Source organism: Clarias gariepinus, chromosome 22, assembly GCF_024256425.1.
Source record: "Clarias gariepinus isolate MV-2021 ecotype Netherlands chromosome 22, CGAR_prim_01v2, whole genome shotgun sequence".
Classification (NCBI taxonomy): domain Eukaryota; kingdom Metazoa; phylum Chordata; class Actinopteri; order Siluriformes; family Clariidae; genus Clarias; species Clarias gariepinus.
This window is the reverse complement of record NC_071121.1, coordinates 6,218,106-6,361,957: the sequence shown is the minus strand read 5'-3', so window position 1 is coordinate 6,361,957 and position 143,852 is coordinate 6,218,106. Positions and strand designations below refer to the sequence as shown.

General features: G+C 39.3%; 6 protein-coding genes and 1 pseudogene across 17 annotated transcripts in view; 6 read left to right on the top strand and 1 right to left on the bottom strand.

The window, feature by feature from the left end:
• birc5b (baculoviral IAP repeat containing 5b) overlaps positions 1-4,551 on the top strand; it is a 152,257-nt gene extending 147,706 nt beyond the window's left edge. The window contains exon 5 of the mRNA XM_053482317.1: positions 4,542-4,551. The gene's annotated coding sequence lies outside the window, so the exon portion shown is untranslated. The remainder of the gene's footprint in view (positions 1-4,541) is intronic.
• The window catches only part of huwe1 (HECT, UBA and WWE domain containing E3 ubiquitin protein ligase 1), a 57,989-nt gene extending 27,494 nt beyond the window's left edge, over positions 1-30,495 (top strand). For 6 of the 10 annotated variants that reach the window (XM_053482301.1, XM_053482310.1, XM_053482307.1 and 3 more), the window contains exons 31-82: positions 1-40; positions 372-743; positions 1,057-1,179; positions 1,290-1,385; positions 2,328-2,597; positions 3,190-3,342; positions 3,448-3,575; positions 4,404-4,485; positions 4,608-4,784; positions 5,094-5,244; positions 5,367-5,776; positions 6,929-7,124; positions 7,376-7,543; positions 7,673-7,821; positions 8,117-8,183; positions 8,353-8,576; positions 8,757-8,968; positions 9,435-9,617; positions 9,760-9,932; positions 10,141-10,280; positions 10,356-10,431; positions 10,518-10,616; positions 11,001-11,131; positions 11,259-11,418; positions 11,542-11,770; positions 12,260-12,438; positions 12,528-12,617; positions 12,970-13,130; positions 14,552-14,597; positions 15,214-15,549; positions 15,822-16,029; positions 16,129-16,253; positions 16,336-16,559; positions 18,357-18,751; positions 18,839-19,481; positions 19,858-20,539; positions 20,833-20,924; positions 21,048-21,204; positions 21,314-21,446; positions 21,587-21,789; positions 21,979-22,241; positions 23,280-23,382; positions 23,995-24,144; positions 24,228-24,473; positions 25,410-25,527; positions 25,610-25,750; positions 25,914-26,201; positions 26,410-26,515; positions 26,721-26,838; positions 26,946-27,127; positions 29,316-29,506; positions 29,626-30,495. The exon at positions 1-40 is cut by the window's left edge and continues 198 nt beyond it. In XM_053482301.1, coding sequence (XP_053338276.1) covers positions 1-40; positions 372-743; positions 1,057-1,179; positions 1,290-1,385; positions 2,328-2,597; positions 3,190-3,342; positions 3,448-3,575; positions 4,404-4,485; positions 4,608-4,784; positions 5,094-5,244; positions 5,367-5,776; positions 6,929-7,124; positions 7,376-7,543; positions 7,673-7,821; positions 8,117-8,183; positions 8,353-8,576; positions 8,757-8,968; positions 9,435-9,617; positions 9,760-9,932; positions 10,141-10,280; positions 10,356-10,431; positions 10,518-10,616; positions 11,001-11,131; positions 11,259-11,418; positions 11,542-11,770; positions 12,260-12,438; positions 12,528-12,617; positions 12,970-13,130; positions 14,552-14,597; positions 15,214-15,549; positions 15,822-16,029; positions 16,129-16,253; positions 16,336-16,559; positions 18,357-18,751; positions 18,839-19,481; positions 19,858-20,539; positions 20,833-20,924; positions 21,048-21,204; positions 21,314-21,446; positions 21,587-21,789; positions 21,979-22,241; positions 23,280-23,382; positions 23,995-24,144; positions 24,228-24,473; positions 25,410-25,527; positions 25,610-25,750; positions 25,914-26,201; positions 26,410-26,515; positions 26,721-26,838; positions 26,946-27,127; positions 29,316-29,506; positions 29,626-29,728 — 9,892 coding nt within the window. In that variant the 3' untranslated portion in view covers positions 29,729-30,495. The remainder of the gene's footprint in view (positions 41-371; positions 744-1,056; positions 1,180-1,289; positions 1,386-2,327; positions 2,598-3,189; positions 3,343-3,447; positions 3,576-4,403; positions 4,486-4,607; positions 4,785-5,093; positions 5,245-5,366; positions 5,777-6,928; positions 7,125-7,375; positions 7,544-7,672; positions 7,822-8,116; positions 8,184-8,352; positions 8,577-8,756; positions 8,969-9,434; positions 9,618-9,759; positions 9,933-10,140; positions 10,281-10,355; positions 10,432-10,517; positions 10,617-11,000; positions 11,132-11,258; positions 11,419-11,541; positions 11,771-12,259; positions 12,439-12,527; positions 12,618-12,969; positions 13,131-14,551; positions 14,598-15,213; positions 15,550-15,821; positions 16,030-16,128; positions 16,254-16,335; positions 16,560-18,356; positions 18,752-18,838; positions 19,482-19,857; positions 20,540-20,832; positions 20,925-21,047; positions 21,205-21,313; positions 21,447-21,586; positions 21,790-21,978; positions 22,242-23,279; positions 23,383-23,994; positions 24,145-24,227; positions 24,474-25,409; positions 25,528-25,609; positions 25,751-25,913; positions 26,202-26,409; positions 26,516-26,720; positions 26,839-26,945; positions 27,128-29,315; positions 29,507-29,625) is intronic. The other 4 variants (XM_053482306.1, XM_053482304.1, XM_053482309.1 and 1 more) reach the window with 4 other exon arrangements.
• Positions 30,496-39,156: 8,661 nt separating this feature from the next.
• Positions 39,157-99,481, top strand: l1cama (L1 cell adhesion molecule, paralog a). Of its 3 annotated transcripts, XM_053483439.1 has the most exons (29): positions 39,157-39,277; positions 71,354-71,740; positions 76,977-76,991; positions 78,091-78,193; positions 78,625-78,812; positions 80,409-80,534; positions 80,653-80,823; positions 82,402-82,513; positions 82,607-82,791; positions 84,063-84,194; positions 84,878-85,021; positions 85,135-85,246; positions 86,538-86,698; positions 86,880-87,039; positions 87,199-87,323; positions 87,456-87,557; positions 88,936-89,133; positions 89,302-89,372; positions 89,475-89,700; positions 90,690-90,805; positions 91,133-91,367; positions 91,502-91,624; positions 92,389-92,562; positions 93,221-93,334; positions 94,734-94,883; positions 95,781-95,912; positions 96,006-96,078; positions 96,205-96,216; positions 96,630-99,481. In XM_053483439.1, the coding sequence occupies exons 2-29, from the start codon at positions 71,605-71,607 to the stop codon at positions 96,874-96,876; spliced, it is 3,843 nt and encodes a 1,280-aa protein (XP_053339414.1). In that variant the 5' UTR covers positions 39,157-39,277; positions 71,354-71,604; the 3' UTR covers positions 96,877-99,481. The 3 variants fall into 3 exon arrangements, with proteins under 3 accessions (XP_053339414.1, XP_053339417.1, XP_053339416.1); XM_053483442.1 differs by lacking the exon at positions 76,977-76,991; XM_053483441.1 differs by lacking the exon at positions 96,205-96,216.
• Positions 43,267-43,410, top strand: LOC128510891 (uncharacterized; annotated as a pseudogene).
• Positions 99,482-103,656: 4,175 nt separating the features above from the next.
• Positions 103,657-109,057, bottom strand: ribc1 (RIB43A domain with coiled-coils 1). Its single transcript, XM_053483335.1, has 7 exons — positions 108,859-109,057; positions 107,526-107,746; positions 107,082-107,196; positions 106,308-106,426; positions 104,823-105,062; positions 104,576-104,742; positions 103,657-103,792 (listed from the first exon to the last, which is right to left on the bottom strand). Exons 1-7 carry the CDS (start codon positions 109,055-109,057, stop codon positions 103,711-103,713), a joined length of 1,143 nt encoding a protein of 380 aa, XP_053339310.1. The 3' UTR covers positions 103,657-103,710.
• A 3,960-nt stretch (positions 109,058-113,017) lies between these two features.
• Positions 113,018-132,144, top strand: smc1a (structural maintenance of chromosomes 1A). Its single transcript, XM_053482597.1, has 26 exons — positions 113,018-113,172; positions 114,901-115,089; positions 115,184-115,296; positions 115,727-115,930; positions 116,021-116,259; positions 116,441-116,699; positions 117,465-117,605; positions 118,559-118,641; positions 118,782-118,881; positions 119,100-119,207; positions 121,173-121,358; positions 121,448-121,627; positions 121,720-121,866; positions 121,976-122,113; positions 122,198-122,314; positions 123,467-123,573; positions 123,644-123,785; positions 124,095-124,240; positions 124,352-124,505; positions 124,736-124,846; positions 124,980-125,136; positions 127,938-128,092; positions 129,263-129,414; positions 130,848-130,917; positions 131,006-131,140; positions 131,505-132,144. The coding sequence occupies exons 1-26, from the start codon at positions 113,064-113,066 to the stop codon at positions 131,583-131,585; spliced, it is 3,723 nt and encodes a 1,240-aa protein (XP_053338572.1). The 5' UTR covers positions 113,018-113,063; the 3' UTR covers positions 131,586-132,144.
• A 3,069-nt stretch (positions 132,145-135,213) lies between these two features.
• Positions 135,214-143,216, top strand: srm (spermidine synthase). Its single transcript, XM_053481981.1, has 8 exons — positions 135,214-135,459; positions 137,567-137,687; positions 140,056-140,148; positions 140,258-140,411; positions 140,547-140,630; positions 141,164-141,309; positions 141,394-141,516; positions 142,110-143,216. Exons 1-8 carry the CDS (start codon positions 135,329-135,331, stop codon positions 142,125-142,127), a joined length of 870 nt encoding a protein of 289 aa, XP_053337956.1. The 5' UTR covers positions 135,214-135,328; the 3' UTR covers positions 142,128-143,216.
• The last annotated feature ends 636 nt before the right edge of the window (positions 143,217-143,852 follow it).

The window sequence follows — 143,852 nt, the reverse complement described above, 5'->3', positions numbered from 1 at the left end:
ACAGTTCAGCGCCCTGCGTTTCCTCATCGTCACACAAAAAGTGAGAATACTTTTTTTTTTTTTTTTTTTTTTTTCGGTACAAAGTTGTAATGAAATTTTTAGCTGATGTTGACAAAAAGTGACATAAATGCATAAATGCGCCACATTTATGAGCAGTCAATAAATCTAGGCAGGATTTGTGGATCAGTTTTATTACTAATATTGTTTAGAACTACAGGTATTGTACTGTACCATAACTGGTTCTCTGTATAGATGATGAATAATGAAATGTTGGACTTTTTCACTCAAAGACAAAAGCTTGACCGAATGTGCCTGCTTTGCTGCAATGGTTGTTTTCTGACCTGCTGCTAATTTTGATTCTCCACCCCCAGGCTGCTTTTAACTGCATCCGTAGTTTGTGGAACCGCAAGCCACTAAAGGTGTACGGCGGGCGCATGGCCGAGTCAATGCTGGCCATTCTTTGCCACATTCTACGCGGCGAGCCAGTCATTCAAGAGCGCTTATCTAAGGAAAGAGAGGGCACGTCTCGCGCTGATGAGGACGGAAGCTCTGCGGCTGCAGGAGCAAGTACAGGGACGGGAACTGGAGCTGTAGGAGAAGGTGCTTCTGGGTCTGGTAGTAGTAGTAGTGGTGGTGGCGGTAGTAGTAGTGCTGGTGCTGGCACGGCCGCAGGCACTGCAGATGACGGGAGCAGCTCCACGACGCGCAGAGAACCACAGGTCAACCAGGCTCAACTCACACAGGTAATATATAGGTCTTTTTCCTTTCTTTTTAGGCTTTTTTAAATAGTTAAAGAAGCCAGCGTTAATATAAATGCAAAAATGCTTTGGAAAATATTAATTTGTAACACAAAGATGATGTAAAGCTGATTTTAACAGTAGCCATACATGTTTTATATTGTACATCTTTGAAGTTTCACACAGATTGAGATGATTTATTTTTGTTTTTATTTTTAAATGAAATATTTAACCTAAAACTATGTTAAAATAATCAAAATGTATTACATTTTTTATTTTAAATAAAAGTTAAAATTATTATTTTTTTTGTTTTGTTCAGCTGATAGACATGGGCTTCTCCAGAGAGCATGCCATGGAGGCTTTGCTCAACACCACCACCATGGAGCAGGCCACCGAATACCTCCTCACTCATCCACCACCCTTGCTCAGTGCTGCCATTCGGGTAAGGCGCCCTGTAAAATTAAAAATTTGGTTTATTGCTTTACAACACACGAGGCATAGACACATAGACATAAGGCTTACAAATAGTGACTTTGGCTTGTGTCACTAAAGGAATTCACCATGTCTGAAGAGGACCAGATGATGAGGGCCATTGCCATGTCTCTGGGTCAAGAAGTCAGCATGGAGCAGCGCTCAGACTCTCCTGAGGTGGGCAGAATGACACAGGCATACAAGAAAAGCCGTCCTCCAAAAGCTGTACGACTTGTACCGTGTAAAACATACAGCTTTTGGGGAGTGTTTAGTGTTTGTGAACATCAAGGATTTTTTTTCTAGATGAATGAAAAGTGTACCATAACTATTTTTAAATATATTTTTTTCTATACTGTAATAATTTACAAAATTAATTGAGGCAGATAGTTGGACTGTTTTTGTTTTTCCATTGCTCGTAGCACTTAAAGCTCAGAGCACTTTAGTCATTATTTGTTTCGTGTTTATTTATTTTTTTTTTTATTTATGTATTTTTTTTTTATGAACATACATAGGGCTCAGGATTGCCCAATATAGAGTGACGCACATCTTTTTGTGATGAACTGAATTTGAATGTTAACCGATTACCCTAAAACATGACTCAGCAAAAATTAGAAAATGGGTCACATGGGCAAAGAAATGGCACAGGTACACATGATTATTGTTGTTTTCTGTGGTTTCTATGAGCAAAAAAAAAAATCATAATATCCTTGTTTTAAGAGTTCTACAATTTTGTAACCTGTACCTGTACAATTTAACCTGTAACCCTGAGATAACTCAGAAGCAAAATTTAAAAGGCTGGTTTTGACACGAGTGTGTATGGAACTGAATAATAATTCTTACACTGAATTCTAAACTTGAAGGAATAGAACTGTAGTAGTATACTGTATACCGGTTTAGGAAATACCGCAAGGGGGCCCCTTTTAAACCCTTCTAATATGGGCCTTTTCAAGTCTGCTAGTTAGCGGAGGAACTCATGTAGACTTGTTTTAATTGACATTTTAAGAAAATGTACCTGAGGATGTTGTTGTAAAAAAACCACACATGAGCAGGCCTTTCATGTATATAGTCCAGCTCTTTTAAGAAACCGTGTCGTAATACTGTCCATGAACGTATTCTCAGGAGGCAGCCCGCAGGCGTGAGGAGGAGGAGAGGAGAGCACGTGAACAAGCAGAGGAAGAGGAAGCTCGCTGTTTGGAGCGTTTTCTGGAGGCTGAGCCCCTCGACAGCGCCGAGCTCCATGCCTTCACGGACACAATGCTGCCAGGCTGCTTTCACCTGCTGGATGAGCTGCCAGACACCGTCTACCGCCTCTGCGACCTGCTTATGACCGCCATTAAAAGGAACGGCCCAGAATACAGAGACCTCATCCTGCGCCAGGTGGTCAACCAGGTCAGTCTCACACAGCTGGAACGCAAAGTAACGCATTGGAATATTCCATGAGTAACATTTTACAGTGAGCTATTAATGCCTAATGCTTTATATATTAAAATTAAATCTTCTAAAGCAGAGATGCTGAGTATTTGATTATTAAGGACCTGATTATGCAGGGCATCCATGGATCCTGGAAAACACCCAGGCGGTATCAATAAAATGTGGGAAGTGTAAAAACTAGCCTATAAAACAACTAAGGTGGCAGATTTCCAGTTTCTTTTTACTTTTTTTTTTTCAGCTTGCCTCAGACGCGTAGATGAATTCTGCCGAGATCTCTTTAGCAGGCAAAGCAGACATGACTAAGATTTAACATGCATCACATTTTACAGATTTACGATTTTGACCTTTATTGGTCATTTCATCTGTGCCGTTTCAGCAGTTTATCATAGAACACATTGTTAGTTTGATTTAAGGCTTGAGAGCAATGGCAAAGCTGCAGGTCTCTCTATCTTCAGAAAAACTGCAATGACACTGCAGCTTGGCACCTGAATACAGCCTCACAGTTTCATGAGTTAGCACTTGCCTTCATTATTCCGTGTCTGTGCGGTAGGTGTGGGAGGCTGCCGATGTGCTGATAAAAGCCGCCGTGCCACTCACCACCAGTGACACGAAAACAGTGTCTGAGTGGACCAAACAAATGGCAACGCTGCCCCAGGCCTCCAACCTGGCTACACGTATTCTCCTCCTCACTTTGCTCTTCGAGGTAAATGCTAATTTTATTTGCAGATATTTTTATTAATTTATTTTTTTAAAGACATGTATACTGATTATGTGGATGTAAGAGTACTGAAGTGATGTTGTGTTGAAGGAGCTAAAGCTGTCCTGTGCGCGGATTGTGGAGAGTAGCGGGGTTCTGTCGGTGCTGATTAAGTTGCTGGAGGTCGTTCAGCCTTGCTTGCAGGCAGCCAAGGAGCAGAAAGACATTCAGACACCCAAGTAAGTTCTACCCATCATGTAAATGGAAGTAATCTTGACATACAGCTATTCCCTGACTTAAGAACATTTGAGTTACGAATTTCTGGAGAAAGTAATAGACTGCAGTTCTACTTCCGGTTCAATCACGAGAGTAGTTCAAGTGTGTTGTACAAAAAATAGACACTGTAGTGCACCACATACCGATATTTACAATTATATACAATATTTTCAGTGTGTAGGTGAATGTATACATTGTCCAAAGTCTGGTATATTGTATGTGTGTGGGTGCGGGAGAAATGAGTTGGCCTCACCAGTTTCAATGAATCAGTCCTGGAGCATGACTATAGAAAATAGCTGTCCTGTAAAGGTGTCCCGATGGTGAATAATCCTAATTTCTGAAAAACCTCAACAACAAAAAAAGAGTTTGCAGTCCAATACAGTGGAAAATAGCTCTGAGACAAAATGGCGTCCACGATTTAGAGACACAGAGACAACCCTGTTAGATCTTACTGAGAGATTCACCTCCTTAGGCACGGTGACAGATTAAGTCAAGTGGATTTGGTATGCTTTACATTTAATATTTGTGTCAGAGGCGTACAAGACTCACGTTGTAAGAAATCGGACTTACAATATTGCTCCCAGGAATGGAACTCATTTGTAAGTCGGGGACTTCCTGTACGTATGTATTCCTTGTTGTCAGCACAGAGCCTTAGTGGAGATTTATAAAACTTTAGCACACACAATGAATTTTTATTTTTTTAATTATATGTCTGCACTTTTTGTCCAAGTCTCACCTACTTACTTTTTACCATTTTTACTTTTTTATTTTATTTTTTATTTTTTTGTTAGATGGATCACTCCAGTGCTCTTGCTCATTGATTTCTATGAGAAAATGGCTGTTTCCTCCAAGCGGAGAGCTCAAATGAATAAGGTATGTGCAGTTAAAATGTAGAGTTTCAATCTGTATCAAGGTACACGTTTTTTTTTATTATTTTTTTTATTGTGGCATTGGGATGCGTTACCCTAAACAACTGATAAAAAAAAATGTTTTAGTACCTTCAACCGAATGGAAATAATTGGCGGTGGTTTGATGATCGATCGGGCCGCTGGTGTAGCTACAGTGCCAGTAACAACAGCACCATAGACTCAGCGTGGAGAGCAGGCGAGACCAGCGTCCGTTTTACTGCCGGCCGTAGGAGATACACTGTACAGTTCAACACCATGGTTCAGGTGACTAAAGCTGTTGTGTTATGCTTATAATATCGATTGTTTTTGTTGTATTTGTAAAACAAACACACCATTTGATAGGCATTGTGAGGAGGTGCTTTACTTTGAGCTTTATTAAAAGATACATATATTTACATGCTGACATTTTTAACAAATCTTTATATTTCACTAGATCAAAAATAACATTCTGAAAAATAATAATATATTTTTAAAAAAGGACATGATTGAAGTGCACTATGGGAACCTGAAACAGACTTCATAGCACGTTTCTCTTAGAGCCATTTTAAAAAAAGTTAAATCCATTTTATGCAGGTGAATGAGGAGACTGGGAACAGGCGGCCTGTCATGCTAACAGTGCAGAGAGTGCCTCGAATGCCCAAACCCAGCAAATCTGGCAATGCAGCTGAGACTGAGCGAGAGGAAGAACAGAGAAGCAAGAGTGAGGAGACCCAAGCTGACGCAGGTGAGAACCACACCACTACCTACTCAGCAGTATAAAATTAGGATAAATTTTCATTATATATTTGTATGTGTTACTTGTGCTAATTCTTCTTGAAATCTTCTAAAATCTTTTCGATGGTACAGACCCAGCATCCTTAGCGGTCGAGATGGCTCCCCCTAAAGAGGAAACTGAGCAAAAGGAGTCCTCCTCGGCCGCTTCCACCGCTCCCGCTGCTTCCCAAGACGCCATGTCTGGATCCAGTGGCATTGTGGTACAGGGCCTGACTGAAGAGATGACCACGCTCCTGATCCGTGCCTGCGTCAGCATGATCAGCGTGCCCGTGGACCCTGACACCCTGCATGCCACGCTTCGCCTATGCCTGCGCCTTACACGTGTCCATCACTATGCCATGATGTTCGCCGAGCTCAAGAGTACTCACATGATCTTGGGCCTGACCCAAAGCTCCGGTTTCAATGGCTTCACACCACTTGTCACTCTGCTCTTCCGCCACATTATCGAGGACCCGGCTACACTGCGTCACACCATGGAAAAGGTACCACGCTCGTTTAAGTTCTTTAAAATTCTTGTTAGGTTTTAAATGCATTCAAGTGGCAACATATGCTGTAGCAAAATACACACACACGTGTGTGTGTGTGTGTGTGTGTGTGTGTGTGTGTGTGTGTGTATATATATTTTTTATTTTATTTTTTTAGAAATTAAGGTGAAAATAGTTGAAATATTCCTGTTTACTTGGCTGATATGCTGTACCTCGTGTAGTAAGCCAGTTGTACACAGTACAGGTACTCCCCGAGTTACGAATTTTTGCAGGTACAAACGAACCACGATCCTGCTCCTGGTTTATGGAATCATGGAGTAGCTCTGTGGCAAGTAGCTTGCGTGTATTGTTTAAAAATTGACACTGCAGTGCATCAGTGGTATCAGTGCATGCAGTGGTATCAGTGTACCAGTATATACAATTATATACAATATTTTCAGTGTGTAAGTGAATGTATTAAATGTCCAAAGTTCGGCATATTTTGTGTGCGCTTGTGGCGATTTATTGAATCAGTCCGGTAGCACGATGATGGAAAATGGCTGTCCTGTATAGCTGTCATCATGGTGAATAATTCTAATTTTGGAAAATCAACAAATCAGAGTTTACAGTCTACAACTAAAAATGGAGAGAAAGCAGAGTGGAAAACGGAAATAAAATGGCGTTTATAAATCAGGATTTAAAGGCGCAGAGCAAAGGCACTATTTCACTGTGAGATTAATTTCCTTGGGCGCAATTACGTTTTTGGCCAACTGATGGTAGTGTTGGCAAAGGGGACAGATTTAGTCAAGTGGATCAGTATGCTTTACATTGTATTATATTCATGTCAAAGGCATATAACACTCACTTTGTCAGACTTAAGAACAAATTGGACTTACGAACGTGCTTCCAGAATGGAACTTATTTATAAGTCGGGGACTACCTGTATAACCCTATAATACATTTAAGTTATAGAACAGAGGATGATAACTCAGGGTGGGATTTTTATTGGTGGGAAAAATGTAAATGTATCCGGTAAATGGTCTATTTTTTTTTTTAGTTTGTCCTACATCAGAAGGCCAGTGTAAATCTTTCTGTAGACAGTTAAGGCTGTTTAAATGTTTAAGGTAGTGAGTTGTGTGCGCTATAATTACTGATTTGCTCCTGTTTCAGGTGGTACGTTCTGCAGTGACCAGTGGAGCAGGAAGCACCACGTCTGGTGTGGTGTCTGGTAGTTTAGGCTCTCGAGAGATTAATTACATTCTGCGAGTGCTAGGACCAGCGGCATGCAGGAACCCAGAAGTTTTCACAGAAACCGCCAATAACTGTGTCCGCATCGCTCTCCCAGCTCCCAGAGGTGCTGGAACAGGTATAAAACTTTTTCCCCTCACAACTTAAACATAAACGTCCTTTTACTTAACAAATGAAAGCAAAAATCTTGGGCCGATTGGTTATGCCAGTTCTTTATGCTTGTTTGCCTTTTTTTTTGTGGCAATGCAAAAGCCTCAAAAAGCTGTATATGTGTGAATAACCTTTGCTCTTTTGCTTATCTGTTGTTTTTGTATTTATATTTTTTTTATTATTATTATTTATTAATCTGCCTCCCGCCCTTTGTCGTAGCTTCAGATGATGAATTTGAGAACTTCAGAATTAAAGGCCCTAATGCCGTTCAGTTGGTGAAGACTACACCCCTGAAGCTGTCTCCACTTCCACAAATCCCAGAAACAATTAAAGAAGTCATCTATGACATGCTTAATGCCTTGGCAGCATACCATGCACCTGAGGAAGGTAATATCAAGCAAAGTCATTGTTACAAACCTGTGATTTAGTTACATATTACAGCATTCAGAATGTTGCTTTTTTTTTTTTTTTTTTTTTTTGGTTTTTCCAATTCACCGTAATTACTTCTGTTTGTAGCAGAGAAAGGAGAAGAACGCCTGGTGACAGTTCCAGGCAGTCAGGACCTCTGTCAGATCCTACAGGACGTCGGGGACGATGTTTACCAACAGTACAGACTCACACGGCAGGGGAGCGACTTCGACTCTCAGTCCGCATTCCACATAAATGTAAGTCTACATACGAGAATGGAAATTTCGCTCATTAGTAGACAAAGAACTGCTTATTTTATTAATCCCCTTATTTATAAAGTTGTGTGAAGTAGTAAGGCATATAAAATAGGTTAATAGAACCGATATTTTTTTTTTAAATGATGTTGCAGAGTAGTTGTGCAAAGTTGTTTAAATTGATTAAAAAAAAAAAAAACTTTGTTCCCCAACTCTCTTTGTTGTTGGCTGTGAATGATGATGCTGCAAATAAGTGACATTCTTTTCTTTCTTTTTTTTCCCCCTGTTTATTTTCCAGACTCAGGTATTTGCTGCAGATGGTGCGGTTGCAGAGTCCTCCCAGTCTGGAACACCTCAGGGAGAGGGTAAAAAAAATAAATTAATTCCCATATGCATTTTATAAGCCACTGTGATGCACCTCTGAGTTAAATCCAAGTTTAAAATAGTGTCCATTCAGTGCCCTCTGTTTTTATTTATTTATATTTTTGACTTTCCTGTCTTTTTCTTTTTTGCCACCCTCAATCTTTTCACTAGCCTCAACTCCTGAGGAGATGCGAGAGGAGAAAAAAGAGCAGGAAGGAGACAGAGGAGGCTCGTCGGAAGAAAGCAGGGCAGCTAAGGCCAAGGCCAGCAAACCTCTGATGCCCACCTCCACTATTCTGCGGCTCCTAGCTGAGCTGGTGCGCTCGTACGTGGGCATCGCCACACTCATCGCCACTTACAACTACACTGCTGGCCAGTCTGAGCTTATTAAAGAGGTGGGTGGAAAGAGGCAGAGCTGCATGAACTAGTGTTTACTCTTCAATTGAATACTAATTGCATGTGTTTGCTTAAACCAAGTGTTTTTTTGTTTTGTTTTTTCTACTTGAAAACACTCAGGGTTTTTTTTTTTTTTTTTTTTACTTTAATTAAATTAATGATTGTGTCTCTGCTTGCAGGACTGTAGTGTGCTGGCCTTTGTGTTGGATCATCTGCTCCCACACACACAGAACTCTGAGGATAAGGACACCCCTGCCCTTGCACGCCTCTTCCTGGCCAGCCTTGCAGCAGCAGGAACTGGCACAGAGGCCCAGGTGACGCTGGTCAACGAGGTGAAGGCTGCACTGAGCCGAGCTTTGGCAATGACTGAGGGCACGGAGAAACACACTCGGTTAGTGCAGCTAGTTTTAATAATATTTATCAAACGCCGTTAATCATCAAACTTATTTTACAACTATAACAGTTAATTTCAAAAGGTGTTTTTGCATAGATGCAGCAGATGCTTGGAATTTATTTTGTTTTGATTATTAATGCTGACTCTGTATTCATAAATGTAGATTTACAGTGCTGAATATGCATAGCTATTAATCACATTTTTATTCTAAGCTGTTTGTTTTAAATGTTGAGTAATCAATCATGTATTTGTGTGTGAGAATGTGTTTGATTACTAAGCTGGAAATTTATTTAGAAGCTGAAGAAATGCTGCTAAACTCAAACTAAGCATAATTCTGTAAGATACAAGGTTAAGGTCCTGTGCAGAATTCTTCCAGAAAGTTTGTTCAGCGTTCTTGGTTTCCTGTAGCTTAATTTTTAATTTTGTAATTTTTTTTTAAACCCCCTCCCCGTCCTCTCTGCAGGCTTCAAGCAGTGATGTGCATCATCAGCACCATTATGGAGTCATGCCCCTCCACCTCCAGTTTTTACAGCACAGCCACTGCCAAGACGCAGCACAACGGCATGAACAACATCATCCGTCTCTTCCTGAAGAAAGGCCTGGTTAACGACCTTGCCCGAGTGCCTCACAGCCTTGACCTATCTAGGTGCTTCCTCTCTCACACACACTTGTTGGTGTACCTGACTGCTGTGTAGTCTAGTTTATATGTTTATGGTCATGATTTGGGTATGTCTCAGTCAGGAAATAGTGTAAAACCAATTTTTTTTTTTTTGTCTCTTTGATTTCAGTCCCAACATGGCGAACACAGTCAATGCTGCCCTCAAACCATTAGAGACACTCTCACGCATCGTCAACCAACCCAGTAGCCTGTTCGGAGGTAAGGGAGGCTCCAGCAAGAGCAAGACAGAACATGACACTGTGGGCACGACCAGGGACAGCAACAGCAATACACAGGATCAAGGTAACTGCATTGTATAACCATTTCTGTAGTCGAAAGTATTATCGCAAAAGTATAATTGTCTCCATTTAGGACTACTACTAGCAGACCTGGTAGATTTTAGACATTGCGGTGGCTGTTGAATCAAGGAGAGCTGGCTGTAAAGGAAGTGTGTGTAATGGTTTTAAAGTTTTTTTTATTTTATTATATTATTATTATGGTTTGTCTCCAGGAGAAGCAGGTGAGGCAGAGCCAGTTGAAAATAGCCACCGAGGCCAGGCTACAGATGGGGATCTGATGGATGGAGAGGCAGAAGGGGACACCGTGGTCATCGCAGGCCAGCCTGAGGTGCTCAGCACCCAGGCCATGCAAGTACGTTCATCGTCATTGTCCGACTTTGATTCATTACGACAGCAGTTGGTGATTTAAAGTATCTCTCTCTTGCAGGTGGAGAATGAACTGGTAGATTTGATAGATGAACTGTTAGAAAGGGATGCAGGAACTGTAAATAGTACCATCATCGGTAAGCTCTTCAGATATTAAACTTGAGTAAAATTGAGTGTAGACAGACCGTTTCCATTAAACAGGATTTTGCAATCTGTTTTTAAGTCGGTCGCTCTGGAGACGAAGAATCTCAGGAAGATGTGCTGATGGATGAAGCTCCTTCAAACATGAGTCAAGCTTCCACTTTGCAGGCAAACAGAGAAGGTAGGACATGTTTTTGCCAAAGTGCAATCAATATACTTGGCTCAGAGTGTGTTTTTTATGCTTTTGACCAAGTAAGAGAGAGAAATGAAATCTGTACTTGGATTTTATTCTTATTTTTATTGGGGGTTTTTTAATGGTATATTATTGAAAAGACCTATTGCACAGTGATATTTTAACTGATTTGTTTGTAAGTCAAATCTGATCATAAATCAATAAAATATCTGCGCATAGGAATAATTTGGGCCTTTTTATTCTCTAGTTTTTGTAAAAAGGAAAACAAACAACTGATCACAATAAGAGAGTTTCTGCTTTTCTTGACACTTCTGTAGAGGCAAATATTGTTAGATCTTTTTCCCTGTTTTCTTCCCTACTTCTCTCCTTTAGACTCCATGAACATCCTGGAGCCAGAGGATGAGGAGCACACTCAGGAAGAAGACTCAAGTGGCAGTAATGAGGATGAGGATAGCCAGGATGAGGAAGAAGAGGAAGAGGAGGAGGAGGAAGAAGAAGATCCGGTACGAGTTCAGAAGAAATCAAAGAGCCTGGTTTTATTTGCTCTTGTAAATTTTTCTTTGCAGTTTCCTCCTTGTCTTTTTCTTTCTCTCAATATCTTTTGCTTTTCTTTACTTTAAATATGATCAGGACGACGAAGAGGGAGATGAAGATGATGACGATGAAGGCTCGGAAATGGAATTAGACGAGGACTTTCCCGATATCAATGCTGCCCCTCATATAAGATTTGAGAGATTTGATAGAGATGATGACCTCATCATAGAGTTTGACAACATGTTCTCCAATTCTGGTAAATAGTTTTAGTGTTTTAAAATTCTGGGTTTGTTTTTGTTTTTTTTTTGGAAGGGAAGAAAATTTCTTAATCCTCCCCTAATGTGTAAAATGTGGGGTCCTCTCTGTCTCTCTTTCCCAGCTGACATCCCTCCCTCCCCAGGAAACATCCCTAGTTCGCATCCTCTGATGGTGCGCCACGCTGACCATGGCTCCCTCACTTTGAGTGGAACGAGTACCAGTAGCCGCTTGACTCAGGGCATGGGCCGCAGCCAGCGTACTCTCCGCCAGCTTACCGCAAACACGGGTCACACAATCCATGTGCACTATCCAGGAAACCGCCAACCCAACCCTCCACTCATTCTGCAGAGGTAAGCCAGGCTTCTGTTGCCATGGCAAACTGTCAAAATACGGAGAAGTAAATGATGTAGGGAGAAGTGAATTAAATCTGTGCACATTTCTGTGGAAAACTGTCAAAGAAGAAACCAATTGGAAGAAACCTGCTGTTTATTGGAAAATAATCTTTTATCTTAATTATATTACATCAATTTCAATAATTACACTGACAATTTGTATGTTTAACCATTAGTAGTGTATGTTTAACCAGCAGTGTATGTTGTGGAATATCAAGGTGTTTACTCACACCGCAAACTGCTTTTAATGTTATCACGATTTAGTAATCCATATAATCAAACGATAATTGTTTTGAGAATTTTACATTTGATCAGTAAGTGATAAGATTTCTCTAAAAACAAATAATACATCATAAACACAGCCGGTATGACCATTAATATTAATTTTATGCAGTATTTTATCAGCTGCACAGTGTTCTGAATGAACCTCTGATCGTTGTATTGCAGGTTGTTAGGTCCCAGTGCAGCAGCAGACATCCTGCAGCTGTCGAGCTCTTTGCCTCTTCAGTCCCGCGGACGTGCTCGCCTGTTGGTCGGCAACGAGGATGTGCATATCATCGCCCGCTCTGATGACGAGCTTCTCGATGATTTCTTTCATGAGCAGAGTAGTGCTGGTGGCCAGGCCGGTGAGTCAGAGCAGGATTGTGTAACCAAATCTAATAAATCGGTCCAACTAAATTTATTAATTTACTTTTTTTTCTTTCTTCTTCTTTAGGCACACTTTCAAGTATCCCTACAGCCTTAACTAGATGGACAGATGAATGTAAAGTGCTGGATGCTGAAAGCATGCACGATTGTGTTGCAGGTATGAAGCCTCAACAGGTTTTTTTCTGTAAGGCATTTTTAAGAGATTTTAGTTTCAAGGCATATTAATGAATAATAATTTGTACAGCAATCAAGTTCACTTAAAAGCAGCTGTGGCATTGCACTCAAAGTGCAGGAAAGTCCTACTTTTGTCATTATTTGCTTGGATTTCTCATGATTCATGCAATAGCTTAATATTAAATGTTTAGATTTAATTGTAACCGCAATGTGTAAAAATAAACACAATGTAAATTTTTTTAATCGAATCATGCATCCCTATTCTCATGTATAAAAAAAGGTTTTTCTGCTTAACTCTGAAAAAACTTAAACCTTATTAATCCTTTCTGAACCAGTGGTGAAGGTCCCCATCTTGCAACATCTGGAGAGCCTGCGTGACGAGGAGCTGGAGGAGCGCAGGGAAAAAAGAAGACGGCAGCTGGCTGAAGAAGAAGAGGCCAAGCAGAATGAAAGGAGCACTTCGGCTGGAGATGAGAGCAGGGAACAAACACTGCAGGTTTGGAAAAGGGCATGGAGGACATGGGTAACAGCCAGGGGATTGCTGGCACAGACAGAATGTGACTCGCACTAATAAAGTAGATCAATAATTAATCTGAGTGAAAGCAAGTGAGTTTCAGCCAAACTAAGAATTCTTCTCATATGCTTTATTATAATTTAGGGCTGAAACGATTCCTCGAGTAACTCGGGTAATTCGATTACAAAAAATGATCAAGGTAAAATCTTCTGCCTTGAAGCTTCATTTAATTAATTTTAAAAGCTTATGTTTGCGTTTTTCCGCAACTATTTGTTTGGCGTGACAGCGCGCTTCCGGATGCAAGCCATCACTAAACACCAGGGCTGCAAAATGAAAAGTGTTATTTGATAAAATGCCCCCCCCCAATATATAATATTAAATAATATATAATTAATATTATATATTAATGATATAATATATTTAATAAAATATTTTATTTTATTAAATATATTATATCATTATTATTATTATCAAATATGTTATTACTATTGTAATTAACTCTAGGCAAATTCATATTATTTCACAAATTAAAAAATTTATTATTATTATCAAATATATTATATAATTATTATTATTATTATCAAATATGTTATTACTATTATAATTAACCCTGTGACAAATTAATACACGAAAATTAAGACACGTAATACAAATTCTTATACGTTTATTTTGTGGCACATTTATTTTTTACACTAAATATTGTTTATGTTGAAAAATTACACGAAACAATTTTTATCATAAAATAAGCAATATAAAAATATACATGTTGTATATGAAAAAATATATAATTTATATAAATTTTCCCTATACAACATGTCTTTTATTTATATATATATATATATATATATATATATATATATATATATATATTGCTTATTTTATAATTAAATTTGTTTGGTGCAATTTGTAAACCATAAACCTATAAATTTATGTTCTAATATAATATTTGATAGAGATTATGTGGAGGGGCAATTTGTGTGCCTTAGTTTCTTTAAAACTTAGTTATTTGAAATACCTTTTTTCAGTTTTTGCATCTGGGAAAAGGCTTTAAAATAAGAATGTATGGCACTGTAACACACTTAATTAATTTCAGTCAACTTTAAGCTATTCCTTGTATTATGAATAATGACTGTTTATTTTTGATAAAATGCTGTATGCATTTAAAAAATAAAAGTAGATTTTTTTCTAAAAAGAAAACCAATTAATCTTTGTTTCTCTTATATATTTTACATTGCTGTTTAATTAAGAAAAATTACATTTTATCCGATTAATCAATTAAATTATTGGTAGAATACTTAATTACTAAAATATATTTAATAGCTATAGCCCTATTATTATTATTATTATTATTATTATTATTATTATTATATAGAGGTCTGAGTTTTTGTCTCTGTGCCTTCCAGGGTACTACGATAGGAACTGTAAACGGAACAACAGAAAACTCAGCAGGTACTCTAATTACTTTTAAAGTCACGTTTCTGACATTTGTGTATATATTTTGTAATGTATGAGGGTTTTGATTTTATAACAGTGTTGTGTAGATCCATACATAGATTTTAAACTGTCATAACTGCTGCATCCTGGCTAAATCAGCAACAAAGTTGGACCAGCGTGCTGGGGCTTTCTGCGTGCTGTGGGATGAGGTAGTAGTTTGTATAGTTTTAGGATCACACCAGATCTGGGAGATAACTATACAGCCTACTGTCTTTCCCACGGCAGTCGCTTGTCGACACGGTAAACCCGCCACATGGCCCGTCTCTGCTCACAAACTGTAATTTGTTTAATGGTTTCGATTGATCCACTTTCTATATTTAATTGCTTGATGTCATCATTTGTTTAATATATGGTTTTAAAGCAGGTCTGTCTGGCTGCGCTGTGGTGAGGTAGTAAGTTGTGTTGTTGGGGATCAGGATAGCGCAGCCCTCGAAGGAGATAACTATACAACTTACTGCCTTCCTTATCGCAGCCCCTGAGCCGCGTTTAGCAACACATGATGCATCTAATTTAACTGAAACTTGGCTTTTTATGAGTGTTCCACTTATTTTATACCATATGTCCCAAATAGCAGAAGGAGAGCAAGCATCCTCATGTCTGGATCCACCCCGCTCTTCTGAGGGTTTCCTCACAGCCCCCCCTTCAGGAGAAGTCACCCCCACTGCCCCGCACGAACAGGCTTTAGTTTCATTAGAGGCGGCTATCAATCAGCAAGTACATCAGCCAATTGCAGAGCTCCTGCTGGCTGACTCGCGTGCTGATTCCCTCGTGGGGCTGGCGGGCACCGTACCTCAGCTTTCAGCCCCTGATAGGCCGAACTGTGAAGCAGAAGCCTCTCAGATGGAAATGTCACCTGCCTCCACTGGTGGTGAAAGAGGAGGAGCAACCTTGGACACAGTTAGAGAAGGTGGGTCAAGTATCAAACTTGTATGGTGCGGGTTTTTAAAAAAATTTTTTAAAGGGTATTTTAGACTGTACTCAGGTCAATTTACAAACGGGACCAAAACCCAAACTCGCATGTACAAACCATTTTTGTGAAGAATACTTTGTGCTGATATTTTGGGGGGTGTACGGTTGATCACAGTTAAATGTAAAGATTCCTGGAAAACACAGCTGTCTGTAATGGTGCATAATTAATATTTCTTTCGTCACTTAACTAAGTCTTTTCTTATCCTTTAGTGTCTTTGAGCCCAGATATAGCAGAAAGTTCCGAACCTGTGCCAGTGGTATCGCAGCTAGAGGGATCGCCTATGGATACAAGCAGTCCCGCCTCTGCAACACAGGAGGAACCCGCCCCCAGCTCTGCACAGCCTAATCACATGTCTCAAGAATTGTCAGGAAGTGGTGAAAGTGGGATCACTGACAGGCAAACAGATGCAGATACAGGGTAAGCAACCTTTTTAAACTTGGATTTGAGTTCTTGGTAAGAACTCAGTCTATGTTTTGTCCTGTTGTGGTTAATCTGAAATCTTCTCAATTACCCTAGTTCAACTTCTGTGTCCTCTCCGGGCGAGACCATGCCTCGGAGTGACAGTGCTGATAGCCAGTCCCAGGCCATCCAAGAAGAGCCCCTTCCATCTACCAGCAATGTGGAGGATGATCCACTTGCAGGTGTGTGTGTGTATTTTAAATAATCAGGATCACAATGTTTATTAGGTTCCATCTCATTCACCTTTAACATTTCGGTGCTTAGGGATCAATCTGCCAGAAGGCGTAGACCCCTCATTTTTAGCTGCTTTGCCTGAGGACATCCGTCGAGAGGTGCTGCAAAATCAACTGGGTATCAGACCGCCCTCTCGCCCCTCTGTATCCTCTTCCATATCCTCCTCAGCAACCGCTGTACTGGGAGGAGGCCCTGGGGTGACCGAAGTCAGCCGTGAATTTCTGGCTGCATTGCCGCTTGCCATCCAGGAGGAGGTGAGAGACACAATGAGCAGATTTTACTTTAAAAAAAAAAAACTTGAGCATCAAACTATTAAAGATACAGTGGGGCAAAAAAGTATTTAGTCAGCCACCAATTGTGCAAGTTCTCCCACTTAAAAAATGAGAAAGGGCCTGTAATTTTCATCATAGGTATACCTCAACTATGAGAGACAAAATAAGAAGAAAAAAAAATCATATTGCAGGGTTTTTTTTTTGTTTGTTTTTTACTTTATTTTTTCATAAACTTCAACACAACAACAAACAAACAAACACTCCTTCATTGGTACAAACATAAATATTTTTTCCAAAGTATAACACAAAAAGTGAAAAATAAATTGAATGGATTTCAGCCTGGTCAACTGGTTACAAAATAAGCAAATAATTGTAATATTGTAGGATTTTTAAAGAATTTATTTGCAAATTATGGTGCAAAATAAGTATTTGGTCAATAACAAATTTCATCTCAATCTTTTTTTTGTATACACTTTGTTGGCAATGACAGGGGTCAAATGTTTTCTGTAAGTCTTCACAAGGTTTTCACACACTGTTGCTGGTAGTTTGGCCCATTCCTCCATGCAGATCTCCTCTAGAGCAGTGATGTTTTGGGGCTGTCGCTGGGCAACACAGACTTTCAACTCCCTCCAAAGATTTTCAGTGGGGTTGAGATCTGGAGACTGGCTAGTCCACTCCAGCACCTTGAAATGCTTCTTACGAAGCCACTCCTTCGTTGCCCAGGCGGTGTGTTTGGGATCATTGTCATGCTGAAAGACCCAGCCACGTTTCATCTTCAACGCCCTTGCTGAGGGAAAGAGGTTTTCACTCAAAATCTCACGATACATGGCCCCAGTCATTCTTTCCGAAGTTCGAACACAAAGTTCTATTTTGGTTTCATCTGGTCATATGACATTCTTCCAGTCCTCTTCTGGATCATCCAAATGCTCTCTAGCAAACTTCAGATGGGCCTGGACATGTTGTTCTGGCTTAAGCAGGGGGACACGTCTGGCACTGCAGGATTTGAGTCCCTGGCGGTGCAGTGTGTTACTGATGGTAGCCTTTGTTACTTTCATCCCAGCTCTCTGCAGGTCATTCACTAGGTCCCCCTGTGTGCTCACAGTTCTTGTGATCTTTTTGACCCCACGGGGTGAGATCTTGCATTGAGCCCCAGATCAAGGGAGATTATCAGTCGTCTTGTATGTCTTTCATTTTCTAATAATTGCTCCCACAGTTGATTTCTCCACACCAAGCTGCTTACCCACTGCAGGTACTTTAGTCTTCCCAGCCTGGTGCAGGTCTACAATTTCGTTTCTGGTGTCCTTTGACAACTCTTTGGTCTTGCCCATAGTGCAGTTCGGCCACTGTTTGAGGTTGTGGACAGGTGTCTTTTATACTGATAATTGCCATTAATTCAGGTGACGAGTGGAGGACAGAGGAGCTTCTTAAAGAAGTTATGGGTCTGTGAGAGCCAGAAGTCTTGCTTGTTTGTAGGTGACAAAATACTTATTTTATCGAGGTATTTACCAATAAATTCTTAAAAATCCTACAGTGTGATTTTTTTTTTTTTTTTTTTTTTTTTTTTTCTTTTTCTTATTTTGTCTCTCATAGTTGAGGTATACCTATGATGAAAATTACAGGCCTCTCATATCTTTTAAAGTAGGAGAACTTGCATAATTGGTAGCTAAATAAATACTTTTTTGCCGAACTGTACATTTGCCAAGCAATTAATACTAGTGTTCTATTTGGTCAAAATGTTTTGCATAAGCTAGAGACTGACTGCTCTTTTTGTATGATCAGGTTTTGGCTCAGCAGAGGGCAGAGCAACAGCGTCGCGATCAATCCCAACAGCCCCCTCAGGGAGACCAGCCCCTGGACCCAGTCACGTTTATCCAGACACTGCCGTCTGAGCTGCGCCGCTCTGTTTTGGAGGACATGGAGGACAGCGTGCTGGCCGTCATGCCCCCAGACATTGCGGCCGAGGCTGCAGCGCTGCGCCGGGAGCAGGAAGCTCGTCAGAGGCAACTGATGCATGAGCGATTGTTCGGCCACAGCTCCTCCTCTGCCCTCTCAGCCATTCTGCGCTCACCTGCATTCACGAGCCGTTTAGGTGGGAACCGTGGCGTGCAGTACACCCGCCTGGCTGTGCAGAGAGGTGGGACATTCCAGATGGGTGGCAGCTCCAACCACAATCGGTAGGCGAAGTGCTTAAGGGCAGAGGGAATTTTGTCGTTTTGAATAAGTTTCACCTGTTTACTAACATGTGCAACTTTTCCTTGCAGCCCATCTAGCTCCAACGTGGATTCCCTGTTGCGCCTCAGAGGTCGTCTACTTTTGGACCACGAGGCACTGTCATGCCTCCTTGTGCTTCTGTTTGTGGACGAGCCCAAGCTGAACACCAGTAGGCTGCACCGTGTGCTCAGGAACCTGTGCTACCACTCGCAGACGCGCGGCTGGGTCATCCGCAGCCTGCTTTCCATCCTACAGCGCAGCAGTGAGAGCGAGCTCTGTCTGGAGACGGCGCGGCTTGACGAGGCTCGAGGCAAACGCGCACAAGGTCAGGGGACATCCGGTGGCAGTAAGGGCTCCTCTTCCTCAACCTCTGTGTCTTCGTCCTCTCTGGAGCTGTTAAACCGAGTGGAGTCGCGCAGCTCCAGCCAGCTCTCGTGGCTCTCGGTGTCCATGGATGCGGCGCTGGGCTGCAGGACCAACATCTTCCAGATCCAGCGGGCTTCAGGCCGGAAGCATGCAGACAGACATTCGGCAGGTGGAGCTATGGGCTCAGCGGGCCTGGGCGGTGGCGTTTCAGGAACCGGGGCAGGAGTCAGCTGCTCAGGAGGTGGAGGTTCTACAGTGCACATACACCCACAAGCTGCCCCTGTTGTCTGTCGACATGTACTGGATACCCTTATTCAACTGGCCAAGGTGATACTTTTTATATATATTTTTTGGTTTAATTTAATTTGTAGTAGTAAATTTTTCCGTTTGACATATAAATATCTAAGTAACTACATGTCCTAATAATAAAATAAATTAAAGATTTATTCATCACAATTCCAACAGCATATTCAAACGAATATAGATTTAACTTATTTTACAAAGCTTCACAAATGTTTAATATGCGCCAATTTGTGACATGGATATCAAACGAAGATTGAAAAATGCTAGACCAATTTCCATTTGTAGTTTATTATATCTTTTTATGTAAAAATTTTTTTTTATATATAATAATAATAATAATAATAATAATATTGTTGGTGTGATGATTCATAACATAATTAATTTTTCCTCTTCTGTGCAGGTATTCCCCAGCCACTTCACACAGCAGCGCTGCAAGGATCCTCAGTCGTCCTCTTCCTCCTCTGAGTTGGACTCTCGCCTGTGTAGTAGTTCTGTCTCCACAGCGAGTGTAGGCTGCAGATCAGGTGGCGGTAGCCAGACAAATATCTCTGGTACACCAAACACCCCTTCCTCTACCCACAACTCCCTCAGCTACTGTACAGGCACCCCACAGTCTTTGGGCATCTCCACCGATTTCTGGGACCTACTAGTCAAGCTGGATAACATGAATGTGAGTCGTAAAGGCAAGGCTTCCATGAAGACCGTGCCTCTGGGGGCGTCCGGCGAGGCCGAGGGAGCTCAGTTGAGCTTGGAGGCGTCTCCACTCGGCCAACTGATGAACATGCTGTCTCACCCCGTCATCCGCCGCAGCTCCCTGCTCACTGAGAAACTCCTGCGGCTGCTCTCGCTTATCTCGATCGCTCTGCCTGACAACAAGGCCACCGAGGTGCCAGCTGGACACCCCGTGCCCCAGGCTGCCGTTTCTGCAGCTCCCACGGCTCAGGCCGCTGCCGCATCAGTCGGTACGGCAGCTGGCCAGGGAGCAGCAGCAGCAGCAGCAGTAGTAGCAGTTACAGTGCCTGCATCTCAACCAGCCCCTATTGCTACTGCAGCAACAACCACAGCTACGGGCACCACAGCTGGTACGGGGGCTCTAGATGCCAATGTTTAACCAGTAAAATTGTATATGTTCTAAAAGCTTGAACGTGATTTGTTTATTTTGCATATTAAGTTACTAAAGAATTGTTCTTCACAAAGATTCCCACTTATACTGCCTCACTTACAACAAAGATTTATTGCATTTTTATTTTATTACAGTATTTCACATAATTCAAAAGCTTGCCAAGGTATGTTTTTGCCAAAAAGAGATCTGGTAGCCAAGGTGAAAGAATGAATATAATTTATTTTTTCTGTTTTTTTTTTTTTTTCGATGCAGGCAAACAAAAAGCAAGCGGGAGCATCACCGAGCCTGATACCAAGTTGGCATCCACTGGATTAACAGAGAAACAACTGCAACTCTCTGTGGAGGTTTGTGACACAATGCACACATACACACACTGACCTTCACATCTAACTTAATAGCTTTTATTCTGCCCCAGCAACGGCACTGTAATTAGGAGACCCTTGTGTGTGTTTGTTTTTTTACACCAGGTTCTAACATCCCACTCGTGTTCAGAGGAGGGTTTGGAGGACGCTGCCAACATCCTTCTGCAGCTGTCCAGAGGGGATGGCCAGACCCGAGACACTGTGCTCAAACTGCTGCTCAGCGGGGCGCGCCACCTTGGCTGCACGCTCTGCAAACAAATCGGTTAGCACAACAATACGCTATCCATTTATTTATTTATTTATTTATTGTTTTTAAGTTGTTATAGAGCATACGCTTAAAAGTGACCACTTACATGTTTTCATGTGCTCAGGCACTTTACTTGCGGAGTTACGAGAGTATAACCTGGAGCAACAGAAGAGAGCACGGGCTGATGCCCAGTCTCCAGAGGCGGCTCATGAAGATCCCTCCCTTACTGCTCGCCTCAAGGGCAAGATGACTAGCAGGTGAGCCTTCTGTTCATTTATTTCCCCCACACAGAGGCCATACACAAAGCATTTATCTTTAAAAAAAAAAAAAAAAAGTTTGTGAAACAGAGCAATGTTATAATGTTAGCTTGACACCGCATTCTCTGGCTGGCTTGCAGGTTCGACGGATCAGAGAGTGTGGTGATCGTGGCTGCTCAGAAGCGCACGCTCGGTGGTCGGGAGCTACAGCTGCCCTGCATGAGCTCACTTACCTCCAAGACCTCCACGCAGAAATTCTTTCTGCGAGTGCTACAGGTGATCATACAGCTGAGGGAGGACACACGGCGCGCCAATAAGAAGGCCAAGCAGACTGGAAGACTGAGTGAGTGAAAATAAACTGTGAAAGCAAACTGATTCGATGACTACATGATAAACATTTTTATTTGGATCTTTCAGTTGAAATCGAGATCGATTTCATGAATCGACTTTCAGTTGAACCAAGAACCTGAAAGTTAAGGGGATTTAATGCCAGTGCAAAAACATATAGATTAAGTCTGCTCTGTGGTTGCAGGTTCCAGTAATCTAAGCTCTACCAGTAGTATTCAGGCTGCGGTTCGCCAACTGGAGGCCGAAGCGGACGCCATTATTCAGATGGTGAGAGAGGGGCAACGGGCACGCCGCCTCCAGCAGGCTGCCCCGCCCTCTTCGTCGTCGTCCTCCTCCTCCGCTGTTGCTGCTGCTGCTGCTGCTTCTGGATCATCTGTGGCGGCTGGTCATGTCCCCAGCACTGCTGCAAGCAACAACCCGCCCGCCGGCTCAGCCAGCTCTGCCACGGTTAGCATGGCCCGCATTTCCAGCAGGCACACTGCTACTTACTTACACTTACTTACCATGTAAACGTAACACCTTCATTAATACTTAAGGATTGAGAAAGAACCGATTGGGCTTATTTTTTTAAGAAAACATTTAGGGTCAGAAATAAAAATAAAACTTTGTCTTGTTTGATAAGACGTTAATAATCAGTCATGGAGATGTTTAATACAACTAGTTAAATACTAAGATTAAATGTTTACTATAAAATTCTTTAAATTTATTTGGGCCATTGAGATTTTTATTCCTAATCATTCCTCCCATAGAACACATTTATTAAAATTAAAAATTCATTCTGTTCAAGATATTGTTTATAGGCTTGTTATGGAATTAAGGTTTGGCTTAATTTAATTGGCTCGTTTAATTCACATGACCTGTCAAACAGGATGATATAAAAAAATTATAATAAATATAGTAACTCTGACAATGATGGGTTGTGATTTTCACCACTGTAAGAACATTTTTTTAAAATCGTGGACTTCCTGGCTATGCTTCACGGACCCCACTTTGAGAACCGCTTCTATACACCTACAAGTATTCTGTATGGTTCGTACGCCAGACTGATGTTTCCTACCACATTTCTCAGTGTGTTGACATTTATGCCTCCAATTTGGTTTAACTGCACACGACTCTTTAGTCTGTTCCACACGTTATTATTAAACTTTCACTGCATTGTACATGCAGTAGCAAACTGACAGCCTGATGTTTGTGTACTTGTTATGGCTTTTGTGGTGTTATGAATTTTGAATGTGCTTTTAGCTTTTTACTCGTGTGTGTGTTGATTTTGGCTGGCTGCTATGGCTGAGTGCTTTGGCCCCTGCCCCAGCACCTCTCCTGATCGTCTCCCTTTAATGCATGGTGCTCTTAAAGAGGATGTAGACTGCTGTTAACATAAAATCCATCAGTGTTTTTTTATTAAACATGCTATTTGTAGCTGTTTGTGTGGAATCTCATCTTGTTTCATGTTTTTATTTTTTTCCCCTCCCCCTTTCTTTGGTGTAGTCGGAAATGCATTCAGCAGCAGAGCCGCCAGCAGCACAGAGGGATGAGTCTCCAATGGATGTGGATCAGCCCTCACCTCTGGAGCAGGACCAGGCCCCCTCTGGTCAGTTTTTGCTGGGTATTTTAAATACAGGTAGCCCTTGATATACAAACGTTTGAGGGGGCTGCAGGAGATGGAAGGAAAAAAAAGGCTTTGACGGTTTCAGAGGATCAGTCTGGGAGCATGGTGATAGAAAATGGTTGTCCAGTAAAGCTGTCCTGTTGGTGAATAATCCTAATTTTGGAAATTTCTTAACAAAACGCAGTTCACAGTCCAACACAGCTCTGAGACAAAGTGGTGCTGGGATTTCCCTCTCGATTTAACGGCGCAGAAACAACACTGATATCTCAGTGTGTGAGATTTATTTCCTTAGGCGCAGTTACTGTTTTTGGGTGTGGGAAAAGCAGACAGGGATAATTAGTCAATTGGATTGGTGTTCTTTATACACCTTTGTCACGAATATAAAATGTAAAGACTCACTTTGTCAGACTTGAGAACAAATCGGACTCACAAACCTGCTCCCGGAACAGAACCTGTTCATAAGTTGGGGACTACCTGTGTAACCATGTTTGTTGTGTTCTTATAAAGCCAACGTCTTTAGAATTCATTTATTAGAATTCTACAGATTAGATGTTTGATTATGTATAAAAATTTAACTAGAGTTTGCACGTTCAGGCGAAGACACCAGTAGTCAGCAGGAACAGGAGGAGCGTCTACCAGATTTGCCCCTGCTAAGCGAGCAGCTCTTATTGGATGAGCTTTGGGACATGCTGGGCGAGTGTCTTAAAGAGCTGGAGGAGTCGCATGATCAGCATGCTGTTCTGGGTAATCGCAAACCACTGCTCACGCCTTAACGATTAAAACGATAAAAGCCGATTTAAATTCACACTGTGGTCCTGTTTTTAAAGTCTTGCAGCCAGCAGTGGAGGCCTTCTTTCTGGTGCATGCTACAGAGCGAGAGAGTAAACCACCCGTGCGGGATACCCGAGAGAGCCAGCTGTCCCACATCAAAGACGAGCCACCTCCACTCTCACCCGCCCCACTTACCCCTGCCACCCCATCCTCACTCGACCCCTTCTTCTCCCGAGAGCCCTCCTCAATGCACATCTCCTCCAACTTGCCCCCAGACACCCAAAAGTTTCTTCGTTTTGCCGGTAAGTTCAACACTAATACGTCGCAACGGTATCACACAAGTTTCCCCCAAATGTCCTGTGGAGTAATCATACAGTGTCTGTCACGAGAGCAATCAGTAATGAACATTAGTTTTTAGAAAACGTTGTAGAACATACAGGTCTGCTCTTTCTGGTTAATTTTCGCAATTTCTTTTATATATTTGTTTGATAAGGATGTTTTCCCCCTCTTCATTGTTTTTTTGTTTAGTGTTAATTTTGTCAGCTATTTTTAGTTTTAGTCCCAGGATAAATCTCTTTTTTTTTTTTTTTTTTTTTGTCATACTTGGTCAGTATTATCCTATTTTTGTCTAGTCAAAAAAATGTCTGACCACATTTTAGTCTAGTTTTAGTCAGAGGAGCCCTTAAGTATTTTAGTCTAGTTTTAGTAAATAAAAAACTTCACATTTTAGCAACAAAACTTATAGCTAAAGCAATAACCCTATCATGAATCCAGTCTAACCAAAACCTTTTTTCCCCTCACAAAATAATTGTCTTAACATTTAGAAAGTTTTTTTTTTTAATTTGATGTCATGATTAAAGATGAATGAAATTGTAACATTCCGTCACTGCAGCGCACTGTCCTCTGGGAAATACTGCTGCTCACACCATCATGAATGAATCGTATCGCAGCGGATTGTGACTAAAATAAAGACAATTGTTTTAGTAGTTTATTTTTAAAACCACATTGTAGTCTTGTCTTTTTTCATCAACAATATTGCATGCTGATTTTGTCACTGTTCAATTGATATCCACGACGTCTTGTCTTAGTCATAGGAAAAGGCTCGTCAACAAATATTTTTTGTCATTTTTTTTTTTGTTAACAAAAAAAGTTTTGTTAACTTTTGGTTAATAATTAATAATACTTACTGTTTATTGAATAAGTCATATTTATAATCTTTTTGTTTCTTCCGGAAATAGAGACCCACAGAACGGTGCTTAACCAGATCCTGCGGCAGTCCACTACACACCTAGCTGACGGCCCTTTTGCTGTCCTCGTGGACTACATTCGCATTCTTGACTTTGATGTCAAGCGCAAGTAAGTCACACACGCACTGCCTTTGTTGTTTTTGTATTAAACACCTCTGGGCTTTGGGATAATGTGTGTGTTCGTGCCTCAGGTATTTCCGTCAGGAACTGGAACGCCTGGACGAGGGTCTGAGGAAGGAGGACATGGCTGTCCATGTAAGGCGAGATCATGTCTTTGAGGACTCCTACAGAGAGCTGCACCGCAAGAGCCCAGAGGACATGAAGAACAGACTGTGGGTGTTTTAATAGGGAGTTGCTCTATCAAACTGCAAACTATACTACTTACTCATTTTTAGGAAAAAAAATCATTGTTGGTATTATTGCAGTGCTTTTTTCCCACAGCAAAATAAATGTTTTAACTCTGTTACTCACGCTCATGTCTTTGTACTCTTTCAGGTACATCGTGTTTGAAGGGGAAGAGGGCCAGGATGCTGGAGGTCTGTTGAGAGAGTGGTACATGATCATTTCCAGAGAAATGTTTAACCCCATGTATGCTCTGTTCCGCACGTCACCTGGAGACCGGGTCACCTACACCATCAACCCATCCTCTCACTGCAATCCCAACCATCTCAGCTATTTCAAGTTCGTCGGGCGGGTGGTGGCCAAAGCTGTGTACGATAACAGACTACTGGAGTGCTACTTCACACGCAGCTTCTACAAACACATCCTGGGAAAGAGTGTTAGGTATATATATATACTGTTTTCACTTATTTCACAAAATACAAACTTTTACTGTTTAACTAAACGTATAGAACTATTCTTGGGTGGCTGATTCTGATTATATATTTAAAGTAGTTAAATCATGGCAAGTTCTGTTGTATTTATTTTTCTAAATTACATATTTTAGGACGTTCCATTGTGACGCGACTGAAAAACTGTTGTTTTTCTCTAGGTACACTGACATGGAGAGTGAGGATTATCCTTTCTTCCAAGGCCTGGTCTACCTACTAGAGAATGACGTGTCCACACTGGGCTATGAGCTGACATTCAGCACTGAGGTACTGATTATCACATCCGTTGACCAGTGGTGTTTAAACATAAATATGTATATATATATATATATATATATATATATATATATATATATATGTATATATATATGTATATATATATGTATATATATATGTATATATATATATATATATATATGTAGAAACACTACTGATCAGGTAGACGAAAGCATTAATTTCCCTTCTTTTACAGGTCCAGGAGTTTGGGGTGTGTGAGGTGAGGGATCTAAAACCCAATGGGGCCAACATCCTGGTGACTGAAGAGAACAAGAAGGAGTATGTGCACCTGGTCTGCCAGATGAAGATGACCGGTGAGCTTTGAATCTGCAATCCAAGTGTCAACAAATTCTGTAAGATTTCATCGAATCAGGAAGTGTCGTCTGTGTACAAAATGTTGTCTTTTGTCTCATATCTGCAGGTGCGATTCGTAAACAGCTGGCAGCCTTTCTGGAGGGCTTCTATGAGATCATCCCCAAGAGGCTCATCTCCATCTTCACAGAGCAGGAGCTGGAGCTGCTCATCTCAGGCCTACCAACCATCGACATTGATGATCTTAAGGCCAATACAGAGTACCACAAGTACCAGTCCAGCTCTATCCAAGTAGGTCTACACAATGGGTTTAAAATTCAACCATTTGTCGGTAGTACAGCTGCCAATTCCGTTTAAAGGTGCAGGTTTTAATTACATTAATATTTAGTCGTTTATTGTGTGTGTATATATACAGTCATGTGAAAAAATTAGGACACCCTTTGAAAGCATGTGGTTTTTTGTAACATTTTTAATAAATGGTTATTTCATCTCCGTTTCAACAATACAGATAGATTAAAGTAATCCAACTAAACAAAGAAAACTGAAGAAAAGTCTTTTCAAGATCTTCTGTAAATGTCATTCTACAAAAATGCCTATTCTAACTGAGGAAAAAGATAGGACACCCTTGCCCCTAATAGCGAGTGTTACCTCCTTTGGCTGAAATAACTGCAGTGAGACGGTTCTTGTAGCCATCTACCAGTCTTCGACATCGGTCTGAGGAAATTTTACCCCACTCCTCAATGCAGAACTTTTTCAGCTGTGAGATGTTTGAGGGGTTTCTTGCGCGTACAGCCCTTTTCAAGTCACCCCACAGCATCTCAATGGGATTCAAATCTGGACTTTGACTTGGCCATTCCAGGACTCTCCATTTCTTCTTTTTCAGCCAATCTTTGGTTGATTTACTAGTATGTTTTGGGTCATTGTCATGTTGCATGGTCCAGTTCCGCTTCAGCTTTAATTTTCTAACTGATGGTCTCACATGTTCTTCAAGCACCTTCTGATACACAGTAGAATTCATCGTGGATTCTATGATGGTGAGCTGACCAGGTCCTGCTGCAGCAAAGCAGCCCCAAACCATGACACTTCCACCTCCATGCTTCACAGTTGGTATGAGGTTCTTTTCTTAGAATGCTGTGTTTGGTTTACGCCAAACATGTCCTCTGCTGTTGTGTCCAAATAATTCAATTTTGGACTCATCTGTCCAAAGAACATTATTCCAGAAGTCCTGGTCTTTGTCAACTTTATCTCTGGCAAATGTCAGTCTGGCCTCGATGTTTCTCTTGGAAAGCAAAGGTTTCCTCCTTGCACACCTCCCATGCAAGTTAAACTTGTACAGTCTCTTTCTGATTGTAGAGGCATGTACTTCTACATCAACAGTAGTCAGAGCCTGCTGTAGTTCTCGAGATGACACTTTAGGGTTTTTGGAGACCTCTTTTAGCATCTTGCGGTCTGCTCTTGGGGTGAACTTGCTGGGGCGACCAGTCCTGGGCATGTTGGCAGTTGTTTTGAAAGCCCTCCACTTGTAGACTATCTTCCGGACAGTGGAATGGCTGATTTCAAAATCTTTTGAGATCTTTTTAAATCCCTTCCCAGACTCATAGGCTGCTACAATCTTTTTTCTGAAGTCCTCTGACAGCTCTTTTGTTCTCACCATGGTGCTCACTCTCACTTCAACAGTCAGGAGCACACCAAACTAAATGTCTGAGGTTTAAATAGGGCAAGCCTCATTCAACATGCAGAGTAACGATCTACTAATTATGTGCACCTGGTGTGATATACCTGTGTGAGATCTGAGCCAATTTAAGAGGGAATACATGTGAGGGTGTCCTATCTTTTTCCTCAGTTAGAATAGGCATTTTTGTAGAATGACATTTACAGAAGATCTTGAAAAGACTTTTCTTCAGTTTTCTTTGTTTAGTTGGATTACTTTAATCTCTCTGTATTGTTGAAACGGAGATGAAATAACCATTTATTAAAAATGTTACAAAAAACCACATGCTTTCAAAGGGTGTCCTAATTTTTTCACATGACTGTATATATATTCAGGAATGTTAGTGTATTGATGGGTCTGTACTGTTATAGACTGTGAAAGCCCTTTTTCATTTCCAGCTGGTAAGAGCACATGCATAAAGCAAGACATAAAATGAGATTTAATGCACTGGGAAAAAAAAGAAACCGCTCCAATAAATCTGCTAAGTTAAGATGAATATGAGCTGGAACACAAAAGTGTGCAGGGGCTTCTCCAGTTTCATTGTTTTGCTATGTATGCTGGGGTGATGCAATTTACTTCTCAGCTGACGACTTCTAAGGCAAACGTAGAATTAAATTATAATGCACTCTATCCTGTGTCGTGGTTTTTAGTGTTTTTTTTTTTTTTTGGTTGTTTTTTTTGTTTTTTCCCCCAAACTGTTTTCTTTCTTAGCTTAGATGCAAGTTTATGTCGCATTCTGAAAGTAATCTCTTGTCTCTGCGTTTGCAGATCCAGTGGTTCTGGCGTGCACTGCGTTCCTTTGACCAAGCAGACCGTGCCAAGTTCCTGCAGTTTGTCACGGGCACGTCCAAAGTGCCTCTGCAGGGCTTCGCTGCACTGGAGGGCATGAACGGCATCCAGAAGTTTCAGATTCACCGCGATGACCGCTCCACTGACCGCCTTCCCTCTGCACACACTTGGTAAGCTTTAAAAAATAATAATACTTATAATTTACCCATACAGACCCTTAATATGAATACGCATGTAAAGCTGATGTTATCAAATACCTTTATTGTAATACCTCTCTATCTCCCTTTAGCTTTAACCAGCTGGATCTTCCAGCCTACGAGAGCTACGAGAAGTTGAGACACATGCTGCTGCTGGCCATTCAGGAATGCTCAGAGGGCTTCGGACTGGCCTAAGGACTTTCCTCAATCCACACGCGCGCACACACCCGACACTGATTTAAAACTCACATAATGTTAACTTATGACACAAACATATTCACACTATCGTAGAGACGGCCAAGACCTACTTCTTTCTAATCCATGTAAAAGGACAACTGAGCGAGTGAGCAAGACTGTCATTATGACATTGCCTACTACACACAAAGCCTCTCATTGACACACAGAACTGTATTTTTGGTATATTTGTGTGTCTCCCATCCAAGTTAAAATGCCGACCTAAGAGACGGTGTTGGAAGATCTACGTGGACTAATACAAAGACGTTTTCCCATTTAGTTTGTTTTCTCTGTTTAAAAAAAAAAAAAAAAAAAAAGGTTTGGGAGTTTATGTTTAATCATTTTTGTTTCTCTCTGGCTGTTAAAACAAGAAGGTTGCTTGTGTGTGTGAAAAGGATGGTTATAAAATTTTGGGGTATAATGGAAAAGATTGATTGTCCTCTGTTGCTAATGTGTGACCTCACTAGCTTTGAAAATGGGGAGCTGGGGGGCGGGAGGGGGCGGGGTGGAGTTTAGAGTTTTGATGCAAAACTTGCAAAAACGCAGGAACTTTTCAAAAGGTAACATTTTTAGGCATCTTTTGTGGTATTTTCGGGAAGGAACACAGAGATTAGTGAAAGTGAAGGACTGATGAGAAGAACCATGAGTCTTCTGCCGTGGTTATAAGACTGCTGAGACAGCAGCTAAACAGAGAATAAATTGCTACGTAAATAAATGCATAAAATGGATATCATTGTGTCTACTAAAAGTGTTTTAACCAATAAGTTTGAACTTTGCACCACATATGTTACACTTTACAGTACGAGCATACTCAATAAAGTCTTTTGTACAGCACTTTTAACAACACACATTGTCCAGCAACAGCTGATCTGGATTTAGATACTCACTGAATGAACCAGAGAGAAACATTGAGAGGAACTAGTCTGTGTCTAAAAGGAAGCCTTCTGCTTTTGGGCCATACCATTTGGGTAACTGAAACATCAAACCAGGAAGGATGTTTGTCTTTAAATATTTCCTCTTTGAGTGAGCTGTCTCGTATACCTTCATGGTTAAAGCTAGATAATTTTAATTTCAGGTGGGTTTAGACATTCAGTGGAAATACTTTTTATACACCAAGTTTCTTGATATAAATGTGTGACAGGAGAATGGTTGGTGACCCATTAGTATCCCTGCCCTGTGTGTTGCTGATGATCCAGATGTGACAATGTCAGAAAGGTCCAGTACACTTTACACACTTAAGCACAGCAGCTCTTAGTCATTTTTGAAATGAAAAATCCCCATTTTCTGATTATTAAGGAAATTTTGCTAATTGATTCATTACCCCACCACCTACTCTCATAGTCTGATTTCATCCTTTGTGCTATTTTTTTTCACTTGGATGTGTGTGGTTTCATGGCCTGTTTTGAACAGTATGTCTTAGCCATCTTTAATCAACGTTTAGGAGCGGTTAGGATGGTTCATCAGTCGCCTTCCACCACCTTGTTTCTCTTCAATACTAACTTGTCACAAGCAGCATGGTTTCACTAAGCCTGGTTGCTGGCTCTGAGTTTCTTACTATATTCAAGGTGAAAGAGAGAGAGCGCATTTATTGAAGCTTGGCATAAATATATTTCCCTGAGTAATATCATTTAGAGTTAAGATTTATTGGAAAGCTAAATTTATCTGGATGCCTTTGTGCCGTAACAGCATGTTCATCTTCTCTCTAGCTCATATCACTTTCTTTGGCCTCCCTCTGAGTTCAGATTGATGGCTTTTATTTATTCAGGGAAAGAAAAATTTAATGTTTTCCTCTCATCAAGGTGCATTTACACCTTTTTGGTGTGTTTTTAAATTTAGTGATCCGATATCATTTCAGTTTTGCCATGCCTTAATGTCAGACTTTAAGCCTTCTGTTGACATTTTGCTCGCATTGGAAATGATCTCTACCCTTTTTGAGAATAACATAAGAATCAGTCCACCATTCTTCCCATGTGAACATAACATTAGAGCTAGACTAATCGAGAGCTAGTGAGGTAATCATTAAATGATAGCTCCACCTTGGATATCTTTCTTTATACTTAATTTAAGGGTTTTAACCCTTAATTTAAGGGTTAAAAAAGAGAGAGATCCATTTAATGATTCAGTCCAGAGAGTGAAAGTGGTGCTTTAATCATTTAATCTGTCCAGCAATGTCACCTCACCTGTACCATTTGCTCAAACAAATCAGCTTCCAAAGCTTCAACGTTCATGCTAATACCAGCGCCAAATGATTATCTAGTCAAGCCAAGTTTTAGGTTAAAGCCCGGTGAATATTCCTGCATTAACACATCTGTGTTGTGATGCGGAGACAGGCTAGAGTGCAGTGCTCTTATGAACAACCCATGTTTTGATGAGACATGGCGCATTGCAATTGGAACTTTGAGGCCAGTATTTGCGGTCTCTCTTACTGCTGTATTGGATTTTCCATTGACGACATGAGAAAATCACTAAACACACAAACGACAAAAAAAGAAATATTGCAACATAAACGTGTTTATGAGGACGTTTTAAATAATGACCGTACAAGCTCAGCTCCAGGTAGTGATCACAGCTTTTCAGATGCCACACGCGTGCTGCACCTGCCTTCAGTGGGATGTTTAGGATTTGCATCTTTAATAGCGTATTATTTCTGTTAGGAAGCATGGTGTAGATGCTTTACATCAAACCTGAAGAATTCAAATCTTGTTTTTAAGATGCTATCTAGATCAGAACAAATATTATTTACAAAATGTCAGACATAACAGTTATCATTAACATTAAAAGCACCTACGGTAGGTTTTGGGTTTCATGTGTGCCCATGTTCTAGCCCCTTGAGGCATGGCTCTGCAGGCCCTCTCGGGGTGTGGCCCCTGGACGTTGGCAGCAGATCCTTTTGGTGGTGTGGATTGCAGGTTTGGGCCTCCACGGTTTGGCTTGTTTGTCTGGTGCATCACATGGCCACTCATTCGGGATGCGGATTTGGGATGTTCTTAAGCTCTTTGCCTGCAGGGTTGCCTTTGTTCCTTATGGGCATGGGTGAGCCTTGGTTGTCCATGATCCTGTCACTAGTAGTAATGGGTCGTTTAATGATCCCAGCACAGATCAAAGCATCGCAAAACCTCCACAGATTATGTGCAGTAAACAGAAATGAGTAGTTACCTTTAAATCTTTAGTCCGAGTTCTTTTGTCACGTGACTCCCATAGACGCTATGAAGTGCGGTACACAGGAAACAGAATTGAACGTTTTTCCTTAATAAGTCATTCAAGTCCTGATGATTTGTTCTTTTGTCACGTGACTGCCATAGACACTATGCAGTGCAATAGAATTCAAAAGAACAAACAACTCAGACTAGAAGATATAAGAGGCGAGCTACTCATCCTGTTTATTATAATATGTCCTGAGCTGCATTGTAATATTTTTATTACTGGAACTATAGCCAAAATTTGTGTATGTAGATGTGTTGGGACTCAAAAAAAAACAGATTTGTTCATTTTGATAAACAAGATTCAAAGAACCGAGTCACTAAAATAATAAAAATTTCCCATCATTAGTCACTGGTATGCTGGTGTGTAGGTGGTGATCAGTGTTGTTCATTTTACGTAGTGAAAGTGTTAATGTTTTGGCTAAACAGCGTAGTGTACATAAACTATATTGCAAAAGTATTCACTCGCCTACATTCACATACATATGAAACATTTAGTTCTTAAACCACAGGGTTTAATATGGTATTGGACCACACTTTGTAGCTATAACGGCTTTCCATAAGGTATAGCAGTGTGTTTTTGGGGAAGTTTTGACCATTTGTGAGGTCAGACACTGACTGATGTTGGCCAGGAAGGCCCGGCTCCTCCCAATCTCCGCTCGAATTTATCTCAAATGTGTTCTATTGGTTTGAGGTCAGGACTGTGTGCAGGCCAGTCAAGTTCTTCCACACCAAACTCACTCATCCATGTCTTTATGTCTCTTGTTTGTGCACCGGTACACAGTCATGTTGGAACAGGAAGGAGCCATCCACAACCTGTTCCCTCAAAGTTGGGAGCATGAAATTGTCCAAAATATCTCGGTATACTGAAACATTAAGAATTACTTTCATTAGAAGTAAGGAGCCAAGCCCAACTCCTGAAAAACAACTCCACACCAGTTCCAACATGACTGCGCACCAGTGCACAAAGCAACATCCATAAAGACATGGATGGGTAAGTTTGGTGTGGAAGAACTTGACTGGTCCTGACCTCAACCCGATAGAACACCTTTGGGATGAATTAGTGTGGATACTGTGAGTCAGGTGTTCACAAATGCAATTCTTAAGGAATGGTCAAAAATTTCCATATACACACTCCTAAAGCTCGTGGAAAGTCTTCCCAGAAGGGTGTTGAGCCAACATCATTATAAACCCTATGGATTAAAAAACGGTTGTTACTCAAGTTCATATGCTTGTGAAGGCAGGCGAGCGAATACTTTTGGCAGTTGGCGTACCATGTGTTAAATCTCAAGTGCAACTCGGATGAATCACAGACTGCACTGAAGACTCTTCACCAGTAGGGGGAGAGTGGGGGCTTCTATACAAGTGGTCCCACTTCAAGTGTTCTACTGTTTTATCTGTAAAGTAAAAGATAATGTATTTGCTTTTATAGTGTGTTGGATGATTTGCACTAAATGCACAGGTCCATTCGGGGGTTGCATAAGTATGGTTAACTCATCTAAATAATGCAGATTTGTGCTCGTGTTTAGGTCTGCTCGATAATTATTGACTAGTTTATTATAAATAATGCAGATGGAGCCGAGTTGTTGAGAAGTTGTCTTCAAACTGGGAAGATGGAGTGAGTGTGAAGTAAAGGGAAGGGTTGCAGGATGGGGGGGGGCGAATGAAGTTAAAGCTTTCATTCCTTAATGAAGAGACATTTCTGAGAAAGGGCCATAAAGCTTGGTATAAAACCTGTGTTTATGCTGGACAGAGTATAAATCAAGAACATTAACTTTCCTGATAGGGGGGAAATTATGAGGCTTGTGTAGCGGTACTGTGAAATAGGAGTTCATTAGACTAATGGCGTTCATCACTTTTAATTGGTTCTTAGGAAATATATCACTTTTTCATGAAGTACTCCATGGTCCTTTTGTGAACACCGGCTTCAGTAAATAATCCTGCACTGCTTGTCTACATTGGGCGATCATCTCATTTACAGGCAGCCAATTCTGCTTAAACAGGCTACGCCACAACCCAAAGTGCTAAAAACAGCTTTTGACGAGTTAAACAGAAAGGTAAATGTGATTGAAGACATTGCACGATCGAACCACATCCTGCTGAGCTGAGAGTCTGTTCCTATACATGACATGGTTAGATTAGCTGCAGTTGAGAGCGTGCATGTGCAGATTGGTCATTTTCCGAACACTTTATGGTTTCTCGAGTGAATGCACCACCAGCACCGCCATAGGGAAATGTGGCAGCAGCACTTAATTAATTATGAACCGCGCTCATGCATTTACATTTATTTGAAATGCACACAGCAGAGAAAGACGAGTCTGTAACATGCAATCATTCGGTGGTTCCATGAAAGGTGCTTTTATTGCTTGTAATAAAAAAATATTGCTAGTTGGGTTTTTTTTCAACATGCATCAATTCAAATTAGTGCCTGTGGGTAGTTTATGCAGTTAATGCACAAAAAGAAAAGTGTATTAATATTCGCAAGCAAATGTATTACATACTGGATATTCTTATATAGGATAATCATCATTGATCGTCAGCAATCTCCACACATGACAAAAGTCAGAACAACAGGATCATTAGGACGACATCGAGTCCTTTTTTTTTCCATCTCCACAATCTTTCCAAAGTCAATTATCATTCTTTAACTGACAGACTAATATTTCTATCCCCTTTATGCACATTTCAGAATCCATTTCTAAGCAGTTTCTTAGGCTCTGAGATCTTTCCTTGCACACACACACACACACACACACAGAGATCATCAGCAGGAGTCTTAATGACGCCAAACGTCATAAATTAGCTTGGCATGTAGATGGATCAAAGCCTAGCAAGGGCACTATAAATCTTAACTGCTGTTCTTTTCTTTGTCTCTCTTGTCCGTGTCCCTCTTTCTCTATGTTTCTCTGGGGGATTTTCACTTCCCGCGATGGCACACGCTAATATGCTCCCACACTCGACATCACACCCTGTCCTACTTTGGTATGGTGAAGACTCCAGACAGAACAAAATCCGATCGTGTGTGTAACCATGACTAAACCTAAAGCCAGAGCTCAGCTGCTTTCTTTTTCTGTGCGACTCTCGGACAACAGGAAGACACCGCTGGATCTGGCGGCCTGTTTGTACCGTTCTCAGGATGCTAACCGAATTAAAATCAATTAATTTAAGTAGAAACGAGGTCATCTGGTCGGTCAGTCAGACAGAGAGGCTGTGTGTAATTGCCGGATAATGGCGGCGGCTGAGCAAAGCCTCGGGCCGCGTTCCGTCACTGATCTCGACATTGTTTCATCGTACAACAGTGACTTGTAAAGGACTGGACTTGGTTTTTACTGAGCTCAGTTGTTTGCAAGACTTTGTTATCTAATATTTTGATGTAATCTGGCAGAAATCTTTGAATACTGCTGCTCTAGAGGGAGGTGTCCTAGTTTTAAAAGTGGGAAAACCTCTTCCTTGATTTTTGAGGAGTTCATTGTTTACTTACTTACTATAAGAGTAAAAACTTCCTTTATTTCTCTATATAATCCCATGCTACTTCGAGTTTTAAAGATCAGACATTCCATTAGCTTAATGTTCATAGAAACAACTGCAGTCGCTTCGAGCCACCTTAGTCAGGAGCGTCATTCACGGACGTACGGCCTTCTTTAAAAAGTGTGCACCATTGAGACGTGTTCTGTGTTCCGTACTGTGCTTGATGTCTTCTTGATGTTAAGGGGCTTTTAATTTCATGTGGAGAAGACAGAGAAATAGATTATTACACATAAACGTCACACCCTTCAAACTCTCATGAAGGTTATATACTGTAGTGTCAGGTTTTATCGGCGTATAATGAAGGAAAAGCTGTCCACTGGATTTATAAAAATTACCATTGGTATTTTTCTTTTGTTCTTTTTAGACAAGGGAGACTTATAGTTACTGTTCCCGAAGGGTTGAATTGGTGGCCTGCATCAGGCTCAGAAAACAACTGTGAGTTGAGATTTGTGATTTGCGATTACTACAATTGGGTTAAGAAGTGTCCAACTCAGAATTCAAACCTAAAAGCTTAAACTTCAGACAAGAAATGTGATCAGAAAAAAAAATCTGATTGACATTGATGGGAGAAATAAAAGCTATGTTTTATAGTGAAAGTAAGAACATTTCCACATACATAATGCGATAAGAACTCACAGGATTGGGAGCAAACTGCTGTGTGGCCATAAGAAATCCATTTGTTAGGCCGATTGAAAAAAAAAAAAGGCATCGGTTTGCTAGAGAGCATAAAGAATGGACGTTGAAGCAATTGAAAAAGATCATGTGGTGTGCTGAATTCAGATTGATCCTGTTCCGGAGTGATGGGTGCGTCATCATGCATAGTGCCCACAGTTCAAGCCTCTGGAGGCAGTATTATGATCTGGTGTCAGGTCCAGGCTCAGCAATGTTCTGTGGCAATAAAATCCAAGTCCAGTTGACGATCTGAATGGAGTTTGCATCTTCTCCTCATGTTTGGTGGGTTTCCTCCGGGTTCTCTGCTTTCCTCCCACAGTCTAAAGACATGCAGGTTGTATAATTGGCGTTCCTAAATTGTCCATAATGTGTAAATGATTGTTTTAGTGTGGTGCCGTGCGATGGATCAGCACCAAAGTCTACAGGATAAAGCTGTATAGACGATAAGTGAGAGAGTAAATAAGTGGCTCTGGGAACACGAGGAGCCATTTTCACACACACACTGGCTGTAATCAAAGCTAAACGTGATATATTTTTGGCCAGGCAGCATATCAGTGGGGTTTGGTGATGAATAGCCTACTTTACTATGCAGTCTGCTGAACGTAGTATATCCAAATATATCAAATAAACAGCCTTATTTCAAACCACATAATATGCCATTATTGTTCTGTTTCTAGAACATGAGTGTCTTGCTAAACAATATGAGTTACATCTAAAGGTCCATTGTGTGATTCTCATGAATAAGAAAGTGAAAAACATGGCTGCTCTGCAACACAGCACAACTAATGGAAATGGAGGTTTCCAATTTTTTTTTCACTGCGCATTTTTGTACCGGTGATCTGCTTCCTTTTCTGAAACCAGAACAAGCTGTATTCAATACCAGCTTTTTGTGAGCGTTTTATCTTCACTATAGAATGATTTGGCTTTTATTGTCTGAAGTTACCCATGGTCACGTTTGCAAATGGTTGATTCAAATCAATTGTGATTTGCATAGATTCTGGCGTTTCACCTCATTTCACGAGGTGCAACATGTGAATCGCGCAGTACAAATCTATTACCGAAGCTCAGACTGGACAAACGGAAAGCTGGGGTTAGTTTCTGATTAGAATCATGGGTTGTGTGTGTGTGTTTATGCTTTCCGCAGCATGTGGTCTGGCCTGTCTCGACCCTCCGAGGTGGAGGGATTCGGGTCAGACTCTGGGGTTGAACAGGAATCACGAGAGATTATTTTGAGATGATTTAAAGAGATCAGCTCGACCTTTAATATGGACTTTCACTGTCACTGCTTTGGTCTTCAAGAAAAAAATAATAAAAACGCTTGCATTTCTTGGGTATTTATGGAAAATGATGAAGCAGACACTTGGAACACTATTTTCTCCCATTGATTTATTTTCCTCCTCCTGAACATCAGTAATGTGACTCGCAGTCACCAAAATATTTCCTTTGGAGGTGTTCCTTTTCCCAGGCTAAGCTGTTCATTTCCTCCACTGGTATAAATGTTTCTTGTCCCTCATTGCTTCTCCTTCTTATTCTTGTCCTCCCTCTACTTACCCAACCTACATCATTGTCCTGCCAAACTGAGGTAGTGATAATCATTAAACCTTTCCAGTGGAGCTCTGCAGATGTGGCACAATTATGCACTAATTAGCAAAGCCAGCATCCCATGTTCTGACGCAAAACCGTCACGCTATCTTGTCTCAGCTTGATTGGATTTCTCCTTCATCGACCCGATCAGGCTGGTATTGAGCACGGCAATGAAGATAGAGCGGAGACAATAAAGGAATGGTCCAAAAGCAGAGAGGAGAAGGGAGGAAGGAAGGAGGGAAGGAGGGAGGGAAAACGAGCATGAAGGAGGGAAGAGGCAGGGAGATGGAGAGAAAGGGTGATGTCACCTCCAGCCATCAGCGAATCAGGCGCAGGGAGGGAGAGAACGAGCGAGTCTGAGAGGGAGTGTGTATATGTGAGAGTGTGTGCGTGTGTGCATTTTTTTTCTAGCACTGCAGCATCAGCACAGAGAGACCACCATCAATTTGCTAGAGAGGAACCAGCACAAGATCTCACCGCAAGGAAGAGAGGGAAAATATTAAATAAGGAAAGAACGTGTGTCAAGGTAGGAGAAGGTGTTTTTACTGAGAGTTGTTGAGCGGAATAGAATTATGTGCATGGAAATAAATGCTGCAGTATGTTATGCAGAAGCAGGTCACATAGACTTAAAATAATTAAAACGATGTATTCGCTTCAAATGTGAACGCTTCTGGATATTGAAGAAGGCCTTTGAGTTAATATTTACAAGGCAAATGCCTAATGATGAATTTGCATGTCAAGTGAATAAACAGGTCTTCCCACGGTTTTAAAAGTAGCTGACGTGTCTGGCCTGAAAGAATAGTCAACTTTTGATTGTTTTTTTTTTTTTTTAATAATTATTTTTAAGTTAAGAAAAAAAAAAAAGGAATTTCGTGATCGTGGACCTTGTGTAATGTATGTATGCATGCATGCATGCAACAGGGTTCACCCTTACTGGCCTGTATATGAACAGTTATGAGCTACACATACAGGTCTACACACACACAAACACACACACACACACACACACACTGGTAGCACTTACTTGTGCTCTAATTAATTAATTAATTATTTTTTAAAGCACTGACCCCTCATCATCATCATCATCATCATCATTATTGTTATAATTCATCATACATTGTTTCGAATGCGATTTCTATCTGATACATATATATCGATTTGATATTCTGTACTTACTGTTTTTTCATCAAGGTTTAGTTTGTCTTTTATTTGGACCACTTCTTTCTCTGCCTCTGTCTGGCAGGTCATACATCAGCTCTCCCTCCTTCCTTCCCACCCCCATAGTCTCATGCTAATTGTGTTAACCATCGATAATGATCGCGCCGTGCTCTTGTGGCATCCTGGTCTCGAGTCGCTGGAGCTCCTGTCTGCCGCAGCCGCCGTGCAGGTCCAGGGTGTGGGCACTAAAGCGCTAAAGCAAAGGAGGAAAAATGAACTGCAGGTTTAAAGGAAAGTTCAAATTTGAAGGAGATAGGGATATACAAGGGCATTCGTGTCCACATTTCCAGCAGCGCTTCGAATTCATGTCACTCACCTGGCAGAGCTCCAGCATACGAGCTCCAGGGTGGGTCTTTTATGGTGTGCTCAGGTTGCTAATAATCCACACTGTAAAGTGGGACATGGATACAGCATAGTGTCTGAGTGTGTTATTGTTTCTATACTAGATTTCAAAAGCACGAGCGAAGAAATCCCTGTTGCTTCCGTTGATGTCCGATATTTACGCGATCCTATAATCAATATGGCTTTTTTCACATTAAGGATTTGCTCAAACTATACCAGTTTTCAGTTTTTTTTTTTCACCATCCCTCCGCCTACAGGACAGGATGAAAGAATTGTCTTGTTGTGAGGCAAAATACGATTTGTCCTCTGAGCAGTGGGTTTTAATTGAGCCGTAGGCCAAACAGACTGTGAAAAAGGCAGGGTGGGGTCACGTTTGACAAGCAAGGCCACTCCTCATGCTAGTAATATATGCGCACGTAAATCCATCGTCTGACATGATACACGGGGTGAATGGTTTAAATTCTACCAGCAGTGGGGGGTTGAAAAAAAAAATGAATAGCTTTAGCATCACCCTTGCAGAACAAGTGTGACGCTCGCGTGCTAAATCGCTATCTCATGCAGGAGTGGCAGAAAACAGTGTTTGAGTGAAGCGAGAGCATCTGCTCTCAATCTGTCCGTTCCAGAGGAATTCGAGGCAGACATGGTGTGGCAGGGAAGCCTCCAGAGCAGCCACCTGTTATTGCCAGAGGGCCACCATTTTTATGCATGCACGAGTACACACACCCACACACACACACATATATACACTGGACAGAAAAGGCCAATCAAACATCCAGCTTAAATTATCCATGCACAGTGAGGAGATATTCATATATTCACAGCAGTTCATATTCCAGCTCAGGAGTGTTAGCTAAACACATTTGTAATGGCAGTGGTGTGAATTACACTGTACAGATAGAGATGGGAGTGAGACGACAGATGGGCCTGCAGGTATCGAATAGGACAGGAGGATGAGGAGAAGGTTTTTTTTTTATATGATGAAGTAAAAGCACAGGATGTCTGAGACAAATTGGAGTCATGGCTAAACGGTGTAGATTGCATGTTCGACCGATTGTGCACATGCAGACGGTAACCCTGGAGTGAAAAGAAGATGGGAAGTGAGTACAGGCTTAAAAGCTTGTCGGAAGCCTTTACCAAGGGGAAGAGTTTAAAACAAAGGTGAAAGATTTGTAGCCTTGTCCTGAATGTCAGTCTTAATACACATGCATTAGTATAAGTAGTGAGCGTCAGCTGAGCTTTCAGCGCGTTCTTTCCTTCCTAATGCCTTATCTTCTACAGACATGAGTGCACTTTTTTTTTTGCCTTCTCATCTGGCATTTGATCACAATCAAACTAATGGCATATTTCGGAATGAACTGTACAGACAAAAGCCATGAATATGAGACCAATCCATCACGAATGTCTGTAACGCTGGAAGGTTTTAATACCCTGGCCAAATATGATAATGGACTTAATTAAATTGATGCACGTTTGGAATCTGTCACAGAGTCCAAATTCATTGAAAGCAAAAATATCCATTTGGCTGCAGATCAAAGTGAGTCAGTTTTCGAAACCATGCTATAAGTCAGGTCCAAGAGACTTTTCCACACACACGCACACTGACAAGCACTTCTTTGCTGAGTTTTTATTTCTTTTTTTTTTTTGCCATCTTAAAAGTGCTGAGAGGTCAGATTGTTGAAACAGTAAGAAACTGTATTGACAAGTCCTTTCTTAATGAAGGAAACATCTGCAAGCAGCTGCCAGGAGCATCAAATATGATGAAAAGATAAGGTTTATCCTATCTATCTCCTTTACCTCCGATTTCCATGACTCCCATTTCCTTTTTCCACTATCTGAAATTAAATGAAATCCTTGTTCATTGAGGGCGCAGTAAATCATCCTCATCTTATGTATCTCTTTATTGTTCCTGTCCTCTGAATGGAGCATTACTGCTCGAATGCTGGAATCAACTTAGCCTGAATCCCTGTGCTCTCAATGATGAACTGCAGTATTGTCGTGTGATGACTGGTCTATTGAGAAGCAGTGTGTCTTTATTATTTTCTGAAAATAGATTCAAATTTCCCCAGCTATAAACAGGACAGTTCATGTTGTATGTATTAGTATGGAGGGACCGTATTTTCACCATAGAAAAATGTCCATTATGGATGGCTTCAGAGGTTTTTATTTCTTTTTTTATTATTACATTTAAGAGAAAATGATGGAAAAGATGGCTAGTTTTATACCAGTCATAACGTAACTGATAGCAGGAACAAACTTGTTGCCTGGAGAAAAACACTCCAGGATATCCAGCACCAGGCTGCTACTGTACGTTATCATATTCTCATTTATCAACGCATCTCTCCATTTTTTTATTCAATGTTTTATTTCTTATTTGTAACTTTAGCTTGGTATCCTAAGGGGGAAAAGGTGTATCTAATTTAATCTAATCTAATCTAATCTAATCTAATCTAATCTAATCTAATCTAATGAGGTGTCTGCTGGACCAGAGCTGCTATGTGACTATTTTTTTATGCTAGCAGCAGCAGAACACTACCAGTATGTTTGTGAACAGTTTTTAATGATTACTTAAGTGTTTTTTAACAGTTTGGTGACTTACTAGTAAAAAGAGAAATCAAGAAAATCAATTTTGCTATCATTATTATCTAGCCTGTAATATCTAGATGTCAAGACTGGTGTTATTTTAGCTAGCTTGAGAGATGGAAGCTAGCTAGCAGGCTAAGCTGCTATAAGTTGTTCACAGCTATTCACAGTTTGGGTTTTAGCATTTTAAACATGTCAGGACAATGACACAGTATTTAAAAAAAAACTCTTTGTAAAATAAGTTTGTTTATGGTTTATTTTGTGGTCTATGTGATTTTGTAAAGTCTGGTAAAAAAAACTACCTGATTCTACCTCATTTCATGTTTAGCGGTATGGCTAAAGAACATGAGGTTTGCTGTTTATTACAAATGTTTACTACATATCTGGCAGTGGTGATAAAGAAGGTGGTTTAAAGGTTTATTGCACTCATTCCGTGCTGACTCTTGCAAATTCCCCAAATGTGGGAATCTTGTCTGCATCATTTATGATAGTGGGGGACTTCGTTCGCGTTCTCCCCTCACACTGCTGGGGCGGTGACTCAGTGTGTTAAGGCTCTGACTTACCCCAGCTCTGCCAGGTTGTCGCTATTGGGCCCTTGAGCAAGGCCCTTAACCTTTGTCTGCTCTAGGGACACCATATAATGGCTGCCCCGGCATCTGACACATTTATATGTAACTACCTTAAATGTAGGCTGAACTTAAACCCAGCTTAGATGTTGTGTATGCATGTGCTCTATATTATCTGCATTAAACCTTTAGATGAGACTCTTAATTTCCCTATACTGTATGTTGACTGATCTGGTTTTAAAGCATCTTTCAAACTACCCTTTGCAGTGTTACCATACTGCATATTCAAATGTCTCTCTTCTCAGATTCTGGCGTTTCACTTTTTATTGCGCTCTCTATTTATTTTATAGGTACCATAGTAGTATTTTTGACAGTATAAGGGTATTTATTTGCTGATCTGTAGTGTAGTACATGTACTATGCCATTAGATAATACATGTGCTACAATACATGGTTCCAACATGGTATGTACTTTGGCACAACAGTAAATGTATTTTAACATAGGCCTACTGTAGTATGGTATACCAGGATACTGTAAAAAAAAAATGCATGATTATTTACCATTATGGAAATATTTATTTATGGTAATATGTACCATGATACTGTAAATTTAAAGATATAGGTGCATATTATTGTGGACTGAATTGCACATACCATTAATAACATGGCTATACCGTAAGCCATTCCGCATAATGTGCCAATATCTAATATATTGTATTTGTTAGATGGAGGAAAATATTTTAATAAGTTAATAATACAAAAAATAAAAAAATGAATAGTACTGCCTGTACTATACCATACCAGTAGTATGTACCAACATATCTAATATGGTAAAGTTATGTACAAACACAACATATATAGATACCTGATGAACTTTAGTAGTCACAGACTATCTATCTATCTATCTATCTATCTATCTATCTAGAAAAAAATAGATAGATAGATAGATAGATAGATAGATAGATAGATGGATAGATAGGGAAATTGTGAGAATTATACAAATATTAAAGTACCATGGTCATAAGTATATCAAGTATTGTAGCACACACTGTATTAACACCACTTTTTTTTTATTTGCCAAATGCCTAAATGTAAATGTAAATGTAAATTGTACACATAGAGTACCTATTCTGGTACTTTATAAAGTCTTAAGGTGTCTACCATGGTAATGTTTGAATTACCACAGTAATAGAATGGTATATTATGGTATGTACTATTAGGTTACCATACTAAACCATATCAGTTTTTTTTATAGGTTTGCATCATAGCCTAAGCATTATGAATAATATTATCAATAATTATTTGATTCATTGATATCAGATCTAAATATTTTGTACTGTGTACAACAACTAGTCCAAGATCTCTTTAGTGATTAATAGTTTTCCAGAAAATTTCATAGATGTGATGGTAGTCATATCTACAGTATTTTGGATCAAGGCTGACTAAGCGTTCTATGAAACCACCCTTAATTTCTTCTCAGCAAACTGGGTAAAATTTCTGTTTAACATTCAGGTCTAAAGAGAGTATAATTGTTTGACATTTCATTATTTTAACCAAGCAACAACTGCAGGTGGTGAAGAAGCCCAAGCATCAATGATATTTTCTTCTAGAAATCTGTCAAAAATAATGCTTTTATTGTGATCCTTTTTTTTTTTTTTAATATTATGATTCATAAAACAGTTCGGTGTCTTTTTGATCACACTTTGTTCATAGCAGCTAATACTCTGCCCACCAGCAAACTGAGATAGTGAATAATGTGTGTGTGTGTAATGTGCTCCTGTGGTGAAATAATATCCTGGCTTGGGATAAAAATGTGTACGAGTGGGTGGCTTAGCTGGAAATGTAGGAGGACAGTTGGACAAAGTCTGTTATCGTGGTAGAAAATGGATAAACAAAGCCTACATACATATAAAGCACTTCAGATTTTGTGGTATTTCTATGTAAAGGTTGATTGATTGATCGATTGATTGATTGATTGATTCACAGGATAAGATTTGTCTTCATTTTTAGTGAATGCTAGAAAGATGTGTGTATGTGCATTGTTAAATGACTGACAGGTGACTATATACACATTGTGAAAAGTGTACGTGTAAGTACCCTTACCCTTACTGGTGCCCTGAGCGATATCTTCATTACTGCTGGATTAGGAGAGCGTGGGAGGAGATCAGCATGATAGCTGGCTGTAATCCCTAAACACACAGCTAATTTAATCTCACCTACTGCGCCTTTCCATTTTTTTTCCCCACTGCAACCCACCAATCGGATTGTTCAAGCACCTCTCTGCAGGGCCGGGGGGATGTACGGGCGTGCCAGAATGGAAGGAGAAGAGTTTCGGCTGGGCTTTCTCACTCCCGAACATCACAGCATGGGGTCTTGGGAAATCAGGACGCTCCCGATGGTGTGCGAGAGAACAATTTGCACACTCCATCGTTTTCGAATTCATCAGAATCAATTATAGATTAATTTGTTAAGTGTTGGCACATGAGTCATTGTGCAAAGATGAAAAAGATCTCGTGCATCCAAGCCTTCTCACCTCGCGCTGTGGTTACTGGCATAACGGTTGTGCATTGCAACGAAAAAGGGGGTTATGTAATAGTAAAATATTCACAAACTCACGAATGCAGCACTTATCCAAGCAGGACAACTTGCTTGACATTTTTCTCATGGTTTTTCTCAAATCTTTCTGTGCATTTAAGCCTGTGCATTATTACCACTCTTATTCGAGGTTGTACTTGTTATGCACAGCATTTCCACGCGTGCAAAGTAAACCAGGATGAACTGAGTTGGCGAGGAGTCATATTTGTTTTGCAGCAAAAAATAATACCTGTTTTTCTGCATTGCTGCCAGCCTTGGCAGGGAAAAAAACCCTCAGCTTTACTTCGACACACGTCAGGGAAACCGCAGGAGATAAACAACAATCTTAAAAAAAATAAATTCCCTTATTTTATGTACTTAGCAGTACAAGAATAAATTGATGGAGAAGAGATGAAGAAACATGATTTTGGTTAAAAACTTGAAGACAACACTAATAAGCCTAACGAGGTGACTGTGCAATTAAGCAAGAAAACGACCCAAAGCAAAAAAAGGGTCTTGCGGTGTTACAAAAAGAAGTAGAGGACGGGATGTGTTTTAAGTAAAGAATGTAAGCTCATTAGCAGGGGGCTGGGGAAATGATCTGAGGGAGAGAGAATGAGAATGAGCTGGGAAGGAGGAAAGGCACAGCGGAGATAGAGGTTAGAGTCGGGTTTGCGTGGGTAAGAAAGACAAAGCTGGAAATGGAGAGAAAAGGGATGATAGCGCCCACATACAGTAGATAGAGCTTTAATATCATAAATTACGTTACAAAACACTTTTCTGAGAGTTTCTGGGACGGGGTATCATATGACTTCATTGCCGCTCACAGTAATAAGCATCTGCTATTTTCATACCAAATGTCTATTTATTTATTTATTTGTTTGTTTAATTTGAATCCATAGTCACTGCATTTATATTTCACTGTAATGAAATAGAAAGCTGTTGGGCCAATTTCTCCTAGACTTCAATTATGAATAACTTATAGTATGTGTCCTTTACTCATTTTTGTATATAAATCATGTATGTGCGTTCATAGAAATCATACACACCCTACAGATTCAGGTCATAGACACAATACAGACAACGGGATTGTTTCTTTGAACAATTGATTTTTGTCGTTACGTTCAATTAGATATTTGTTGATGCACCATATATGAACTTGAGTAACATCCAATTCTTAATCCATAAGATTTAATTTGTCATTTGTGATGTTGGCCCCACCCCCTTTGCAGCTATAACAGCTTCAACTCTTCTGAACACTGATGTTCTCATCCAACACTGATGTTGGACGAGAAGGCCTGGCTCGCAGTCTCCGCTCTAATTCATCCAAAAGGTGTTTACTTCATGCACTGGTCGCAGTCATGTTGGAACATGAAGCGGCCATCCCCGAACTCTTCCCACAGAGTTGGGAGCATGAAATTGTCTAAAATGTCTTGGTATGCTGAAGCATTAAAGAGATCCTTTCACTGGAAGTATGGGGCTGAGCCCAACTCCTAAAAACCAACTCCACACCAGTTCCAACATGACTACTGGAAAAATTTTTTTCCCATAAACACACTTCTAAACCTTGTGGAAAGCCTTGCCAGAAGAGTTGAAGCTGTTATTGCTGCAAAGAGTGGGCCAACATCATATTAAACGGAAGTTGTAATTCACATGGCTCACCAAAACTATCCAACAGAAGAGCAGAAAATCTTCTTGGCACATTTTGGTATTTAGTATCAACTGAGCATCATTTAAATGCCACAGCCTATACCTGGGTATTGTTGCTGACCGTTTCCATCCCTTTAGGACCACAGTAAACGTGAACGTTTCTTGAACATGACAATGAGGGCACTAACCTCAAATGGCCTTAACAGTAATAAGATCTTAATCTGATAGAGCACCTTTGGGATCTGGTAGAACGGGAGATTTGAATCATGATTGTGCAGCTGACAAAATCTGCAGCAGGTGCATGATGATCTCATGTTAATATGGAACAAAATCTTTTAAAAGATTTTCAGTTTCTTAAAACTTGTTGAATCTATGCCATGAAGAATTAAGACGGTTTTAAAGACACAATGTGGACCAAGCTAGTATTAGCAAGGTGTACCTAATAAAGTGGCCAAGGAGTGTAAATAATAATATGATCTATGAATTTACCAGATAATTACGGATTATTCATGATTAACAGACAATGTTTTCGGATCTTATACAAATGCAATTATAAGACATGCACTATTCACACCATTATTATTATTATTATTATTATTATTAAATTTTTAAATGCTTGTCAGATGTGTGCAACGGGTTTGGGATTCCTGGGACAATAAAATCCATGCAGGCAGGAGGTTTTAATTTTCATTTAGCCGAGAGTCTGTGTTTAGATCCGAAGCTGAAATAAACACCTTGTTTATTAATACAACGATCCAGATTGCTGTGGTTTAAGATTAGATTACTAGTTTATTTATATTTCATGGGATATACCATGAATAGCACAAATTAAATTCCGTAGATAATACCGTGAGCTGGTACAGAGAAATAATAACCCTGTGCCGTTCCATGCACATCCCCACGTGACATAATGCTAAGGAGCTGTTTCCATGTCTGAGTTTTTTTCCAGTGCAATATTTAAACATATTGTGTTTAAGGCTGCACCTGCGTCTGGATTAATACATATACATTAGAAATGTTGATCCAATTTTGCTGGGCACAATTTGCAAAAGATTTATATAGTAGCTGAATTAAAATGCATTGAGCATACGATATGTTGTATATAAAAACTGCAAAATTAATAATTTGTATCTTTACTCTTGATGGTGCCTGGGTGGTATTTTTACATACACTTATTAGCACATAGGGCCAAGTTAGAGTCACTAATGCAACTATTTGAAGTTCCTAAGGGTTGAGAAGACACCAGAGAACCAAAAGGGAACTCACTGCCCAATTGGAAGGCGAGGGAAATTCCAAGCTGCCTTTTCCTGGTCCATGATGACTAGTGATGAACTCCAGTCTCTGGATCTGCATCATTCTTCAAACAAGGCATATCACCTGAATTCTAATGAGAATTTTTCTTTTCTCGCACAGTCGGATAGAATCAACAGAATGGAACTATTATACAGCATTACATATCATGAAGACACGTTCGAGTATTGTGCTTGCCATAGAGAACGCAAGTGTTGATGCCTCCTGCTATTTAAATGTCAAGAATGAAGATGACTGGCTGTGCTTAGTCACACACACCCATCATGAGCGTGCACACGAGCCTCCTGCAGCCTCCAGAACAGAACAGAACAGCACAGTCCTCATCCTCATTGCTGCTGACAGTCTAATTAGCGTGTGCATCGTTTCAGCATGAAAACAACATTGTACAGGACATTCACAATATTTATGCTGGGTATAAATCAGAGTGAGTGATTCCCTCCAGGCTAACAAGACGTAGAAAGGATCACGCTTGTTCCTGTAAACTCTGTCCTCTTTCCTGCTTTCCTCTGGCTGCGAGCTCTTATTTTGCCTCACACTCAGTTGGTGAGTGTCGTCCCGCAGGGAAGTCGCAGTGGAAGCACCTGTCGGCTTTATTTATAGGGATTATGCATGCCCTGCTTCTCTTTCCCTCATGTGGAAAGGAGCTAGAGTGAAGTGTAAATTTCTATAACAATAGAGTTAATATTGCAGTCTCTAATGCACACTTAGACTGCCTGTCACGTAAAGCAGTTTCGCTGATGCTTCACATGGTGCAGGTTTTTTTTTTCTTCTTTCATTTTGTCCCCCCCCATCCTCCTCAAATGAACGTCTAATTGGAAATCCATTACCATGTCATATTAGCAATTTGATATCTGGTCAGTTTGACGATGAGGAGCTTGTAGAAGGTTTGCTAATTTGGTTTAGGGGAGAGCAGCTTGGCTGTGTGAAGGACACACAGACCCATCATGTCTGACCTGGAAGAAGTTACAGATGCCATCTCGATGCATAATTGTGTTTGGAAGTGGGGACTTTGTCGTTTTCCTTCGATCCGGCCCATCTGCTTGTGTACTTGAGTGTCCATGCACGATAGTGCATCTAAGATCGGAATATTAAGCTCTCGATCTGTAGCATTTCAGCTCCATGCATCCGGAACAAAAAGGTCAACAGAGTTTCTCTATCTCTTCAGTGTCTCTTTGTTTCTTACTGTCTGTGTCCTTTGCCAGGGCAAACTACTGCTGTCGTCTGTATAGAAAGCAAGACAGAAAGAAAGAGATGGAGAGTGCTGACTCAAGCTTGGGTTGCCTTTAGGACATCGTACAGAAAGAGCAAGTGCAAAGAAGGACAGAGACAGACAGGACAGACTGTCCTCACATTAACATTGTAAAGGAATAGAGGAAGAATATATATATATATATTTTTTTTTTCCTTCTTTTTTTCCCTTTTTTTTCATCTTGGATGTAGGACAAGGACACAAGGTTGTCTCGCAGTTGGTCGCATCGCTCCCCATGCGGCCACCGAGATGATTTTTCTCTGAGAGCGATCTGCTTCCGTTTGTTCAATAAATTGCTTGGGCTTTATGACAGCTGTAGAGGTGCGTGAGGTGCTTTGGATTCAGCTTGGCATCATAACTCCAGCTGGTGTTAATAATGGCAAGATCAACTGAGACTGAAGTGGAATTCTCCAGCTTTTTATGTTAACATGGTTTGATTTTGAAGATTTTGAACCTTCCTTGTTTTTCTGAACAGTGTGAAGCTCTCAGCGGCATCGAGCAAGAGCGAAGAAAGTGTGCAGTGTGGTGTTGTTGTTTTTTTTTTTTTTTAAATGAAGGCACGCTTTGATATACACAATGGAATTTGTATCATTTGTTATATCACCTCATCTGTGGAAGGCCAATAATTACTGTCTTCTGTGTTACTGTGGCTGAACATCTGAGAAGGACCCGACATAGTATTATTACCATTACATTGAACAACTGATCAGAATTTCATGAATTCAAATCCCTGCCCCTTCTGGGTCCTTGAGCAAAGCCCATAAGCCTCAACTGCTTAGTTGTATAAATGAGATAAATCCCCTTCCACCTTCTGTAAGTCGGTGTGTTACAGTGTCTGACAAATGATAAAAATGTAAATCGACAAATTCTTTATCATTTTTTTTATTTATTTATTTATCATTAAATTTATCATTACATAGTGGAACTGGAAACATTCTTCTAAATAAATACCAGAAAATGTCATCATCCCAACCATTATCATGCTTCTGAAAATGCTCATGTGGCACATCCACCATCCAAGCCTTTTTGTTGGATATTATTATGTACTGTAGTTCATATAGGGTTGTACACTAATATACATCAAAAAGTTTTTTAGCAGTCAAATAACTGTCTGAGCTGCCCTTATAGAAATTTAATCAACACCAACATTTTCTTATTCAAAAGCATTCAACAGTACTGTAAAAAGAGAGACAGTAGAAAACACACTGCTTGCCAAAAAGATGTAGAAATAGAAAAAAAAACTTGTTGTCTAATGAGTCCAGATCGACCCTATCCAGAGTGATGTGTGCGTCAGGGTAAGAAGAGAATGTACCCATCATGCATAGTGGTGTTATGATCAGGTGTTGTTTCCTTTGGTCCAGTCTAGGCTCAGCAGTGTTGCTCAAGGTATGCTTCTGTTATTTGCTTTTCTGTTTGGACAGGGTTTTTGGTCTGTTGTTGTTGTTGTTTTGCTGTCTTGCATCTCCTCTCTGAGATGCTTTTTTTCCCGACCTCTCAAGGACATTTCGAAGTCTGTTAATCAGGACCCATTAGCCAGCCTTAATTACTTGTGTGGTAAAACAAAGCCAAAGCTTCAGTGCACTGTAACTGAATGGAAAACCTCAACTGGCTTGATTTCAGGAAGTCTGATGGATGTCTATTAATTGTTAATGAAATTAATAGAGGGTTTTGTTTCTTAAGATAAGTGTTGAATAAGAAATTGAACATATAGAAATGTCTAGAAAACATTGGCTGCTATTGTAATTTGTAAGAAGTGGAGCTCTTTTTGAGATGCATTAATGGAGGATGCAGTAACTTCTACAGGTGATGTTTTTTGTAGGCACCTGTTATAATGTGGCAGCAATGAAATAACACTATAAAAAGTAAAAATTTCTTTCTTAACGATTTCGAGCTTGGATTCATATTATAGAAGAGAAAATGAGAAAATGGAGATGTTCCAGGGAGAACATAGCAACAGATGCAGAGCTAAAGGAGATGTGGAGTGGAGGATGGGGGAGGAAAATGGGTGGGGCTTCATGCTGCTGGAGTCAGAAGGTTGCCATGGTGATTGGAGTAGAACAAGAAGAAGGCCGGTCAGTATCGACACCTTGTTCGCATCCGCACCGTTGAGATGCGATATGGATGAGTGACCTTCATCAGAGAACAGCAGGGTGTAGAAAGTGTCCATTTCCCTGCTCTAAACCTCTAATACTCTGAGATATGTACAGATTCTGGCAATGTGCTGAATGAGTCTGCTCCCTCACTGCAACCCACTAGACCATTTGAATGGTAGTCAAATCACTCTCAACTGATGGGCTTGTTTGTATGCGTGTGTGACTGTGCTGATGTCTACGGCTATTCATAAGGGAAAGATCTGGTGGAGGAGGAGAAGGAGGCAACAATCTGGTTAACTACCTTGATAATGAACATGCAGGCACACGATAGCTCAGAAAGGACTGTATTCCTGTCCATCCATCCAGGCAATCCTGGTGCCTATGCTTAACTAAGCAGTTTACTTTACGTTCCTGTACTTACCCCCTCAGAGGTAATTGAGTCGATTACATGAAAAGCACTTAGAATAAAAAGTTTTAACAAGGTTAGTGGAAAAGCAAGCATCTGGATTCAAGAAATTAGCATCTTAGAGAGAATGTTAGCTACATCTTCCTGCATTTTCAAAGAGAGATTTTTTTTTCTCACAATAAATTTAATTAAATAAGAAATGAAACGTGATTTAGCGGGTATTAAAACAATACTGAGGTGGTATGATATGAAGTAGAGTTACTATTATTACATGCAATAACAGTAAAGTCCACTTGGCCATTTATGGCACACAGCTTTATTCAGAGCATCTTACATTTTTATGTCATTATAAATTTGAGCAATTGGAGGTTAAGGTCTTTGCTCAAGGGCTCAACATTGGCAACTTGGTGGTGCTGGGGTTTAAACCTGGGACCTTCCAATCAGCAGTCCAAGACTTGCACCACTAAGATTCCCCCTCCCCCCCCATATACCTTAAAGTTTGTTCTTTTATCCATTTATAGTTAAATACTGTTAAATCGGTTCCAACATGCTTTTAAACCGTTCTAGGCAGCATGGTGGATTAGTACTGTCGCCTTGCACCTCCAGGGTCCAAGTTTAATTCCAAGCCAGGTTCAAGTACTACCTCTGTGCGCATGTTCTCCGAGTGCTTAGTGGGTTTCCTCCGGGTGCTCCGGTTTTCTCCTGCTGTCCAAAGACATGCAGATTCGGCTAATCGGCGTTCCCAGATTGCCTGTAGTGTGTGTGTGCCTGTAGTTGGTAACTTGGCCAGGGTGTACCCAACCTCATTCTTTAAGTTTCCAGGCTCCCCGCAACCCTGTATACAGCATTAAGTGGTAAACCATTCAAAAGATAATAAAACAATAATTTATTAGAACAAAGGAATTAATACAAACCTATGTAAAATTGATCAACGCCAACTGACCAATCAGATTTGAGAATTCTGCACTTGGTTTAAGCTTCGAATAAATTCAGCACTTCCAATTAGGCAAGGTTGTGTCTGCGCTCATTTGTAATTCACATCACGGTTGTTCTATTTAACCATTGCTCTGCTGCTTTGACATCCTCTTATTGACAGCACACTGTTTTCTGATGCAAATTCTGTGGCATACTAAATCAGGCAGTGTCCTTCCAATAAACTCCCATGTCCATGTAGAAGAAGCTCAGGTTAGGTTCATTGGAGATTATGCCTGCAAATGTTTCCCCTGCACTCTGAGCGAGACGGTGGACACAGGCCAGCGTTTACACAACACTTTTACAACAAATCTATCTTCTGGACCATCATGAATTATCCAAACTGATGGGGACTGATAGCTTCAGAAGATGCCGGATGGTCTAATGGAACAAAGTAACTACATAAACTACTTAGCCTGGTCATTTTCCCAGTCTGTTGTAATATGACGGCTTGTAAATAGCCATGTTGGCTGATGGTGCAGCATAGCAGTAATGAAAGATTAGAATGGTGAGGCGGGGTTGATGAGAGAGAGTGTGTGTGTGAGTGGGAGGGGTTTAGTCCCTGAGGAATTTCTGACCTTGCCTAGCATGTCAAACAACCCAGTGGCAGCTGGGCTCTCCTTAGCATAGGCCACTTATTACCAAACCCAGGGGAGCACTTATACCTTCAGCTACACGCTTAGATATAACAAAGCCTCATATTCACCATGAAGGACATGAGGCCATGGAGGCCACGGTTTATATATATATATAAATGTGAAGTTCTACAGTAAGTAAATACTGTTCGTTTGGAAAGGTTGTGAGGAGAAAGGCTCTTCTGCCTAAAAAGAAAACAGAAGAAGGTCTGCAAAACAAACCACATCGCTTCTGTAACAATCTCCTATAAACAAATGAGTCCAAAGTGACAACCAAACAGCAACTCCATAAATCATGTCAGCAGATGGAAGTATGATGTCTTCTAAAATCTCCTGGTAGAGGGCTGTGTTGACTTTGGACCACAATGAAGGAACACCAGCAGATGATACCGCTCCCCAAATCATGTCTCTCCATTCTTCCTCAAGACTCTAAGACCTTGTTGTCCAAATAAATTGTCCAATAAAACTATTTCCCTTAAAATATTCAAATGTTTTTATGTAACATTTTCAAGAAAGACACTTTTATGATCAGCATTTTGCTGCTTATTGATATCATCTGTCTCTTATGTCTGGAGAGTTTATTAAATGGAAATGGATGAAAAAAACACTATTTTAAATATGAGACTTGCAGCTTATATACACCCCGACAAATATGACATTAAATAAAATGTTCAAAGGCTAAAGTTGAGGTCTCAAAACATTTAAACTCTGATATAGGATATACAGTAAGATGTGTATTTATTGAAATTTTCTTTAAGGTTCTTTCCACACATTTTATCATGTAGGGTTTAGCATGTACCAGATAACACTGGATCATTTTGCTCAGTCTTTTTTCTGATGCGTTAGTGTTCAAAATGTACATTCTGATGTCTCTGATGTATCTCAACAGGCTTTTAGCTTCCTCTGCACTGTCGCTGTGTGTCAGCTTTTGCGAATGATTTCTTAATGGCTCCTGGAAGTGCGTGATGGAAGAGCCGGGTCTGTTATACTTTGGAAACTATTTAGTTTGAAAGGTTTGTGAGGCCAGAAGCACTTTATCTGTCCATCTACGTTTAATTATTATAACTATTTTCAGAAAGGCTCTGTTTTTTGATGGATCAGTTTTTTTTTTTTTTTGGGGGGGGGGGGGGGATTGCACTGGGTAAGAGATGTTTTTTTTTTTTTTTTTTTTAGAATTATTGTTTATTATTTAACTTTAATATTATTTGACATATTTCAACTTTCCACAAATGTACTTTTTGCAGATATTATATTTTACTTAAAATGCAATATGCTAATTATTTAATCTTTACTTAATTACTTAATCTTCATCTGCTTAATCTAAAATATTATATGCCTTCAACAAGCTAAATAAAAAAAAATTGTCATAGTTTATTATTATTATTATTATTATTATTATTATTATATAATAACTGCTGACTGTGCTTAATGAGCTGTATCACAATACACTAAAACTGCAAATGTCTTTGTTCATCTCTGTAGAATTTAAGCTTATAGACAAGCCCAGAGACCCTAATAGAGAAACATGCACACATGCCTCAAGGGTTAAAACAAAGATCTGTCTCAAATAACTGTGTTTTTTTTTTTTTCACATAAATGAAATCAAGTAAAGCATGTCCTTAAATACATTCAGCAGGGCACGACTGAGAGATCTGCTGTCAGGTCTCTGAATGGCATCACAAATCTCTATATATCCTGTATCGCCACTCTGTGCCAGTGAAAAGAGCAAATTTCCAGCTTGAGGGCTGCTGGTAGTAAAAATATCAAGTCTTAAAAAAAAAAAACTGACCAAAGATCAAAAGTCAGATAAAAAGCGAAGTTGGGAAAAAGGTTCATAATACGATTGCTGTTATGAGCCCATTAACCTCAAATATATTTCTGGCCTAATTAAAAGTACCACATGGACTAGATATCAATCTGAATAATGAGATATTCCGAATGTGAATATTAAATAGACAAGGCAAGACTTTGGAAAGGTTAGCCAGGGAGTGAGTGTTGGAGCAGGAGCACATGGACCCGTGTTTGTAATAAACTGTAAACTGTTAGTTCAGTGTAACTTGCAAACAAGTCGGCGCTTTGATCAAACTCTTGTCGTTTGAAAGCCAGTTTGCATTTTTTGAACTGGTCGTTTGCATGATTTGTCAGATGTGTTTGACTCTGACTCAGACTTTATTTAAATAGATTTTATACAAAGCAATGAATCGTATTTAAAAAAATATATATTTTTTTTACAAACAAGTGCAAACACTCTACTAGAATACGAAAGTGACGGGGAAAAAACAGCAAACTATTTGCCAGTGGAAAATGTTGATTCTTCATGGTAAGCTGAGACTCCTGGAAATGAGCTGGAATTCCCATCACTACTGGATGTGTTAAAATTCCAGGGAGACGGAGCTTGTTCTGTCGAAGACAATTGGGAGTAGAATCGGCATGCTTGGACACGGAGCCTCTTACGTACATAACGTGATTAACAATTTGGTGAAAAATTGCTTTTTTTGTATCTTTAGTGATTATTACATTAGGTTTATTCAGGGTTTATTGAGCAATGTGAAATTGGGTAACTGGGTGACTGGATACGTGTTTGTTGTGTGTAATCCCAGAGCAGCAGATAAAGAATGCTCTTTCAACCAAAAAATGCTTGAAAGAAATAGTAGTGGGCGCTTATAACCTGTGTCCTGAGAAATGGGTATTGCAGAATAAATAAATATTTGATTACATTGCACTACAGTGTGTTCAAGTCAAACCAGGACTTTTGACAGTACATTGTTATGAGAGTAAAAGCTACCATTATTTTTCTCTATAATGCACTTATAATGCACCCAGTGTGCATTTGCTTGGAGCGAGGTCATGTGGCAATATTTCCAAGCTAAGTTCCTGTCATGTGCCAGTAGTGTCCGTGAATGATTGTGTGGACAGTTCCCACAGACATACGCATCAGACCATTTATCGGTCGGTATTTAAAGATCACTTCCTAAATGTTGCTTTGAGCCATTACAGTTTCATGTTTTTTTTTGTGAGAAATTTCATCCTCAAAAGTCCTGGTTTGACTTGAACACCTCTGAGAGATTCGATTCAACTTTACTGTCATTGTGCGAAGTGCATGTAAAAAAGATGACATCATTAATATGGAGTAGCAGATAAACAGAAGTGGCATATTAACAATAAATAACAAATGCAGGTATGAGATATGGACATGGATATGGATGTCTTGCGCACAATAGGTGCAGGGAGTATTTTAAACAAAATATCTATGAAATATATGTATGCATGATCACAACAAGTAGACAACTAACCAGACCAGTTTCGCATTCTGAATGATTCTGAGGTTCGTCCCTACGAAAACCATGCAGTAGAGAGTTCCTCTTTTACAGAGTGTTCCCGTAGTACCCTTTAAAGACACGTAATAGTTATAGTAGTGGAATTTATGCTGATTTGTATTGAATGGCCATTCCCAGAGTAAAAGAGTATTGATCACTGAGTTTTGCCTTTCTCTTTTTTGGAGGACAAAAAGAAATATGATCAGTAGGCATAAAAGGAACAGAATAAAACATGATTAACAATAATATATTTTACATTAGATTGTAGCTATAGGATATGTAATGATAGTACAATATAGGTTTTATATTTCTGTATATGTAATAGCTGGGATCATCAAAGTTGAAGAGAGACATATAGCCTAAATCTGCTGATGTACACACTGAGACCACACTGGTGTGATTTATTTTGGGCTGTCAGGTTATAACAGGGTTTTATTTCTTTACTTTTTTTTTTGAGAGAGAGAGAGAATTGCAACATTTCCATTCTATAAGATTATATTTGAACTCAGAAAGACAGAGTTGTATTGGCGATAAAAAAACCCTTTGTAAAAAAAAGAAAAAGTTCATTGTTTTCTGTGGGCTTCAATTATGTATCATATAGCAAAAGTATAAATAATAATAATAATAATTATTATTATTAATAATAATAATAATAATATTTTAGTGCATAGAATTGAATAAGTAAGTCAACTAGGATAAACACTTAATATCATTTAACATTTAATGCTGCCCCAAAAAATAATAATTTCAATCAGACGTGATGCAACATTATATTGAGGATGGATGCGTGCAGTAAACAAGTTTTTTTCTAAGTCTAATGAAATATCATAAGACTAACTTCCCTTAAGCAGAGTCAGTTCTAGCACGGATGGTCAAACTAACTTCCTCTTTGGTCAGAGATGTCATGTATACATTTTAGAACAAACAAACAAACAAACAAACAAAAAAACAGGGAAAAGCATAAAAATGATTATTTATTAAATTAATAAATTTAAATATAAGAAATATAAGCAATAAGTAAAACTGTCCGCCAGAGCTTTAAAAGTAGAAGATTTCTCATTAAATGTAATTTACATTTACATTAGAGCATAGAAGGTGCACAACAGGCCAATAAGAGGGACATCAGATGCCTAGAAAACTTATACATTGGGTTAGGAGGTTAGAAGAAAGATTGGAGTGACATGAAGTGATCTGATGGAATGGCACAGAGAATCTGCTCAAAAAGCAGAACTTACCAAATCACTCATCAAAAACAAGACATGAAGTAGGCCTTAGCAAATGACGTTGCCGAGCTCGAGAAGACAACCCATGTGTGAATAATTATGAGACTGAAAGAAGAAGGCTGGGAATAAAGTGAGCTTGTATATAACATACAAATTGTATAACTTATGAATTATTAATAAATAGTAGATCAGACAAAGAAACAAGGAGGAGCAACATGGTGGTTTTTAGATATATAAACCCATGCTCGGAAAGAGAACCAACTCTTTTGGCTTTTGGACTTACATATACTGTACATTTAAACATTTGGCAAACACTCTTAAAGTATCTAAAGCGACTTACAAAAGTGATTGGCAGATTAGCATTGAAGATAGAACTCTTGGGGCATCGAAACCTCTTGAGACCGTCCGGTTCAGATATTTGGGGTTGCAATTTTAATCCTATTTGTTCTTCAACACATTTTGGTTTGCTCTTTCTCTACTCAAAGTGTGATTTAAATTTTCCTGGAAAGACCCTGAAATTTGCCATGACAGAATGGCGTAGTCAGTAGGATCTTGTGTGGAACAAGGTAAGCACAAACCTGTTGTTTAAATTCTGCTTTAGCGATTTGTTGTCTGTGGGTCGGATGATCCTCAGAAGACGAGTTGCCAGCCCCGGAAGACACATTTACATTTAAATAACGGGTAATTAAAGTGTGTGCCTAATGTACATTTTTTTTTACAGAAGTAGGATTGCCTTTCATTAACTAATAGTGCTGATTGAAAGACTACCGTATAGATGTGAATGTGAGGTGTGAATGCATGCATTTGCATGGTGATAGTATACTGAGGTATATATTAGTATAAGGCAAGTGGAAAATTCCATTGGGAATTACTGAGTATCGCTGTTTAGTGGAATGAAACTTCATGTAAGATATTAGTCATGGATGGCACCAGTGTCCAGCACAAGGCTGGTGGGTAAAGGCGGCGGGAAGAGTGGGCCCACGTGGGCAGCGGCTTCTGCATGCTCCTTAACAGGGAAATTTTGGGGCAGTGGAAGCTCAAAGGGTTAAGGCACTGAGTTACTGACCAGAAGATTGGCGGTTCGATCCCCAGTTCCACCAGGTTGCCACTGTTGGGGCCTTGAGCAAGGTCCTTAACCCTAACTGCTCCAGGGGCGCCGTATCATGGCTGACCCTGCGCCCTGACCCTAGGATATGCGAAGAAGCGATTTCCCTCTGGGATTAATAAAGTTCTAATTATTATTATTATTGAAGTGGCACCTCTCACTGTATTGGCCAACCAGCCCCTCCCAGCTCTCCTTGGGTGTGGCCGCACATGGGAGTTTGAACGGGGCCCTAAACATGAAGCACAGTGGCCTTTTTTTCTCTTTAGCGGCAGGATTACGAGAGCTGGCTCTTGTACTGCGAGAGCTAGTGCAGTCCTCTTGTGGCTGTCCTTGAAGCAATGATCAAACAACCGCATTCAGTTCTTACCTTTGAAGTCCCTGTGGCGCCTGACATCACCCTGCTTGCATGCCACTCTTCACATTCTTAGTGTCCGCTGCACGATGCTTTACACCTCCGGCCCTCCAGCTTAACTCCCCGTCTCATTTTAATAGCCACGGGGAAAGTCCGAGATGCATTAACGATGATAATTGACCAGCCACGCCCATTCTAGCGGCCCCGCCCCTTCTCATACCTGCAGACCTAGTTTGATATTCAATTCAATTCAATTCAATTTTATTTGTTTATTTCAGCTTTACACAGTCAAAAGAATTATTTCTTATTTCCTAGAAAAAGATATTATTAAAGATATCAGGATGTTAGAGGAACATGTCAGGAATGGAGTTGCATTATGGAATAGTGATGGTGAGAAGGTTGAAGGAGCACGAGAGTTCAGTGAATGTGTATATATGCATATGTGAATGCATAAGGAGAAAAAAAAACATGCAGGTACTGTACTGTATACCACCCCAGGAACATGTTTTAATTGGGGTCTGGCAGACTTGGATAGAAGCATTTGCACACGACTGCAGAGGTCACATGAGCTCTGGAGACATCCAGAGATGAGGTGTGAATGAATGAAAGGCATATGCCTGGAAAACTCTGGAGAAGGAGGTTTACAGTCACCAAGCACAAGACTTACACATACACACACATTAGATATCCCACGGCATTTTATTATCAGGTTATTCCCTTATGTGTGCGCCTATTTTGGGACATCATGTGTTCAGAGAATTGCAGAAAAGCAATTATTTAGAAATGCACCGTTTTCAGAGCACCTATTAACTCATGTGTTGACCGATTCTGCAGGTGATTTAATATGTCTACAAATGCATGTTGAGCTGTTGAGCTGCGATTTTAATTCTGTTTGCTCTTTCTCTACTCAGTGATTTTTGCTTTAAATTTTAGCAATCCCTGAAATTTCACTTTGATGTTCTCAGCAGAACCATACTCCAGTCCCTCTCACTGAGACTTTCAAGTATAAATAATTTCCAGAAGATCAGAACAATAATCCGAAGAAGATTTCAGTCATACGGCAACGTATGATCAACTCCTTGTAATGCTTGGCTCTGGTTCACTCTGGGATCTGTGTACGGATTATTCCTCTGGTGTGAAGTGCGTCTTTTTTTTTTCATGTCTGTATCATACACAAATTTCTTACAGATCTTTTCTTTCTTCTTGTCTCTCCTACAAGCCTCCACTGGGAGCGTCTATTCCCTCTACACTCTCGTTTTAATGAGTCAGAGCCTTCAATTATTTACCATTTCTTTTATTCGCTACATCGTTTATTAAAGCCGGAGGCTAAAATCTCAGTAAATAAATAAATAAATAAAAGTTGATGGGTTCTCCTACCCGGGAGGAAGACAAGACAGGACAGACAGACAGACAGGACAGGACAGGACAGGACAGGCTGACTGACAGACAGGCGTCTATATAAGTTTGCAAACCAATGAATATATACGTTTCAGGAGTTGGCGCTATGCACGGTTTCTGGCTGTGTATCTGACCATGTATCTGCCGTGTGACACGTGTGTCTGTGTGTGTATGAATAACTAAATCTGTATGTGCGGGGCCTGTGGAGACCCTGTTGTCATGGCAACCTGGACAAAGAAAGTGGGCTAAAACCCCTTTTGGGAATTTTTCATCATAAACTTTCATCATAACCTTTAATTTTAGGAATTATATTATTATTATTATTATTATTATTATTAGATTAAACGAGTTAAAGCATGTGGATGAGATGAAGATGAGGACGAGAATGAGGACGATGCAGGGTAGCGTATAAGAGAAGGTTTCGAGGCAGATGGATGATGCCTGAAACTCTTTCATGTCTTTGTGTGTCTATGTGTGCATGGTTTTTCTTATTCGTAAGTGTGTGAGTGTGTAAGTGCAGGTCAGCTCCCAGGAGCTTTTAAGATGCTCTGTGCGCTCCAGAGCTGTCTGCCCACATTACAAGCCTTTAGGAAGACACGGACAGACCGAGTGCTGGGACGTCCAGTCAATCGTGCAAGAAAAAAAAAAAAACATGTCTGTTGTCAGCAGTCTTGGCACATTGATGACTTCCAAAAGCCGGATGGAGTCAAATGGAGAGCGGGAGTGTAAAGGGCAGCCGAGCAGGAGATCAGGAGTAAAGAGCAGCGATCAACAAAAAGATAATACAAATAAATATATAAAAGGAAGTAGCCACTCACTATGTGCCATATTACTGTAAAACACACATACACACTTCACACACACACACACACACATATATATATATATATATATACGCACTTAAAAGGCAGCCACGGTAATGCGATATTGACTTTTTATCAGCCGCAATAATTGCTCTTTTGCTCAAAATGGCTCCACTCTGTGAGATAAACGAAATGTTTATAGACCTGGAGTAATCCAGTACGCTGCTCCAGCAGTGCATTATGGGAGGGCACATTATCATTTCACATGGATGCATTGTGCCCCTTGTGCCTCTCATTATCACTGGGTTTACCTTGGTGGTGTCACAGGCTTGTCGCATGCAGATGAGGCTGTGCAGAAGACACCCAGACAGAGAGAACGTGACAGAGAGACGGCGGCCAGACTGGCAGTATACGATGAAGGCGGCGAAATGAATTATGAATCCTGGTGAATTCGGGGCAAACTGCACTGACATGGAAAAGAGAGGCTATAAATAATTTACTCTGTAGGGGTTCTTTATGAATTACAAGCTCACCTTCACATTGGCAGGTCCGTCTCTTCTGTTCTTCTTCTTCTTCTTCTTCTCCCAGTTTAATCACTTTCCTCATCTCCTCATTCACTTCTCTCTCACTCATTTGAATTTCTCTCTCTGTCTCCTCATTCTGGTCCATCTTTCTTTCCTTCTTTCTTTTCCAGGCAGACAGACAGACAGGCAGACAGGTAGACAGGTAGACAGCCCCTCAGGGACGTCCCGATGGAGGGTTAAGGGCATGCACATACTCATTTATTCGCCTTCTCCTCTGTGATTCACATCTTCACAGCTGGAGATAATAAATGATTAAAGAGCAGGCATGGCAGGACAACGCCTACAGTATGCGTGTCCACACTCTCCGAGATGTGAACGCTCTCGCCTCTGGGTTAAACTCCGAGGCCATTTTGATGTTGTTTACTTGCTGTAACAAGAAGACGTGTTTAGAGTTCAGAGCTTGCTTAATGTCAAAGAACAGAGTGATTTAAACGGGTGCTTGGATGAGCAGTTTCGGAAATGAGGTAATTATGAAAAAAAAAATGATTGCGATTCGATGGTGCTGCTTGATAAGGAGCGAGTGACGGGGGGAATCCACAGGGGCGTCTCCTGTTGCTGTCGCTCTGACAACAGGTCATTAAGATGCAGCTCGGCGAACCTGGCGTGTCCCATGGTGTCAGTCCATGCTCCCTGTGCATGTAATTTCCTTATCCTAGCTGCTCTTAATGTATGATTTTGTCATGTTCAAACCAGGGAAGAATGCTCAATGTAGATGTCAATGGTGGTACAGAGGCGTTACAAATTAGTAAGTGCGTCTATAATTCTAATTGTTAACTGCAAGATATTTTCCATTCCCATGCATCATTGTGCAAAGATAATTAAATATGTTGGCAGATGCTCGATGCTGTCCGACGAGTGCGAACCTCTTTTTCTCCTACCTAGGCAACAGATTCCAATTCCATGGTTTATTATATCACGTTCGACACGGAGTCGAGCTCAGAGTGGTCCGTGGAGTCACATGGCTGGTGGGCGAAAGCTTCTACTTGTCCTCTGACCTGGCTAATGAGGCAGCTTAAGATGCTATCAGGAACAGTTTTATAGCAAATCCGTGGAACCCTAAATCCCTGTTCACTGTCTCAGTCTCCATTACACATATGGTTACAAGGCAAAGCCAGTGTAGACAGCTTATCTATACCTGGCTCTAATCTCCGACTTTGGCTTGTGATGAGCACCCGAGGGGAGTTTATTTGGATGGAGATTCAATTACGAGGCTATACGTTTCACTGTTTTAGCTTAGACCTATGACCAGTGCATCAAGAATCTATAAAGTAAAGCTGTGTTAAAATATAAACCGCCTTTCTCAGTCATGATATTTGAGAACAGTATGCACAGATCATTACCAGGGAAAATAATGTTGTGGCTATAACTCATTGTATCTGCTACATACTTGATATGACCGGTCAGGGCCAACAAAAGCATGTTTAGACCCTTTAATATGATTAAATTTCCAAGCAATTTGGCTGTCAAATTCCCTCAATCAAGGAATCCAGTTGCAGCCCTGTGAAGAAAGCCTCCTGCTGGGCAAAATGGCTTAATGAGCAGAAGCTCCTGGTTGAAAAGAGGAGGGAGGGAAAGCTGTAAAATTCCTGGTTGAACATAGCAGGATGAATAAAGCATAAAAAAGATTAATTGATAATAAATGTTTTTCTCAGCTTGAACTTTTCATAAAAAGGTTTGATATGTGACCTCTGTTCCTCTGCCCTCTGGACCTGTCTGAACCATCCTGGTGCCCCACTTCTGGTTGGAGATCTCATCACATGGATTCCCCATGTGTCTCTTTGGAATGCGTCTGGTGTCTGGGGACGGTTTCAGTCTACCATGAAGACGGGTTGACTTGGCTGTGGCTGCTCGATAGTTCAGGACTGAAATTTCCTACAAGTTTACCTGAGCCTCCAATAAGCTATCTGGACTCCATATTAACATCAATTAACATCAACTGTTATGCTGAACCGGCTTCCACCTAACACACAGTGTGAGTGCAGATCAATTCCTGCTCTCTGTTTCACCCAGATGAGGATGGGTTCCCTGTTGAGTCTGGTTCCTCTCAAAGTTTCTTCCTATCACCATCTCAGGGAGCTTTTCCTTTCGAACGACTCTGACAAGAGCAAGATTGTAATGGCTTGAGGACTGGGTCCAAAGCTCTTGTGTAATGTTCCCAGTCGCAGCTGTCAGGTTACACCAAAAGTGGGCCAAGGGAGGAAAACCACTGACCTGGCGACAGGGTCATGGGCTGCCAAGGCTCACTAAAGCATGTGAAGAGTGACGGCTCGGTCTTGTTATCTGATCTAATAAAAGAGCTATTGTAGCTCAACTTGCTGAATAAGTTAATGCTGATTCCAAAAGAAAGGTGTCAGAACACACAGTGCATCGCAGTTTGTTGTGTATGGGGCGGTGAGGCTGACTCGTGTCCATTGCCAAAAGCGCCTACAATAGGCAAGTGAAGGTGCCTGATCTGATGAATTGGGTTTTCTTTTACATAATGTTGCTGCCTGGGTGTGTATGCACTATGGGAGCGAAGGCAAGACGGTGGAGGCACTGTGGATGTTACTTTGACATGTACTCTACCTTAACATTGTAGCTGAACAGATACATTCCTTCAGATAATGACTGATGGCTTGGTGCCAGGAACCACAGCATACCTTAAGTGGTCTTGTGGAGTCCATTCCTCGAAGGGCTGTTTTGGTGTCAAAAGGAGGATCTACTCAATATTAGTAGGCTGATTGGTATTCCGTTAGTGTTGTGGTTAGTTGGAAGGTAACGACAACTATGTTCACTTGCAGTGAGCTTACATAACGTTAGGAAGTTAACTAGCATTAATTAGAGCTAATTAGCTATTCAGTGGCACAGCTCCAGGCTCTCCAGCTTATTAATGAGCACTGTGGAGAGTTTCACATCTTCTCCCCATGTTTGCGTGGGATACTTCCAATCTTAAATAAAAACATGCTGTTTCCTTGCCACCCTCGGCTCGCTCATCAGGGAGAAACAGATAGTTAGAGTCTATACTTTTTCTGTGCATTTTCTATTTATTTCTATATGCTTTTTAATCTGTAATGCTGGTTTGTGACATTAAAAGTGCTACAGTATTCAGATAAAATTGAATAGAAATTTAATAGATGAATTAGCTACGCTAACTGAATATGAATGAACAATTAATTTTTTGATAAGGCCTGAATTGGTAGTCAATGGTGCTGCAGAAGGATTCTGCATGTTTTGGGAAGAGGATCTACAGATTATATTTCAAAATCTAGCCTAGCTGTCTTTTTTAACAGGGTTTATACTGTAAATCTGGTCAAACCACATACAGAGATACCTCTGCATATGAATTTAATCCGTTCTGTAGGCGAGTTCTTAGGGCGAAATTTCATATTGTGAAACACATTTTCCTATAGGAAATAATGTAAATGCAGATAATCCGTTCCAGCCACCCAAACATACCAATATTACAAATTACCAACACTATAATTATAATGAAGATGAAAGTGGCTTTCATTTTTTATTTTTTTTGCTAATGTCCTTGCTAAAATTCTTCGGACACTCGGTGGTATGTCTTCACTAAATTTTGCACAAAATGCAAAAAACCTCACAATAAATATGTAAACTTGTTGGGGTTCGGTTCGGCTCGGTTCCTTCACTCGTATATCAAAAATGCTTTGCATGTCGAGGCAAATTTCTTGCAAAATTTCAGTTCTTAAGGTAAAAATTCTTAAGGCGTGGCATTTGTCTATTATCAAATTCACTATACATGTTCCATTGAATCTAGCAACTGTACCGTGTGCATCAAGCAGAATTAATTTACTTACTATTCTACTGATTTGTGTTCAGTTTTTACCCTCGGCATCTGTGGGCACGTCATGCTTGTTTGGTCGCCCAGTTAGCTCTAGCGTTTGATCACACATCGCTAGGTGATAAGCGGGTGGGAAATCTGCTAATCCAGTCACCCTTTCAGTCTTACTGAACTGCTGATCACACACCTCTGATTCCTGCCGCTTGCTAAATATCCAGCACAGCAGCTTGATTCCTTCACTTTCAGCGGCTTAGCCAGGCTGTAATTGGCTGCCGAGGCCCTGGTGTGATCAATGGTCTGATCAGGCCATATCCGTAACCCGAAAGCCGGCTCAGAGATAGACGATAGATAGAAGACATGAGGAGAGTGGACGGGAGGTGACACTGATTGGGGAGAGAGGGTGTGTGATTTAGGTAGGGAGGGGATTACTGTCTAAGCTGTCACCATCTCCCATCTTCTCCGCCCTCGGCCGCCTCCCCATCGCTCTCCCTCCTTTTCATTCTGCTGCTCTTTAACCCGATGCTATTTCTCAAGGAGCTTTAAAAGCTCAAGGTTGATAGAAGCTGATGTGCTTAATGACCCGTCTAATCCAAGTCTCATTCTAACATTATTTCTTTTGGACGTGACCTTCTTTAAGTGTTATTACATGGTCTGGTGTGCCGCACACAAGCAATCCAAACATTGTGTCACCGCCAAAAACAGCAGTGAAATATTTATGACTTACCGGTGTCCTGACCTGACGGGAACAGCTATCAACAAAATGGAAACTTGGGCCGAAAGGGAGGGAATGCATATCTTATTCCTATCTCTCTGCCATAGCCTAGCTGCATAAAAGCGCACTTCTTTTTCACTCCTCCTCTCAACCTTCCTCTGTCTCCAAGGTCGCTGTTGCCTGGCACTCGGTGCTGCCAGGTTACAGCAGAGCCCAGCCTCTGCTTCCTGCTGTTCCAAGACCTGCAGCGACCCAGCCTCGCTTTTATCACTTCCTTCATTCTCTCCGTGTCATTATTGCTCTCGGCCCTTTCTGTGTCACATGGATTTCATGAACACGTCCTCAGGGATCTCCCTTTGTTTGCTTGAGCGGAGAGTCTTATCTGAAATCAGAGGCGGGAGCTTGACGTAGTGCGCCATACATTCGCGCTGCATAGATTGTGTGCTCTGAGTTGGCAGATTCAGCTCCAGATGGAGAGCGTGAACTGATTTTGGATGGAAGCCATCACCCCTGCTGCATGAGTGATACCAGTGCAAATACATGCTTATCGTCTCTCTCTCTCTCTCTCTCTCTCCCTTTCTGTCCCTCTCTCTCAAGGAAGCAAATCTTTAAATACACAAGAACCACCTGCAGGGCTTTCACTAGGAATCACCCTCTTCCATTTTAAACTTGTTTCAGTTGTCCATTTTCAGACATGTATCAGTTTAAGGATGATCGGTCCTATCAGTTATTACCTACAGTATTAGGCTAACTGCAGTAATTGTTCTTAATCAATATCTTCCTAAATCATATTTCTCATAATAATACCCAAGTACCTGACCATCATAAGCCACCGCAATCTACCACATGAGCTTTAATATGCTTGTGCATTGCATGATTCTACAAGTCTCTGGAACTGCCCTGCAGCAACATACACCGTTCTTCAAAAGATATTCCCACAGTTGGTGGTTTGACGAAGGTGGTAGAAAGAGCCATCTAACACATTGCTCCAAATCCCATAGGTATTTAATATGGTGCCTCTAAAGGTCATAGCATATGATCATAATTTTTTCATACTGTACATATCAGACCCTGCAGGGATCGTCTGGAGTCATTCATTACTAAACCTAAGATGATGGGTTAAAGTGGAACGTGTAGGACTCATTTCAGTCTCACAGGGGCACCCCGGCAAATCAGTCAAGGTATATTAAGTGGAATGACATGGTAAGCAAATTAAACATCACATTTGTTTGTGTTTGTTTGGATTTCAATGGATTCAGCTTGATGGATGATGTGCCTTAATGGTCTGGTTGTGCTATAACATATTCAATTCAAATGAATTTTATTTGCATAGCACTTTCACAGTGGACAGAATAAAGAATTTCCAGAATTTTAAATGCTTGAAAATGTAGAAATGTATAGCTTTTTCAGTGTATCCCTAATGAGCAAGATGGAGGCGATGAAGGCAAGGATAATTTCCCTTAGATGACATAAGGAAGAAACATTGAGAGGACTCAGAAGGGTACCTGTTATAATGTGGATGATGGGTAGTGGGAGAATAAATAAATTCCTTCTGGTTAAAAGTGCAGTTGCATAACAGGAAATACATTTTAGTTAACATAAAGTCCACTTTGTGAAGCTTACCGCGTCCAGGTGCGATTCCAACCTGTGTGTTTGGAGTTTGCATGTTCTCCCCATGCTTGGTGGGTTTCCTCCGGGTACTCCGAATTCCTCCCACAGTCCAGATTAGACGAATTGGTGTTCCCAAATTGTCTGTAGTGTGTGAATGTTGATCGGAGGTCCTACCACGATCATAAAAATGGGAATAAATTTAATGGTCACTGTTAGCTTCCACGCTCCCTATTTAACTACAGAGGTTTTTATGGATGATGTTTCATGTTAACTGATGGAGACTTGGGTACAAAGCAGTTATGGCAATTTCAGTCCTAAAACTATCAGAGCTATGGCAATCATAAGCCATCATCCCGAAAGTGTTTGTATCAAATGCACTTATGGTTTTTAAGTGGAACTATCCTCAATCATCAAATGGATCTTCAAGCTTATACTGTAACATCAAGATCGGTCAGATTACCATCACTATTTAACTCAATCCTAATGATATTTACAGTATATCTGATTAAATAAAATGGAGAATCTTTCAAGAATCTAAGAAGAATAATAGTCAGGGATTTTTCTTTTTTTGTCGCCTGGATCTGAAAGCTTCATTAAGGTTATGAACTTGAATTCTCACATTGTTGATGTTTTTCTGAGAAAAAGTCATTAAACTCATTAAAAACACAAATCCCAAAGCTGACTCTCATGCCTTTCCTGCTATTGATGATAAACTCCACTTCACCCACATTCCAATGGATTAGATTATTTAATGAGCATATAAAAAGGAAATGTCAACAGCCTGCACTGTTTACAATCCTTATGAAGTGTTTATCAGCAATATGTCGTTAAAATGGATTTGTACTCATGCTGAAACTATTTGCATGTGAACTTTGTCAATGTTCCTGTTAAATAAGAAACATTCGGTTACTTGGTTTTGCTTCCATCCTGAATTTGGTTCCTCTTGTCCCTCAAGTTAAAAGAAATACCTTGAAAAATACTGTCAATGTGTCCCTCAGAGAATAAGACTAGTCACTGTCTGGTTTAAAAAAATATCAAACACTCTAATATTCCATTCACAAACACCATTAGCTTTGTCTTTATGGACATCGTGTTGTGCACTGGTGCGCTGTTGGAACAGCAAGAGGCCGTGCTCAAACCGTTCCCAAAGTTGGGAGCATAAATTTGTCCAAAATGTCTTGGTATGCTAAAGCATTAAGAGTTCCTTTTATTGGAAGTAACCCACACCAGTTCCAACATAACTACGCACCAGTGCACAAAGCAGGGTTCAAACGTTATGCACGTGAAGGCAGGCGAGCGAATACTTTTGGCAATATAGTGTATATGATGAGTTAATAATTAGATAGATTATAGAAAATTTAGTTCATGTTAATTGGCTGTTTGAACGTTATTATACTGTCATTTTGCTCATCACGGAAGTGGCATAAAGCTAACAGAACGGTGACTGAATCTTTTATATATCGAATTAATTAAGTGCATGATCAAAGCAAAAGTCTATAATAGCGACAGGTGCATGAATATGAAACATTCATTTCATGTAATTGAATTTTTGCTCACTGCGAAATACACGCTAGTTTTAATTTCCATTAAAATGATGAGCTGTTCAACAGGGATGTGTGTTTTAAAGGAGCAGTTTAGCCAGAAATTTCATTGTAACAGAGCAATTTGGTGTGCTAATTACTGCGGCTTCTTAAAAACATTAGTCTCAAGACTTCAGCACTAAAATATTGACTTTTTAATTTTTTGTTTACTAGTTGTCTCCTGAATAATAAAAAAAATCAAGTCTTAATAAAGCCACTTAAGTTTTTTTTATTTTTTTTTAATAAACTCATACTTGGTTACACGAACATATATTGCTTGATTCAATTTGCAGTACAGAAAACAAGTGACAATAAGAATATTAGTTAATTAAATGCATCAAGCTCTGAGTTTTGGAATGATGACTTTTGGCAAGCGCCGTCCCCTCTCCCTCCCTCTTTGTTTGTCTCTCATTCTTTCTCCCAGACCACATTGTTTTTCAGATCTCCTGGCACTCGTACTGTACATCTCCTCCCTCCTTCTCCACCTCCCTCACTCATCCTTCCATTCTTTCCCTCTCTCTGTCTTTTTTTTTTCCAGTTGGAAGACAGCAGGAGGCGTGGACCTTCAAGAGACAGAGAAAGAGGGAGCGAGAGTAGGGGGGGGATAAGAAACAGAGTCGGTGGAGGAGAGGGACGCTGAGAGAAGCCGAGGGGATAAACTGCCCTGCGAAGCAGAAGGAGCGGAGAGTGTGGCGAGAGCGAGGTGTTGATTGTGTGTGCTGTTTGGAGGTTATCCTCACAGCGTATTCGAGTCTGGGAGCAGGTGCAGCTTTGATGGAACAGTGAGCAATGCCTACTACACTACTACAGCAGGCTGGCAGCAGGGGGCGCCACCTAATTCACCCGCTCCCGCTCCTCCGCGCCCTTTTCCTTCTGGTGCTCGCAGCTATGCCAGGCCAGACTGCCATTCATATTCCAGAAAACTGTAAGTATGAGATTTTGTCATGCATGAGATCTGTGTGTGTGTGTGTGTGTGTGCAATTAAAGGTAGAGTTTGTTATTTTTCAGGCACCTTTAAAAATAAATCACCTGTGATTATTGTAAATTGAAATTTACCTCCATCCACTTAACAAATCAAAAATGCTTGGTTTTTCAGTTGTATACAACAACAACAACAACAAATAATAATAATAATAATAGTAATAATAATAATAAAAACATTTTAAAGGACGCTAATGTTATTAGAACAAGGCAAGGCAAGGTTTATTTGTATAGCACATTTCATACACAATGGTAATTCAAAGTGCTTTACATAGAAGAAAAGAAAATAATCATGAAATAAAATAAAAGATAATAGCAATAAGACTTTTTAACAAAAACTTTTAAATTTCATTTAAAATAAAAAATAAAAACAGTTTGCAACAAAACTTTAAATTAATTAAAATTGAATAAAAAAATAAAAGATTTATTAAAACTAATATAAAACATATTTTAAAATAAAAATAAAACAGTTTAAGATATTAGATAAACATAAAATAGTGCAGTCAGTTCGGACGTAGCACAGTGCTTATTAAATAAATGCACAGCTGAACAGATGAGTTTTGAGACTAGATTTAAATGTGACTAATGTTTTAGCACATCTGATCTCTTCTGGAAGCAGGAAAACTTTTGTGTTGCATGTGTGGGATCCAAAATCTTTACCACCGAATATAACAATGTTTGTTTTGAAATCTCTCATTGTCTATGATCGCCCCAAATATTACTGTTATGGCTGTTGTATTATTGATCCATGAGAGGCCATTAAACTTTTTTGTGCTGTTCTGTGTGTAACATATCAAACTCAAATAGGATCCCAGTACTGAGGGTGCTTTAATACTGTATACAGTCTATATATATATATATATATATATATATATATATATATATATATATATATATATATATAAGCAATAAAAAAAATTCATTAATTTGGCTCACTTATTCATTTGAAACCAAACTAAAACTGCAGCGAACTATTCTTTCATCGTTTGTGTTTCAATATGTGTTTCAATTTTTTTTTTTTTTTTTTCTTCCAAGATCAGGTTACAGCTCCAAAAAACCCTAAACCCATTCTGCTTATTCTCTTTCACACAGCCGGGTTGGCGCGGGAATATTGCAGCTTGGCGTTCGGTATGAAAGAAATGAAGGCAGAATCAGGGGTCTTTGTTGTTGTGCCTTTAAACCAGGAGCAGACAAGCAGACATCTTTTTGAATGGAACAAGCTTGTATCATGAACATACTGGACATCTGATGTCTTAAAGTCTTGAAGTAAAAAAACAAAACAAAAGCTTTGTTAACTACCCCACATATACTTTATAAAGAGTAGATCAGATGTACACACTGCACTTAATTAGTACTAAAGCTGAAGTGCATCAAAAACAATGAGCTGAAGGATCAGTTGAGAGTGAGATTGAGATTGAGACTGAGACGGATCAGCAGGGCCAGGCTTTTATTTTTGGATCACGTTAGAAAAGAAAAAGTGTTTTGAAGTGAGAGTGTTGGGCTCATTCTAGAATTAACAGATGCATTACTTTAGAAGTAAAAATAACCGCTTCCTGACAAAATCTCACTTTCTGCATTAACGTCGGTTACAAAAAGCGATTAGAAGAATTCATCGATTCATTGCTTCCTCATCGATTGGTTGGGTCGCCAGAGCTCGGAAATAATAACCAATCCTGAGTGCCAAGGCAGGACTTCTGGTCATTCAGTTCACTCCAGTATTATTCTCTGTATTTCCAGTGCATAGTGTATATGATACACATAGACACAGAAACTGCCATGCGTGCTCTAAGCCCACGCTTCTTAAAAGCAAACACTGAGACGGCTTATCACCGAATTCTATGTGCACTATAACGTTTGAGTGCACTATTGAGCTGGTCTTATTATCACCTTCATAGCACCATTTGTGCATGAAAGCGGCTCTTGTTTCTGGTCCCCCCCCTTAAATTAGTCCTGGCCTATTTCCATCCACCAGTCTGCTCTCCCCTATGCGATGGGTAGACAGAAGACTAACATGTGCTTCCTCTGAGTCATGTGCCAAGTGCATCTCTTTTTGAATAGTTGCTCATGCTGCGTCAAAGGCCAGCCAAACCCACTCGGAGTAAAGTGCTGCGTTATCCTGCGATTAACAGTTTTGGTACGACACCATTTTGTTTGGATATCGAGGTAAGCTGATGTTTGGGTTAGACTGAGTATGATTGCTCCATCGATTGCGCTATTGATCGGGTTTTCCCCAGCAGATGTGCTACTGATTGAAAGAGACCTCTCTTGCACTGTGATATATGCTCAGCAGATATGAAGGTGAAAGAACACATGTTTGTTTGTGCCTGTGCATGCATCTCTGTCGGCGGTGGCTTGCACTATTATAGCACTTTTTTCTTCGCATCTTCCCAAGCACACATGTGCACAGATGCATTCAAGCAGATGAAAAAATGGGGGCACATATAAGAAGTCACATAGAAAGGTCATGGCTTCTTTTGATTTTTCATTTAGTGACCTTTTATACTATATATATATATATATATATATATATATATATATATATATATATATATAGACATAGTCAGTGCAATCAATAACCATAATTTCTTTTTATTTTTTATCTGGCACACAGGGTGACTGGGTTCAATTGCTTTTGGAAGTCTCATTTTCAGTGTGTATAAATTCTATTCGAATTTTCAAGACTATTGTATGGAAATCCAGCTTTTGGAGCTAATAATACAGCCTTGCCTATCTGGCACATTTATATCTCACTCAGCTGCTGTATCTTCATCAGCTAAAGCAGGATGAGGTCAGATCTTCGTTCTTCTTCTTCTGAATCGTAATTAATTAAACATAAAGAATGGGCAATAAAAACAGAAAAACAAGACAAATAAATTATTACAATAGTTTAAATCAGATTTAACAGAACGTTTTGTATTTATGTATGTACAGTACAGTAGGAGGTTTTTGTATTGTGTTTGTTTCAGATTTCTTGGAATTTCACGTGAAATAAGCATTGGATCGTATGAATTGAATTTTTTTTTTAAAACCTTTAAATTACATTATGACACATGGGTTGCCATTAATTATTATTTTTATCCAATACTTATACCAATTGATAAAAGACTTCCTCTTCCAAAGCTGTAATAATGATAGTTATGAATAACCCTAGACTTATTTCCTACTACATCAACATAGAGCTGTATTTACTTTTTTTTTCATTTTTTTATTACATTTTATTTAAAGCTCCTGTACTCGTAATTAAAAAACAGAAAGATATTTCCTAAGTGATTAATTCAGTGCACATTTGGATAGTGTGTTTAGATGAATCATGTGTTGGCATACAGTATGTGCGACTCAGGAGGACTAGATAGTGGTTGCAGCTTGCCAGTAAACATATTCAATTACGCATTATTATTATATTTCTCCTGAAATAGGATCTTTCTCTAATTTAGAATAGATGATGTAGATCCTAGATGACAGTCTCATCAATGCAGAATGGAAACAATACAGAGTGCTAACATCTGCAGTTAACGTTGCACTCTTTAAAGGTCATCATGTTTTTAAGATTTTTAAAAAAGTTGAGAAAATTTGCTGATTAATTAATAAAGGGAACCTTTTATGCATTTTCTTTTAAGTGTGAGTGTATTAAAAAAAATTTGACCAAAAAAAAGTACTTATTTTCCCTCATTTTTTGTGGCCTGGGTTTAAATAAATTAATTAGATTTTTTTTATCAGAATGTGACCTCATATAAGAAGATGCCCCGCCCACATTTGGAAGTAGAAATAGAGGTTTTATTTTAGCTGAAGCAATAACACACACACACACACACACACACACACACACACACACACACATACATACACACACTCACACACACACACACACACACCCACACACACACACACACACACACACACACACACACACACACTTCCACACACACACACACACACACACACACACACACACACACACACACACACACACACACACACACACATTTTCTAGCTCTGAGACCTTGTTAACAACATAGATTGGAGATTGGAGCTTTAAGGCACAACATTAATATTTTCAAGCACCGATTTTAGTTGTATGAAATGTTCTTAAAAACATAAATTGCCTTGCTTTTGGGCGGCACGGTGGCTTAGTGGTTGGCACCGCCACCTTGCGCCTCCAGGGTCCAGGTTTGATTCCCGGCCAGGCTCAGCTTCCGTCTCTGCGTGCATGGAGTTTGCATGTTCTCCCCGTGTCTGGTGGTCTTCCTCCGAGTACTCCGGTTTCCTCCCACAGTCCAAAAACATGCAGATTAGGCTAATTGGTGTCCTCAAATTTCCTGTAGTGAGTGTATGTGTGTGTGCCTTGCGGTGCCTTGCGGTGCATTGGCACCCTGTCCAGGGTCTACCCTGCCTTGTGTGTGCTCCAGGCCAGCTGCGACTCTACATACAGAATAAAACGGTCTAGGCAATGAGACATTGCTGTTAAAAAAAAAGAGTACCTTGAGTAACTTAGCGAAAAATACTAAAAGGATTCCTAATAATTATTGTTAACAAGTTAACAATGGTGCGGTAATCAAAAAAACAAAAAGTGTGACTACATAACAAGTCTAGTTTTAATGCAAGGCCATGACTATGTACAGTATAATTTCCATCACTGCTGAATTAATATAGAAGTCAGTAATATTATGATGCTCATTATGATGCTTGAGTACTGAGAAAAACACAACCAAATATGTCACTAAAGTCTAGAAAAAATTGCCTTTATAAAGACTTTAATTAGACTTTAATTTTAATTATATACAGTATTTGTATGTAAGGAAAACTGATTTTTAAAATAAACTATACGGACAAAAGTATTTGTCTGAACCTGTTATTTATTATTTGAATAGGTTTGAATTTACCATAAAAACAGTCCAAAAGCTTGAGAAAAGTGGAAGCTGTTATAGCTGCGAAAGGGAGTTATAGCTCCATATTGAAGTTTATGTATTTGGAAACAGATTTGGCCAAATAGTTTTGTCCATACAGTGTAAGTACCGATAGGGAAAAAGAGCCACTGATGCACGAACAGCAATATACTGTACCAAGTGTGTGTCTTTGTGTTCATGTACTGTATCAGAGTGTATCTGGCTTGTGTGTGTGTGTGTGTGTGTAAACCTGGAGTAATAGACTCTTTCCTTTACCCCTGCTGCCTCCCTGGACAGACCACATTAAAGAACGTAAGTGCCTGCAACATACTCTTGTGTTCATGTTAATGCTCGCTGGTTTTGTGTAGACCTTATACAAAAAGATAAAGGAAATGTTTGATGTGAATAAAAGCAGAGGATGTGTGATGAATGACAAGATAATGGGCCTTATTCCCTCCATCTGTAGTCATGGTTTTATTCCCACCATCTGCCTTCCTTTGCCGTCTGAGTCTCTGCCCCTCCGCCATCATACGTACTGTATACTCTTCATCTTTCCTTCTATTAATTATTCCTTATATTATTCGATGTCTTTTGGGACCATACAGTATTTTATATACAGTATAATCACTTTTGGAGCCAAATAAAAATACAACATCTTAGCATAGAAACTGCTTACTAGAACAACTTCACATACATTCAGAACACCACTCTCTCCTATAACATGACACGTATCCTCTCTTGTACACTGCTTATTCATTGGCTTTAAGCCTATCCCAGGAGTCTCTTTCGTTTTTGTATTTATTTATTAATTTATTTATTTTTATGCACCGCTCTGTATTTTCTGTCCATCCACACCACCGGCTTTTCATCGCCGGTCCTTTGTGAGCCACTCATGCATGAAATGTCAGACACTTGCACAACATATCGTGTTCACCTAATCTAAATGCATTACTTTTGTGCTCCTTCAGCAAGCTCACCAGAGACCCAAGTGACGCTCCAATTGTTGGAAACGTTCCCATTTCTTAGGAACGAATTGTGTCTTTGCAGATCAGTTGTAGTGTATGAGATGACTGGAGTTTGTGCTTGTACTGTACTTGTGTGAGAGAGGGGTTGTGGCTTCAGAGCAGCAGGGAGTCACATGGATCAGGTGGTCAAATGATGGCAGTTGGACTGAAGTTGGACTGCATTTTTTTTTTTATTTGATTTGCTGATCAAAATGAAAAACAGGAAAAAAATTTTTTACCGCTGCATCTAAAGCATCACACTTAGACTTAATTGTCTCCATTATTACCGAATTATCCAAGCTCTATTTACTACAGATGGAAATGGGTTTGAATTAACTCTACTTTCTCTCTCTCTTTCTGTCGCTGTCTTTCACGCACATTGTAACTCAATGTCTCTCTGTCTTTAGTAAAGACGCCCCCACAAATTACTGCCCAACCTGAATCCATCATTGCCTTCAACTCTGATGACATCACGCTCAAGTGTGAGGCGACTGGGAAGCCCTCTCCCACGTCAGTATCCATAGCAACACATCTCCCATTCCCTTCCTTCCGGATATAATTGCCTTCCATGAACCACCTACTGTATTTCCTCATTTCTGACAGTTTGCTGTACATTTTCGGTAATACCAGTTAAACGATAGGTGTGATACAGTAGTTAAAAGAAAAAAAAAGACACACAGTTTTATTGCAGAAATATATCACATTATTGTTAATTGCTTTATTCTGATTGGTTAAAAGGTGTTGATTAATTTCCTATAACACATAGCTGACTTTAACTGAAGCAGGTAATATGTTGTTCCTGTAAATACTATATATATATATATATATATAAAGAAAATTTCACTGAAAGAAAAAAAAAACTATTACTATGTAACTAAAACCTTATTATGGACAATTTATGAATACTAACCCACTGTTTATTCATCCACGATCTTCTGCAGATTTCGATGGGTTAAAGATGGATTGGCGTTTGACCCATCAAGCATCCCTGGTGTCACCACGTCTTTTTATTCTGGGAGTTTTACGGTTAAAGATGCAGCCATTCACCAGTTCCACGGCAACTACAGCTGTCTGGCCTCCAACGATCTGGGCACAGCCGTCTCCAACGAGGCCCACGTCATCACCGAGGGTGTGTCACAGTCCTTACTGCATGCCTTGTACTGATTATTTCATTTCCATCCGCCTTTGCATTAACAATGCCGTAACAATGCCTGCTATCAGAGCAGATAACCAAGACATTATCCAAAATACTAAAACTGCACTACAAAATATTACCCAGTTTCATAAACCTGACTCACGAAAGCTTTGATGTGGGAAAGTCACTTGTTATGTAAAAACTAGTTACATAACAATTGTAGCCTTTATTTTTAGACATTTTGAGCTACATCAATAATCTTCAATCCCGCTTTAAAGTAAACTGCAATGTTGTTCGGCGTTTGCTCACATCGCAGCGACACTTTTGTAGCCGTGCTACGTCTCTCCACCTGCTCTGATCCTGCCCCATTTTGACCTCACCCCTTGTTTCTGTGACAACAGTTCCCTGGGCAACCAGGTTGCGTCGATACGGTGGAAGCGTCTCACTGGTGATGAGTCTTCGTGGGATTAATATGTGCAGGAAGTGCGAGCGCTCAGCATGCACAGAGCTAACAATAGCTCACAGTCTAACGAGATCATTATGTAGGCCACATGCAGCAGGTGCAGCTTCGGCCTTAAATAACTGCTTTATTACATGATTAGGAATGATCAGTCTATGATAATGTTCAGCATGTGGCTGTTACATCACATGTTTATAGTGAGGGCTTTAAATGGCATGTAGGCAGGCGATGTATAGGTATAAGCTAATAGGAGTAGAATGAATAGATTAAACATGTTTGTGTAAGTGTGTGGAAACACGCTTACTTTCATTATTAAACACAGATGTGATTTCTACTGGAACTTTTTTATGATGCAACTTCACCACGTGTTTAAATGATCTCCGTTCTCATTCTCATTATGGTTTTCTGATCACATTTCTTTCATGCTGTTGAAGGTTCAGCGCTCTCTTTCTAATTTCTTTTTTTTTGTCATATCTGAAATCTCCTTAGTTGTTTTCTTTGGCTTTATATATACATTTAAGAATATTTGAATGATGTAAATTGTCAGCTTTCTGTTTTCATTGCAACCTCTGTTTATTAAGCATTTTTTTAATTAATACTGCTCATACAGCATTATTATTATATTTATAATAAACATTCTCACTATATGAAAACATCTTAAATAGGCTACTATTGTATATAATAATAATAATAATAATAATAATAATAATAATAATAATAATAATAATAAAAGAAACTACATAGGAAGAACAGGGAAAAATATATTTTTGTTTTAATTATCACTGCTCAAAGAGCACTGCAAGGCAAGACATAAAAAAAATCTATATTAGTATATTATTTAAATATATTAAATGTATATGGAATATTATTACTAAATTATAACATATATATATATAATAACATATTATTAAACTATTGCATTCATATAATAATAATAATAATAATAATAATAATAATAATAATAATAATAATAATAATAATTATTATTATTATTATTATTATTATTATTATTATAAAAAAAGAAAAAAAAAGAGTTCAAATAATAATTTCCCTTTAGGCTATTCACTTTTATATTGCAAACCATTCCTCTGCCCCTGGCCTCTAAATGCCGGCTTTATTTCCCTCGTCAGATACTCCCACAATACAGCGGGAGAAGAAAGAAGGCGAGAAGAAGGTAGAAGAAGGAAATCCTGTTATTTTACAGTGCAACCCTCCACAAACTTCTGCGACCCCTTTGATTCACTGGATGGATAAGAGTGAGTGTTCCTGAGTGTGTGTTCAGACCGGAGAAACCTATACACCCTATACAGTATCTACAGTAACACCTGGACATCCTCTTTCTGTAAACTACATCCTTGTTTCTTTTTGCTGCAGGGCTTCGGCACATCCAGCAGAGCGAGCGTGTGACTCAGGGCCGTGATGGAAACCTCTACTTCTCCCATGTGACCATTGAGGACAGCAGAAATGATTACACCTGCAACGTGCAGTTTCTGGGAGCTCGCATCATTGTAGCCAAAGAACCCATTAGCCTGAAGGTCACACCATGTAAGTGGAGCCTCGCTGCTCGCTTTCTTTATTGTTTCAAATTTATAGTGTTAGTTTTAACAACGTTGGTGCCTCAGAGCTCCAGGGCTGGATGTTCGATCCTTTTTAATTTATTATATTTAAACAGCAGGAACCATCAGGCTCCATGCATGTGTAATTTGAATAATTTCTTTACAACTAGTATACTAACTTTAAGTAAGACTATAGTCTCACATTATAGTCTCATTATATTTGCTAAAATGTTCTAAAATCCAATCTATGTAAATTGCAATCATCTAATCTGGGAAGTGATTAGAATGGAGCTGTTTGAAAAACTGTATCCTGAAAGGAAAAAATCGTTTTCCTACCATCCTAAACCGTGCTAACTATATATATATACAGATTCACGAAAAAAATTTTTAGATTCACAAAAAAAGTTTTTCCCAAATTTTGTTTGTAGCCTGATTGGATCGTACAACCATTAATTTTTTTTTTTTTTTTTTAGGAATACGTGTAAATAGGATTAATCCATTCTCTGTTACTATGAACTATATTCAACTTTTGATCTATTTTGTTTATATCACAAAATATAAAACAAAGTATAAAAACACCTTAATTATACAAAAACAATACAGCACTAAATATAAACATTGCACAAAACCATGTTTGATCTGCGAGCGTGGACTGAGCAAAACCGATGCTGGTCGACTCACTCATGCCTTTGTCTAGCTGATAGCGCCAGTTTGGGACGGCAGGTTCTGGGTCGTGTCCCGAGAAGGAGTTTGTGAACAGGGACAAATTTTGTGATTTGTTCGTACTTGGGTGCATTCGTGAACTGAGGTTCCACTGTATATATTTACAGCATTCATACACCTTTATCCAGAACAATACACATTTTTATTTCATTATAATAAAACATTCAGAAATTATCTGAGCTGATGAGTTGAGGGTTAAGGGCCTTTGCTTGAGGGCCCAACAGTAAAAACTTGGTGGTGGTGGGGATTGAGCCTGGGACATTCTAACCAGTAGTCCAATGCCTTAACCACTGAAATACCAAATAGCTATTGCACTGTCAACAGTGCTGTGATCAATCATGCTGTGATATGGATTGGTGCCCCATGCAGGGTGTGTTCCTATCTTATGCACTGCATTCTCAGGATTAGGATTTGGATCCAACTTGACCCTGTACAGGATATGCACAGTGATTAATTAGTTAGCGATTACTATTTTCTAAGTAAAAGTGTACTGTTTCAATAGTAGAAGTCTGAATCGAACTGGCATTCCTGCCCAGTGGTATTCCTACCTCATACCTAAAGATAAGCTCCAGATCCATTATGGCCCTGAGACAGGATAAAGTGCTTACTGACCTGTAATAACCCAGTCTTTCTAGAAGAGCCACACACAGTTGGGCAGGAGGAAAGAAAGAAGTGAACACATATCCCGGTGTAAATTTAACACTGTAGAATGAAGATACATCGTGTTGAACTGTTTGGCTTTTCCAAGCTCTTGTGTAGCTTCTTCAAAGCTTGTTATTTTGTTGTGTTTTTGTCTGATAATGTATACGTTCTCATGTTTTTGTCACTTTCCCTTCGCCTGAAGCTAACACCCTTCGAAACAGACGGCCACAGATGATGAGACCTACAGGCTCTCACAGCTCATATTTGGTCCTGAGAGGCCAACCCCTCGAACTGGAGTGTATCGTCCAGGGCATGTGAGTGGGTTCATGCTTTAGGCCTACTTAAAGAAAAATAATAATAATGATGCTGCATTCATACTGACCACACCCCTTTTGTCATGTCCTCAGGCCCACTCCATCCATCCAGTGGGTGAGGAAGGACGGAGTGCTGTCCGAGTCTCGTACGTCCAGAGAGAACTTCGATCGGCTGCTGCGTTTTACCAACATCTACGAGCAGGATGATGGGGAGTACCAGTGCACAGCCAACAACTCCCAGGGCACCATCACACACACTTATACCGTCTCCGTGGAAGGTAGATCTCTGTCGGGCTTTAAACAGACTAGTGTTAGATCTACAGATTCAAGGTCCAACATGTAATGATTTTCAGGGATTTTTGGGGTCTACGTGTGTATGAAACACATTTTACGCCTGTACAGTATGCAGTATAACGACCGTTGTCTGCCCCTGAGACCAGCAGCTCGTCATAAATATTCATAAAATAGACTGCCTAATGTTCATGAATATTTATTAGCTTGCTAATACCTTTCACAGTAATGGGAGGGCATTTTTTCACATAAATAAGACTGGATGTTTCCTATTAAATCAGTCCTTTGCACCTTGCTGAAAACATAAGCAGAAAATGAAGATTTATTATTAGCTGTCATTGAGTCAGAACAAAAATCAAGCACTTAAATTTTTTTTTTTTTTTTTTTTTTTTTTTTTTTTTTTGTGTGAGATAAAAGTCATGGAAGAGCAGTTGCACAATAACCAAAATCAACTGAGAACAAGAGCATGCAGATTATATGTTGACTGCAGGATGGCTTAGTGGTTAGGATTGTCGTCTTGCACCTCCTGGTCCCGGGTTCGATTTCTGCATTGAGTCCATGTGCATCAAGGGTTTGCATGTTTCCCCTGTGCTTGGTGGGGGTGCTCCAGTTTCCTCCAACAGTCCAAAGATATGCTGATTGATGTTTCCAAACTATCCATACTGTGTGAATGTTGAACAGAGGTAGAAATGGGAATAAATAAAATAATAGCCCCTAGTTGGACTACAGAGGTTCCTAGACAGATGGATAGTGAATATGATGATAAATAAAATAACTGCAGTTTTGAGACTTGAGAAGTTGTTTTTAATTTTTTTTTTTTTTTTTGAAGCACAAAGTATTTCCAACTGATAAGAGAAAATTTTGTGCATGTTTTCTTTAAGACACAAGGGTGTTAAAAAGCACAAATGCCACATATTATGTCAAAATTGTTCGGGTTTACGCAGTATAAGTATGATTTTTTTGCGATTTTTCAAAAAACTATAACTCCACAATGGATAGTTTTGCCACAATAAATAAGTCAGCCCGCAAATTTGATCATGGAAAAAGTGTTGGAGAACTGTTATAACAGTTTATATAGTACAGTGTTCAGTTTCTTTTTAAGTGTACGTAACGATGTGCACTACATTGACAGTAGAGACACTGCCTATGTACTGGTTTTGGGAGGTGCAGATTTTTGCTGGCATGACTCTAAGGTGTAATATTTAGCATTGTGTATTTCCATATACTGTACACATACTGTATGTTTGTGTTACTCTAGCTGCTCCGTACTGGATAAAGGAACCGGAGAGTGAACTTTACGCCCCGGGGGAGACAGTCAAATTGGAATGTCAGGCAGATGGGATCCCAACCCCAGAGGTCACCTGGAGTATGAATGGAAACCCTCTCTCAGGTACCTGCACTGTGATACACACCTGAAACTGATGCATGCACTCAATCATTAATCATGCAATAAAATCAATAACTGAAGACAAGAGCATGCAGTTTGGGACTATACTGTATATAGTATATATTAACAGTTTGACAGCAAATTGGGATAATTCCATTTTTTTTTTTTTTTAGGTTTGTTTAGATTTATTTTGTTTAATTTGGAAATCAAGAAATATTGGCAACTGATACAGAACAGAACATTTTGTACATGTTTTCTTTGTTAATGCATGCAGTTTTCACATTGTACCAAAATAAAATGTGTTTGATGTTTAAAATTGCTTTTTTTTCCCCACTTGAAACACTGAAACAATTTATTATAGTTGTTAATATGGAAATAAAGAGAAGAAATGGGGGCTCAAATCATTTTTGGGGAACATAATGTGTGCTGCACTCTCTATAAACAGGAAAGTTATGCATTGCTCGGCACTCTCTTGGGTGCACTGTTTGGAAAGCAGTGTATTGTGGGATCTCATAAACGCACTTGACATTCTCCACGATGCTTTCAAAGTGACAAAGCTCCCAAATTGATTTAAAAAATGGACCAGCATAACAGCTTTTTGGGACCAATTTAGATCTAAAGAGGCAAATCTCTAGTAAATCCTAACATGTCTGTTATAACCTCTAACAATTTACCCCTGGGTGTAGATATAGACCCGGACCCACGGCGTACAGTGAAAGGAGGGACTCTCATCCTGAAGGACGTGAAGATCATTGACACTGCAGTGTACCAGTGCAAGGCTTCTAACAAACACGGAACAATCCTCATCAACACCCACGTCTTCGTCACTGGTCAGGGCACTTCGGTTTCTTCATACATTAATCCTGCTTTTAAAAAAAAAAAAAAAAAAAAAAAAGATTTATAATAATGTGAGTAATGGAACGGGAGTGTGTTGCTGTTTCAGTGCTTCCTCCACAGATCCTGACAGAGGATTCATTGTTGTACAGAGTGACAGAGGGAATGACGGCCAAGTTGCAGTGCCTGACCTTTGGTTCGCCTCGTCCGAAAATCACATGGTGAGGCGCGGTTATGGGGCTAATGTGCTTAATCATACATGGGGGTATTACACTGTAGATTGGCGATATGACAGTGTGATAGGTCACGTTCAGCGATTATCATGGGTAATGTTTCTTGTAAATGTGTAAATGATTCATTATTAATGATCTTTCATGATAAAAGCATAACTATGTGAGTAATAACAGTCTCTCCTAAATGTTTATTGCTGATATTATTTCCTAACCTACAATATGTTTAGCTGAACATTTTTATATTGAATATATTTTCTAACACATAGCCAGATCAACAGTATATCTAGATTATAAATAATTCCCAAAAAGTTAAACTGGTAATGAAGGTATGATCTTAAACTCTTAGCCAGAGTAAAACATTTTATATGATGCCATTTTAAACATTTTAAAGAAAGCCGTAAGTCTCTGATCCTCTGATCGATCCCGGCCAAGGTGGCTCAGAGTCTACTGCAGTAGTTCTCATGAACATTCAACATGTACTGTAGAATACCTGATTTTTGAAAATTATTGGATAACTTGTTTCCAACTTGTGGAAGAGACACAGGATCATTCACCAACACAGCTGGCATATTACTGGACCTCTTTTGGACGGTATTGCTACATCCCCCTTACAGTCTTCATCTTTTTCGCTAAGTGATTTTTTAAATGTTTTGCCGTTTAAAGGGGTTCCTGGGAGGCCAGCCTTTCAGATGTGATTCAGGCTGTAGGATCACGGCTCCGGTGTACTGAGGAAACTTTGTACCTTTATAGTATCCAAGCACTAGTGAACCACTGGGATGGGTGTATTAGTGTAACAGGGGATTATATCAAGAAATAAAGATTTTAACTCCCATATCTGTGTTTTCTTTCTTATTCTGCACAATCAAAAGTTTCGGTTGGACTTGATCACCTCTCATAGAAAAATTACCAGGCTAAAATTAAAATAAAAAAAAAAAAATTCATATAAAATAGTTTTAATAAGAGGAATAACTGGTGTTTTCTCTAATGACATAGTAGTGTGTCTTTAGGGTGAATCTTTTGTTGATAAAAGAGGGATTTCAGGGGGACATTTCTTAGGCCAGAATTAGAAGTAAATGTGAAAGTTAAATTTAGGAAACGGAATTAAAAGCAAAAAGTTTTTTTTTTTTGAGTGATGATTGAGTTTCTGCATACTCACAGCTCACAGACTCAGATTCACAGCAAGTTATGGCAGAAAAATGTGTCAGATATTTTTTTAATTAGCAGTGTATGCAGTGGAGTGAGTGTGTGATGGAGTGAGTGTGTGTTTGTGTGTTCTCAGGGAGGGTGAAACCTGGGACTCTGTGATGTCCAACTCCAGGCTGAATCAGCTAATCAATGGTACTCTGGAGATTAGCAATGTTTTCCAAAACGATACAGGCATCTACACCTGCTCAGTGGGTGAAGACAAACTCGCCATCACTGCCGAGCTGGAAGTCCTCAGTGAGTATCTGGCAGAAACATATGCACACTTTAAAAAAAAAAAAAAAAAAAAAAACATTTCCCCAATTGCCTTCTTCTGGACAAGCACCAAATACTGACAATATCTTTAATTAGAGTTGGTGCTGATGTGGGCTGCTTGGGTTTGCATCGGGTAGCAACTGTTTTGTTTTTCCTTTATCAGACCGGACAGTGATTGTGAATCCACCCGAGGCTCTGTATATTCAGAAGGGAAAGAGGGCCATGTTCACCTGTCAGTACCAGATAGACAGCAATCTGGGAACACCTCAGATCCTGTGGAGAAAAGCAAACAAGAAGCTTGATGAGTCCTATGATGTGGACAAGTAGGATGCTGGATTTTTATTCTAATAATAATAATAATAATAATAACAATAATAATAATAATAATAATAAAAGTCTTTAGTTATTTGAATGACTAAAGACTTTTTGACTGTAATTGGTTCCCTGTATTGTTATCATTATTATTATCACTGTTTTTTCAGGTACATAATTGATGAGACAGAGCTTATAGTAAATGACGTCCAGGATGAAGACGAAGGTGTTTATGGTTGTGAGGTCATAACAAGTTTGGACATAGCAGAAGCAACCGGCAGCCTCACGGTTGTTGGTAAGACTTAAAAAAAATGATGGAGAAAATACATTTTCTACAATACACTATAGATTAACACTTGTATGTACTGTATGTGACTTCTACAGTTTCCCTTCTATCTACTGTATGTTTCCTTTCTGTCGCTTTCAGATCGACCAGAGCCTCCGTCCATGCTGCAGATCACTGAACCTGGAACGCACTCAGTAACTCTGCTATGGGTTCCTGGGGATAACCACAAAAGCCCTATTTTAGGTATATAATTCAGCACACTATATTGAGCTACATGCATTATGATGCACGTTTTCACAGGGAAAAGCCGACAATTCCGCATAAAGTTCTGTTTTTTTAGTCATTTCTATTAATGAAAATTTATGAAATATATTTTTTCCAGGCTTAATGATGATCTCACAATTTTTTTTATTTCTTATTCCAGCTGAATGTGTAATTTGTTTGGATGGATCTAAAATACACCAGTACACAAACAGGACAAACACAGTATAAATGCGCAGAAGTCATTCATGCTAGGTTCTAAGAGACCACAGTGGCACATCATGGTACCAACACTACTGTACATTGTAATATACACCGATCAGACATAACATTACAATACCAAAAATTAAGCCCAATATTGTGTAGGTTCCCCATGTCCCTAACCCTAACCCCACCTGGGCAGCTCTGACTCCTCAGGGCAAGACTTCACAAGACCACTAGGAGTGCCCTGTGGTGCCTGGCACCAGGATGTAGGCAGAGGATCCTTTGGATGCTGTGGGTTGCAGGATGCGGCCTCTGTGTATTGGACTTGTTTGTTCAGAGCATGCCATGGGTGCTCAACCGGATTGGGATCTGGGGAGTTCGGGGGCCGGGTCAGTCACCCTGGGTTCTTTGCTTGCTGGGCCCCATGCACGGCAGGCTGTGGTGCACTGGGTGTTCTAGTGCCTTTCTATCATGACAAGCATGTACTTTTTCTCCAATTTGTGCTGCCTTGACTTTTCTGCGGGAGCCTTTGGTCCCAGCTGGCATAAGTGAGCCTTGGGTTCCCAAGATCCTATAAATACATACTGTACTTTTCTGTCCATTTCTCTTCGAAATGTATCTCAATCACAGGGACATTTAATATCTGCTATATCTGGTTACTTGGAAAAGTTTTTAATGTTAGGGCTGATCGGTGTATATACTTTGCAACTTTTTCAACAAAAAATTTCCAATGAGTTTTTCCAGAGTGTCACATATTAATGCAAACATTTTAATCCATGAGATTGCCTAAACAAACAAACAGACAAACAAACAAACAAACAAACAAACAAAAAGTTTTGGTGATACAACAGATGGCTTAACATATGTGGACATCCTGAACATCACAACCATATGTGAGTGTTTTTCACAAAGTTTGAAGCTGGTCAAGAATGCCTTTTTATGCTAAAGCAGTACTTTTTGCTCTTGTCACTGAATTTCTACTTGTGATGTGATGGTCAGGTGTCCACATATGTTTGCAGTTATTCAGAAATCGCCACCTCTTTAGCAGATACAAATGGCCTTCTTACAAAGACAATGGGATTGGAAGAGTTTAAACTGCATACTGTATGCCCAGCATGCTTCCTGATGTTCCTCTGTTGGTGGTGTACCCTTGTAGAGTATGTGGTGGAAGCTGAAGAGACTGGCACTGATACGGAGGAGTGGGAGGAGCTCATGCGGGTAGCTGGAGACACTCGTCGCACCACGCTCCCACTCAAACCCTTCCTGTCATACCGCTTCCGGGTCATCGCCATCAATAAGATCGGCAAGAGTAACCCCAGCCAGCCCTCCGCAGCGTACTCCACTCCTGCAGCTCGTAAGAGAAGCATTACTTTAGCCTAAACCGAAATGTTGAGTTTTTTAAAGCTTCTGTGTAAAGACTGAATTTGCGTACTAACAACTTCTGGTATACTACATCAGAGAAGACAGCTTGTCTGGATTATTGGTCTCAGTATTGTTATAATGATTTGGTTTTGTTTGTCAGGACCGAGTGGTAACCCTGAAGGAGTGCGTAGTGAGTCCCTCGACCCAGGCACACTTGTCATCACGTGGAAGGTAGGAACTAGGAAAATGTACTGAGTATGTTTGTTTAACTTCTTTCCAGATGGTAATTCTGTTTGACAGTTGAATGGAACTCATACCCATGTGTTCTTACAGGAGATGGATAGAAGGAGCTTCAATGGCCCAAAGTTCCAATACAAAGTGATGTGGAGGAAGGTTGTTGGCAGTGGGCCATCTTGGCATTCAAATTTTACAGAATCGCCACCCCTTGTTGTCATGGATGTGGGTAATTTCAGCGCGTTTGACATCAAGGTGCAGGCTGTTAATGAACTGGGAGAGGGTCCAGAACCCATATCTACAATTGGCTACTCTGGAGAGGACGGTGAGTTTCCTGTTAAGAATTTGGCTAAAGCTTTATCCCATTTGTACAATCATGACACGTTTCTTGCCAAACTCCAGATCTGGATAAATGTCCCTGTCCGGGCCTGCTATTGCCTGGCCCTACACAATATACTCAATAATTTCTAACAAGTTTTTAACAGCTTGAAGGAGCAGTTAATAGTATTTGAAGCATTTGCTAAAAACAGTTGAAACTCACCCACACTTGAGTGGAAAAGGTGCTGACCAACCACCTTACACTACTGTGGATATGTTTGCTCTAACGACCCGTGTTTTATCTCGTAGTGGCGCTTCGCATTACTGCTTTTTACAGAACGAGACAAACTGGTTTTAAACTCACGAGAAGAATAAACATACATTTATCTGTCCATTCAACTTTGAAGGTTCAGTTTTCATAGTCTACTTGTCTCTTTTTGGAGTAAGCCATACTTTTGCTTTTGTTTCTTGAGGATTTTGGTGCACTTGCAGGTGCATTACCGTCGTTTCTGTGTCTTCTGCATGCTCTGTATACGCGGTAAACTATCGTGTCGATTGGCTCTGTTGCTTGACATGTACAGCCACGCCCACCTTAGATAAAAAGCACTAAATTACTAAAATAAAAAATGCTAGATGTTGTGACATAGTCTGGCACAAAACTGCTTTATAACTTCACTTCTATTTAACATTTTGATTTTATTTATGATGCAAGTTTAACTCAAGTATGGCAAATACCAATAGACTGGTTTCATGTCCTCAGATGTGTGAAACATAATTATAGCATTATAGTTCTGACCAATCTACAGACAAAACCATTTTTTTAAATTTATTTATATTTTAGGTATCTATGGAATTATGTAGCTTGTACTGTAAAGGGATATAAACGTTTAAATCACAACACACTGCACCTTTAACCAGAACAAAACTTAACATGACACAAGAGTGGTGCATGTAAAATGAAGGTTCAAATGAAAACAATATGTGTGTGTTCTTCAGAACCTTTGGAATCGCCTCTGAATGTAGGAGTGCTTCTACTCAACAGCACTGCCATCAGGGTAACATGGCCCGAGGTGGAGAGCGACACAGTGAGAGGACATCTGATGGGCTACAAGGTACTGTGTTGCATCCCTTTGCAAAAAATAAATAAATAAATAAAAGAAATACTTTGCAGGCTTTAAAGAGTTGTCTTGACCCAGCTGCCTGAAGGCTCTCAATGAATACAGTACAAAGATAAAAGTTTTCAGCACTGGCACCACCCTCTCTCGAGGTCCTGAATCTCCAGATTCACATCTAAGAATCTGCATTGTGTCCGGTGGGAAATGTGCAACCCACAGGCAGATTGTTAAAAGATGTTCAGATCGTTGAAGCTCTAAGTAGATTTCTTTGCACAGACAAAAAGGAGCAGTGTGATATAAATTTGTTGCTGTTCTCTCCTTAAGATCCACCTGGGATACTGTGGCTCCTGTGGAAAACATACACACCATCATCAACCGTCCAACCCCGAGGAATGCGAACCAGTGAATGAGGTTGTAGTGACAACAGGACCTAAAGAGCAGAAAAAGGATCTGGGTGGCCTGCGGCCGTATTCCTCATATTCCGTCGCTGTTAGCGTCTTCAACAGCAAAGGAGATGGACCCAAGTCAGAAGCTTCGACCTTCCACATGCCTGAAGGAGGTACGAGAAACAGAGTTCCTTTTATAGGAACCCCCTATGCTCTTATGATTTTCTCGTGATAAACCCCACCCTGTTCAACCAAACGTTACCAAAAGGAAAGACTGAGTTAATATGGTGCAATTCTTTTCCTACAGTTCCTGGTCCTCCAACATCGTTGACATTGTCCAGTCCTTCGGAGACGGAAATGACGCTCCACTGGACTCCACCTGCTCAAGAAAATGGAATTCTGACCGGATACGTATTACAATACCAAGAGCGTACGTCCACTTACAACTGTCGCTATGATATTGGTTCCGGAATTTATTTTTTTTATCAGTACTTGCCATACACATATCATCTTCAAGGACATGATGGTTGGTGGTCCAGATTTACATGCTGTACCCTTTTAGTTTCAGTGTATGCTTTAACATGAATAAACACATGTCTTAAGGGGTTAAAGTTGTTATACTGTAGTTGTGCTGTTGCTAGGCAACAGGGAAATAAGAATCCAGATCCATAAGTAATGCCTGGGGCTAATGACAGGAAGGCCACTGCTAACACACATACAGTACACAAAAACATCCACGAAAGAATATATTAAAGATTTTTTTGCAAGCATCAAGTAGAAAAGAGGCAGCACTGTGGCTTAGCACTTTCCCCTTGCACCGCCAGGGTCCAGGTTTGATTCCCGCCCAGGTGTGGCTGGGGTCGATTCCCAGTTAATTGGCATTCCCCAAATTGCCGGTAGTGTGTGAATGAGTGTGTGTATGTACTGTATGTGTGTGTGTATGTGCCCTGTCATGGATAAGCACCATGTCCAGTCCCCTAGGTTAGGCTTCACGCCCCTCGAACCTGTATACAAGGTATAGCGGTATAGACGGTAAGTGAGTGAATGATCAGGTAGAAAAGCAACAAATGTGTCTGATGTGTTTAAAAGTTGTTTAACCGATCAAATCAAAGTTCTATAGACAGACAGTATAAAGAAACATGTGGTGGTTCGTAGTAATTTAGCCATTCAGCTTGCAGCGTTTTCTCTATGCAGTAGACAACATGGACAGCCCCATGCAGGTGGAGTCGATTGATGATCCCACAGTGCATGAGCTAAGCATTAAAGATCTGGACCGTCGCAGCCATTACCGTTTTCACCTGCGGGGGCGCACTGCAGCCGGACAAGGCCTGCCAATCGCCAAAGTCGGGGCGACCACACTTGATGGAGGTACAATCTTATGCTTTCTTTGAGTGTCTTGTTCCCAATAATGAAGGCATGCTCTCTCCTCTGAACAAAAAACACAGGGTGGGGTTGGAGCAACCATGCTTGGTGGAGGTACAAGTGAATATAATTATCTTGACCCCACCCCTTGACTTTTGTTTTCAATACTGTAGACATCTTCTCTTTACAGTCACATCACGAAAGGGACCAGGGCCTACCACTCCTCAAATTCTCCCATGATAAGCTTCTGGCTACCTAAATTATGTATTTTGTTTAGTTTAAATATTTATTTTCAGATATTTTTTTTGTTTCCGGATAGAATTTGAGGACGTGATATTAATCATTTTATTTGGGTCACGTTGATGATATTCAACGCATGCTCAGCGCAAGCAGAGTGCAAGACCAAACTCCATTAGAGAGACCTAAAGAGGCAACTAATGATATTAAAAAGCTCTTTTTCTTTCAAGCATGAAAGTGAAATGGTAATGAAGCAGCATATATGAGGAGTAATGAAGACTGTGGAGATCAAGTGTATGGTGAATTGTTAATGTTTTTTTTTTTTTAAGCACACAGAATAGCAGAGCTGGGTGATTTTATTGCATGTGGAATTCAGTGGAGTGATAACAGATGACTGTAACTTGTGTTTGTTTTTGTGTTCGAACAGCTCCACCCCGTGACATTAGTTTGTCTGTTGGAGAGACAGCTGTTAATCTGAGCTGGGTGTCCCCTGAGAGACAAAGGAACGTAGGGTTCCATATTCACTACCTGAAGAAGAACGGTAAGAGCTACACCCTGAGCGCTAAAAGAAATAAAAAGGGAATAGAGCGATTGTGTTTTGCTCATTTATTTTAAATGACGTACCGGAATAGGAAGCGTATGCTTGTCTGTTGATTTATGTATAACACATAATGTATTGTTTGGCCGTTACATTAGACTATCATATAAGTGTCTCATATAGTTTTTGCTCATACACCAATCAGCCATAGCATTAACCCCACATCACAGAAAGGCATACAGAGCCTGGCAAAAGTATTTTTCCACTTGAACTTTTCCACATTGTGTCACGTTACAACCACAAATGTAAATATATTTATTTGGATTTTATGTGATTAAGCAATACAAATCATTGTGACATGGAAGGAAAATGGTTTTCAACTTAATCATTTACAAATCAATTTTGTAGCTTAATTATTAAATAGAGTCCACTTTTACTGTGTAATTTAATCTCAACAGTTCCTTAAAGCCCTCAGAGGTTCATTAAAGAACATTACTGAACAAACAACATCATGAAGCTCGAGTAACACACCAGACATGGTGAAGAAGCGGGTTAAAGCAGGGTTAGGTTATATCAAAAATATCTCAAGCTTTGAACATCCCACGGAGAGCACTGTTCAATCCATCATCCAAAAATAGATAGAGTATGGTACAACTGCAAACCTACCAAGACATGGCCATCCACCTAAACTGACAGGCCGGGCAAGGGGAGCATTAATTAGAGAAGCAGCCAGGAGGTGAATGGTAACGCTGGAGGTGGGAGAATCTGTCCACAGGATCTACTCCACAAATCTGGTCTTTATGGAAGAATGGCAAAAAGAAATCAATTGTTGAAAGCAAGCCATGAGAAAGTCCTGTTTGCGGCTGCGACAAGCCATGTGGAACCTCAAATGGGACTTCTTATGGCTTTTCTTTTTTTGTGACAAAATGTGAAAAAGTTCAAGGGGTATAAATACTTTTGCCAAAACCCTTTATACCCCAGTTGCAAGGTGAAGAGATTATGGACACCCAAGGCGCACTCACGCCTGAAGGGATTAAAGACCATCCCGTCCCCACCAATCCCACAAATTACCAACACAAATCACCAAAGAAGATTGAAGTCAATGATGGCCATGATAGAAAGGTACAAGAACACCCAATGCACCACAGCCTGTTATGCATAGCGACAGTAAGCAAAGACCCCAAAACTTCTCAGATCCAAGCCCAAGTCTGATTGACAGAGACCCCACCCTGCAACCCACAGCACCCAAAGGATCTGCTGCCAACATCCACAGCACACATTGATTGTAATGCCATGGCTGATCGGCGTACAGTACAGTACACTGTTGGTACCATGATGTAGTCTCTCAGAACGCAACATGAACGACTTCAGTCTTCATTTATATTGGTGCTGTTTTTCTCAGGCCATGGGAGATGGATGCAGTCAGAGAAAGTGAACACGTCTCAGTCCTTTTACTCCCTGCAGGGCCTCCAGCCTGGATCTCATTACAGTTTGCGCTTCGTCTTCAGCAACAAGACCTTCTGGGAAACTGACATACAGACAGGAGGAGCAGGTAACTCAAGACACAGACACAATTACACAGAGCTACAGAGGCACAGTCGTCCTTCTGCTGGGTTTTATATTAAGCTAGAATCCAAAAATGATAGAAATGACAAGGCTTGTTTTTGGTAGTGAGACACAAAGTCAGTGATGCTCAACAGCAGTCAGAGGATACAAACTCTTTACACAGTCAGGATTCTCACACATCCTGAGAAGACCTGACAGTTATAGTCTGAATCATGCGCGGCATTGGAAAAAAACAAAAAAACAAAAAAAAAAAATCCTGAAAATACATGAGCTTTTTATAAAAGTGTGAATTTGTGCTCTGAAGTCACTGGAAGGATAATAAATGTGTCTATATTAAAGAAAATATGCTGAAACTATAATGGCATTAATAGGAATCGTCTACTAACGAAATGCAAATTCAAGTACAGAAATATGAGTATACAGTATATTCGCAGTATAGTAGTATATATAAATTATAATTATGCATATTAATCATGCAGGAGCATGCAAAATCAGCATTCACGATAAATAAGTTTGCACACAGAAGTAAATATCCGTGTTTAACGAATAAGTATGCATGCACATTTAAAAAAAAATCTATGCATACTAAACAAATTAGTATTAAAAAGTAAATATGCATGACTAATTAAGTGTGCAAAATACACGTGCATGCTTCAAAAGTGAGTGTGCAATGGAAAAGCAAAATAAATTAGTGTGCAAAAGTAACAAACAGCTGGAAATTGCTTCATTAAAAAAAAACACGGTATGCATGAACATGCAAATTCTCAAAAAATCTGTTTTGTTAATGCATGCCTGTAAGTTTGGAAAAATATTTGTAATTTAAATTGTTTTACATTTCCATCACAGCAGTTGACAAAAATATATGTGTGTACTGTATGTGTAGCAGTGAAGGAGAAGCAGAGCAGCTTTGCTACTGAAGGCTGGTTTATCGGCCTCATCAGCGCCCTCGTGCTGTTGTTGCTGCTTCTGCTCATTCTCTGCTTTGTCAAACGCAACAAAGGTGGAAAGTACTCAGGTAGGACAGCTGCCTCCGTAATCAAACACCAACCTGGACATGAGTCTGTTAGGTAAGCATTGACTGATGTGAACGTTTTGCTTTCTGTCCCAGTGAAAGACAAGGAGGAGGGCCAGGTGGACTCTGAGTCTCGACCGATGAAGGACGAGACGTTCGGGGAGTACAGGTGTGCTACCGTGACCTATTCTCCATTGTTTTACTGAAACACAAAGCTTGACTGAATTGCAGCCCTGTTTCTTTGCTTTGCTCACACTCTCCCCTTTTCCTGATGCTTTCCCTAAATGCTTTCCAGATCACTAGAGAGGTATGATTTGCAGTCTTTTTTATAATGCATGTGCATGAGTGTAACTGTTGATGAGCTGAACGCTACCCAAAGCCACGGCATTCCTAAGCAGAACACACCGAGCAGTATTAATATAAACACCTAATCAGATGTGGTTGCAGGTGGAACAGAAAGCTGAATATTTACATGATTAAAATGTTTTTAATACTATTTTCATAAGTATTATTTTACAAATGCAAATACAAATATAAATCTCCCCTTTATTGTTCTTTATTAACTTTTTAAATGTGATCGTAATAATATTTTGAAATGTACAGTACCAACATCTTTCAAACTGCTTTTGGATCATCATCTTTTAGTTTATTGTCTTGTAGAAAAAACTATTGCATTCAACTGTACTTTAAAAATCCCTCTTTTTCCTTCACATTATGAAGTGACAACGAGGAGAAGCGTACGGCTAGTCAGCCGTCTCTGTGCGAGGACAGCAAGCTGTGTAGCGACGACGGTTTGGACGATTACGGCAGTCACAGCGCTCACACCAAGGTGACCATGGACGAGTCCCTAGCCAGTCAGTACAGCGGAGTCAGAGACGGGCTGGAGATCGAGAGGCATGACGGATCGCCCCTCAAACCCGGCGTCACCAACCACGGCCTGCCCAACTCTGCTGCCGTCCTCGACTAGCGGCGCCGGTGTTAGCGGAAGAATCGATCCTGGACCTGCAACTCGTATTTGAATGACTGACCAAACAATCGATAATTCACACAATGCAACGTCAGTGTGTACACTATAGCAAAAGCCAAGTAACAAAAAAAACATGGGATACAATGCTGGGACTGACTTTAGACATAATCAGACCACTTCGGCCAGAAGTGATAAATTATTTCAAATAGATTAGATCACCCTTATGTGTAGGGACTGCCATTTTTGCAAACTGTTTACAGATATAGCTCTGTTCTCTTGTAATACAGTACATACTTTCAGAGTAGACCAACAAGAATTCAAGTTTCCTGCCAGATACAGTACAATGACTTATTATACATAGCAGAATTTATTAAAGGAAAAATCCACCGTAAACAGTTTACATTAAAAGTTTTGGGGAATTTAGCAACATCTAAGTTTCCTTTTTTTTTTTTTTTTGTGATGATAAAAATGCAACGAGACGTTTTTGGTTTCATCAGGAGTAACAGTCCACTACGTTACGCCCAATGCCTTGTGTAATCTGAATGCGGCGCTTTAGTCGGGTATTCTGTCCAGCTCTCTCACTCTGCTCGGACAGATTATCTTTCATATTGATAAAGTTTCATTCAAATAACACCAACGCCATCAGGCTTGTCCCCTACTATCTCTCTGAGCTGATCCTCTGCCGTGATTTTATACTTCATTAGGAAAAGGTGGGACCACTGTGGCCTGGCACCTCCAGGGTCGAGGGTTTGATTTCTGCCTCGAGTCTGCGTGTGTACTTCCTTGTTGGGTTTCGTCCGGGTACTCCGGTTTCCTCCCACAGTCCGAAGGCATGCAGGGCAAGTTCATTTCCAAACTGCCCGTAGTGTGTGAGTGAGTCAGTAAGTGTGTGTGGCTGTACCTTGCAATGTACTGGCTCTTTGTCTAGGGTGTATCCCATCTAGTGCCCAGAGTCTCCAAGGCTCCAGGCTTTCCATGTCCCTGTTCAGGATATGTCATATAGAGGATAATTTATTAATATTTTTTGTGGCTTAGTGGTTAGCACTGTGGCCTTGCAAAATTATTTCCAGAATCTGGGTTCGATTCCCTCCTCGGGTCTGTGTGCATGGAGTTTGCATGTTCCTACCGTGCCTGGTGGGTTTCCTCCGGGTATCTGGCTGTAAATGAGCAAGGCTTGAACCACTTAATCACCCAAATCATTAAAAATACATCACAGACTTTTTATTTTTGTGTTTCAGGGTGGAATTTTCCTTTAATGATGATATTGTTTTTTAAAAGTGACAATTTTACGTGACAAGGACATATATAGATGCCGCATGGTTAACGCCAAATACAGGACAGTGTGAGTAGCAGAGGAAGAGAACTGCAGGGAGTTTGAGGGCTTCACAATCCCGGGAAGTGCATCATGCAAGCATATGGCACGTTGCATATGGATTGCACTGATGTAGTCCATTGTTATATCTATTTAAAAAATTGTCATGTGGTTCACTGTTTTATAGTCTTGCCTCATTGTTCGAGCTCTATGCATTTTTTTTCCATTTTGGGCAATTTTGTGAATAACGTTATGTTCAGTTTTATCTTTTTTTTTTGGGGTGACTTTTTTTCTTTTTGCATCTTTCTATAAAATACGCATCCAGAACTCCATAGCCAAGCTGCCGGCACTTAGAAATATATCCGATGCAATGATCCGCTGATATGAGGTGCTTTATATCAGGCTGTATGTAGTCACATCTAGCAGTTAGCCATGTCCAGTATTAGTGAGCTGTCCTTCCAGAACCCTGAACCCTGATCGTTTGAACTCCATTTTCAGCTCGAATGTTCAATCATTTGTATGTAGCTCTCCTCCTATACGTGTGTGTGTGTGTGTGTGTGTCTCGCTTTGTATTGTAGTCTGCATAGTGTATTAAATGAAGTATACTGACAAATCCTCTCTTGCAGTCCAGTTGGTATAAAGCCATATGAATACACTTCCGAGGTGTAATCGGGTATGAGGTTGTATTGAGGTTCTGTACAGTACACACCCACATACACTCATTTCAGCTTGGTCTAAACAATCATGTGTAATTAACCCAGTTTGTGTCTTACGCAGAGAATGTATGCGTTGTTCGGGTTGGGATTCCCATTCCTTACCTGTATACCAAATAGCATTTGTTCCTGGTTCGATGTGTGACGTGTGTGCCGTCTTGAAGTTTGGATACGCAGTGTTATGTGAAGAAAAGTGATCGAGAACAACATGAGATGCCTGTTAAAAACAAAAGTTTCATTTTTTTGTTCTTCTGGAGAAATTCAGATGAGGCTTGAAAGGAAAAAAAAAAAAAACTCGAATTTTGTTTGAATGTAAATAAGTCCCAAATGATTGTTTTGCTACAGCGTCTATTTGTAACTGTATCTTGTTGATTACCATGGGTTTTGGGGTTGTTAATGTTTTACTTCTGAATTTTTGACCCTTTGTCTAGGTAGTTGTGAGATAACTGTTTTAGATAAGTAGAGAATAGGTTTTTTTTTTTTTTTTTAACTTTGAATTGGAAAGTCCAAACAAGCTGTTGTTTCACTGCGATAAAATCCAATCAGAACTTTTTCTTTTCTTGTTTTTCTTATTATTTTTTTTTTTTTAAAAAAAACCTAAATAAATCTTCGCTAGCCGCTCACCTGAACAAAACCGGTTTCCTCAGAGAATTCATTTCCTGTTCTGTTTGCTTACGAGTTGCAGTATTGTGTGTATCTGTTGCAAAGCAATTCCTGTGCAAGCACTATGAGGAAGAAGAGATACCCGTCTTGTTTGTATCTTGCGCACGCACATCCAGCCGCGCGGGGAGAATTACAATGTGCTGACTTCAGCTCGTTGGAAGCGCCTCTGAAAGTTCGTTGTGGTGAAGTGTGCTCTACGGGGAAAGGTGTGATGCAGTATCCTGGACTCTACGTTGTTGCTATACAGACACACTCAGGACACAAAAAAAAAAGAAAAGAATTCTCCGAGATGTTTATTTTCATACAGGAGGAATAAGTGATGTGAATTGCGTCGATGTGCAACCGAACTGCTGCTAGACGTCCGCGCTCTGTTAATGTCTGAGAAAATTTCTGCTTGCAGATATCCCACTATACAGCTGTTTTTGCTTTGCAGAAGGATGTAGCTGCGACATCGCCTGTGGTCATATAATATGTCATACTATTGTGGCATTTTACTTATAAATATAATGTAGTTTCTGATTATTTGACTAGGCTCAGTTCTAGCTCCAAGACTAGACATTGCTTGATTCGAAAGTATTTCTCATATCATGTATATCCTACGTTTGTTTACGATCTAATGCAATCAAAATGTTAAAATCGATTGGATCTGAACGAGAGGGGCCGTACTTGTAGCTGACTAATGAACAGCCAAGTCCGTGTGCTGAATAGAGAACTGGGCCAGTGACTGGATTGGGCTTGTAATAGAAAACAATACTGTATGTGAATCATGAATCAGCCACTGTATGTAAATGCTTCAAGAATAATAAAAAATAAAAATGGAACATGCTACATGTCATCATTTCCAAAATTTTTTTAATATTCAGTGAAGAGTATTATATTATTATAGTCCTTGAATAACGAAATCCCAGTAAAAACCCTTCAGATAGCACATGGTAAACAACATGGTGGTAAAAACAGTCTGTTTAAAGATTCACGAGGCCTTAAATTTAACAGTGATTTCTTCACACAGTAAGTATTACACTTTAATTATATTTCAATTCAATTCTCTTTTATTTATATAGCCTTTTTTAAAACAATGGTCATTGATGCAAATACTCCTTTACAGAATCAAACAAATAGAAATAATAAAAAAACGTAAGGAACTATGGATAAATTATAATTATTACTTTGTCTCTGATGAGCAAGCCTGGTCCAACTTTGGCAAGGAAAAACTCCCTGAGATGACAAAAGGAAGAAACCTCCAGACTCAACAGGGAACCCATCCTGATTTGGGTATTAGATAGATATAGCGGGAATTGATATTCATTCATACTACAGGATGTGTTTTGAAGCTTAAAGTTTAGTATAATCGGAAAGGTTTAATGTTAGGTCCACTTTCATTGTTGTAGGCTCCAGTACAAAACTGATTATACACTGCCTGATCAAACTGACTTATTATTTGATTACATCACGCATTCACCATCGCATCACTTTGATAAGCGTATGCAGTGTCACAACATTTATTTCTGTCCAGAGTCACATTAATTTCCTTCCAAGATCTTGTATTGATGATGGAAGATTCTGACTGCTCTGTAAAATCTTCTCCAGCACATCTCAAAGATTCTCAATAGGATGAAGGTGTGGACTCTGTGGTGCCCAAACCATGTGTGAAAATGATGTCTCATGCTCTCTTAACCACCCTCTCACAGTTTGAGCCTGATGAATCCTGACTTTTTCATCTTAAGTCATAAGGGAAGAAAAAATCCTTTGATGGAAAAATCTGGTCATTCAGTATAATCGGAAAGGTATAATGTTAGGTCCACTTTCATTGCTGTAGGCTCCAGTACAAAACTGATTATACACTGCCTGATTAAACCGACTTATTTTTTGATTACATCACGCATTCACCACCGCATCACTTTGATAAGCGTATGCAGTGTCACAACATTTATTTCTGTCCAGAGTCACATTAATTTCCTTCCAAGATCTTGTATTGATAATGGAAGATTCTGACTGCTCTGTAAAATCTTCTCCAGCACATCTCAAAGATTCTCAATAGGATGAAGGTGTGGACTCTGTGGTGCCCAAACCATGTGTGAAAATGATGTCTCATGCTCTCTTAACCACCCTCTCACAATTTGAGCCTGATGAATCCTGACTTTTTCATCTTAAGTCATAAGGGAAGAAAAAATCCTTTAATGGAAAAATCTGGTCATTCAGTATATTCAGCGTATTCATCAACTGTGAACCTAGACTTGACCAACAGAAGTACCCTAGAACATAAAACTGCCTCTACAGGCTTTTACGGTAGGTACCAGGCATGGTGGGTACATTATTTCATCCACCATTCTTTTTACCCTGTTGCATCCATCACTTTTATCAGAGAACATGACCTTTTTCCCGAAGATCCACAGTGCATTCGTTATGCTTCCTCTCTTTCTTTGATCATGAATCTGTGCTCTACAAAAGAAGCTCATGTCACCTCCATTACCAGACTTTATAGCATGGAAACATTTAAGGAGATATTGTCTCTGATCTAGAATTTCTCTCTTTGATCATGAAACTGTGCTCTGCACACAGATTGTATCTCTTTGGCTCCCATTATTTCAACACAAAACCTTTACCAACTAGGATCTCCAGTTTATGTGAGAAAGAAAAAATTTTTCTCTATATGGATGACCTTTGGACGTATGTGCTTCAATTATTTATGATAAAATAAACCAGACAAGAATGGACTAAGCAGACCTCAGCCATTTGAAGATGGATATTGGGAGAGTGGGGAACAGAAGTGTGGGATGGCCTTCAGCCCTGCTGCAACAGTTTTGATGCAGTGTAAAGAGTTTTGACAGCCTATCCACCAGTCATGAAGCTGCAGGAAAAGTACTTTGTCAGGGATTTTGTTCAGCCTGTGATTATGGCATTGTTTTACACCTTGGCGGACCTGCACTTTCTGAGTCCCTTAGAGTAAAGAATTACTGTCACAGGAATTACCCTCTGGACTCAGCTCATGAACCTCACCAGTTACCTCAACGCCTGTACTGTATGTGCCTCAAGTGGGACAGGAACTACAGTAGCTATACAGAAGTATAGAAGGACGGACACTGGGCACTACAAATATTACAACCAACACTCTACCAGTATTTTAGGCCCTTATTAATGATGTCCCTTGGGATTTTCTAAACACATTGATTTTTGGACAACTGATCTAGACATTTGAATTTTTTCACATTCCTTTGAAGAACACAAGAACTATGTGCACCTGGTGTTAGGTACAAAGACTACCAAAGGTTTGAAATGTCAATTTCACTGGTACTCAATCTCCTCCATTGGCTCCTCCATCCTCCTTCATTTCACCATCCAAGATCCTCAGCTTACAGTAGATCCAAGCCGAGGGCTGTCGTTGACTGTCCAACCCCCACTTCCAGATGTGATTTCCTGCACTTCTTTGGTTTCTAGTTTCTTTATAAGAAACAACAGTTCCACAGCAGCTCCCCTACAAAAGGAGTTTACTGTACGTTCGCCTCCACGTCCGGACTCTACAGCGCAGTCAGTCTCAGAAATACTCTGATATTCGCCTATCTTTCTTTGATCATGAATCTCCACTCTACAAAGGAGTTCACATTCATGTCTGCTTCTGGATATTACAGCGCAGACATTTACATAAAAACTGACTCTGATCTTCGTCTCTCTCTCTCTTTGATCACAAATCTGCGCTTTGCAAAACGAGCTCATGTTCACCTCCCCTTCCGGACTTTAGAGCGTGGTAACATTTGAGGAGTTTCTGATCTAGCCTTTCTCTCTTCTATCACGAAACTGTGTTCTGCTTACTGTAGAGTTTTTCATTTGCCGCTTCGTGACATTCTGTCGTGGTTGTTTAAGAAATTAAATAAAACTTTCTCACTGCTGCATAAGTTAGGGTTAAATAACTGGTTGCCAGCTAAAACTTATCAATTACTGCAGTACGTATCTAAGGGAAGGATCTGACATATTTGCTTATTTAAATTCAGGTAGTGACTTTTTTTGTCCAAGTAGTGTATGTTACAGTTTAAACGTGTGATTTTTAGTTGCTGTTGTTTCCTAAAATGTAAGGTTACATGAAAAGGTGCTCTAGTTGTATAGTTCTGTAAAACTCCAGCAGCCTGAGTTGACCTGATGATGGTCAGACCTTTAGCGAGTGGTGGTGTTGAACTGGCTGAAGTAGCGCACAGTGGGCCGGTTGGTGTAAAGTTCATTATTGAGGTACTCCTGGCTGCAACAGACAGAACACATGTTAATTAGTAATCATTACAATGATTTTTTGAGGTAGGCTTAAAGAATAATGCACAAAACAGTGTCTAATTTTTACATTTATAATATTTTGAATCATAGTTTAAAAGTTTGTAAATATTCCAAATTGAACTAAATATACAGTAATTTCTTAATAGTTAATAAAATTTTTGACTTCATGACCTATTAGTTTTTTATTAGTTGAACATAGTTAAATTATAACATTTTGATAAACAGTTCTCTTAAAGTATTGCTCTAGAGTATGAATCCATATATCCTTATTTAAATTTTGTCGAATAAATTTTATACTCAAATTCAAAACTGCAACCTCGGCAGCGACCTCATTTCCCCTCTCGTCTGTTCCAACCACTCAGCATTCAGCATCACCAGTATACTAATCCGGACCAGCCTGATCGTCTTCATCATCAGTACCTTTTTCTCACTGGTTCATGTCTTAATTTTTTTATTTTTTTATTTTTAAGGTAGGATTTATGCTTTTTATTCTTGAATGATTCATAGGTCAATGTGTGGCTTAACAAACAAAAAAAATCCTTTGAACCTGGTCAGGTACAGGCCCTGGACTGAAAATAAAAGCCAAAAAAGTTGCTCGGGAAGCCTGGAAAACTACAGTATTCCTCGAAACTACATTTTAAAAATATCCATTCTTTGAAAGCAAAATCACAAACACAGGAGTGGTGGCTCAAGCATATTATGTATATACATTACAGGGCGCAGTATACTAAGAGAAGATAAACTTCAGTCCTACTGTGCCTGCTGCTCTCTGGCCAGCTGCTGGTTGTACTGGTCCAGTCGTGTTCTCCTCTCTCTCTCCAGTTCCCTCACTCTTCTCTCCTCCTCCTCGTGCTGCCTTGCCTGCTTCAGCTGCTGCCAACCCCACTCCAGGTTGTTCTGCTTCTCCTGCTGCCTTTGCCTCTGTAGGATGCACAAGCAAGCATTGGACATCCGTTGATTCACTAAAAGACTTTAAACTGCACAGGAAGATCTTCACGTACCTCTCTTTCAGCACACTGTTCTGCTCTCTGCCTGTGGATGGCTTCGAGCTGCTCAGAGCTCATTCCCTTCCAGCGATCAGGTAGCACTTGGGGAGCCTCAGGTGAACCCATGCCTTCCTTCACTGCAGCTTCTGGGCACTCAGTCAAAAGGTCAGAGGTCACCATCTGCAGAATCTCTGCCATGTTCAGGGCCTCATGCGTCTGCTTGTTTTGCCTCTCCTGCTCTTGTCTCTCTTCTGCCTATAAAATCAAGTTTTTATAGATGCTCAGAAAATTAAACATAATGCCTTAACATAAAGCATGATTAAACAATCAAACTGATAACGCATCGCTTGATGGATTTCCAATGCTTACATAGGTAAAGAATTCTATCCTCTATTACAGCAGCTATGTCATTATGATTGAAATAACAGGTTAATATTAATGCATTCATTTTAATATTGATGCTGACAACTAATAATAAATGACTTTGGAAAATGCACCGTTATTTAACAGAAAAACATGTAATAAATATAACTGACATAGATACGTTTTCTGTGATGAAGTGGTTATTTAATATTTATGGAAAGATTCTCCAGCGTCAGCTCTTTGTAACACTCGGTAAGTAAAGAAGGAGTGAAATGTGGGAAACCAAGATTTTTAACTTTCATAGTGTGAGGGCACATTTTTACTTTATAATTAAGTGCAGAGAAACTGTTATTCATTACGTTTGTTAAACTTTAGTAGCCACATATTTGTCTTTGATAATGAACAGAGTGTGGTATTCTAGAAGTTACTTTGTATACAGTGTACTATATATATATATATATTCTCATGAAAACTTATATTCTTCAGCAATATATATATATATATATTGCTGAAGAATATGAGTTTTTATATAAGATTAATATTGGCATAAAAATAGAAAGAAGCGAGTGTGACAAAGTTACCGGAAGAACTCATATTCTCCAGCAAGACCAGTAAAACCTAACAGCTGTTTTCTTGCACAACTGCACAAATCTGTGTCTAAAACTGAATTTAAGCAATGACTTTTCACTCCAAATATTGCTTATGCCATATTTTTGTATCTGCCCAAGACTTTTGCACAGTACTACAGTATAAGTAGTAAGGTTTTACTGACCTTGCTGGAGAATATGAGTTATTTTGGTAACTTTGTAAAAAATATAACAGAATGTTCCACATTGGCCCAAGTAACAAAAATGTACAAAAGGTATATATCGGACATTTTATAATAGCCTATATTAGTTAGTAATAATAACACTTACCATAAATTACTTACTGTATGTACTCACTCACTCACTCACTCACTCACTCACTCACTCTCACTCACTCACTCACTCACTCACTCACTCTCACTCACTCACTCACTCACTCACTCACTCAATACCTCGCTGACTCACACACTCGCTTACTGACTGACTCAATTACTCACTCACTCACCGACTCCAGGACTCACTGACTCCCCTCATTGACTTTCTTCCTTACCTGGGCCTGGTTGTAGCTTTTGAGTGCCATGTGAGCAGCTTTTTTACACTCTTCTTCCAGAGCATCCAGCTGTAGTGCTCTCTGGTCCTGCTGGATCATCTCCAGGTCTCTTAGCAACTCTGCAAACATACACACGTTTAGTTGTCTTTGTGTGGGACTTCACTTGATATAAGTATAAATGCAGTCAATTAATTGTATGTCTCTTCCTAAATCTTTTCCTTAGCCAAACCTCAGTAACCAGAAACCCTCGTCTCTTTTATATGGAGCCTCGAAAGTGCCAATAGGCAAAAAAAAAAAAATTTAATCTTGTTTGCGCAAATTATCTCCCTTGTCTAGCTAGACTTAGACTTTAAAGTATTTTTTTACTTTTTAGATCTAATACTTATTAGATATGTAAAAGAGCGTATAACGTCAAATCAGGTTTTGTACCCATAATTAAATGTTACTGAATGAGATAATAATAGTGTGACAATAATAAAGTGTGACATAATGTATTACAATATTGACATGATATAATTAAATAATCATGTCAGCCAACTAAGCTATACCACTCACACACACTTCCCACTTACATAACCTGCACAAAGTCAGCATAACTAAGACACCATTATAATGGACATAAATACTTTCTTTGTATTTTTTATGAGGAAGGAATGCAGATGCAACACAAAACAGTCATCAGTGTGGGCTTTTAGCTCATAATTACTGAGATGCAAAGTGTCTAGCTTATGTGTGTGTGTGTGTGTGTGTGTGTGTGTGTGTGTGTGTGCGGACCTTTATGTTTCTGCTCATTCTTCCATTTCTCTCGTTCCTCCCTTTGAGCTCTCAGTATTCTCTCATTCTCTTCTATCTGATTCTTCCTCCTTTCATTTTCCCCAACTCCTTCACCCTGAATACAGACATGTAGGAACACGCAGATCAGCCTCCACTGCAGCACACCAGCATCAAACACATGCTGCTTTAATTTCATCATTAATAACAATTTAATTCAAATAACCACATATAGTCGAGGATGCCTGCTGGTATAACATGTCTTTTCTTGGATCCCCTTATGATCATATCACACAGATTTATTTTATGAGTTTTTAATTCAACTATTGAAAATGTTCGATAAATTAGGCAAACAGGTGCCATCATGTTTCCTAAGTGGAGTTTTTTAATTCCTGAACTGTTCACCCACAGAACCCAAATAACCATTGATACAGAACATATTCATACCTGAAAAACCTGCATACTCGCAGGCCCTAATGAGTCCTGATTGACTGAGCTGACACTGGCTCCCCCTTGGTGATTATAATTAATGTCTGCATCACGAGAATCCTCAGAGCGCTGGTACGTCGCCCAATACTGCACAAGATCCTGGGCCAACTCTCTCCTTCGACTGTCCTCCTTTCTGTCTTGCTCTATCAGCTTTTGGTCAGTGGAAATACACAACGTATCTAAAGGAGGAAAGGAATATATATATAATAACTCTGCTTAGAGAATCTAAAATTGTTTTTTTTTTTGCTGCTGTGCTTTCAGAGCTAGCTGTTGGATTTTGTTAGTGCAGTTACAGTAGCATTTAACAGGAGGAAAATGCCCCACTCGTCTGGTTACAGGAAGAGAAGCATGAAGCTCTTGGTAGTGGTACTGTATTAACCTTGAAATTTGAAGCTCTGGAAGCTGATCTGTTTGAGCAGTGTAGAGATGGGATGATGAGAGAGCTTGACAGAATAAAGTAATAAAGTGCTGCTGCATTGATCTCTTTAGGTAGAGTTAATGCAAGGCCGCATTACATTTAGGATCATGCAGAAAACCAATAACCATGAAAGTAAAAATAGACCAACGTGTCAACACATACATTATGTCAATACATTTTGGATGCCCCTAAATGAAGTTAATTTTAAAAGGCATTGACTTATCTTTAAAGTTGTGTTAGTAAAAATCAAATATCCACTTAATCTTATAAACAAAGAAGAAAAGAGTAATCTACTTAAAAGATATAAAGTTTATAAAGTCAACAAGGTAATAGGATAAATACAGCATGGGGTCAAACAACCAACTAAAGATTTTAACAAATTTGATCAAAAATAAAGAAAGAAAAAATGGGTTAAGAGTTGTAGAGTAGGTAATAACCTTATTATCTTATTGTATGAATTATAATAGTCTATATTATTATTATGGTTATTATTATTATTATTATTATTATTATTATGGTTGTTATAATTATTATGGTTGTTATTATTATTATGGTTATTATAATTACAGGATGCAGTGCCAGCCTCAAGCCCGAATAAAAAGAATGGGTTGCATCTGGAAGTGTATCCAGCGTAAAACCTGTGCCAAATTGTGTTCGGATTTGATGATTTACTATGGCGACCTTTCGATGAGAGCAGCCAAATGACTAACAAGATTAATATTATTATTAATAACCACTACTAGTATTATGCATTATAATACACTTTTACATATGAAGATACATATGAACTGTTTATTATACTACTGTATTACATATAAAAACCATTATAATTTACAGAAGTATAGTAATAGTGTGTTTTACTTTATTTCTTACCATACACTAATTTCTGCTGCCTCTCCACCTCCTCACGTTTGCGCCTCTCAGTCACCTGCTGTTCGAGCGCATGCACGTCCAATCCAATCACCCGGTTCCTTGGATTGAAGATGCGCTTACGGCGTTCAGCTTCTGCAGCCTGCCGCCGCTCCACTGCACTCCTGGAGCTCTCATCTACAGGCTGATCAAACTTGAACATTCTTTAGCTATCTTCTAATGCTGTTGGGAAAGAAATTCTTTAAATCAATGTCATACATGGATATGCTAACTGCACATGTGGAAATCTCAATCATTATTAATCTTTTTAATAATTCATTCCTCTTTTTATATAGATTATTCTGTGTTGGGTCACCGAGGCCTAAAGCAACAAAGAGGAGGCTACCCTGGATGGTGTGCAAACCCATCGCAGGACAAGTGCACATACACTCAATCACTTATTGGCAATCTTTGCATGGACTATGATAGGAAACCAGAGTATGTGGAGGAAACACAAATTATATAGAGAACATGCAATTCCTTGCAAACAGACCAGAAATGAGATTTAAAAATATGTTTTTATTATTTTCTATAGAAGCTTGCATTCTTTTTTGTACCCTTTTACCTTTACCCTGACTGAATGCTGCTTTCATAATCGTATAGGACTCATTTTCCATTGGTGTATGCCTTAAATTTAACCCTACCATACCTGAATACACTTTTCTTAAATACACTGCCTGGCGAATAAAAATAATAATAATAAGACACCATTTCAGATGGGTCAAATTATTGGAAGTAAGTTAGGAAAATAACTAAGGATATTCTAAATTACAGGAACTGAGTTAAGAACACTTTAAAACATTAGCAAAATCAGGAAGCATAGTGCTGAACTGTCAACTTTGTGTAAGAAATGTGTTCGGAAAAAATCATGACTGGAGATCACTTGGTGAAGATGCATGGTAAAAAGCAAAATTAATACCATAGGTATATTTAATAGATGAGGGCTACACAGCTTTGCGGCCATAAGAAAACTACTTGTTAGTGAGACTAAACAGAAAAAGGCTTCAGTTTGTTAGAAAACAAAAAGATTGTACTTTGGAGCAATGGAAAAATGTCATGTGGTTTGATGAGTCAAGATTGTCCCCATTCAACTGTAAATTTTACAATAATTATCAAAAAAAGGTCACTTGTAAAAATATTTACAGTAAAGTACGACAAAATGTAATGTGGTATGAATAACACACCATCCAGAACATTTAATCATTTGGCTGAGGCATTAAAAAATACGTCATTTACATTTGATGCCAGATACAACTGATGTAATAGTTAAAGGTCATGTTCAGGGACTGCCAACAAATGTAGGTTTTTGGTTCCAGAATTTGAAAATACAAGCATCTAACTATATTTAAATATACAGTATGTTACTTATATATATATATATATATATATATATATATATATATATATATATATATATATATATATATATATATATATTCACATTTAAAGTGATATATGTGAACCCAAAGTGATATATATATATATATATATATATATATATATATATATATATATATATATATATATATATATATATATATATATATATCACTTTAAATGTGAATTTAATCGTGCTTAAATGCAGTTGTGCTAATTATGCTATTTGCCATGATGCCATAATGGTTAAACTTTTGATTTGCAGATCAGAAGGTCATGGGTTCAGATCCTATCACTGTTCATCTGCCATGGTTGAGTAAGATCCTTAAAATGTAGACAAATTCTTAAAAATCAGTTTGTTAGTTAAAAGCATCAGTCGAATGAGCAAATATAATGTATTACGTATTTTATATTTGGTATATGGAGGCTTTACAGGGCATAAGTTGCAGACACATCTTAATAAAAAAATGCTGTTCAAAGGTTTTTAAGGTTATTGCATTTTTATTGTAAATACATTATTGTAAATATATTTTACAGTTATTTATTGGATTTTTACAGTACTTTACTAGTGGCTCTGTTTAAATAATTATACAATACACTTTTATGACTAGTTTTTTTAAACTGTTTTTTTAATATGTTAAATTGATCTGAAAGCAAGTTGTCATTAAGTAACACAAGTTAATCTATAGATCAGAGCTAAGATAAGATAGTTAAGATATGCTTAATAAGTTGATAAACTGCAGCTCATACTACTTTATCACCTACAATCAATTTACAAATAATCCTGTATTGACAAATCAATTTACAAATAATCTAATAATCCCTAAAAACCAAACTAAACAAAAAACCCAAAGTATTACCTAAGTGTTTATTCTGTTACTATGTATAAAACAACAATCTTACCAGTGATATCACGTGTTACGACGCTACCAAATCCAGCGTGTTGTCTGGTTGCTATAGCAACGTTTTTCCTAGCAACCGGACAACTGACGCATGCGCAGCCACACGCGCGGGAGCGCGCCTCTAACTTGCTCCCTCCTTCCATGGTTTAAAATAAAAACTGAACGTGTCTCCGTGTCTCAGGGTGCAAAATAAAGCGAAGAGTAGCACGATTACTGACTCTATCTCCAGTTTATCAATATCATAACGCAGTAGAAACTATTGTGCTCGTATAAACAGGGTTTTATTGTATGTAGCAGGCGCCTGGGGATAAAATAATAAGACTAGAAATAGTTACATGCGAACTGTAAATGTAAATTAGTAGCTCGTTTTGGAAAAGTTTGTTAAACGAAAGCAGTGTTTTATGGGATGGAAAAAAGATTGATGGTCCCGCACTTATCAAAGTAGTTTTATTCAGACGCTGGAAATAATGACAATTAAAAAAAATGTCTTAAGCTTTGATAGTTTTTATAACATTTTAAGGAAATGTCTGCAAAACATGCTAAAGGAAATTTTATCCAAAAATAATTTTTCAGTGTGGTAATTTAAATTATTTTATGTGGTTCATCCTTTATTTCTTTAAAGCATGAATTGTATGAAGATATGAATAAATTAATAAATGGTTTTGTTACTTGAATGAGTGTGCTACCTACTATTATTTATTTTAGTAGCAAATAATAAGTACAAATATTATGTATACTATTTGGTTACTCTTAAAGTCAAGAAGATATTAAAAATAGATATAAAAAAGTTAGCCAAGTGACAACTTACCAACCTGATTTTTTTTTAAATACAGTACCAGTAAAAAGTTTGGATGCACCTTCTTCAATGTTTTTTTTGTGATTTATTTTTTACCTTCCAAAAGAATCCTGAAAATGTCAAAACTATGGAATAAAATATATGAAATTAGGTAATTAAGTAGCAACAAGGAACAGTCGGTTGTTATTTTAAGACACTATTTTCATCTGTTCTGGAATAATTCTTGCAAGAACAGTATTGTCAAGGGCATTTGCAAAATCCATCAATCACCAGGATGAAACTGGCTCTCATGAAGACCATCCCAGGAAAGTGAGAGTAAAACTTACTTCTGCTGCAGAGAAGTTCATTTAGAGTTACAAGCCTTAGAAATCATAAAAAACAGCATCTCAGATTAGCATAAGTAGCAGATACATCTCAATAATATAAAATGCTGTTCAGAGGTTTTAAGATAATTGCATATTCCAGATGCCTTCAGTATTATTGTACAATGTAGAAAGAAATGAATGGAAAAAGACTATGAGGGTTTTTCCAAACTTTTGACTGTGTATGTTCTTTAACTCTTTGTATCTAGAGAAGAAAACCTAATGCTGCCTTACAGCTGCACATTTGCACATACATTCCACATTGTATTTAATGTAATAGGTTAATAGTTACAATGTACCTAAAATGCACATATTGTCGGGTCTTCTCTTCCATCAGTACTTCTGTATTTCAGCACCACAGACAGTTCCTTAATTTATTGCTGGTCAGAAAGCTTTACTTCCATTTATAGTCTAATTTAAATATATAGGAGGAGACTATAAATGTTTTTATTTATGTATGTATGTAATTATTTATAAACTGAGGTTTGTGAGTAAGAATAGAGAGCTTTTATTTTGCTGCGATGTGCGTCATTGAAACTATGGCACAGGCGGCAGATTGCACAAGCGCAAATAGTGGCATTTTCACACACACACACACACACACACATTGCCGTTTAAAAGCGCATCAAACAGATCATTTCTGCATCCAAACACAGCATCCCAACTGCAGTCGCGAGCCCGTCTCTGTTCATTCTCCCGCCCGCAGTGTCACGTGTCCCAGCGCCTGGCGGAATGGGCTATCTAAAACTCATAGAGATAGAAAATTTCAAATCATATAAAGGACGACAAATAATCGGGCCTTTCCGCAAATTCACGGCTATAATCGGACCGAACGGCTCGGGTAAGTCACGCGTTTTGGTGTTGCTGACACACGCAGGTGGATGTAATGCTGATCAATAACGCATGATCCATTCTTTATTAATTCACAGGCTGGTTTTATTTGAGACAGATTTAAGTTTATGCATTTATATACAATACAGGAGGTCGTATCACATCAGTGTGTCTGTCTTAAAAGCGCTAACAGACATCGTGTTTCATGTGGCACTCTGTCAGCCATGAGACACGCCCCTCTCTATGAAGAGCTCAGACACAAAATCCCATCAGCATCCCTATGTCAGGTGAAGAATGCAGTACAAGTATGCAGCATTGCAACCTTTATCTGTAATCTATAAACATGACTAATAAAAATGCTTACAGTGTATTAGGGTGGTGAGCGATATGGCTAAATTTTATATTATAGGATTATGTTCACTCATTTTACAGCAAAAGCTCTCCGTATTGTACTTACCATGTTACTGGATTGATGCATTCATTCATTCATTCATTCATCTTCTATACTGCTTATCATGTGTACAGGGTCGTGGAGACTATTTCCCCCACACACACAACATGCAATTTGGGAAGGGCAGTTAAATTAATAAACATGTCTTTGGACTGTGGGAGAAAACCGGAGTACCCAGGGGAAACCTGAGGGAACCGTGGACATGCTAGGCTATAGTGCTAACCACTACACCATTGTGATGCTGATCAGGAGTTGCTTAGTGCTTAAGGTCTCATGGCCACATACTGTAGATGTGGTTGAAATTAATTAAAAAAAAATTTAAATATATTTTTCTTAAATGTTTGAGTTAATCCAAAGAAATATACCTAATGACCACCAAGCTCGGGGAGAACATGCCTACTCCATGCACACAGATGGCTACACCACCGTGCCGACCCTTCATCAAGTTAAAAAAAAAATTATTATATATATATATATATATATATATATATATATATACCGTTCACACTACCGTTCAAAAGTTTGGGGTCACTTGCAAATTTCTTCTTTGTTTTTGTTTAGTGATTTATTTTCTACATTCTACAACAATACTGGGGATTTCAAAACTATAAAATAACACATTCAAATTAAAATTTTATTTGTCACGTACACAGTCATACACAGTACGATATGCAGTGAAATGCTTTTACATATTTTTGAATTAGATAATTACGTAAAAACAACGAAAACAACAGTTAGTTGTTGTTTTTTTAAACACAGAGATCAGAACAGCATTATCAAGTGCATTTGCAAAATCTGTCAAGCACCATAATAAATCTGGCTCTCATGAAGACCAAAACCTACCTCTGCCGCAGGCGAGAAGTTAATTTAGAGTTATCAGCCTAAAAAATGACCAATTAACAGCACCTCAGATTAGAGTCGTTATGAAGTCTTTACAAGTAGCAGACACACCTCACCATTAACTGTTCAAAGGAGATTAATGCATTATTTTGGATGCCTTCAGCATTCCTTTACAATGTAGAAATAAATAAAAATCAGGAACAATCATGGAGTGACCCTAAACTTTTGAACTGTAGTGTATATATTATTAAATATTAAATATTATACTGTATATTATATCGTATTCATGCATTAACTACAGTAAAACTAATTTGATTTTTTTTTTTATAAGAAAGAAAAATATATGTGAAGTAATGAATCCTGCCTTATTTATGGCATGTTTTTTTTTTTCTTTCAGTAGCAATAATCAACATCCTATACCATGCTTTTCCTCCCCTTTAAACTTAGGAAAATCCAACCTGATGGACGCGATCAGTTTTGTCCTGGCAGAAAAGACCAGTAACCTCCGTGTAAAGACACTGAAAGATCTGATCCATGGTGCCCCCGTAGGAAAGCCTGCAGCTAACCGTGCATGTGTCAGTATGGTGTACTGTGAGGATAACGCCGATGAGCGCACATTTACACGAGTCATAATCGGTACATTAAATGTTTTTGTTATTTTTTGCTTTTTATCTCATTCGATATTTTTTTAAATATTGCAGATTCTGCATTTCTACTGTATGTGTTTTAGGTGCCTCTTCTGAATACCGGATTGACAATAAGGTGGTTGGACTCTCAGAGTACAGTGAAGAACTGGAGAAACTGGGAATCCTCATCAAGGCTAGGAACTTCCTAGTATTTCAGGTATAAAGATTAATTGTTTAAATGATTGTAGTGGTTTTATAGATATGTACAATTGATTATTAAATAATAAAATTGTTAAATTCCTCTTCTTCCAATTAATTTGCATAACAAATGTAAAAATCTATCACAATCTTTTTTTCCATTTTTTGGCTTAGTAGTCTATTTGTATATGCATTTTTTCTTTAAAAAATTGTAATGAGTAAGGCAATTACAATATACACCAAACATCAAAGACATGAAAACAAAGAAAACATGACATCTTACATGACTTACATATTGTCATATTTTGTGACAATTAGTTTTTATGGCATTTACATGCATTTTGGTCATTTGCCTATTCTCGTGTGCTACTGTACATGTTAGCCAGTGAGCAGCATCTTCACAAGTTACTACCAAGAGTTTTCTTTCACTGATTTTTTTTTTCTCAAAGGGCGCTGTGGAGTCCATAGCCATGAAAAACCCCAAAGAGAGAACAGCTCTGTTTGAGGAGATCTCCCGCTCCGGGGAACTAGCTCAGGAATACGACAGACGGAAGAAAGAGATGGTGAAGGCCGAAGAGGACACGCAGTTCAATTACCACCGTAAGAAGAACATCGCAGCTGAGCGCAAAGAAGCCAAGCAGGAGAAAGAGGAGGTCTGCTGACATCTAAATAGCACATAATGATCTGATCTGGCTTTTTGTGGTGCAAAAAGGAAATCTTTCTGTCTCTTTTCTACCGTGCAGGCTGAACGTTACCAGAGGCTGAAAGATGAAGTTGTTAGAGCTAATGTGCAATTACAGCTTTTCAAGCTCTACCACAACGAGTCTGAGATTGAGAAGCTCAACCGAGAGCTGTCCCAACGCAACCGGGAGATCGAGAAAGACAGGAAGAGGATGGATCATATCGAAGAGGAGCTGAAGGACAAGAAGAGAGAACTGGGGAGGATGATGAGGGAGCAGCAGAATGTGGAGAAGGAGATAAAGTGTGTGGCAAAAAATTATATGACTTAAATCTTTTAAATCGTTCATGTGTTAGAAATATGAGAGGAAATAGATTGAGATACCTACATTACATAAAAAAGATAAAAATAATGTCTCTACTTTAGAGTGAAGCTCACACTCCTGAATATTCTGTCATTCTAACAGCACTTTCTGTTCCTGCAGAGAGAAGGATGCTGAGCTGAACCAGAAACGGCCTCAGTACATCAAGGCCAAGGAGAACACCTCACACAAGATAAAGAAGCTGGAGGCGGCACGCAAGTCTCTGCAGAACGCTCAGAAGATGTACAAGAAGCGTAAAGCCGACATGGAGGAGCTGGATCGAGAACAGGGAGCTGTGGAGATGTCCAGGCAGGAGTTTGAGGAGCGCATGGAAGAGGAGGCTCAGAGTCAAGGGCAGGACCTCACTCTGGAGGAGAACCAGGTCTGAAAAATTGTTTGAATTAGAACAAGGCTCCTTATTTATGAGTGTGCCAAGCACCCGGGAGGTGTAGTTTATTTTAATTGTCCAACAGGTTCGAACAATATACTGTAAGAATAATAATTACCAGTGCTGTACCACACTCTTCCCTTGGTAATATGTGCAAGTGTAAGACTTCTTTATTACAGGTTCCTAGCTCCCCAAAGCTTTCACAAAATCCTGGGGTTCAGATACAAGTGCATAAGTGACTTTAATAATATAAAAACAAAAAAAAATGTACAAAGACTAGGAAGAAACCAAACCTAGAAAAACTAAAACAAAGGAGTGGAATAATGAAAAAAGCTTCTCCTAGTGCAAATATGATGATACAGTAGCAAATACAATATATATTTATTTCTGCAGACAGAAGCTGAATTTTAAAAATAGTGAGCGAGGGTTTCCTCTGATGGTCTCGGAGGGGAATTGTCCTCGCTAGACCTGACAAAACGTATAATATTCCTTAAAAAAAAGCCTGAAAAACCTGATGATTTAGAGGACTTAATGGTTTTTCAGTTGACCTCCTTCCAATCAGACTTAACCGAACATTTAAAGTTAAATTAACACTGGGGATTTTAATGTGTAGCTAATGACCGAGGGTAAGACACCACCCCTTTTTGCCTATAATATCATGTGTGCTGGGTTAGAGAGATACGCAGACCTAGACTTTAGGATTTCACTATTTCAGTTCATATTATTTTCACCTGTATTTATCATCCAAATGTTCTGCAGGTGAAGCAGTATCACAGGCTGAAGGAGGAGGCGAGTAAGCGAGCAGCCACTCTGGCTCAGGAGCTGGAGAAGTTCAACCGGGATCAGAAAGCTGACCAGGACAGACTGGATCTAGAGGAGAGGAAGAAAGTGGAGACTGAGGTAGACGTACATTAACGCAAATACACTTCCCAAACCAAAGCTGGGTTATATAATTCAATTCAATTTAATTTTTGTTTGTATAGCGCTTTTAACAAGTGTCATTGTCGCAAAGCAGCTTTACACAATTCAAAGAATTATTTAAGTTTGTATGGCATGTGAGTGTGCATGAATCAAAACCCACGTGCTATTGATTTGAATGCTTGATGCTTATTGTTGCTTTTATAATACATTTAATTAAAATGAGGCATCTTGTATTGTATCGTTTTTTTTTTTTTTTTGCAATGTTGCAGACATTTCTAATTCCCTTATTTTTGTAAAAAATTCAAGCCTTTACGTTGTTTAACTATGCTGTTGTTTTAATATGAGAAGCATTCAAGTCAAACCAGGACTTTTGATTGCGCAGAATACCAAAACACAGTTATGAAAGTAAACATTGTTTTTTTTCTCTCCATATAATCCCCTGTTACACTAATGCTTGTATCCCAGCATTTCACTAGTTTTCTCAGTATGTGATCGGACTGCTGGCTTCACGTCTGAAACACTGGCCTCCCAGGAACTCCTTTAATGGCCATAACATGTGGAAATGGCTTGGAGCGAGGTCAGGACTGTATGTACAATGTAACAGTAGCTCAATTACGTCTGTAAAAATATCAGTTTTACTCCATCATGCATGAGAAATTTCATAACAAGTCCCGGTTTGACTTGAACACTTTTTCATAACAAAAAATTATTTTGGCAGATAAATAGTCAAGACCTCATCATCTTTTCAGGAATGTTCTTTTCTTCACAAGAGTTGAAAATTCTCTGATGTCTCTGCAGCAGAACGTCTTCCCAGAAATGTATTCACACTGAAGCCTGTCTCAGATTGCTAAGGGATTAAAAAAGTCGAAATGTGAAAAGGGCTATTGTGGGAATCTGCCATTATGACCTTACTTTACTGTTGTGCACCACAGGCCAAAATCAAGCAGAAAATAAGAGAGATTGAGGAAAACCAGAAACGCATCGAGAAGCTGGAAGATTACATTGCGACCAGCAGGTATAACCATAACTCTTTGTTTTTACCCTGCTTCGCTTCATGTATGTATAGAACTCAAAATATTAAATCTCAGTTTGGTATGAATTATTTAACACTTATTCAAGCTTTTCAAAATGAACTTTTAAATTATTTCTCACCAGGCAGTCATTAGACGAACAGAGAAGGATGGAGGAGGAGCTGACTGAGGAAGTGGAGCTTGCCAAAAGGAGGATTGATGAAATAAACATGGAATTAAACCAGGTAAAAAAAAAAAAAAACATCCACGTACACAACAACATCAGCAATAATAATAATAATAATAATAATAATTATTATTATTATTATTATTATAAAAAATAATAATATAAACAATATTATTATTATTATTAATAATAATAATAATAATAATAATAATTATTATTATAAAAATAATAATATAAACAATATTAATAATAATAATAATAATAATAATAATACAGGTGATGGAGCAACTTGGGGATGCGAGAATTGACAGGCAGGAAAACAGTCGTCAACAGCGCAAAGCTGAGATCATGGAGAGCATCAAGAGGTTGTACCCCGGCTCTGTAGTGAGTGAAAGATTCATTGATTACCATCCGGTCCTTTTCAGTTTACCTGCTTAAAAATAATTCTGTTTACTTACACCATCACTACGCAACTAATGGATTCTTGAATCTGATTGGTTGTACTGTAAATTGGTAATAAAATTTCTAACATCAGCTTTGATACAGTAGTAATATTACATTAACTCAAGGCATTATTGATCGTTCTATAATGTTTGTATTAAGCAATATTACACAAACTGTCGAGGTGGCGATCAGCATGACACTGATACAGCTGTAGGCTGAAGGATGCAGGTAATCACAGCTGTGTAGATCATCAGTATAACAAAACAATTTGAGATTAGATTACATTAGATTAGATTACACTTAATTGTCATTGTGCAAAGTACTGTACAAATCCAATGAAATTCAGTTGGCATTTAACCAGAAGTGCATAAATGACTTATTTACAATAAATTACAAATAAAAATATACAGGTATGGGGTGATTATGCTAAGGTGTATGGTTGTCTTATGTATAGAATGTGCGGTGGTTATTATAAATAAGTTATATGTGGTCTGTATCCATTGTTATATACAATAGTATATAAAGTAGTAGAGACACTTTTTAAATTATTTTAAATTACTATATAGAAGATGCATGATAAATAAGCAGTGCATCATAAGTTAAAGTAAATATAAACAGATAATCTATTGTGATCAGTTTTCAGTATGGAATGGAAAAGCTATTACTCAATCTGTTTGTGCAGGTGCAAATGCATCAGTAGCGCCTTACTGATGGAAGGAGGGTAAATAGTCCCTGATTAGGCTGAGAGGCAGCTTTTATAATGGGTACCTGATATATTGGGTTAGAGGAACCTGTAGCTTGGTGGTTCAGGTGCTGGAGTGCTGATCAGTAAATGTACTTCGTTATCGTACTTAAGTACATATTTGATGTATCTGTACTGGAGTAGATTTATTAGAGGTTACTTGTTTACTTTTACTCTGGACAAAAATACAGCAAATACTCCTACTTTATTTCTGCGTGACGGTGTGATACCTAACCACATTGGTTTGTAGGATTTGTAGCCACCTGCTGACTAGTATGTGCAATTGCATGACAGTGACAAAAACAGTACATTAACAATTGGAAATAAGGAGGAGAGAGAGAGAGATGGTTTACTATGGAGAAGGGTACTGTGGGCCAACACACGCCCTGTACTTTTGTTACTTGGAGTTGAGTGCTTGTGTAGGTTTACTCAAGTACACAAGTAAATTGAGGTCTTCTACTGTTGCCTTAGGGAATGTAAATGTTTACTCAAGTACTTTAATTGTGTACTTTACACACCTCTGCTATTGGGCACTTGAGCAAAGTCCTTCACCGTCACCTGCTCTTATACAATCGGGCATCGATCTGGCAACCCCCTGTAAGAAACTGTCTCTGTAACGACAGGTACCTCTCCAGGGGTGGCGAGTATTTATCGCTTGATGTGCCAGATGGCACATACTGTAGCTGGGCTCTAACTGACATATTAGATGCAAACCTGGCCAGATAATCTTGTTTTTGCAACAAAAATAGTTTCCAAAGAAGCCACAGATGGAAGTTGCTTCAATATAATGAACTATTGCTATAAGCCGAATTGAATCCAGAAAACACAGAAAAGTGATACAAATCATGAACGTTCTCAGTGACGTTATACTAAATATCGGCACTATTCACATTGATATGGTGATATGGTGATATGGCAAGCTGGGTTTTCTGGCAAGCTGGTGAGGGAATAGCTGTTTGGAAGTGATAATATAATGTGACTGGTTCAGACATGAACTCAATATTAAATGTAGCTATATCCCAGTAATAGGTATGATACGTTGTTGTTTAATCTAATTGCTGTGGTATAACAGGGTTGCCAAGACAGTGGCATCACTGATGAATTTCCCTTAATAGTACACCTCTGAGTATTTGTTTCCTTACTTAATGCCTTTACCTGCTCAGTATGGCAGGCTTATTGACTTGTGCCAGCCCACGCAAAAGAAATATCAGATCGCTGTGACAAAAGTTCTGGGAAAGAACATGGATGCCATCATTGTGGACTCGGAGAAAACCGGTAGAGACTGCATCCAGTACATCAAAGAGCAAAGAGGAGAACCGGAGACTTTCCTGCCCCTGGACTACCTGGAGGTAAAGCCTGGAGTGGAAATTTTAAATCAGTTGTGCGATTCCAGTCATTTTTCAGTCATAATTGGTTTCTCTTGCATTGCTCCCTAAAGGTGAAACCCACAGATGAGAAATTGAGGGAGCTGCGAGGAGCCAAGCTGGTGATTGATGTCATCCGCTATGAGCCACCTCATATTAAGAAAGCTTTGCAATATGCCTGTGGAAATGCACTTGTGTGTGAGAATGTGGAGGACGCACGCAGGATCGCCTTCGGAGGCCCTTACAGGCATAAGGTGAACAAAACCAGCAGAATGTGTCTGGCATACGTACAGAGGAACAGGTTTTACATGTACTATACAGCTTACTCTTGGTTTTCTTTGTCAAGACCGTAGCCTTGGATGGCACACTTTTTCAAAAGTCTGGGGTGATCTCTGGAGGAGCAAGTGACCTCAAAGCCAAGGCTCGTCGCTGGGATGAAAAAGCTGTGGACAAGCTCAAGGACAAAAAAGAGAAGCTTACAGAGGAGCTCAAGGTGACACAGCACGGATGATCCACTTTAGATCCGAATTTAAAACGAATACAGACAGTAAAAACTGTGTTTTACTGTTGTTTATTGATCTTTTGTAATTCTCTCTTTTTAGGAGCAAATGAAGGCGAAGAGGAAGGAAGCAGAGCTGAGACAGGTGCAGTCTCAGGCTCATGGCTTGCAAATGAGACTCAAGTACTCCCAAAGTGACCTGGAACAGACCAAGACACGCCACCTGTCTCTCAACATGCAGGTGCTCTTAGGAGAATTCTATTGTTTTGTAGGGTCTAAAAGACTTCTATTCCATGTTGTCATACGTAGCTGACTGTCTTTGTAGGAGAAATCAAAGCTGGAGAGCGAACTGGCAAATTTTGGACCCCGAATTAATGATATCCGGAGAATCATCCAATCACGTGAGAGAGACATCACACAGTTGCGAGACCGCATGAACCTGGTAGGAACGTGGTTTGGATGATATCCAACTACACCATTCACTAAGAGATGTATTTAGAATTTCTATTAATATTGAATATGCAGACTTTGGTATTTAGACATAACAACAAGCTTAAAAGCGGCTGGAGTTTTGCAGGCTGAAACAGACACAGGATGTACAATTCCAGCCCCACTGTTTGACAGTTTGAGGTGACCACATTATGCCATTCTGTAATGTATGTTTTGGACTTTAGTTACCCTGAAGAAAACCTGGAAATGCCATATCAACCTAATATTTAATAAATGAGGCACTGTCGCTTTGCACCGCCCGGGTCCAGGTTCGATTCCGACCTCAGGGTTTGTGGGGAGTTTGCATGTTCTCCCCATGCTTGGTGGGTTTCCTCCTACAGTTCAAAGACATGCAGATAGTTTGTGTTCCCAAATTGCCCAAAGTGTGTGAATGTTGACCGTAGGCCCCACAATGGTCGGAATGAATACAACAATAATCACCATTGGCCTCCACAGTCCATGGTTGGACTACAGAGGTTTCCAGATGGATTGACAGATGAAATACATGAAGAGACCACTAATGACCTACGAATAGGGTTATTATTTATTGGTAACTAAATTAACTATAGTCCTGTCCCTTTTCAGGCCTTTTCACAAGGAGCACATCCTAATCTCAGACTTGCTTTATTTGTAGGCCAAATTATTTATGAATTAAATTGTGAACTATAATTGTGAAGAAACGTTTGGCCAGTTTGTCCTTTAAACCATAGACATTTTTAGTGAACTAACAAAAAACATCATTACTATTTTATTAGCATGTCCACTCATAGTTGTTGTGTTGTGTTTTTTTCAGCCCATAAAACATACAGTACTGTGCAGAAGTCTTGAGCCGCCCCCTATTTCTTCATATTTAGCTTTACAAAGAGCCAGACCTTCTTGTATTTTTAATGCGGTCAGTCTTGAGGAATAATTCACTAGACTCGGTCCACATTTTTACCTCATTTTCAGTGCAGTCCCTGTACCTGGATGTGTTGGACCTTTGTAAGCTGGAAGTCATGCAATTAAAATGAACCAAATAAGTAAACAAACCTAGAACACTGACTCTCGATTTAGACCAATAATTAAAAGTTGTGAATTGATTATTATTATTGACACTGTTTTCCAGGTGGAGGATGAGGTCTTTGTGGAATTCTGCAAAGAGATCGGAGTGAGAAATATCCGAGAGTTTGAAGAGGAGAAAGTCAAAAGACAGAATGAAATTGCCAAAAAACGGTGTGTGCTTGTGACATTTGGACTTTGACATTCACCTATTGCCTACTTATTTACTTTAATAAAATTACAGACTTGAATTTGAGACCCAGAAGACTCGCTTAGCCATTCAGCTGGATTATGAGAAGAACCAGCTGAAGGAGGACCAGGAGAAAGTGATGATGTGGGAGCAGACTGTGAAGAAGGATGAGAGTGAGATCGAAAGACTGAAGAAGGTAATGGCAAAAAGGATCAGTTCGGCTCCAGGGTACTGCTTTAGCTCATGAGCTTGTGTGACTGTCCGTGTGAAGCTTTGCATGTTCTCCCAATGGGTTCTCTTGTTACCTGCTGGTAGATGGATTGGCTATGTTATATTGCCCCTAGTTACAGTATGAGTGTGTGTGTTTAGAGTGCCATGTACTAAACAGCTCTCCAAATGCACCATGAGATAGAGCAGTTACTAATGATGATGCTGCTGATGATGATTTTTTGATTGGTCAATTAAGCTGGCATCAATGGCTTTTTTGACTCAATTTGTCCCTCAGGAGGAGCACAGACAGATGAAGATTATTGATGAAACCATGGCTCAGCTGCAAGACCTCAAAAACCAGCATCTCACTAAAAAGGGAGAGGTCAATGACAAGAACCGAGAAATGGAGGATATACGGAAGAAACTAGGGTCTGCCAACAAGTGAGATGATATAATCACTATCACCTAAATTTTACCCAAAGTATGGATGGATGGTACAGATTGTATTGGGATTTGTCATATGTGATCTTTGTGAATACGTGACACTTCTAGAGAGCTGACTCAGCTCCAAAAAGAAGTGACGGCTATTGAGACGAAGCTGGAGCAGAAGCGAAGTGACAGGCACAATCTTCTGCAAGCCTGCAAGATGCAGGACATCAAACTGCCTCTCAAATCTGGAACCATGGATGACATCAGTCAGGAAGAGGTAGAGTGCTAGCTAGAGTGAAAAAAATAAAATAAATCTCAGTCTAAACTTATCAATCTAGCAGTTGGAAAGGTTTCTATTAGGAGCCTGACAACCATGACAATGACAACCCTCTGCTGGTGAGTTTCTTGGTGGGTTCTTTAAAAGGACCCTTAAAAAAACCTTCAACCCTATAACAAAGAACACTTAATCTTGTTGTTGTTGTTTTTTTTTTGTAAAACTCGGCTTAGGGAGGCTCTCAAGTTGATGACTCCATCAGCAGCCACAAAACCTCCAGCTCTGTGCATGCCAAAGAAGCCCTCATTGAAATTGACTACAGCAACTTACATGAAGACCTCAAAGTATTTCAAAAGCTTGCACACACACCAAAGTCCAAATTCATCTTAATGCAATTTCCATGATGAATGCTATTATGATATGATATATGATATTTATGAAAACCTCACAAAAGTAGGTCATCTTCTTTCTGAACAGGATGCTTTATCTGAGGAAGAGATCAAGATTGAAATGAACACTTTGCAGCAGAGGCTGAACGAGCAGCAGAGCATCCTCCAGCGCATCAGTGCTCCCAACATGAAAGCCATGGAGAAGCTGGAGAGCGTCAGGGACAAGTTCCAGGAGACCAGTGATGGTAAGGAAACTAATGTACGAAGGTGTCTTTGCCCAGGGAGGAGAATTAAAGTGACAATAATCTGTGGGCAGACCTCCTCGAAAACATACAGTGAAGCATAAAGTTTAAAAAACTTTAAATAGCTGACATACTAGGATTATTTTAATTTCCCAGCAAAACATTCGACTTCTTGCAAGCTAAATATTACAAATGTTAAATCTAGTATTAGTTTAACATTAACTGATTAACCATTGCCTGTCTGTGTGTATATATTGTCTTCATCCTATAAATCTTCTTCTTCAAACATCAAGTCTCTGTTCAGTATGTCCTCCAAAGTATTCATAGATCTTCTTCTTCAATCAGCAAGTCTTTGTAACCCTTTGTTTTTAAATATGAATCCTTCATAAGTGGTATCACTTTGAAATTGATTGAAATCGAAGACCTAGGAAAGCCTGATGATTGAAGGCAAAGCAATTAGACGACTTATGGAGAGTTGTTCGATCCATCATGGCGTTTGTTTTACGTTGACTGACCTTGTGAACTGGAGCAGTCAAGGACTTAGCTATTACCTTTCTGGCTTTTCCCCCTACAGTCCCTCGTCTAGTGACCTTGTCTTCCACAATCAAAGCATTCATTGTGGTCATTTTTTACCACATGTCTGGGTTCTTTCATTTTTTTGCACAGCTGTAATGTGTGACCCTGTGGCAATGATGTTTTCCTTCAAGTAAGGTGTATCAATTCATTTTAGGTCTTTCAGTGCGTTAACCACATTACCAGGTGGAATTAGTAAGTTTATGAGTTATTCAGATCATGCTTACTTTAATGGCCAAACTGACATTTCTAATGTACTCAACAACTAACTAATTGCATCAAGTCTCTCTCAATCAGGTAAGATATTAAACTCGGGATGCACCACAGACACTCAGATAAGAGAGACATGATGGCGGCAGCAGAGTGGCGAAGTGGACCCGTGTGGAGAGTGGCTCTCACAGGCTCTCCAGCGACACACTGACAGTCGTGCCCAGCCAGCTCCACCAGCCCGGCCCAGTCCCAGCTTTTCCTTTTGGCAGCTGGGTTAAACAAATCTGAAAGTGCCAAGACAGCTTGTGAGGTCCTTCAGCGGCTGTGCCTCGGCTGGCAGTTAAACAGCGTTGTATGATCCACACACCTTTAAAGTCCCTGGGGTGCATGGCATCACCCCTCTCACATGCCACTCTCACTAAATTATGTTTATGTTTTTATGTTAATTATGATTTCTTCTAACTTCCGAATCTTTCGAGCTAAGCTCCACGCCTCCCTTTTAAAGAGCGGATCAAGCCCTAGATCATTAGGTGATAATCTCCCACCAGCCGTGCCAGATTTAGTGCCTCCACCCCTTCACACACCTGCTGATGGGGAGGCTGCCTACCAAGTAAGCTTCTAAAAGTAAGTGAGGAGCGAGAAAAAGATTTGGGTACATGGGCTTCATGGGAAGGTCCACGACAACAAGAAAAGGCTGATTTTGACCTTAAGCACAGCATGTGATTTTTTTCCCCTAGTTGACATGTGCCTGGGTTCAGATCCAGTGCTCCAGGGCGGTCCATGCTGCTTCCAGGTTTTGCTTATCTTTCCCTTTGCTCTCTTGCTGTTGTTGACGCACTAGAAATCATTACAGCACTATACAGATGTCGATTATACAGTAACTGGTAATCTTTCCAAGTTTTTATTTCAACTGTTCAGGGTTGTTTCATGTCTTTTAGTCCAGTTATCAATGTCCACTGGTGCGAGTACTTGATGTTGCTTTCTGTCTAGTTTTGAGAGGTTTCACTGGAATTTCATCACCCTTTAAAGTTTTAAAGGATGCAGAGCTTCCACACTTCTGTTCTGTCTGCTTTGGTCTGCTGTAAATTGGTATTTCAGACAGTAGGTGGTGATGATTCATTTTGCTCTCCTCACCAGAGTTATTGCAGTTTGTTGCTTCAGCCTTCTGAGAGCCAGTGATGTCCAGTTTGGGGTTTTATTCTCTTTGGGCTCGTCCCCATTTGGGAACAGGGTGCAGTGCTAGCGCATCCAAAATCTAACATTTCTTTGCCTTCACTTCATTCTTTCCTAAAACAACCGCAGGGCATTCAATCCTTTACTCTAGTTATTTTAAAGATATTCCAACCTCCTGTTTATCTCAGTCTTTTTCTGAATCCGAACCTGCTATAGTTTTCCTCTAAGCTCTGTTTCCATGCAGAGCGAGTCTTGCAACTTTTTCCTGTAGACTTTCACTTTCTTTAAGAGCCTCTTCGGATTTAAGAGCTTCATACATTGTGGATAAACATCTTTCAAGGACTTCAATTCTTTCATCCATCTCAGTCTTAGTCTGAAAGTTTTTATGCTGAATATTCAACAGAAAAACTTGTAGCCTCTTCATCTTCTTATCTCCCACAGATTTTTCTCGTCTCAGTTCTGTGTGCATGGTGGGTTTCCTTTGGGTACTCTGGTTTCCAAGGACATGCAGATTAGGCTAATTGGGATAATTTAATATTCAATAATAATGATTTGTGCATCAGGAGAACTATAACACAAGTTGTCTTAATACTTTTGGCCTCCGCTGCAGAAATAAAAACAAAGGGTTTGAAAGAGGGGGAAAAACCTAATATTCTATACCAAAGAGCACTCCAAGCCAATTCGCTAGATAGATTTGTAAAAGTAACCTTAAAGCTCTGACTGTGTAATCGCAGACATTTTTTTTTTTGCTTTAAGGTGAAGATTTTTCATTTAAAGTTTTGCACATGAGCTCATTCTCTTAAAAGCTGTTCAGATTTGCCTGTACTGTTTTTTTGCGTATTTTTCAGAGTTTGAAGCAGCACGAAAGAGAGCTAAGAAGGCCAAGCAGGCATTTGAGCAAATTAAGAAGGAGAGGTTCGACCGATTTAATACCTGCTTCGAGTCTGTCGCCACCAATATTGATGAAATCTACAAAGCCCTCTCACGGAACAGCAGCGCACAGGTCTGGAATAAAAACAACATCATTGTCAAGATGTCTCAGAGATTACTGTGATCTGCATCTTTAGGGTATAGCCGGTTATCACAGACAATCATTTCAGTGCTTTACAGAACAAACCCAAACCTGATGTATTATGCACGCTGTGTGTATGGCTTTATCAGTCTAAAGTGACTAAAATCAGATTTTTTCCTACCCTACTGTGACACAGATCTGAATTCTAGGGCAGTCTGAATGCACAAATCGGATATTTTCAGATTGGATGCGAGTCATTTCCGTATGTGGTCCTAGATTGGATATATATCCGATATGTACTGAATTAATGATGATGTACACGGGTAGGGCACTCGCTGCAGCGCCGTCAGCACTGGGATTTCTTAGCAGTGCTAGCAACAGCTGCTAAAACAGCTTAAGCGCGGCATCTGGCTTCCTTCCTTCTCTGCTTGCTGTACTCCAGAACAAAATCCAAGCATACTGTATCGTAGTCTGGTGCCGCCAGAGTATCAGCCTGTTACAGCAGCTCCCGTTAAGTTTGAACCTTTTTTACTTATTTTGAAGTTTTTCCAGCACTTTGTGTGATTGTTTTCTTTTTTCTTTTGTATTTATACTGTACACTGTACTGTCCGTACTTTCTACAGCATTGCACATTTTTATATACTGCTGGACAAATCAATTTTCCCAATAACGATATATCTCAACTTATGGTATTTTATGACTTATTCTGCTTTAACCCTGATGAAGTGAGCAAAGACATAGAGATATGCACATGTGTGCCGATTCAGGGGACAAATGCATTCACATTAGGGTCAGATAAGTCACTTGTTATGGACTGCCATGCCAGGCAGTCTAAAAGCACCAAGCACTGCATTCCTGTTATTAAATCATGCTGTGCTTTTTGTTCTGCATTTTAGTCCAATCTCTGTCCCTACTTTATCGTTGGTCTGTTCCATAATGTGTGCATGTTGGTCTGTTCCCCATGATTAATGTAGCCCATTTAATTGTCTTCTGCCGTAATCCTCTTCATTGTTAGTTTGCATTTATACCTTAGTTTGACATCACGTTTAGACCTGTGCCTGAGATCTTTTTAATGATAATGGATTATCCCTGCTTGATGCCAACTGTGTAAGTATGAATGCTTAATGCATCGCTGTAAATAAGTTTATATATTCCACCCAGGCATTCCTAGGCCCTGAGAACCCTGAAGAACCATACTTAGATGGGATCAATTACAACTGTGTGGCTCCAGGAAAGAGATTCAGACCGATGGACAACCTGTCTGGAGGGGAGAAGACAGTGGCAGCCCTCGCTCTGCTTTTCGCCATTCACAGGTAAAATATAAATGTACAGAAATAAATTATTTATTTTACAAAATCCTGGAGAATTATTGGCACCAATTATAAAAATGAGCCAAAATGATTGGATGAAATAAATATTACACATGATTAATCCATCGTTTAGTAATCTAACACTTTTTATTCAAACAATCCATTAGTTTTTATTTTTAAAAACTAAATGCTCAAACTTCTATAAGTGTACATGTCAAACTGGGACTTTTGATTGTGTAAAATAACAAAACAGTTAGGAGCGTAAAAACTACCTTTATTTTTCTCTATATACAGTAATCCCCCGCTACACTAATACACTTATACAAGCGTTTCACTAGTGCTTGGATACAATCACCTTAAAAAAGTTTCTCAGTACGTTGAAGCCCTGAGTGGACTGTCGGCTTCACATCTGAAATGATGGCCTCCCGGGAACTCCTTTAATGACCCAAATATATGGAAATGGCTTGGTGCGAGGTCACATAAACACACTTGGGTCTTTTGACTCTCTCCAGTGCTGGTTATATCATTAATATGTAGTGGTAATATGTATTGGTCTACTTAGGTCCTCCTGATGTCAAAAATCATCTCTTTGGTTTTATCATCACTAAGAGATAGATTGTTGTCTCGATATCATTCTGTTAGCTGCTTCGCCACCTCCTCTCTGTATAAAGTAATCAGCCAACTTGATTTAACCTGTACTTTGCAGCACAGCTTTGAGTCAGCAGGTTAAACAACAGTGGACTGAGTACACATCCCTGGGGAGCGCCAGTATTTGGTATAACGGTGCTGGCGGTGGTGTTAGTGATACTGGAAGTTTAAAAAAAGTTCAGGATCCTGAGTGGACCTGCAGTTGGATGTTAGTCTTTCCTGTTAGCAACTTAATCTATATAATTGACTTTTTGTCCATTTGAGTGATTAGGACAGTACATGAACTGAGTTTCTAACTTAATAAGAATTTAGTAATGGTAGAGTCAATAACGTTTCAGTATATAGAAGCTACAAGTTAATCATAAGCATTATGTCAGTGATGGCAGAAAGCAGAAATCAGTTAGGATTGATCCACATTGATCAGGATAGCAATGATAGTCGTTGAGTGCAATACAATACAATCTATTGTCTCCAACAATCAGACTATATAATTATAGTATAGCATGCACTGTATAATTTATAGACAGTTATCATTACCTGGTAGTGTCCTGGTAATTATGAAATCAGTATTTTTCAGAAAACTTTAAATAAAAAAATGTAATTTAACTAAAACTATTCAGTCTCTTCTGTATATACATTTAAGCTCCAAAATATCATTCACAGAATGGGTAAAAAAAAATTTATGCATTCATTTTTGCTCATTTTAATAAAGTCTCAATGTTTCCTCTGGACAGCACATACATTGTACTGTGCTACATTTATTTTTTTTACATATGAATTTTCATTAGCTACAAGCCTGCTCCATTTTTTGTCCTCGATGAGATTGATGCTGCGCTTGATAACACCAATATTGGCAAGGTGTGTGTAATTTCTTTTTCACTATATAGGAATAAATACAAATCCATTAAAATGGCATTCCGTTTAATTTGCAACTTTTTTATTTAAGATTTTTGCTGTTTATTTCCTGCAGGTGGCCAATTATATAAAAGACCAGTCACTCCAAAACTTTCAGGCAGTGGTCATTTCACTAAAAGAAGAGTTTTATACCAAGGCTGATTCTCTCATTGGAGTTTACCCTGAGGTGTGTGTGTGTGTGTGTGTGTGTTTAAACCATAAATGCATAAAACAGACAAACAGACAAGTTTACATAATTAATACATTGACATGACTTTTGAAATACATACAGTTTTAATAAGGATTTAAAGAATAATTAACAATGGAGCAAACTTACTGTTAGAATCCAAAAGTAATATTTTTTCTCTACAGCATGTCTCACAAATGATTTATTCTAATTATACCCTGTAATTTGCTACAGATTACAAATTTAAATGTATTAATAAATCACAAATCTTGAAATTCCAGAATTCAGGAGCACTGTGTTGTAAGTCGTAAGTATTTTAATGTGCATAAACACTAACGGCTGATTTTTTTTTCCGTCCCCGCAGCAAGGAGACTGTGTCATCAGTAAAGTGCTGACCTTTGACCTCTCCCAGTATCCTGATGCCAATCCGAATCCCAACGACTGAGTTCACGTTGATTTAATTAATTAACGGTGGTAAATATTAAAACACCAATAATGTGAGTTTAGTGCGTGCGAAATCCTCTGCAGTGTGTAGAAGAGATTTGTGCACTGTGTTGTGTGTGCATGATCTTACACCATTGTCGGATTACCGTATTTTCGACCCATATTAAATGTGTTTACGAACTGTGAATGCTAACATAGACTTGCAACACTAATGTCATAGAGAAATTATGTCTTTTCATTGTTAATACAGTACAATGTCTGATGCCCATGGAAATCACAGTGAAAGAATGAGCTTGTGCTGCATTTGTGATCATGAGTGTACATGTTTGAGATCTGTAATCTTTAACCACAAACTAGTGGCTTGTTAATGCTATTTTTTTTTTTGTCCTTTTATGGTAATGTCTGAAATGAAAGAGAAAAAGAAACCATCTGCCACTGAAAGAGCTACGATGTACCTAAGTACAGTGTAAAGCAAATCCAGTATTAATGTAGCACTTGTTAAATGCAAAAAATTAATAAATAAATAAATAACATAATAAATAGCAAGTGGATATGTATAACTCAGCATGTAGCTACGTAAAAAATATCATTACCTGGAACTGATTAAAACAATATTTGTCTGTCTGTCTCTGTCTATCTATCTATCTATCTATCTATCTATCTATCTATCTATCTATCTATCTATCTATCTATCTATCTATCTATCTATCTATCTATCCAAACTTTAACCTTTTCAAAAAATAACTTGAATTCCATTAAGCTAACTGTGCTGATTAACAATATTTGTTTCTCTGTCCATGATGGGAACAGTCAGATCTTGTTCCTGAAATATTGCTATATCCTACGGTATCTATGGTTATGTATTCTGTACTCTGTCTCGGGTTCACAAACATTTTGCGGCCAGGGTTCTATCAGCTGTAAGATATATACAGTAAATACCAGGGTTATTATTTAAAGTATGCAAAATTAAAGTGGTTATTTATTGGTTCTGTAGAGCTTTTTGTTCCTGAACTTTTCAGAAGCAGAACACATTAGACTGAAGTTGACATTATTTTTTAGAATAACTTGTTTTTCAAGTATTTGAGGTTTGAGTTTAAACTCACTCACTCAACGTCTATACTGATCTATTCTGTATGCAGGAGGCCTGGAGCCTATCTCAGGACACTTAGGGCATGAGGTGGGGTACACCCTGGACGGGGTGTCAATCCATAGCAGGACGCACACACATACACGCACTTATTTACACACTACAGGCAATTTGGGAATGGCAATTAGCCTGATCTGCATGACTTTGGACTGTGGGAAGAAAGCTGGATTAACGGGAGGAAGCACACCAAGCACAGACAGAACATGCACACAGAGATGGGAAATGAACTTGCATGGGTTTAAACTATTTGATTCAAATGACCAGTAAAAGGCTAACAATTATAAAAACACATGGGTAAAATCTAACTTTGGTAACAGAAGGATTGTTATTTTCATGACTGTTGCATGGGTCCTATTTATACAGTGTAGATAATTAACACAGGACATTAATCCTGAGCAGTGCATCCATGGTCTCCAAGGAGTCTAGATCTCAGTCCATGTGATTTTTTCCTCTGGGGCTACACATAGGAGGAGGTGTACAGGACAAAGCCTTGCACACTGGAGGACTTGAAGGCACGGATTTAGGAGGTTCTCAGTAATATCCCAAACAACTTCTTTTACAAGACCATTTGATGTTGGTTCATGCCACCGATGTCTATATCGAAACTTTAAGATTTGCTTTCATTTTGCCTATGTAATAAAGTACATATACAACTTTAATGTTAAAAGTTATGGACTTTAATACCAATGTTTAATGATTAGTTACTTTTTCACCCACCCTATTACACACACAGAAAAAAGTTGGCACCCTTCACGGCAATGTTATATATAATTATATATATGTGTGTGTGTGTGTGTGTGTGTATGTGTGTGTGCGCATAAAATTGTTTGTTGGTACCCTTCCGTTAAAGTAAGAAAAAAACCCAATGGTCACTGAAATAACTTAAAACTGACAAAGGTAATAAATAAAAATGTAATGAAAAATGAACAAATGAAAATTAGACATTGCTTTTGAATTGTGGTTCAGCAGAAGCATTTAAAAAAAACAACTAATGGAACTAGATGGCACAGTTGCTTAGTCGGTCGCATGGCACGTCCGTGGTCTGGGGATTGATTTCCGCCAGGTACTCCGGTTCCCTCCCTTAGTCCAAAGATATGCAGAAAAGGCTAATGGTGTTTCCAAATTGTCCGTTGTATGTGTTGTGCTCTGTGATGGATTGGCACCCCATCCAGGGTGTACACTGCCAAGTGTCCTAAGTTTCCTGGAATAGTCCAATGTTTAGTTCTTAGCCATTCTTGTTTTTTTTTTTTTAGCTGGGTGTTTTGAGTCATTATTCTATTGAAGGACCATTGACTGAGACCAAGCTTTCTAACACTGGGCAGGAAATCTCTCTTCAGAATGCCGTGACAGCCTTAAGATTTTATTGTACCCTGCACATATTTAAGACACCCTGTGCCCGATTTACTGTATTAAAGCAGCTCCGGAACATAACCGAGCCTTCTCCATGTGTTCTTATCTTTGTATGTTTCATTTTTGCTTCTGGGAATAACTTACTGAATGATTAGGATGAATGAATGATAATGAAGTGCACTGTACAGGAACTATGCTATAGTTTGAGGTGGTCCCAAACTGGTCCTAGATAAGGATTTAAATCTGAGGTTAATCTTTTATTAGGTGCCTTGGAGTGGCAGCAGTGGAGTCCTCCTTAGTTGCCTTCCAGCAAGTCCACTTTGCCTCAAACTGTGATGGATGGTGTGATATGACACTGATTGTACCTTGACCTTGGAGTTCACCTCTAATCTCTTTGGAAGTTGTTCTGGGCTGTTTGGTTACCATTCGTATTAAACTTCTGAATACTATGTGCAACTGTGGTCAAAAGAACAGCAAGCTGCTTGGAGATGGTCTTATAGGCTTTACATTTAACTTGTTCGTCCATATCTTTCGTTCTAATCTCCTCTAGTCTCCTTAGCTTCCTGTGGAGACACCCTGATACCAAACAGCACCAAAAGCAATTCAATGCTTATTTTGAACTGTAATTCAAAAGCAATGTCTGATTTTGATTAGTTACATTTCATAAAGTTTTTATTTATTATTATTGTCATTTTCAAGTTATTTCAGTGACCAATGTGGGGTTTTCTTCCTTTAAAGTACCACACTCATCTTAAACTTTATAGTTATTGGATTTGCTGCTTATCTTATACAATCATTTAGTGAAGAAAGTCTCAAATTTATATTCAAAAAACGCGTTGAACACAGATTCAACCATCACGTGGTGCAACTGCCTCAATCCCAAATGCTCCTTAACCCCTACATAGGGGCACTACACAGGGTAGCATAATGACTCCTACGCTCTGACAAGTGCACTACATAATCAATGAGAAGCCGTTAGCATTCAGCAACGGTCCCCCCGCTGCAAAACCGAACAAGCTGGTACGGACGTGTGACGTTACAATCGCTGATTGGCTGCTCACACAACGGGATCTGCCCCTAAGCGTGCTCCTATTGGTCAGTTCCTTTCTGCGATAGGGTACCCGCGTGTCAGATTTGCTTAGACTACTCACGCGTACAGTTAGCTAGTAGTTTCAAAGCAGCACGCTAGAAGAGCACTGAGAGAGAGAGAGAGGGAGAGAGAGAGAGAGAGAGCAGGTTAGTTCGTCATGGATAATATTAAAGAAGGCTGGTTCACTGAGACGTGCACGTTATGGCCTGGTCAAGCCATGAGTCTCCAGGTGGAGGAGGTTCTGTATCAGAAGAAATCCAAATTTCAGGATGTGATGGTGTTTAAAAGGTGAGGCTGAGATTAAGATCAAGATCAGTGTGGTAGCTTTCTTCTCGGAATGTTAATGTGTTCTTAGTGATTTTATTTTCGTCCTAAATGAGGTTTTTTAAAAATAACTGTGTGTGTATGAGTGTGTATGAGTGACTGAGTGAGTCAGTGAGAGAGAGAGAGAGAGAGAGAGAGAGAGTCCCCTCGTGTGCTGGTTCATGAAACGTGGCTTGCACTGATCTAAATATACTCATGTTTCTAATATTTTGTCCTTTCAGTCCCCTCACTGAGACTGGTAAGCCTGGTGATGACAGATTTTCCATATTGTCTCCAGGAGTTGCCCCAGGTGGTCAGCAAACTGCTCGAACCAAAGCCAAGTTCTTACATGTTCCCATGTGCACTGAGTTCTCATTACTGATCAACCTCAAGTATATCAAAGATCCTTAAACCTTTTAATAATAATAATAATAATAATAATAATAAAATGCAATCATTTGCCACATGTACGTTACAGCACAATGAAAATTTTTTTTATTTCGCATATCCTATCCTATATAACGCATATCCTAGTTACTTAGGAAGCTGGGGTCAGAGCGACGGGTCAGCCAGCTTACAGCGCCCCTGAAACAGATAGGGTTAAGGGCCTTACTCAACAGGGGCAAAATTGGTGGTCCTGGGACTCGAACCCCTGACCTTCCTAAAAAATAAAAAAATCAGCAACCCGCCGCCTTCACTGTTTGAGCCATCACTGCCCGTTTGACTGTAAATGTGTGCATTATGATAGTATCTGAATATATTTAAATCAGTTTTTATTGTTGGGTGTCACGGTGGGTTAGTGGTTAGCACTATTGTTCCTGGTTCGATTCCCGCCTCAGGGTCTGTCTGTGTGCGTGCATTTTGCATGTTCTCCCCATGCCTCCTAAAGACATGCAAATTAGGCTAATTGGCATTCCCAAATTGTCCATAGTGGATAAAGTGGTATAGATGATTGGTGAGTAAGTGAGCGTTTCCATTTTTCTAAACTTCCCACCTCCGGATTGATCGTACAGTCACATTGGTTTCCCGTTGAGATACTTGATTGATTGGATTTCCTGCACTGTAACAACCTAAAAAATGAAAATCTGTCCCACATAGGCTACAGTAACGCTGTAACTCTAATAAGCACTCTTTACAATCGTGGTAAATGGAAAAGCATCACCGAATGCATGTCAGACCTTGATGAGGAAGACCCCGCCAGATTCCACTTCTTGTCTGCTAATAATAGGACATGTACAGTTATTAGAAACCCCAATACACATGGAAATGGATCATGTGACCCATTTTTTCCTTCTACTTTACAAACTCCTGGTCTTGCCTGGAAGCACTGGAAGCCGATGGAGTTTGCTGCTCTTCTAACTTATTCACAATTGCGTTTCCAAGCATTTCTAGTTGCTTTTCAGCTAACTATAGGATGTGAAAAGTGATGTGTAAACTTCACTAAAACAAAGCAGTCAGGCTGTTTTTTTCGTCCTCTTTCCTTAACAAAGCATTTCCATCAGCAGAATTTTTGGATGTTTTTTTGTTTTCTGCACTTTCCTGAGAATACACACTTTTTGAGAACGCTAGAGACCGATTTGCTTTACTTTAACGCTGAGGTTACAAATCTTCTCCAGAAAGGGCAGGTGTTTAATTATTCAGCTTTAAATAGACTGACAGGTGTGGCATTTGTTTGGTTGGAATGAAAACCAACGCCCACACCATCCGTTTTGAAATAAGAATCGACGTCAGAGCTTTAATCCATTCAGCTACTGGAACATGACATTCATCAGTGAATGTTAAAATAATTTATTTTTTGTTTTTAAACTAGTTTTATAAGTAGACAAATCCATTTTTTTATAGGGGGGAAGTTAATTGAAGTCTATGGAAAATGCCCGGCTTAAATAGAAGGAGTTTGTGTCGTGAATATCTTGAAGCCAGTTTTATATCTTTTTCTAGCCAAAACCAGCAGCAGTTTGTTTTGAAACCATGCATCAATAAATCCAAGTCTTCCTGTGGATATTTAAAACTCAGATAGATATTAAAGTAGAAATACGATTTCACTTTTAAGCGTTACAGCCATCACAGACCGTGCTTGCTTGTCCATTCACAGTAAGACCTACGGTAACGTCCTGGTGTTGGATGGCGTGATCCAGTGTACGGAGCGAGACGAATTTTCCTACCAAGAAATGATCGCCAACCTCCCGCTGTGCAGCCACCCTTGCCCTAAGAAGGTAATGACTGTGTAATTTTATCCCGGCTCCTCATTTTGTGTAACGTAATTGTTATGGTCGAAGGTCGATGGCTTGATCCTGGGATCGTGTTACTGTCTGTGCGGCGCTTCGCATGTTCTCTCGGTGTCTCTGTCGGTTTCCTGTGAGCGGATAGGCTCGTGATCCAACATGACCCTGACCTGGGTAAAGCCCGTACTGGAGATGAATGTGTAATAGAATATATTGCAACTAAAGAACATGCATTGTAATGTCTTTTTTTTTGTCATTCTTGATAAAATGTCTCTTTTCCCTAATGACAATCTTTATCACGCAGCAGTCTTCAGCAGTAATGTAGTTTTTATCGAAAGTAGGACAGATTTAGGTCACAATGATTCACATTTGTTTCAACACAGTTGAATATGTAACATTTTCTTGTCACTGATAACATTTCTTATGTATTGGCATCTCAGCTTCTTTCGAATTTATAAGTGCCACACCCTTGTTTTGTTTTTAATTAACTTGATAAACCAGTTTTCCCGCAATGCCACTTCACAGATTCAGGGTTCAGTCTTAAACTTAAGATCACGTTTTCAGCTTCTCAATGGCCTCCCCATCTTTCAAAAACATGGTAACAGGTGGTTTGATAACTCTATATCGGTCCTTAGGTGTAAATATGTGTGTGGATGGTGATACAATGGTGTCTGGATAGCAGGGTTAGAACAGTGTGCTTTCAGTACAGGAAATTGGCTTTGGTGCTTTAACTAGCTTTTAACTGGGTGATTTTAAACGAATATACAGTGAGTATATAAAAGAATTACAATGGGTATATAAGATAACCTCCCTTTTTAAAATAATCACATTTTGTTGCTTTGCTGCTTGAAATAAAGACAGTTTTTTTGCTTTATCCAGCTGTATATATTAATTTATTAATTAATGCAACTTTTAACATTCTAGTGAAGGATACATTGCCAGCATGTCAGGGGGAAAAAAAAAACAGAATCACTAAGTTGGAAAAGGATCACCCCTCCAAAAAATTACTTTCAGGTGAATTACTGTTTTAAAAATGGTATTGGTGCTAAAAAGTCTCACCTAGGTGTAGTGTATAACTTTTTAAAAAGATTTTATCTTTCAATGTTCTTTATTGTCATTCAGGTGAAACTTGGCCAATTTAGATTTTACATGACATTTATTATCTTAAAATACAACATTAAGATATCGCAACATAAATTTGACATGGTTACAGACACTACATACATACATATATAATATATATATGTTTTTTTAATCCTAAATTTGAAACATAATACTTTAATTTAAGCAACAAGTTTTACAGGTCACATGCTTCCAAAAATTTATACCAATTTTAGTATCAATACTCAAAGAAATATGAATAATTAGCATTTTAAATTATTATTGTTTAAAGCAAGACAGTATAACGCTAAAAAAATGACCATTTTTGGGGCACATATAAAATTCTCTCTCCAAAATGGCTGAAGTTAGGATGCGAGACTGGACACTTCCATGTTACAAATGAAGTAAGAAAATTTCTGCTATTTAAAAGACTCATTGTTTGCATGATTTGCTATAGATAATGCTGTTACTATTCTTAAGTAACGTAGCATCTACAGTAGATCGGTATGTATTTGTGTATTTTAGCACTTTGAGATTTGCTTTAAATATAAAGCGCATTATAAATAAAATCTGTCGGTCTGTGTTCATAGAGTTTGCATGTGCTTGGTGGGTTTCCTCTGGGTACTTTAGTTTCCTCTCACAGTCCAAAGATATGCAGATTATGCTCATTGGCGTTCCCAAATTGCCCGTAGTGTGTGACTGCGCATGTTGGTGTGTGTTTGTGTGCTCTGTGATAGGCTCCCGGCCCCTGAGACTCTGAATACAGGATAAAGTGGTATATAGATGATGAGTGAGTGGGATGGCATGTGACTTCGTGCATTCCTTATGTGTTTAAGCAACAATGGCCAGTTTGCCACTGTTTACAAGTTTGCATGTTTAAAAGTGAAATCCATAATAAATGAAAAACTTAAAAAAATTTATTATTATTATTTTTTTTGCTTCATTGTACTAAAAAACGTGTCTTTAAAACTGAGGTTCATACCGAACTGTGACTTTTGTGTACTGTTACTCCCTTACTGGACCAGGCTAATGGCTTACTGTAAATATAGATGGGAGTGAATTTAGGGTATTCTTCTTATTACTTCTTATTATCACTAGTAAAATCTTTACAACTCTCAGAGAACTTGAACTTCTCGTACTTTGGAGGGTCATATATAAATAAAGCTAAATGGAAAGGGCTGGACATGAATACACGCAAATTGTCAGTGTGAAACGGCACGCCCGATGGCACCTCACACGTTCATTTGTCCCTGATCAGGTTCTGATTATCGGCGGAGGAGACGGCGGGGTGCTCAGGGAAGTCGTGAAGCATCCGATGGTGGAGTCTGTAGTCCAGTGTGAGATCGATGAGGTTCGTATCAGGTTTCCACCCGCCCTCAACTTTCTGTAGATATAGAGGTATATTCTCATCTGTTTCGCTTTCAGTTCTCTCATTTAGCTTTGCGGTATGTTGCAAACAGGATGTCATTAACGTTTCGAAGAAGTACCTCCCGGGAATGGCGAAGGGATTTTTCAGCCCCAAGCTGACTCTGAATGTAGGAGATGGTTTCGAGTTCATGAAGAAGAATCAGGACGCTTTCGACATCATCATTACCGATTCCTCAGACCCTGTCGGTGAGAACTGGGAAAAAAAAAAAACATATTTTCTTGCTCTCCTTTAATAATTAGTTTTTAATCTAGGATTAAATCCTTAAGATTTTCCTTTGTAAATGTAAAGGATCTGTTCAACAGTTTAATCTTGGTTTCCAGGTCCAGCGGAAAGCCTGTTCAAGGAATCTTACTACCAGCTCATGAAAACGGCGCTGCGCGAGGGTGGAATACTTTGCTGTCAAGGTTAATACAAACACAAGGTCTTACACACATTTGAGGCTGGATTGTGTATTTGCAGATCGACATCCAGATATGAACCAATATAAAGTTTTATATAGCTATAAACTATTCATTGAAACATTAAATCGGGCGACACGATGGCTTAGTGGTTAGCACTGTCGCCTTGCACCTCCAGGGTCTGAGTTCGATCGATGAAGTTTGCATGTTCTTCCTGTATTTGGTGGGTTTCCTTCAGGTACTCTGTTTTTTTCCCCAGTCCAAAGACATACAGGTTGGCACCCCATCCAGGGTCTACCCTGTCCTGTGCCCCAAGTCTCCTAGGAAAGGCTTCAGGCCCCCTGTGGCCCCGTACACAAGATAAAGCAGTGCAGACAATAATGTGTGAGCGAGTAAAACATTAAGTTAATCATGAGTTGGTTATCTGGATTTTAGACAGGCAGGAATTATATGCACCTCCACCATTACAGATTTTATGTTAGGTTCTAAGGTTATGTGATAAACGTCTGATCAGAAGTTCTTGTCTTTTGGCTTTCCAGGAGAGTGTCAGTGGCTTCACTTGGAGCTCATCAAAGAAATGCGCACCTTCTGCAAGTCACTCTTCCCTGTAGTGGACTACGCTTACTGCACCATCCCCACGTACCCCAGCGGCCAGATCGGCTTCATGCTCTGCAGTAAAAACCCGGTGAACACCCTTTTCCTCCAGATCTGCCTGTATCTGTGTATTTTTAGAGCTTTCTTATGCTTTTTGTGCTTTTACCATGTGCAGGACACGGATTTCCGTGAGCCGGCACGGGAGTTGGCGAGAGATGAGATCGAGAGCATGGACCTCAAATATTATAACCCTGAAATCCACCGAGCTTCTTTTATTCTACCTGAATTTGCCAGAAAGGTAAAAATATACACACATATATTCTTTTTTTTTTTTTTTAGAGATTAAAAATTAAAAAGCAAAAAAGGCTTTTCTTTCCTTCCACTGCCTACTGTTTTGATTATGGTGCACAATGTGATGTCCAGTTCGTGTGTAAAAATGATTCCTCATGCTCCCAAAAACACTTGAGTCCTGGAATATGTCTGTGCCATCTAGGAAGAAAAACTTAGATGTGATAACCTGGTCATTCAGTACATTCAGGTCGTCTGCTGACTTCATTTTATTGACATTTAACGTTGCTGAGTCTAGACCTGAGCAACTGAAGCAACCCCAGATTATAACACTAGCGCATGATGCATCCAGCGTGATGCACCGGGCGCTATGCATCATGCAACAGGGTCAGTCTGGATTCATCAGATCACATGACTTGCTTCCATCGCTCCAAAGTCTGATCTTTTGTTTTAATTTTTTTTTTTTTTTAAACTTCGAAACTTTTTTTTTTTTTTAAATGCCTAATGGGTTATATGTAGACACGAGCATTCAGTGTTGTTGTGGAAATCTCTGAAGCTGTAATAACCTGTATTTATCAGGCTTTTCTTTCCCTCTCCTCCCAGGTCCTAAGTGAAGTGTAACTGGATTCTCGGCTGCCATCTTGTCTTGACGCTGCTTTGTGAAATCAGGGCGAAGCCGTTAGTGCAACTGCTGTGTGTTTGTGTTTGAAAGAGTGTGTGTGCACGAGTGTGTACCAGCGCGCTCTCTCTCTCTCTCTCTCTCTCTCTCTCTCTCTCTGGCAAGAAAAGGGAATTGATGTGCTTTTTTGCACAGCTTTCACTCCAGTCTCCTGAAAACTAACTGTTGTTTTTTTTTTGTTTTTGTTCCTTTCTGTACATGATTTAGTGTTCAGTGTCCCACATGACGTACAAGCAAGTGCCAGAAATTTCTCATCATACATGTTATGCGACATAGGATGCGACGGTCCTGACGAGGTCAATGCAAACGTTGTCTTATTTTGTGTTACATTCCACTACGGCTCTGTCCTGTGTGTTTTGTCCCCTTCCTCTGAAACATCGATCAAACTGAAGATGCAGCGTTCGAGTTCGGTGACCGTGCTTTGTTTAAGGGTTTTGAGTAAAAATTGAGAAATTTTGGGTTGATGCTTAATTACAATTAAATACAATTAAAGTCAAGTTACAAATAAATAACCAATACTGATGTTTTCTAGACAGTTCAAACTTCATCTGTAATCCCTCTCCTTGTCCTAAAACGCTAAATACGCTGCCGTGTTTTACTTCTCTACTCTAACGGTGCAGTCGACTTGGATAGGAAGAAAATATTTTATATAAAACTTTGACTTGTGCTGTATCGATATGGGCGGCGTGCTCGTAATGTAATCGCCGTATAACTTCTCGGCTTTAGGTAACGATTTCAGAAAGAACGTTTACTCTGTAGACTGAAAATCGTGACTCGTGTTCTGTTGTGCTGATGCGACATGTGGTTTTAGGTTCCAAACCGTGTCCACTGAGAGGTCCATCAAGTTATATCATTATGATCGTTTTTTAAATGTTCAGCAATTAGCAGTTTAAATGAAAGGCCATCTTCACGTTCCAGGTGTTTTGCTATGAGCAGGGACGTAACTGTTCTTTGTCCATAAGCTTGTATCTATAAATGTAATTTTGCTAAATCTGTAACTTGATTTCAAATAAAAGATTTACAACACATAACTGCATTCTCTTGTTTTTTTGTTTTTTTTTCGGGGAAGAGTTGTACTGCTCTTGATTCACTATTCTGTATTTAATTATGGGATGTACTGTACAAAAATTAATCTTTTATTAGTCCCAAGCACTATGACTATGATGTCATAACTGCCTTGCTGTTTTTTTTTTAAAGGATTCTTCTTCCTTTTCTTCTTCTTATTATAATAATTATTATTATTTAAGAACTTTTTTCCTCTCCAATTATCCTGGCCTTTTTGGGGGTCTTAACATGCTCCAAAAGTCAGGGAAATCAGCACACAGGTTGGAATCTGTTGTCATTAGGATGCCTGAGGGTTTGGCCTTTACGGGATTTTGCTGCATAGTTCATACACACTTGCATGTATACTGCACATGTCAAACTCGGCAGACATTTCGATCTCAATGAGCTGAATGTTTACTACGCAGCTATGCATGTCTTGGGCTCACCTCAACAGGAAGTGGGCAATTTTGCAGCAAGCAATGATGACCGCCCCAGGCAGCTGTGGCATTACAATCGCCAACAAACCCTGCCCATGATCCTAACACTCAAGTTTTTTTTTATATATATATATATATATATATATATATATATATATATATATATATATATATATTTCGAATGGT

Bases quoted from the DNA above. Each gene is read 5' to 3' on its own strand.
- l1cama (XM_053483439.1), top strand. From the start codon at position 71,605: ATGCCTACTACACTACTACAGCAGGCTGGCAGCAGGGGGCGCCACCTA. The intron at 85,022-85,134 runs GTCAGGGCACTT...TTGCTGTTTCAG, and splicing joins CACCCACGTCTTCGTCACTG to TGCTTCCTCCACAGATCCTG. The intron at 93,335-94,733 runs GTAAGAGCTACA...TGTTTTTCTCAG, and splicing joins TCACTACCTGAAGAAGAACG to GCCATGGGAGATGGATGCAG.
- smc1a (XM_053482597.1), top strand. From the start codon at position 113,064: ATGGGCTATCTAAAACTCATAGAGATAGAAAATTTCAAATCATATAAA. The intron at 113,173-114,900 runs GTAAGTCACGCG...CTTTAAACTTAG, and splicing joins AATCGGACCGAACGGCTCGG to GAAAATCCAACCTGATGGAC. The intron at 131,141-131,504 runs GTGTGTGTGTGT...CCGTCCCCGCAG, and splicing joins TCATTGGAGTTTACCCTGAG to CAAGGAGACTGTGTCATCAG.
- srm (XM_053481981.1), top strand. From the start codon at position 135,329: ATGGATAATATTAAAGAAGGCTGGTTCACTGAGACGTGCACGTTATGG. The intron at 135,460-137,566 runs GTGAGGCTGAGA...GTCCATTCACAG, and splicing joins GATGTGATGGTGTTTAAAAG to TAAGACCTACGGTAACGTCC. The intron at 137,688-140,055 runs GTAATGACTGTG...GTCCCTGATCAG, and splicing joins GCCACCCTTGCCCTAAGAAG to GTTCTGATTATCGGCGGAGG.
- ribc1 (XM_053483335.1), bottom strand. From the start codon at position 109,057: ATGTTCAAGTTTGATCAGCCTGTAGATGAGAGCTCCAGGAGTGCAGTG. The intron at 106,427-107,081 runs GTCCGCACACAC...GTATGTTTGCAG, and splicing joins GAATGAGCAGAAACATAAAG to AGTTGCTAAGAGACCTGGAG. The intron at 104,743-104,822 runs GTACGTGAAGAT...TGCATCCTACAG, and splicing joins AACAGTGTGCTGAAAGAGAG to AGGCAAAGGCAGCAGGAGAA.